The sequence below is a fragment of the Lissotriton helveticus genome, chromosome 1_1, assembly GCF_964261635.1.
Source record: "Lissotriton helveticus chromosome 1_1, aLisHel1.1, whole genome shotgun sequence".
Lineage (NCBI taxonomy): Eukaryota > Metazoa > Chordata > Amphibia > Caudata > Salamandridae > Lissotriton > Lissotriton helveticus.
In genome coordinates, this window is record NC_136057.1 from 1594898294 (window position 1) to 1595039428 (window position 141135).

Genomic DNA, 141135 nt, shown 5'->3' on the forward strand with positions numbered 1-141135 from the left:
CCCCAATTTGGCTTTGGCCTTCTATAAGTTCTGCAAAACTTATCACTTACCTTCCTGTGGGCTGTATTTGGTGGTATAGTCACCATGGCGAATTACTATGATGAGGAAGGTGAAGATTATTATGAGGAGGATGAGCCTTCTGCGTCCCTTGATGACTACATGGGCCAGGCATTGTTTCAGGCGATTGCGCCATTGAAAAAACATCTTTCTGACTATGCAGCCCAACAGGGTTGGGTGCCTCCTACCTCTAGTCGTAGCAAAAAATCGCCAAAGAACCCTCACAAATCCAAATTTGCTAAATTGGCCAAGACCCTCTCTGCTCCTTCATCGAGGAAGCGTGCTGCGCCTGCCCGTTCGGACCCTCCGTCCGACACAGATGATGGGTCGTCTTCTTCTTCTACGTCCTCTGAGTCTACTAAGCCTCCACCTTCCAAGAAATTACGGAAGGAACACTATGTTGATGCACCCTCTTCTCCAAAGGTATTAACATTTAATCCCGCAGACATCATTCATCCTAATTCTTCTGCTTGGTTGCCATCCCCCGAGGTGGCTGACTATGTCCAATCCCACATTCGTTCCCCTTTTGAGAAAGATGTGCGAGCTCGTTTACGCTCAGAATGCCCTCGCCCTGACCTTTCGGACAAGCTTGCTTCCACGCCTGATGTTGACCCTACCATGGTCACATATATGCGTAAGTACTCTAAAGATCCTACTAAGGGATTGGATAGGTCGTGGCGTTCGTGCCAGGACAAACTTCTGGATTTGTTGGGCCCACTCACGAAAATCCTGGACTTGGGTTACAGGGCAAAGGAGTCTGGCGTTCCTATTGACCCAGATGAGTTGATTGGTTGGTCCCAACAGGCTGTCTGTTTTCTTGGAAATGGAAATTGTGCCTTGTCGGCGGATCGTCGTCGCTCCATCTTGATGAAACTTGATCCTCGTCTTACTGATTTAGCGTCTTCGGAATCTGGCCCCCAAGCTCAAGGTTTGCTCTTTGGAGCTCCATTTCTTAAAGAGCTTACTAAGTTTGTTTCAACCTTTAGTGGGCTTGATAAGGCTCAAGCGGATCTGAGACGGGCCTTCCGCCCGGTTTTCGGCAGGGACGAAGGGGACGTTCGTCCGGCCGTGGGTCAGACCAGCCCGCTCAACGGGGGAACAAGTCCCACAGAGGAGGACAGGGTAACTCCTACAACAAATCTTCATTCTACCCTTCAAGAAAAGGCAGAGGGCAGTATGGCAAGGGCGGTTACAACGGTAACCAAGGAGGACGTCCAGATTATTCCGCCTCAGGTGAGACTCATTCTCGCTTCCAATGTGATTTTGGGGGGAAGGATTCAGTTTTTTCTGCACAATTGGCGTTTGATCTCAAACGATGCCTGGGTGCTGGAGACTGTGCAAGGGTACAAGATAGAATTTTACTCTCGCCCTCTCCAGCGTCTTCGGCCAAGCCCTCTTGTTTTTTCCCGACCAGATCAGGAGGTTATCTCCACAGAAATATCTTCCCTGTTGACCAAAGGGGCCATCGTTCCGACGTTTCCTCATCCCCAGGGATTCGTAAGCAATGTTTTTCTCATGGAGAAAAAAGGGGGAGGGTCTCGTTTAGTTCTCAACTTAAAAGACTTCAACAGTGGCGTTGTTTATCGCCATTTGAAGATGGAGGGCATCCATCTTCTCAGAGACCTTCTTCAAGAAGGGGATTGGATGGTTCGACTGGATTTGAAAGATGCCTATCTCTCGGTTCCAGTGTATGCCCCTCATCGTCGCTACCTTCAGTTCCAATGGTTGGGCAGCTGGTACGAGTACAAGGTCCTTCCTTTCGGCCTTTCTTCCGCTCCGTGGTGCTTCACGAAGCTCCTTCGTCCTGTGATGGAATCCTTGAGATCCCGCGGAGTTCGGTTAATCGTCTACCTCGACGATATTCTCCTATTGGCTCAGTGTCCGGTTCTTCTTCAATCACATTTGCAATGGTCCGTGGATCTTATACAGTCTTTGGGTTTTCTAGTGAATCCCTTAAAGTCACATTTTTCTCCATCTCAAACTATGGATTTTCTGGGCTTTCAAATAGATTCAATCTCATGTCAGTTACTTCTGTCAGGCCAGAAGATCAGGTCCATCAAGAGGGACTTGAGGTTACTTCTTGCTCAAGAGACAGCCTCTCTGCGCTCAGTGGCTCGGATTGTGGGTCTGCTTTCTTCTTCCATCCAAGCGATTTTTCCAGGCCCATTACATTATCGTGCGCTTCAGCGCCTCAAAATCCGTCATCTCCAGAAGGGTCTTCGGTACTCGGATCATGTCCCTCTTTCAGAGGAAGCCCGGACGGAGATGATGTGGTGGTTGGACCACATGGAATCCTGGAACGGTCGAGCGCTCTTCGGGAGGACTCCCGATGTTGTGATAGAGTCCGATGCCAGCCTTTGGGGTTGGGGAGCCCGTTGCGGTTCAGTGTCAACAGGGGGTCGTTGGTCGTCGGAGGAGTTGTCTCTCCACATCAATTGCCTGGAGCTTCTGGCGGGCTCCTTCGCGATTCGATGTCTCTCTCCTCTCCAAACAAATTGTTGCATTCTTCTCAGAATAGACAATGTCTCAGCAGTTCGTTATGTGAACAAACTGGGGGGTACCAGATCCAGACTACTCTCGGAAATTGCGAAGGATTTCTGGCACCTTTGCTTGGACCGCAAGATCACTGTTATTGCCGAATACCTGCCGGGCTCCCGCAATCTGATTGCGGACTGGAACTCTCGCCATCTGCGAGATTTCAGCGATTGGAGGCTTCATCCTCGATTATTTCGCAAGTTGTCCCGAATTTGGGGGATTTGTCACCTGGACCTCTTTGCCTCTCGACTCAACACCCAGGTTCCCCAGTTCTACAGTTGGAGGCCAGATCCGGAAGCTCTAGCCACGGATGCATTTCTCCAGGTCTGGCCTCCTCTGCTATGCTATGCATTTCCACCATTCCTCATGATTTCCCGAGTTCTAGCCCAGGTCCGTCTCTTCTCGTCAGAACTCATTCTAATAACCCCTCTTTGGAGGGCTCAAGCGTGGTTTCCAGTTCTTCTGGAGATGAGTTGCTCGTCACCGCTCCTTCTTCCACATGTTTGGAACCTGTTGCTGGACCCTCTTCGGGAGCCACATCCTCTTGTCATGTCGGGCCAACTCCTGCTAGTAGCGTGGAGAATTTCGGGGAACGCTGGAAACTCCAAGGCTTATCGGGAGACGCTACCAGATTCATCAATGAGGCTTGGGCCCCCAACACACATAAGTGCTATAACTCAAGTTGGAAGCGTTGGTGTGATTGGTGCTCACAGCGGTCGGTGGATCCCGTTTCAGCGGATATCTCTTTGATCATTAATTTTTTGGCTTCCATGGCATCCTCTGGGCTAGCTTACAGAACGGTTAATAATTTTCGTTCTGCGATTTCTGCAGGTCATATTCCTGTTGATGGTAAACCAGCGGGAGAACATCCCTTAATATCTAAATTGTTGCGGGGAATCCGGATGGTAAAACCTCCTTGCCCCAAATATGTTGCCCTTTGGGATGTTTCGATTGTTTTACGTTTTCTATCTGATTGGCCTTCCAATAATCTTTTATCCCGCAAACAACTCTCGGCTAAGCTTACTATGCTCTTCTGTTTGGTCTCTTGTAAAAGAGTGTCTGATGTGCGAGCTTTGGATCTCGCGGGTCGCACCTATACGCCTGAGGGTGTCTCTTTTGTCATTTCTAAGCGGACAAAATGTAATACTGCTGCGGTTACTTATCCTTGTTTTCCGCACAACCCTCAGTTGTGTGTAGTCCAATGCCTAAAGGATTATGAGGTAAGCACTACACCTTTTCGTTCTGATTCACAAGGTCAATTACTTATCGCTTTACAGAAGCCTTTCAAGCCTGTTTCTCCAGCTACGTTGGCACGTTGGTTACGTTGGCTCATGCAGGAAGCGGGCATTGATATCTCCATCTTTGGGGCCCATTCTGCGAGAGGAGCTATGGCTTCCAAGGCTTTTTCCATGGGTGCTAGTCTTCATGATATCATGAGAGCTGCGGATTGGTCATCTGAGTCTGTTTTCTAAACCTTTTATTTTAAACCAATTGTAGATGTTGCATCTGTTGTGGTGAGGAAGCTTTAAACAAGCATAATCTGAGCCTCCGTCCTGCCATAGAATTAAAAATTTGCTAACATTCATGCCAGGAATTTTCAATTCTATTAAGGACAGGAGGCGAGGATTATCCCTCCCTTATTTCATTATTGTCTTTATATTATGCATACTGCTTTTATGCTGTACAATTTTGGTTACTGTTTATGAAATGTTTCCCTCCCTGTCCTGATTACTGTGTTCAACTCTTAGGGGAACAGTTTTTACGGCTTCTGTCTCTTTTCCTCAGGCTCCGACCTTAAATGAAGTGTGCCGTGATTTTCTTCTCCTGATTGGTCTCTTGCTGTTCCTGTGGCTCTGGGAGGTTCCTTCTCCACTTCAGCCGGGTAATGACCTCTCCGGGGGACTCCTTTGATGGATTGTTCACCTCTATGACCTTATTTATACATTCACATACTCTATGGTTACCCTGGGTTTATGGGTAATGTAGTTTGTTATTTCTTTACTGCGTACTGATTGGCTGCTGTGTTTTCCAGTAAAGAAATTGAGAAAGCATAATCCTCACCTCCTGGCCTTAATAGAATTGAAAATTCTTGGCACGAATGTTAGCAAATTTTTAATTCTATTAAGGACACGGAGGCGAGGATTATCCCACCCATGTTTTTTTCTGCTTTTGACATGTATTACCTTGGTATTGATTCTTGCTATTTGCATATGACATTTTAGATGAATATTGGTCCTTATTGTTACCCCCCCTACTTTTCATTGTTTATACACCAGGAATGTGTATTACGGCTTTATATCTCTTTTCAGGTTCAGATCCTAAATGAATGCTTCTGTCCAGTCTGGTACGTCCTGCCTGGTGGTTCCCTGCAAATCCCAGTTGCCTACGTCTACAATCCTCTGGTTCTTTCATCCTGATGGATTTCTGCTGTTGCTGATGGCTTCCATGTTCTGTTCTTCAGATTGGACTGTTCCTTTTTCGTTTGAATTGTTTAGTCACCAAAAGAAAGAGGAGTTGGCATTCTCTATAGGACCTTTTATACTGGTGACTCTATGATCTATCAGGTGATATCCTAGTATTCATGGGTATTGTAGTTTTTTATTGTCTATACTGTTTCTGATTGGCTGCTGAGCATTTCTATTAAAGAAATGAGAAAGCATAATCCTCGCCTCCGTATCCTTAATAGAATTGAAAATTCTTGTCATGTATGTTTGCAAATTTTGAATTCACAACCAAGGCAAACATGACCCATGGTCATCGCAAACTGAGTTTCTCAACACCTTTCCCTGTCTCTGGTACAGAGGTACTCTTCTAAGATTCCAGGTTTGGCCCTTTTCTAATCTCATCCAATTACCACCCACCTCATGAACTCGGTATGGGCCACGACTTGTTGTCAGGTTGTTGAATAACCTCTCTGGACACTTGAAGAGGTTAGTAGTTGAAGTTTATTGGGGAGCCAGCTAGAAACGACCAAGCTATTAACTGTCCAATTTAGAACATTAGCGTAGAATCAAGAATTACACACAGGTATTATAAAGAATGAAGAAAGGGAAACATAGAAGAAGGCATAGAAGGGATACAAACAAGTAAAACAGTGAGTAACATCTACAACACAAGTCCATTACACCACCCCCTGGCTTGACTTTGACCTAATCACCTACCACAATGATGAACTTTTCGACCTTCTTATCTAAACATACTTGTACCCTAGACACCTATTACACATTTTAACGCGCCCAAAAGTGTGTCACCTGAAGGGTCATAAGTAAGGCACTGAAATGTCACACGAGATCGTGGTACAAACGTGGAAAATTCTCACATATACAAATTGAAAACTCGGCAAGCGTAGGGCATAAACACACTCATTTCAACGGCTTCTGTCACTTTTCTAAAAGAAGGTACCCAAAAATTCCTTAGTCTTTCGTCTATGTTCAAATGGGCGGCGTGTCTCTCTTCTCTGTTCATGAAGACGTTGGACTGTTTATTGGCTGAGCTTTTCTTCCTGAACAGATGAGCGAGTTGCTAGTGATGCAGAGCGTCGCGTAATTCTACTTCCTGTCCGGTTCTCCCAAGATGGCGCAGACGGTGAATATTAGCGAGCTTTCCCTACAACAGCTGGAAGGTTTGAAGAACCAGCTGGACCAGGTGTGCCTGCGATGTTTTTGTTTTGAGAATGTGGAGGGTTTCTGGGTAGTAATGTGAGGGAAGGCGGAGAGGTGAATCTGGGTCTCGGTATAATGTGTAGAGCGGTGTAGTATTACGGACTTTGAAGGGAAAGACATGCGAGGTTGAAAGATGCGGGGGTGCGACCAGGAATCGTGTGGGGGCAGAGATAGTGGGGGCGCGGGGTGCTTGATAACTACGTGGGGGCATGTTGCAGGCATTCTTCAGCTTACACGACTGCTTGTGTTACCAGGTTCTACGTATTGAAGGGATAGACTTTCCTTTCTCAGACTCTTTTTGGGTGTTTGATCTACATCGTTTATTCTAAGAAAACCAAAACCCTGCCACTGTGAACGTCTGTTTTAATTCCTGGGAGCTTCTGGTGTCTCTAGACCAGTGGTCTTGAGACCCCCCCCCCGTCAACTTTTTTGTTTAGGTGTAAGGACCCTTGAGAAATAGTCACTGTGTTTGCGCCTCATTAGTACCAGTTTGACACACAAATATAGCAATAAGCAAGAAAAACGTGACTAGTGTAGCTTTTCAAAGGGCCTTCTACTGGGTAGCAACACCTGTCGCTGCTTTTTATTAGTAACTTTTGAGTCAACTTTTTCTTGTTAAAATCAGTAGATTATGAGGCATATGATGGTTTATGTGACAAATGCGGTAAAAATATAATTTTGCTAAAATCACCCCGGCTGCTCAATCACATAATTCCAGTATCCCTTGGTATAATAGTTGTAATGCATGTGCTGCAACTTTATTGCACGGCATCTGAGGAAAGCCATACTATATTTCATGGGATGCTGGCTGCTTGGCATTTACTGCTGTATGTAACTGGAGGTAGCTGAATATCATCATGATTAAAACATACCATTTACAACCATTAATGTTTAACTGTGAGGTCCAAGTAGTATGATTTAATTCAAGGGTAGGAAGTGGTCCCTTAATATTTCTTCATACCGTTTTTCTAAAAAGGTTTTTTATTAACATTATGAAAACAAATGCTTCTATTTTAGCAAAAACGGACTCCTGGTTATTGTATTGTAATTGCATTTATATAGCGCTTACTACCACTGACGAGGCGTTGATGGTTAGGTCTCGTGACCTATCAATGCGCATGCGCATTGAGAGAAGCGAGACTATAGGGCTTTAAACAAAGTTTAACTAACTGTGGCGATTTGGTGCTGTGCCCGTGCGCTTTTAGGTCAATGCGCAAGCGCATTGACCTAAAATGCGCGTGCACAGCATCAAATCGCCATCTGTTCCCCAGCAGCACTCCTCCCACTCCTTTGAAGTGAAGCTTAGCTTCACTTCAAAGGCCCCTGCCGCTCCTCCCCCTGCTGCGGCCGTGTCGCACTTCTCCCCCTCCCCACATTAATGCCCTCCTTTTGTCTCTCCCTATTCCTCTTACTTCACCTTTTTCTCTCCCCTTCCCTCTGCTTCGCCATCTCTTCTTTCCCTCTCGATTCCCCGTGTTTCCTCCTTTCCCCCGCCTCACTCTCTTCACTATATGTCTCACTCCTTTCTTTCTCCCCTTTATATATTTTTTCCGTTCTCTACTTCTCTCTGTCCCTTACCTCTGAGTTGTCCGCTCTCCCCTTTCTCTCACCGCACACCCCTTCCCTCCCTCCACTCGTCTGTTCTCTCCCTGCCCCCTTGTTTTTTTTTCCTCGCACAAATGTGAAAGCACTGTACAGCAGCAGAGAACAGGCTCCGCTTCCCTTGTGTCGTGTTTCCAGTGACTGCGGTAGTGTCCCTTACCTAATGAATGAGTGCTAAAATATGAATTGTGCACAAATGCATCCCGGACGTTCCTATGGCAAACGACCAGAATTAACGGGCAAGGCAACAGGCTGTTATGCAGGCACATAAGTGTTTCATTATTAGCCAACAGTGTGAAGTCCAACATTATCAAGTGCAAAAATAGTATTTTACAGCATGCGGTGCACATATTCGCCGTAATATAAATAAAAGGGCTACATGAGAAATATATTTTAAGATACATCTTTACCAAATGTGCAGCTCACAATGTAATGTCCCAGTCCTGCTATATGCACGTGCACTCCTTTTTCCCTCTCTCCCGCTGCCTAGTCCTCCCACCCCCTCCCTCTCCAGCGCGCGCTCCACTCGCATCTGCCTGCTGCTCCCCCGCCCACCCCCCCCACTCCCCCAACCAGCAATTCACACACAGCAACGCCACTCATCGACGCAACGCCACTCATCGACGCAACGCCACTCATCGACGCAACGCCGCTCATCGACGCAACGCCGCTCATCGACGCAACCCCGCTCATCGACGCAACCCCGCTCATCGACGCAACCCCGCTCATCGACGCAACCCCGCTCATCGACGCACCGCCGCTCATCGACGCACCGCCGCTCATCGACGCACCGCCGCTCATCGACGCACCGCCGCTCACCGACGCACCGCCGCTCACCGACGCACCGCCGCTCACCGACGCACCGCCGCTCACCCACGCACCGCCGCTCACCCACGCACCGCCGCTCATCCATTTGCAAAACCAAAAGGTCAAACTCTTCTATTGCGAGACCTATTGCATTTTCAATGCTTGTTTTTTTCCGGCAAGTAGCACACTACTCCGGATCCCATAAAGGATTAGTGTTGAATTAGTGTAGTGAACTATGAAAGTAATTTGAGTGGTTATTTGTATTCCGAGGGATAGAAGAGGAAAAAAGGGTTGAATTTATATAGTGCTTGTTACCCCTGATTGGGTGTTGAAGCGCTTTTTTTCGGTGAGTAGCACACTACTCCAGAACCCATAAAGAATTGGTGGTGAATTACTATAGTGAAATTTGAAGTTTGAGAAGTGGACATGTTAGTCTGTTATTTTGATTGAAAGGGATAGTGGAGGGATAGAAGAGTGGAGGATGTAGACTTTTTTGGGGGGGGAGGTCATAGCTTTAGTGGGAGGCTTGGCATGAGTAACAAGCATTGAAAATGCAATAGGTTTCGCCTTTTATTAAGTTAAAGCCATTTGCTTTGCTATACAATAACATTAGCAAAGCAAATGGCTTTAACTTAACCAAAGGCGAGACCTGTTGCATTTTCAATGCTCATTTTGGAAAGCAGGTGGGGTAAGAGAAGAAACATGGGCAGAGGGGCATAGAAGCAACACAAAGCGTGTGCAAGGAACAAACTGGTGCAAGGGTTAGCAACACGGAGAGGAGGGCAGGGGAACAAATGGGTTGGGCGAGAGAGAGAAATGTGGTGCCAGGAGAAGTACACAGGTTAGAAAGCAATACAGAAGAGAAGTTCACGGAGAAGGCAGGAGCTTAACGTAGGGGGTGGGGGAGAACCACATAGGCAAGAGAGAAAAAGAAAGCCCACGCGCTAACTAATTACCAAGCAAGTAAATGTGTGTGACAATTAAACCAACCAATGGCAAGCAACAAGCTGGCTCTAAGCTAACACATCTCGCAACATAGAGCAGTGAGACAGGTGGGAAGCAATGGGGGACAAAGGAGATGCAGGAGGAGCAATATGTTCAGGAGGCACTGAATCAACACGAGGGCTGAAGCAATATGGGGGCTAGAGCAACACTGGGGTAAAGGGGAGCAGAAGGGCGAAAGGGAAAGCAACTGGGAAGGTGGAGGAGAAACAGCAAGAAAGCAACAAAAGGGTCAGAGGGAACATTGTTCTGGAAGAGGGAGAACACGCTGAAAAGGAAGCAATGTGAGCTGGGAGAGAACCACATCAATAGTAGAGAGCAGAGCGGGTAGCAGCACACTAGGGAACTGCTGGAAAACGCAAGCACTTCTATAGCGTGCCTAAACCAAACAAGGCTGTCTAGGCAGCCGCATGATTGGCTGAGGTGAGGGTTGTCGCGTGATCGCAGCCCTCGAGCAGGTCGGCCCGCCTTGTGGTTGAAAGAGTGCGTTAAAGGTATATCACGGATTGAAAGTCCTTCTTTGAAATTGGCAGAAGTGTAAAATAAAACGGAGTAGGACTTATGCGCGCAAGCTTGTATGTGTAAGAGAGGGAGGATGACTAAAACGGAGAGGAGATGGAGGTGAGGAGGAGAGAGATATGGAGATTGAAAGAAATGAAGGGGGAGAGAAAAGAGGATGAGAAGGGAGTCAGAGAAGGGAGGGAGAGGACAATAAGACCAAAAGGAGACGCTGGAAACTAGAAAGAAAACAATGAGAGAAAGGAGGAAATGGAGATAGAAAGAAAGATGACGATGACAGAAAAGAAGAGAAATAGAAGGCAGAGAGCGAGAAAAGCGAGAGAGACAGTGAAAAACAAGACGGAGGGCATTGCTGTGGGGAGGGGGAGGAGAAATGCGACACAGCCGCAGCAGGGGGCGGAGCGGGGAGAGCGGCGATGAGGGAGAGTGAATAGTGTGAAGCAGCAGGGGCCTTTGAAGTGAGCTTCAATTCAAAGGTGTGGGAGGAGTGCGGCTCAGGCAGAGCGCACGCTGGGGGAAGCTTGTGGGGTGGAGCGGGAAGAGCTGCTGGGGAACAGATGGCTGGCGATTTGATGCTGTGCACGCGCATTTTAGGTCAATGCGCTTGCGCATTGACCTAAAAGCGCACGGGCACAGCATCAAATCGCCAGTTAGTTAAAGTCTGTTAGTTAGTTAAAGTCTGTTTAAGCCCCTATAGTCTTGCTCCGCTCAATGCGCATGCGCATTGACAGGTCGCGAGACCTAAAAAGGGATGTGGAGGGGATGAGTCAGAGGGCAAAGTTTAGTAAGGCTTGTTTTAGGGTAACCGTATAGTAAAAAAGGTGTCAGATGGTGCAAGGAGGGGTAGAGTAGGGGAGAATCTAGAAAGGGCTATTTTGGGGGTCATAGTAGTGGTATGAGGTTCAAGATGAATGAGTGAGTGGATGTAGAGGATATATTGCTGGAGGTATAGGGTGAGAAATAGGGTAGTGCATTGGATATGCTGAATTAGAAGAAAATAATAAATATATAGATCATAAGTACATGGAAAGTTTATAGATGAATAAAGGAAGTACGTATATGTAGATTAAAGATATTGATAGCGGTATATGGTAGTGCATTGAATTTTTCTTTTGGGGAGGAAAGTTAATATATAGATCCAAGTACATGGAAGGTATATAGATGCATAAAGGAAGTAAGTATAAGTAGATTAAAGATGCATTTGATAAACTGTTTTTCAAGTTTTGTACTTACATTTGTTTATATTTAAAGAAAAAACGATTCTACATGTTTATACTAAGCAATACACACATATAGGTACATATCTATAGTACAAATTATATTACTTTGCTGATGTTTTTGACTTCGGTTATGTTTTGGGGGTTGGGCGGCATTGAGAGTCTGACCATGGGGGGGCTGGGTCAAAGGTATGGTTAAAAGAAAATGTTCTATACTTTTTTTAGGTCTTTCACCGTCGGGTAGCTACATATAAAAGAACAGGCAAGCTTTAATGAATAATAAATACATTTTTAAAAAGTTGTTACTCAGTGGGAAGTGCACTACAGTACATTATGAAACCAATATTAGTTAATGCACTGCAAAAGTCTGAGTGGAACCAGAGAGGTGTAGAATTAGATCTTGGTGACTTGTTTATTTTTAGTGCTACAATGTGACAGTCTGAAACAGAAAGCACTGCTAATAAGTAAGTCTTTATTTTATACTTGCAATATCAATTGAAAGCAAGCACTTCACAGCTCAGTGCATTACCACTTAGAAAGCCTCAAGTGATTCGGTCAATTAAAGCCAGGACCAAGCGTCCTTTACATTTGCAGATTAACTCGTACACATTTGCATTACTTCCAGGCCGCAGCACACTGGCAGAAAGGCGTGTTTAGCTGTCTGCTTGGCTTCGATTTCACTGCTCAGGAGAGTCCCTAAATAACACTCCAGCCGAAGCATTTAAACTACCGGAATTAACCGTCGGGGACGTTGTCTTTTTGCACAGTGAAGCGCAGCTTTCCTCTCATGACTCCACGGCCCGAGGGTTGTGCCCCATAGATTGAAGACCTCTGCTCTAGACGTAAGACAGAGGAAATGTTAAACCTGACCAATATGTTAGAGGCCCGCAGCAACTTGGTCCCTATTTCTGGTACGAGTCTCATATGGCGTTATTTTGGTACTCACCTTCATATCAACAAGAGCATTAATTATTTATGTGCGTACCAGTGTTGGGACACATGCGACAATTTTTGAGTATCAATTACTATAACATTTTTTTTTTTATTTCAAAGTATTTTATTACATTTTACAGACGGGTAATCACGCTTTTCCATTACAGGTTATCAGCCCAAACTGGCTGTTTTTGCCATGGTTACAGATAGGTGGTATACACGTTTGGCTGCCCCCCTTTCATTGTCTTGCTAGGAGATTAAGAGTAGTTGAAAAGGAAAAGAAAGAGAATAGAAGAGAGAAGGTAGGAGATAGTATACAAGCAGAGTACTTTAGCCGTGGGTCTATTCTGGGCCTGTGGGGTTATGCCTTGTGGGCAGACACCCCTCTTCAGCTAAGTTCATGGGGGTTCGTAGGGGTCCAGCTACTTGTCCAGTGATGCCCACATTCCTCTAGTTGCTGGTCTCCAGGGTGAGTTCTGCAGAGCGGCGCTATCTGCACCTCTGAGGTGCGTCACCCAATTGAGCCAGCCTTTGAATGTCCTCTTGGCTGAGTCCTTCCAGTTGGACAGGACCATTTTCACTGCCGAGGTCAGAAGGAGGTGCAACAGATCCCTGTTGTGCTGTGAATCTAGCTATGAGGTCATGAACGCTGTGGCAAAGATAGAGCACTCTGGTTTTTTTGTGCATCCCAGCGCTTTTTTTATGAAAATGAATATTTTCTCCCAGAACTCTTTAATTTTTGGGCATTTCAACTTCACACTCGGAGGTCCATACAGCTCTGAATGAAGCCTTGCGGTCAACAGTATTCTGGTGATTTTTATAATTTGAATGCTTAATGCTATTTTGTTTCCAAGTGGGTCCTGCAAAAAGGCTACAGAAACAGTAATTGTATTTAACAGGCAGCAAAAACACCAGGATCACAACAGCCTTGTTCAACCCAACATGTACTGTTTGCGTAGTTAAATGAAGTCCACACGTTTCTCTTACTTACATAGGCCCTCCTTGTTCATTGTTTTGCCCCTCTTACACACTGCCGGTAATTCACCCGGTTTGTCTCATCCTGGTGATGACCATCTGTGGGTACCCTCTTAATACTTCTCAGCAGTCTTGTGGATCTGTTTTTGTATCTTTCAGCTTCCTATCCAGCCCTTTCCCGATTTGCAGAAACCATCTTAGGATGCAGAATACCATAGGAAAGCATTTCGCAAACTGTGGGTAGGGATCCACTGATTAGTCCCTAGCTGATTTTTGGTGGTTCCTCACCATTGCAGTTGATATGCGGCCTGTATCACGAGTCTAACAGTAACTCGAGCCCTGCAGAGATTACTGGACCAAGAGACTCCCTCCCAGGCTTGCCACAGTTGGTTTACCTTCAGAAATGGAGCATGTGAGATGGATTATGCTGGACCCTGAACTAGTGTTTGTGGAAGTGAGAGCAACAAGGCTAGTGTATTAATTGACCATCTTTACTAGTCAGTCCTCTGCCCCTCCGTCCTCACTTAAGCCACAATTTGTGACACGGTCTCTATGTTAAGGCTTTTAACAGCGCTTTTGTATATTTCATTCCATAAATATACTGAAAACAGCGAAGCCGCAAGTTCTAAAATGCAGAGTACAGGGCGTACGATCCCTAAACAAACCAGCATTTGCAATGCAATAGGTCTCGCATTAGGAATGTTTGAGCTATTGGTATTGTAAGTGACACATTTTTTATTTATGTGTTGGTTTTGAAAATAGCGAAATTAATAGCTTTGTCATTTACAATGCCAATAGTGTTAACTTTAGCAAATGTGACACATATAGCATTTGTAATGCAATATGTGTTGTATTTACGTGACTTAGATGTATTGATATTACAAATAACAATGGCTCTTAATTTTTTTTTAATAATACTTAAATAAAAGTGTTGGACCTGGCCGCGTGGCGTGGTCCTACCCCTCCGGCATGGCGGGCCCAGGACGACATCGGCCCTCCATCGACACGCTGTCGCCCCTCTGGACACCACCCTCAACGAACCCTCGACGAGAGCAGCCCCCCTGGGAACCTACGGCTCTCCCCCCTGGGACCCCGGCGGACCCTGCTCTCGCCAACCCCGCCGGTCCGGCGACCATGCCAGGCCGCCATTTCTAGCCTAACTCCATCTTGGGCCTCTCACGTCCCGAGCACGTGGCCGCAGCCGCCCCTGGCCCCGGCCCCAGCGCAGCCCCGACATCGAGGCACCAAGATCCTCCCAGGTGGTAGAGTAGCCACTTGGCGGATCCCGGAGGAGGGGAGTTTCGATGGCCCTCCAGCCGTCCTCGGGCGCCTGGTATCGATTGCTCTCCAACCCCCCTGCTGGGTGTCGGGACACCTTCATCCCGGCCCCTCTGACCCCCAGGCGCAAGGGTCCGGACATCAAAGGCCTCCAGTCCTATATCTGGGCCAGCCCTGGATTAGGACTCCAGTTGTATCTTGGAGTCGAAGCCCTGCTGTCCTCGTCGCGGCTGATCCTGATCCGAACTCTTGCACCTGGAACCTTCGAGGCCCTGCTGACGCTGTCGCGGCCTGACCAAGCTGAAACACCTTCGAGGCCCTGCTGACGCTGTCGCGGCCTGACCCCTTGAACTATCCACGCACCAGTTGGTACTAAGACTGTCCCGCTACCCCCTTATTCCCGAAACCAAGACTTTACGGATCCCTCGATCCCAGTGTTATGCTACTACGAGAACGTGCCTTCATTGTTTATATAAAGATTCTTGAGAGTATCCCTTCGTGTGGTATCCGTCTGTGGTAGTGTGATTGTTTCGTTGTTACGATTGTAGGAGAGGAGCCTCGCCAAGGAGGCCTCCCTACGGCGCTCGGCCTATCCCATACAGAGAGTTGGGTCTCGGGGTGGGCAGTCAGACATCTTCTGTCTCCCCTGGGACCGCCTTTCTAACATTGGTGGCAAGCGACGGGATCCGAACCACGCGAATCGTACAACGAGCAACTCGCCGCTACTAACAGAGACCCACAACCACGATGACTACTAAGGAAGCCGGAACGACCACAGAATTCCAGAAAGAACTATTAGAGGAGTACACCCATAAAGAACTCAAACAATTTTGCAAAGCCTTGGGTATCGCTACCACCGGACTAAGCACCAAAGAAGATTTTAAAGAAGCGCTGCAAACATGGGTGGAGACCGGCGCGACGCCACCCCAAACCCATGATGACATTGTCCTAGAAGTACCCCCGAGTACAGTCATCGCGCCAGTGAAAGAAAACACCGCCAACAGAGAACCGGGCCTCTCCCACAAAGACGCCCGGGAGCGAGAGAGAAACCGAGTCCACGAACTAGAGCTCGCCCGACTCCGGCTGGATGGGGAACTCCAATTGGCCGAAAAGAAAATGGCCATTGAGCAACTACGATTACACGCACCGCCACTCACCCACGCACCGCCACTCACCCACGCACCGCCGCTCACCCACGCACCGCCGCTCACCCACGCACCGCCGCTCACCCACGCACCGCCGCTCATCCATTTGCAAAACCAAAAGGTCAAACTCTTCTATTGCGAGACCTATTGCATTTTCAATGCTTGTTTTTTCCCGGCAAGTAGCACACTACTCCGGATCCCATAAAGGATTAGTGTTGAATTAGTGTAGTGAACTATGAAAGTAATTTGAGTGGTTATTTGTATTCCGAGGGATAGAAGAGGAAAAAAGGGTTGAATTTATATAGTGCTTGTTACCCCTGATTGGGTGTTGAAGCGCTTTTTTTCGGTGAGTAGCACACTACTCCAGAACCCATAAAGAATTGGTGGTGAATTACTATAGTGAAATTTGAAGTTTGAGAAGTGGACATGTTAGTCTGTTATTTTGATTGAAAGGGATAGTGGAGGGATAGAAGAGTGGAGGATGTAGACTTTTTTGGGGGGGGAGGTCATAGCTTTAGTGGGAGGCTTGGCATGAGTAACAAGCATTGAAAATGCAATAGGTCTCGCCTTTTATTAAGTTAAAGCCATTTGCTTTGCTATACAATAACTTTAGCAAAGCAAATGGCTTTAACTTAACCAAAGGCGAGACCTGTTGCATTTTCAATGCTCATTTTGGAAAGCAGGTGGGGTAAGAGAAGAAACATGGGCAGAGGGGCATAGAAGCAACACAAAGCGTGTGCAAGGAACAAACTGGTGCAAGGGTTAGCAACACGGAGAGGAGGGCAGGGAAAAAATGGGTTGGGCGAGAGAGAGAAATGTGGTGCCAGGAGAAGTACACAGGTTAGAAAGCAATACAGAAGAGAAGTTTACGGAGAAGGCAGGAGCTTAACGTAGGGGGTGGGGGAGAACCACATAGGCAAGAGAGAAAAAGAAAGCCCACGCGCTAACTAATTACCAAGCAAGTAAATGTGTGTGACAATTAAACCAACCAATGGCAAGCAACAAGCTGGCTCTAAGCTAACACATCTCGCAACATAGAGCAGTGAGACAGGTGGGAAGCAATGGGGGACAAAGGAGATGCAGGAGGAGCAATATGTTCAGGGGGCACTGAATCAACACGAGGGCTGAAGCAATATGGGGGCTAGAGCAACACTGGGGTAAAGGGGAGCAGAAGGGCGAAAGGGAAAGCAACTGGGAAGGTGGAGGAGAAACAGCAAGAAAGCAACAAAAGGGTCAGAGGGAACATTGTTCTGGAAGAGGGAGAACACGCTGAAAAGGAAGCAATGTGAGCTGGGAGAGAACCACATCAATAGTAGAGAGCAGAGCGGGTAGCAGCACACTAGGGAACTGCTGGAAAACGCAAGCACTTCTGTAGCGTGCCTAAACCAAACAAGGCTGTCTAGGCAGCCGCATGATTGGCTGAGGTGAGGGTTGTCGTGTGATCGCAGCCCTCGAGCAGGTCGGCCCGCCTTGTGGTTGAAAGAGTGCGTTAAAGGTATATCACGGATTGAAAGTCCTTCTTTGAAATTGGCAGAAGTGTAAAATAAAACGGAGTAGGACTTATGCGCGCAAGCTTGTATGTGTAAGAGAGGGAGGATGACTAAAACGGAGAGGAGATGGAGGTGAGGAGGAGAGAGATATGGAGATTGAAAGAAATGAAGGGGGAGAGGAAAGAGGATGAGAAGGGAGTCAGAGAAGGGAGGGAGAGGACAATAAGACCAACGCTGGAAACTAGAAAGAAAACAATGAGAGAAAGGAGGAAATGGAGATGGAAAGAAAGATGACGATGACCGAAAAGAAGAGAAATAGGAGGCAGAGAGCGAGAAAAGCGAGAGACAGTGAAAAACAAGACGGAGGGCATTGCTGTGGGGAGGGGGAGGGGAAATGCGACACGGCCGCAGCAGGGGGTGGAGCGGGGAGAGCGGCGATGAGGGAGAGTGAATAGTGTGAAGCAGCAGGGGCCTTTGAAGTGAGCTTCACTTCAAAGGTGTGGGAGGAGTGCGGCTCAGGCAGAGCGCACGCTGGGGGAAGCTTGTGGGGTGGAGCGGGAAGAGCTGCTGGGGAACAGATGGCTGGCGATTTGATGCTGTGCACGCGCATTTTAGGTCAATGCGCTTGCGCATTGACCTAAAAGGGCACGGGCACAGCATCAAATCGCCAGTTAGTTAAAGTCTGTTAGTTAGTTAAAGTCTGTTTAAGCCCCTATAGTCTCGCTCCGCTCAATGCCCATGCGCATTGACAGGTCGCGAGACCTAAAAAGGGATGTGGAGGGGATGAGTCAGAGGGCAAAGTTTAGAAAGGCTTGTTTTAGGGTAACCGTATAGTAAAAAAGGTGTCAGATGGTGCAAGGAGGGGTAGAGTAGGGGAGAATCTAGAAAGGGCTATTTTGGGGGTCATAGTAGTGGTATGAGGTTCAAGATGAATGAGTGAGTGGATGTAGAGGATATATTGCTGGAGGTATAGGGTGAGAAATAGGGTAGTGCATTGGATATGCTGAATTAGAAGAAAATAATAAATATATAGATCATAAGTACATGGAAAGTTTATAGATGAATAAAGGAAGTACGTATATGTAGATTAAAGATATTGATGGCGGTATATGGTAGTGCATTGAATTTTTCTTTTGGGGAGGAAAGTTAATATATAGATCCAAGTACATGGAAGGTATATAGATGCATAAAGGAAGTAAGTATAAGTAGATTAAAGATGCATTTGATAAACTGTTTTTCAAGTTTTGTACTTACATTTGTTTATATTTAAAGAAAAAACGATTCTACATGTTTATACTAAGCAATACACACATATAGGTACATATCTATAGTACAAATTATATTACTTTGCTGATGTTTTTGACTTCGGTTATGTTTTGGGGGTTGGGCGGCATTGAGAGTCTGACCATGGGGGGGCTGGGTCAAAGGTATGGTTAAAAGAAAATGTTCTATACTTTTTTTAGGTCTTTCACCGTCGGGTAGCTACATATAAAAGAACAGGCAAGCTTTAATGAATAATAAATACATTTTTAAAAAGTTGTTACTCAGTGGGAAGTGCACTACAGTACATTATGAAACCAATATTAGTTAATGCACTGCAAAAGTCTGAGTGGAACCAGAGAGGTGTAGAATTAGATCTTGGTGACTTGTTTATTTTTAGTGCTACGATGTGACAGTCTGAAACAGAAAGCACTGCTAATAAGTAAGTCTTTATTTTATACTTGCAATATCAATTGAAAGCAAGCACTTCACAGCTCAGTGCATTACCACTTAGAAAGCCTCAAGTGATTCGGTCAATTAAAGCCAGGACCAAGCGTCCTTTACATTTGCAGATTAACTCGTACACATTTGCATTACTTCCAGGCCGCAGCACACTGGCAGAAAGGCGTGTTTAGCTGTCTGCTTGGCTTCGATTTCACTGCTCAGGAGAGTCCCTAAATAACACTCCAGCCGAAGCATTTAAACTACCGGAATTAACCGTCGGGGACGTTGTCTTTTTGCACAGTGAAGCGCAGCTTTCCTCTCATGACTCCAGGGCCCGAGGGTTGTGCCCCATAGATTGAAGACCTCTGCTCTAGACGTAAGACAGAGGAAATGTTAAACCTGACCAATATGTTTGAGGCCCGCAGCAACTTGGTCCCTATTTCTGGTACGAGTCTCATACGGCGTTATTTTGGTACTCACCTTCATATCAACAAGAGCATTAATTATTTGTGTGCGTACCAGTGTTGGGACACATGCGACAATTTTTGAGTATCAATTACTATAACATTTTTTTTTTTATTTCAAAGTATTTTATTACATTTTACAGACGGGTAATCACGCTTTTCCATTACAGGTTATCAGCCCAAACTGGCTGTTTTTGCCATGGTTACAGATAGGTGGTATACACGTTTGGCTGCCCCCCTTTCATTGTCTTGCTAGGAGATTAAGAGTAGTTGAAAAGGAAAAGAAAGAGAATAGAAGAGAGAAGGTAGGAGATAGTATACAAGCAGAGTACTTTAGCCGTGGGCCTATTCTGGGCCTGTGGGGTTATGCCTTGTGGGCAGACACCCCTCTTCAGCTAAGTTCATGGGGGTTCGTAGGGGTCCAGCTACTTGTCCAGTGATGCCCACATTCCTCTAGTTGCTGGTCTCCAGGGTGAGTTCTGCAGAGCGGCGCTATCTGCGCCTCTGAGGTGCGTCACCCAATTGAGCCAGCCTTTGAATGTCCTCTTGGCTGAGTCCTTCCAGTTGGACAGGACCATTTTCACTGCCGAGGTCAGAAGGAGGTGCAACAGATCCCTGTTGTGCTGTGAATCTAGCTATGAGGTCATGAACGCTGTGGCAAAGATAGAGCACTCTTTTTTTTTTGTGCATCCCAGCGCTTTTTTTATGAAAATGAATATTTTCTCCCAGAACTCTTTAATTTTTGGGCATTTCAACTTCACACTCGGAGGTCCATACAGCTCTGAATGAAGCCTTGCGGTCAACAGTATTCTGGTGATTTTTATAATTTGAATGCTTAATGCTATTTTGTTTCCAAGTGGGTCCTGCAAAAAGGCTACAGAAACAGTAATTGTATTTAACAGGCAGCAAAAACACCAGGATCACAACAGCCTTGTTCAACCCAACATGTACTGTTTGCGTAGTTAAATGAAGTCCACACGTTTCTCTTACTTACATAGGCCCTCCTTGTTCATTGTTTTGCCCCTCTTACACACTGCCGGTAATTCACCCGGTTTGTCTCATCCTGGTGATGACCATCTGTGGGTACCCTCTTAATACTTCTCAGCAGTCTTGTGGATCTGTTTTTGTATCTTTCAGCTTCCTATCCAGCCCTTTCCCGATTTGCAGAAACCATCTTAGGATGCAGAATACCATAGGAAAGCATTTCGCAAACTGTGGGTAGGGATCCACTGATTAGTCCCTAGCTGATTTTTGGTGGTTCCTCACCATTGCAGTTGATATGCGGCCTGTATCACGAGTCTAACAGTAACTCGAGCCCTGCAGAGATTACTGGACCAAGAGACTCCCTCCCAGGCTTGCCACAGTTGGTTTACCTTCAGAAATGGAGCATGTGAGATGGATTATGCTGGACCCTGAACTAGTGTTTGTGGAAGTGAGAGCAACAAGGCTAGTGTATTAATTGACCATCTTTACTAGTCAGTCCTCTGCCCCTCCGTCCTCACTTAAGCCACAATTTGTGACACTGTCTCTATGTTAAGGCTTTTAACAGCGCTTTTGTATATTTCATTCCATAAATATACTGAAAACAGCGAAGCCGCAAGTTCTAAAATGCAGAGTACAGGGCGTACGATCCCTAAACAAACCAGCATTTGCAATGCAATAGGTCTCGCATTAGGAAGTTTGAGCTATTGGCATTGTAAGTGACACATTTTTTATTTATGTGTTGGTTTTGAAAATAGCGAAATTAATAGCTTTGTCATTTACAATGCCAATAGTGTTAACTTTAGCAAATGTGACACATATAGCATTTGTAATGCAATATGTGTTGTATTTACGTGACTTAGATGTATTGATATTACAAATAACAATGGCTCTTAATTTTTTTTTAATAATACTTAAATAAAAGTGTTGGACCTGGCCGCGTGGCGTGGTCCTACCCCTCCGGCATGGCGGGCCCAGGACGACATCGGCCCTCCATCGACACGCTGTCGCCCCTCTGGACACCACCCTCAACGAACCCTCGACGAGAGCAGCCCCCCTGGGAACCTACGGCTCTCCCCCCTGGGACCCCGGCGGACCCTGCCCTCGCCAACCCCGCCGGTCCGGCGACCATGCCAGGCCGCCATTTCTAGCCTAACTCCATCTTGGGCCTCTCACGTCCCGAGCACGTGGCCGCAGCCGCCCCTGGCCCCGGCCCCAGCGCAGCCCCGACATCGAGGCACCAAGATCCTCCCAGGTGGTAGAGTAACCACTTGGCGGATCCCGGAGGAGGGGAGTTTCGATGGCCCTCCAGCCGTCCTCGGACGCCTGGTATCGATCGCTCTCCAACCCCCCTGCTGGGTGTCGGGACACCTTCATCCCGGCCCCTCTGACCCCCAGGCGCAAGGGTCCGGACATCAAAGGCCTCCAGTCCTATATCTGGGCCAGCCCTGGATTAGGACTCCAGTTGTATCTTGGAGTCGAAGCCCTGCTGTCCTCGTCGCGGCTGATCCTGATCCGAACTCTTGCACCTGGAACCTTCGAGGCCCTGCTGACGCTGTCGCGGCCTGACCAAGCTGAAACACCTTCGAGGCCCTGCTGACGCTGTCGCGGCCTGACCCCTTGAACTATCCACGCACCAGTTGGTACTAAGACTGTCCCGCTACCCCCTTATTCCCTTATTCCCGAAACCAAGACTTTACGGATCCCTCGATCCCAGTGTTATGCTACTACGAGAACGTGCCTTCATTGTTTATATAAAGATTCTTGAGAGTATCCCTTCGTGTGGTATCCGTCTGTGGTAGTGTGATTGCTTCGTTGTTACGATTGTAGGAGAGGAGCCTCGCCAAGGAGGCCTCCCTACGGCGCTCGGCCTATCCCATACAGAGAGTTGGGTCTCGGGGTGGGCAGTCAGACATCTTCTGTCTCCCCTGAGACCGCCTTTCTAACATTGGTGGCAAGCGACGGGATCCGAACCACGCGAATCGTACAACGAGCAACTCGCCGCTACTAACAGAGACCCACAACCACGATGACTACTAAGGAAGCCGGAACGACCACAGAATTCCAGAAAGAACTATTAGAGGAGTACACCCATAAAGAACTCAAACAATTTTGCAAAGCCTTGGGTATCGCTACCACCGGACTAAGCACCAAAGAAGATTTTAAAGAAGCGCTGCAAACATGGGTGGAGACCGGCGCGACGCCACCCCAAACCCATGATGACATTGTCCTAGAAGTACCCCCGAGTACAGTCATCGCGCCAGTGAAAGAAAACACCGCCAACAGAGAACCGGGCCTCTCCCACAAAGATGCCCGGGAGCGAGAGAGAAACAGAGTCCACGAACTAGAGCTCGCCCGACTCCGGCTGGATGGGGAACTCCAATTGGCTGAAAAGAAAATGGCCATTGAGCAACTACGATTACACGCACCGCCACTCACCCACGCACCGCCACTCACCCACGCACCGCCACTCACCCACGCACCGCCACTCACCCACGCACCGCCGCTCACCCACGCACCGCCGCTCATCCATTTGCAAAACCAAAAGGTCAAACTCTTCTATTGCGAGACCTATTGCATTTTCAATGCTTGTTTTTTTCCGGCAAGTAGCACACTACTCCGGATCCCATAAAGGATTAGTGTTGAATTAGTGTAGTGAACTATGAAAGTAATTTGAGTGGTTATTTGTATTCCGAGGGATAGAAGAGGAAAAAAGGGTTGAATTTATATAGTGCTTGTTACCCCTGATTGGGTGTTGAAGCGCTTTTTTTCGGTGAGTAGCACACTACTCCAGAACCCATAAAGAATTGGTGGTGAATTACTATAGTGAAATTTGAAGTTTGAGAAGTGGACATGTTAGTCTGTTATTTTGATTGAAAGGGATAGTGGAGGGATAGAAGAGTGGAGGATGTAGACTTTTTTGGGGGGGAGGTCATAGCTTTAGTGGGAGGCTTGGCATGAGTAACAAGCATTGAAAATGCAATAGGTCTCGCCTTTTATTAAGTTAAAGCCATTTGCTTTGCTATACAATAACTTTAGCAAAGCAAATGGCTTTAACTTAACCAAAGGCGAGACCTGTTGCATTTTCAATGCTCATTTTGGAAAGCAGGTGGGGTAAGAGAAGAAACATGGGCAGAGGGGCATAGAAGCAACACAAAGCGTGTGCAAGGAACAAACTGGTGCAAGGGTTAGCAACACGGAGAGGAGGGCAGGGAAAAAATGGGTTGGGCGAGAGAGAGAAATGTGGTGCCAGGAGAAGTACACAGGTTAGAAAGCAATACAGAAGAGAAGTTCACGGAGAAGGCAGGAGCTTAACGTAGGGGGTGGGGGAGAACCACATAGGCAAGAGAGAAAAAGAAAGCCCACGCGCTAACTAATTACCAAGCAAGTAAATGTGTGTGACAATTAAACCAACCAATGGCAAGCAACAAGCTGGCTCTAAGCTAACACATCTCGCAACATAGAGCAGTGAGACAGGTGGGAAGCAATGGGGGACAAAGGAGATGCAGGAGGAGCAATATGTTCAGGGGGCACTGAATCAACACGAGGGCTGAAGCAATATGGGGGCTAGAGCAACACTGGGGTAAAGGGGAGCAGAAGGGCGAAAGGGAAAGCAACTGGGAAGGTGGAGGAGAAACGGCAAGAAAGCAACAAAAGGGTCAGAGGGAACATTGTTCTGGAAGAGGGAGAACACGCTGAAAAGGAAGCAATGTGAGCTGGGAGAGAACCACATCAATAGTAGAGAGCAGAGCGGGTAGCAGCACACTAGGGAACTGCTGGAAAACGCAAGCACTTCTGTAGCGTGCCTAAACCAAACAAGGCTGTCTAGGCAGCCGCATGATTGGCTGAGGTGAGGGTTGTCGCGTGATCGCAGCCCTCGAGCAGGTCGGCCCGCCTTGTGGTTGAAAGAGTGCGTTAAAGGTATATCACGGATTGAAAGTCCTTCTTTGAAATTGGCAGAAGTGTAAAATAAAACGGAGTAGGACTTATGCGCGCAAGCTTGTATGTGTAAGAGAGGGAGGATGACTAAAACGGAGAGGAGATGGAGGTGAGGAGGAGAGAGATATGGAGATTGAAAGAAATGAAGGGGGAGAGGAAAGAGGATGAGAAGGGAGTCAGAGAAGGGAGGGAGAGGACAATAAGACCAAAAGGAGACGCTGGAAACTAGAAAGAAAACAATGAGAGAAAGGAGGAAATGGAGATGGAAAGAAAGATGACGATGACCGAAAAGAAGAGAAATAGGAGGCAGAGAGCGAGAAAAGCGAGAGACAGTGAAAAACAAGACGGAGGGCATTGCTGTGGGGAGGGGGAGGGGAAATGCGACACGGCCGCAGCAGGGGGCGGAGCGGGGAGAGCGGCGATGAGGGAGAGTGAATAGTGTGAAGCAGCAGGGGCCTTTGAAGTGAGCTTCACTTCAAAGGTGTGGGAGGAGTGCGGCTCAGGCAGAGCGCACGCTGGGGGAAGCTTGTGGGGTGGAGCGGGAAGAGCTGCTGGGGAACAGATGGCTGGCGATTTGATGCTGTGCACGCGCATTTTAGGTCAATGCGCTTGCGCATTGACCTAAAAGGGCACGGGCACAGCATCAAATCGCCAGTTAGTTAAAGTCTGTTAGTTAGTTAAAGTCTGTTTAAGCCCCTATAGTCTCGCTCCGCTCAATGCCCATGCGCATTGACAGGTCGCGAGACCTAAAAAGGGATGTGGAGGGGATGAGTCAGAGGGCAAAGTTTAGAAAGGCTTGTTTTAGGGTAACCGTATAGTAAAAAAGGTGTCAGATGGTGCAAGGAGGGGTAGAGTAGGGGAGAATCTAGAAAGGGCTATTTTGGGGGTCATAGTAGTGGTATGAGGTTCAAGATGAATGAGTGAGTGGATGTAGAGGATATATTGCTGGAGGTATAGGGTGAGAAATAGGGTAGTGCATTGGATATGCTGAATTAGAAGAAAATAATAAATATATAGATCATAAGTACATGGAAAGTTTATAGATGAATAAAGGAAGTACGTATATGTAGATTAAAGATATTGATAGCGGTATATGGTAGTGCATTGAATTTTTCTTTTGGGGAGGAAAGTTAGATCCAAGTACATGGAAGGTATATAGATGCATAAAGGAAGTAAGTATAAGTAGATTAAAGATGCATTTGATAAACTGTTTTTCAAGTTTTGTACTTACATTTGTTTATATTTAAAGAAAAAACGATTCTACATGTTTATACTAAGCAATACACACATATAGGTACATATCTATAGTACAAATTATATTACTTTGCTGATGTTTTTGACTTCGGTTATGTTTTGGGGGTTGGGCGGCATTGAGAGTCTGACCATGGGGGGGCTGGGTCAAAGGTATGGTTAAAAGAAAATGTTCTATATTTTTTTTAGGTCTTTCACCGTCGGGTAGCTACATATAAAAGAACAGGCAAGCTTTAATGAATAATAAATACATTTTTAAAAAGTTGTTACTCAGTGGGAAGTGCACTACAGTACATTATGAAACCAATATTAGTTAATGCACTGCAAAAGTCTGAGTGGAACCAGAGAGGTGTAGAATTAGATCTTGGTGACTTGTTTATTTTTAGTGCTACGATGTGACAGTCTGAAACAGAAAGCACTGCTAATAAGTAAGTCTTTATTTTATACTTGCAATATCAATTGAAAGCAAGCACTTCACAGCTCAGTGCATTACCACTTAGAAAGCCTCAAGTGATTCGGTCAATTAAAGCCAGGACCAAGCGTCCTTTACATTTGCAGATTAACTCGTACACATTTGCATTACTTCCAGGCCGCAGCACACTGGCAGAAAGGCGTGTTTAGCTGTCTGCTTGGCTTCGATTTCACTGCTCAGGAGAGTCCCTAAATAACACTCCAGCCGAAGCATTTAAACTACCGGAATTAACCGTCGGGGACGTTGTCTTTTTGCACAGTGAAGCGCAGCTTTCCTCTCATGACTCCAGGGCCCGAGGGTTGTGCCCCATAGATTGAAGACCTCTGCTCTAGACGTAAGACAGAGGAAATGTTAAACCTGACCAATATGTTAGAGGCCCGCAGCAACTTGGTCCCTATTTCTGGTACGAGTCTCATACGGCGTTATTTTGGTACTCACCTTCATATCAACAAGAGCATTAATTATTTGTGTGCGTACCAGTGTTGGGACACATGCGACAATTTTTGAGTATCAATTACTATAACATTTTTTTTTTATTTCAAAGTATTTTATTACATTTTACAGACGGGTAATCACGCTTTTCCATTACAGGTTATCAGCCCAAACTGGCTGTTTTTGCCATGGTTACAGATAGGTGGTATACACGTTTGGCTGCCCCCCTTTCATCGTCTTGCTAGGAGATTAAGAGTAGTTGAAAAGGAAAAGAAAGAGAATAGAAGAGAGAAGGTAGGAGATAGTATACAAGCAGAGTACTTTAGCCGTGGGTCTATTCTGGGCCTGTGGGGTTATGCCTTGTGGGCAGGCACCCCTCTTCAGCTAAGTTCATGGGGGTTCGTAGGGGTCCAGCTACTCGTCCAGTGATGCCCACATTCCTCTAGTTGCTGGTCTCCAGGGTGAGTTCTGCAGAGCGGCGCTATCTGCGCCTCTGAGGTGCGTCACCCAATTGAGCCAGCCTTTGAATGTCATCTTGGCTGAGTCCTTCCAGTTGGACAGGACCATTTTCACTGCCGAGGTCAGAAGGAGGTCCAACAGATCCCTGTTGTGCTGTGAATCTAGCTATGAGGTCATGAACACTGTGGCAAAGATAGAGCACTCTGGTTTTTTTGTGCATCCCAGCGCTTTTTTTATGAAAATGAATATTTTCTCCCAGAACTCTTTAATTTTTGGGCATTTCAACTTCACACTCGGAGGTCCATACAGCTCTGAATGAAGCCTTGCGGTCAACAGTATTCTGGTGATTTTTATAATTTGAATGCTTAATGCTATTTTGTTTCCAAGTGGGTCCTGCAAAAAGGCTACAGAAACAGTAATTGTATTTAACAGGCAGAAAAAACACCAGGATCACAACAGCCTTGTTCAACCCAACATGTACTGTTTGCGTAGTTAAATGAAGTCCACACGTTTCTCTTACTTACATAGGCCCTCCTTGTTCATTGTTTTGCTCCTCTTACACACTGCCGGTAATTCACCCGGTTTGTCTCATCCTGGTGATGACCATCTGTGGGTACCCTCTTAATACTTCTCAGCAGTCTTGTGGATCTGTTTTTGTATCTTTCAGCTTCCTATCCAGCCCTTTCCCGATTTGCAGAAACCATCTTAGGATGCAGAATACCATAGGAAAGCATTTCGCAAACTGTGGGTAGGGATCCACTGATTAGTCCCTAGCTGATTTTTGGTGGTTCCTCACCATTGCAGTTGATATGCGGCCTGTATCACGAGTCTAACAGTAACTCGAGCCCTGCAGAGATTACTGGACCAAGAGACTCCCTCCCAGGCTTGCCACAGTTGGTTTACCTTCAGAAATGGAGCATGTGAGATGGATTATGCTGGACCCTGAACTAGTGTTTGTGGAAGTGAGAGCAACAAGGCTAGTGTATTAATAGACTATCTTTACTAGTCAGTCCTCTGCCCCTCTGTCCTCACTTAAGCCACAATTTGTGACACGTTCTCTATGTTAAGGTTTTTAACAGCGCTTTTGTATATTTAATTCCATAAATATACTGAAAACAGCGAAGCCGCAAGTTCTAAAATGCAGAGTACAGGGCGTACGATCCCTAAACAAACCAGCATTTGCAATGCAATAGGTCTCGCATTAGGAATGTTTGAGCTATTGGTATTGTAAGTGACACATTTTTTATTTATGTGTTGGTTTTGAAAATAGCGAAATTAATAGCTTTGTCATTTACAATGCCAATAGTGTTAACTTTAGCAAATGTGACACATATAGCATTTGTAATGCAATATGTGTTGTATTTACGTTACTTAGATGTATTGATATTACAAATAACAATGGCTCTTAATTTTTTTAATAATACTTAAATAAAAGTGTTGGACCCGGCCGCGTGGCGTGGTCCTACCCCTCCGGCATGGCGGGCCCAGGACGACATCGGCCCTCCATCGACACGCTGTCGCCCCTCCGGACACCACCCTCAACGAACCCTCGACGAGAGCAGCCCCCCTGGCAACCTACGGCTCTCCCCCCTGGGACCCCGGCGGACCCTGCTCTCGCCAACCCCGCCGGTCCGGCGACCATGCCAGGCCGCCATTTCCAGCCTAACTCCATCTTGGTCCTCTCACGTCCCGAGCACGTGGCCGCAGCCGCCCCTGGCCCCGGCCCCAGCGCAGCCCCGACATCGAGGCACCAAGATCCTCCCAGGTGGTAGAGTAGCCACTTGGCGGATCCCGGAGGAGGGGAGTTTCGATGGCCCTCCAGCCGTCCTCGGACGCCTGGTATCGATCGCTCTCCAACCCCCCTGCTGGGTGTCTGGACACCTTCATCCCGGCCCGTCTGACCCCCAGGCGCGAGGGTCCGGACATCAAAGGCCTCCCGTCCTATATCTGGGCCAGCCCTGGATTAGGACTCCAGTTGTATCTTGGAGTCGAAGCCCTGCTGTCCTCGTCGCGGCTTATCCTGATCCGAACTCTTGCACCTGGAACCTTCGAGGCCCTGCTGACGCTGTCACGGCCTGACCAAGCTGAAACACCTTCGAGGCCCTGCTGACGCTGTCGCGGCCTGACCAAGCTGAAACACCTTCGAGGCCCTGCTGACGCTGTCGCGGCCTGACCGAGCTGAAACACCTTCGAGGCCCTGCTGACGCTGTCGCGGCCTGACCGAGCTGAACCACCTTCGAGGCCCTGCTGACGCTGTCGCGGCCCAACCCCTTGAACTATCCACGCACCAGTTGGTACTAAGACTGTCCCGCTACCCCCTTATTCCCGAAACCAAGACTTTACGGATCCCTCGATCCCAGTGTTATGCTACTACGAGAACGTGCCTTCATTGTTTATATAAAGATTCTTGAGAGTATCCCTTCGTGTGGTATCCGTCTGTGGTAGTGTGATTGCTTCGTTGTTACGATTTTAGGAGAGGAGCCTCGCCAAGGAGGCCTCCCTACGGTGCTCGGCCTATCCCATACAGAGAGGTGGGTCTCGGGGTGGGCAGTCAGATATCTTCTGTCTCCCCTGGGACCGCCTTTCTAACATTGGTGGCAAGCGACGGGATCCGAACCACGCGAATCGTACAACGAGCAACTCGCCGCTACTAACAGAGACCCACAACCACGATGACTATTAAGGAAGCCGGAACGACCACAGAATTCCAGAAAGAACTATTAGAGGAGTACACCCATAAAGAACTCAAACAATTTTGCAAAGCCTTGGGTATCGCTACCACCGGACTAAGCACCAAAGAAGATTTTAAAGAAGCGCTGCAAACATGGGTGGAGACCGGAGCGACGCCACCCCAAACCCATGAATACATTGTCCTAGAAGTACCCCTGAGTACAGTCATCGCCCCAGTGAAAGAAAACACCGCCAACAGAGAACCGGGCCTCTCCCACGAAGACGCCCGGGAGCGAGAGAGAAACCGAGTCCACGAACTAGAGCTCGCCCGACTCCGGCTGGATGGGGAACTCCAATTGGCCGAAAAGAAAATGGCCATTGAGCAACTACGATTACAGGAAGATCTGGAGGAGAGGCGGAGGCAAAGAGAATTGGAAGAAAAAAAACTCACGTACGAACACGAGCGTGGCCTCAAAGAACTAGAGATCAAAGCCAAGAGCGAAGAGGCTGGCGCCGCGGTAAACCGGGACCCCCCACCTCCTGCCGACCCGAAGGTCTACATCCCCAAGGATATCGTCAAGGAATACTACAAGAATGATGATATCCAGCAATTGTTCAAGGCATACGAAGTGGCCATGACCGCGCACCGCATTCCGCGAAAAGATTGGGGTGCCGGCTTATGGGGGAGGTTTGTCAGCGAAGGAAGAGACACCCTGCTGGAGCTGGCCGAGGACGTGATGTCCTCCTATGATCACATGAAGGACGCCCTGCTCACCCGGTATGGCCTCACCCCCGAGATGTACCGACAGAGGTTCAGAGACTGCAAAAAGATTCCCGGTACCACGTGGGTGGAGTACGTAAACTTTTATAGCCGGGCCCTGGAAGGATGGATCAAGGGCAGCAAGGTGTCCACCTACGAACAGCTGTTCGACCTCATCGTTTGGGAGCACCTCTCCAACAACTGTTTTGTTGAGCTCAGACAGCATCTACTCGATAGCAAGCTGACCGAGCCCCGGAAACTCGCCGTCGAGGCCGATCGATGGGTGAGCCCCCGGGTCCCCCGGACTCCGATAGGAGAAACAGGACGGAACGGCCAGGGGCACCCCCGCCAGCGTGGCGGAGGAGGAGGGCTGAACAGGAGCCGAGACTTCCCGCCGGCCTCGGCCCGGAGCCCAACTCGGGGGGGGGGGGGGGGGGCAGAATAACACTTCGCCATCCCTGACCAGAAGGGGGCCCCCTCCAGCACGCCGGGGCCCCGCCCGAACATTACTTGCCACAGATGCCAGTGACCCCCTCTGCCCCATGAACCCGCGTCCCGGCACAACCGGGCCTCCGACCCGCCAGTTCGCCGCCGCAGCCCTGGGGGAAGGAGAAGAAGAAGAAGACGAAGAGGCCTACAATGAGGATCAGACTGAGTGGGAGCCGGCCGCCATGGCCCTAGCCTGTCTGGGCGACAGAGACATGGCCCCCCGGGCCCCGCTACCGAGCAACACCCAAAAATACCGCCAGTGGGTCCACATTAATGTACGACGGACCGAAGCACTCCGAGACACGGGAGCCAGCGTGACGGACGTCTGCTGCCACCTGGTGACCCCCCGAACAGATCATACCAAATGTGCGATGCCCCGTGAGGGCCGCCGACAACTCCGAAACCCTGTGTCAGATGGCCCGAATCCCCTTCGAGTGGGGGGGGGGTTGTCGGGCACCCTCAAGGTGACCGTCCGGGACGACGCCCCCGTGGACTGCCTCCTCGGAAACGACCTCGAGAGCTCTCCCTGGGCCCAAGTCCAGCTGAGAGAACATCTAGGAATGATGGGACTACCCGAGTGGGTCTGCGCGACGACCCGATCTATGGCAGCCCGAGCCCCGGCGGCGACCGAGGCCGCCCCGACCGAAGAGCCGGAGTGGCCCGCGCCACCACCACCCGCCGTCAATGAAGAATCCGAGCCCAGGCCATCGGAGCCCGACCGCGAAGACAGCATCGAACTCAGCGACCTCCCCGAACTAGCCCAGTGGCGCCAAGAGGGTGGCCCCACCCGAGAACAATTCCGGCAGGAGCAGAAGGCCTGCCCCTCCCTCGAGGGGACCCGGCAGCAAGCAGCAACCCAAGCTGCCGGGGACACCTCTGGGTCCCACTGGGTCTACTGGGACCACGGCCTCCTGTACAGCGAACAGAAAATTGCCGAACTGGGGGCCAGCCGAGTGTTGGTGGTCCCCCTACGATTCCGAGACTTCCTTCTGAACCTGGCACACGACGTGCCCCTCGCCGGGCACCTGGGGCAGGACAAAACTTACAGCCGCCTGGTGACCCATTTCTACTGGCCGAAAATGCGCAACGATGTGCACCACCACTGCCGCACCTGCCCGACCTGTCAAGCCAGCGGAAAGAGCGGGGGGGAAGGTGGAGGCCCCGCTCCAACCTTTTCCAGTAGTGACCACCCCCTTCGAGCGAGTGGGGATCGACATCGTGGGGCCCCTGGACCCCCGAACATCGCAAGGGCAGCGCTTCATCCTCGTCCTGTTGGACCATGCCACCCGCTATCCCGAAGCCATCCCCCTCCGAACAATAACGGCTCCCGTAGTAGGCCGAGCGCTGATGGAGATCTTCTCCAGAGTGGGGTTTCCCCGAGAGGTCGTGAGTGATCGGGGCACAAACTTTATATCAAAGTATATGCGGTCCCTGTGGCAACAATGCGGGGTCACGTATAAGTTCACCACCCCGTATCACCCCCAAGGGAATGGACTTGTGGAGCGGTTTAACCGAACACTCAAGGGGATGATCCAAGGCCTAGAAGAGCCCCTCCGCCGCAAATGGGACGTCCTGCTGCCCTGCCTCCTGTTCGCCTATCGGGAGGTACCACAGAAATCCCTGGGGTTCAGCCCCTTTGAACTCTTGTACGGGCACCCTGTCCGAGGTCCCCTCATCCTGGTCAGAGTAGGCTGGGAAACTACAGTCCAAGACGCACCGCCGGATGTCTACCGGTACCTCCTGACCCTCCGAAGCCAGACTCGGAAGTTCCGGGCCCTTGCCGAGGCCAACCTTGAGGCCAGTAAGGAGGAAATGAAACGCTGGTATGACCAGAACGCCTTGTCCATCGAGTTCGAGCCGGGCCAGCAGGTCTGGGTCATGTCCCCGGTCGAACCTTGTGCCCTCCAGGACAAATGGACGGGCCCCTTCAAAGTGATCGAGCGCAAGAGCCCCGTCACCTATCTGGTGGACATGGAATCACCCCGAAACCCCCTCCGGGTTCTGCGCGCCAACCGGCTTAAGCCTCACTTTGCCCGCACGGAACTGAGCCTGCTGCTAGCGACGGATGACTGGGCCGAAGACGACTCCGAGCCCCTGCCAGACCTCCTGAAGTGCTCTGAAAAAGACCCCTCCATTGAGGGAATCACCCTCTCTGCCAACCTGACCCCCGCACAGCGCCAGGACTGCCAAGAGCTGTTAGGGCAGTTTACAGACCTGTTCTCACTCCTCCCTGGGGTCACCCAGTGGTGTGTCCACGATGTCGACACCGGGGACAGCCAGCCAGTGCGACACCGGGCCTACCGGGTTCCCGACCGAGTTCGGGCCTGCATCCAGACAGAAGTTACCAAGATGCTGGCCCTGGGGGTGGTCGAACCCTCTGACAGTCCCTGGGCCAGCCCAGTTGTCCTGGTCCCCAAAGCCGCCGCACCCGGCGCCCCTCCCGAACTCAGGTTTTGTGTCGACTACCGGGGATTGAATGCCGTCACCAGGACCGACGCCCATCCCATGCCTCGGGCCGCCCAGTACCTCAGTACCTTCGACCTCACAGCCGGATACTGGCAGATCGGCCTCCCCCTGGTGCCCAGGAGCGATCGGCCTTCTCAACCCCCGATGGCCACTTCCATTTCAAAGTAATGCCCTTCGGGATGAAAAACGCCCCGGCAACGTTCCGGAGACTGGTGAATAAAGTGCTGGCGGGGCTAGAAGAGTTGAGTGCCGCCTACCTGGACGATATCGCAGTGTACAGCCGCCACTGGGCAGAGCACCTGCGGCACCTCTGGGAGGTCCTGACAGCCCTCCGACGGGCAGGATTAACTGTGAAAGCCAGCAAGTGCCAGATAGGTCAAGGATCCGTGACCTACCTGGGACACCAAGTGGGAAGCGGCCACGTGGCTCCCCTCCGACCCAAGATTGACGCCATCATGGCCTGGGAGCCCCCGGTCACCCAGACCGCAGTCCGAGCCTTCCTGGGGCTCACCGGATATTATCGGCGCTTCATCAAAAACTATGGGAGCATTGTGGGGCCCCTCACGGAACTGACATCTAAAAACCGCCCACAGAAGGTACCATGGACCCCCGCGTGTCAGATGGCCTTCGAGACTCTGAAAACAGCCATGTGTACCACCCCTGTGCTACACGCCCCTGACTACAGCCGGGAGTTTGTAGTCCAGACCGACGCCTCGGAACATGGCATCTGGGCGGTCCTATCTCAAATGGACCCCGAGGGGATTGACCATCCTGTGGCCTTCATCAGCCGGCGGCTGCAGGCCCGAGAGCAGCGATGGAGCACCATCGAGAGAGAGGCCTTCGCCGTCGTGTGGGCCCTCAAGAAACTCAGGCCCTACCTCTTCGGCACCCACTTCCGGGTCCAGACTGACCACCGGCCCCTGCGGTGGCTGATGCAGATGCGTGGCGAGAATCCGAAGCTGCTGCGATGGTCTATCTCCCTGCAGGGGATGGACTTCACTGTGGAACACCGCCCTGGCAACGACCACGCCAACGCTGATGGCCTGTCCCGCTTCTTCCGCCTGGACGAAGAGAATCCCCAAGAAGATGGGTGACTCTCCCCGCCTTCAGCTGGAGGGGACGTGTGTTGGACCCGGCCGCGTGGCGTGGTCCTACCCCTCCCGCATGGCGGGCCCAGGACGACATCGGCCCTCCATCGACACGCTGTCGCCCCTCCAGACACCACCCTCGACGAGAGCAGCCCCCCTGGCAACCTACGGCTCTCCCCCCTGGGACCCCGCCGGACCCTGCTCTCGCCAACCCCGCCGGTCCGGCGACCATGCCAGGCCGCCATTTCCAGCCTAACTCCATCTTGGGCGCCTCATGTCCCGAGCACGTGGCCGCAGCCGCCCCTGGCCCCGGCCCCAGCGCAGCCCCGACATCGAGGCACCAAGATCCTCCCAGGTGGTAGAGTAGCCACTTGGCGGATCCCGGAGGAGGGGAGTTTCGATGGCCCTCCAGCCGTCCTCGGACGCCTGGTATCGATCGCTCTCCAGCCTCCCTGGGCGCAGGCTCCACCCCCCTGCTGGGTGTCTGGACACCTTCATCCCGGCCCCTCTGACCCCCAGGCCTCCAGTCCTATATCTGGGCCAGCCCTGGATTAGGACTCCAGTTGTATCTTGGAGTCGAGTCTGACCTCGTCGCGGCTGATCCTGATCCGAACTCTTGCACCTGGAACCTTCGAGGCCCTGCTGACGCTGTCGCGGCCCGACCCCTTGAACTATCCACGCTCCAGTTTGTACTAAGACTGTCCCGCTACCCCCTTATTCCCGAAACCAAGACTTTACGGATCCCTCGATCCCAGTGTTATGCTACTACGAGAACGTGCCTTCATTGTTTATATAAAGATTCTTGAGAGTATCCCTTCGTGTGGTATCCGTCTGTGGTAGTGTGATTGCTTCGTTGTTACGATTGTAGGAGAGGAGCCTCGCCAAGGAGGCCTCCCTACGGCGCTCGGCCTATCCCATACAGAGAGGTGGGTCTCGGGGTGGGCAGTCAGACACCTTCTGTCTCCCCTGGGACCGCCTTTCTAACAAGTTATTGTTGTAATTTATAATGGCAATAGCTTAAACTTTTGTAAATAACTTTTGTGAAGATTATGTTCAGTGTATTTTATTGTGACGAAAATGCAAGAACAGAAGTGAAATATTAACTTTTTTTGTGACATTTGTAATAAAGCTTGAAACATTGAGAGGACATATTTGAACCAGTTGTTGTTGAATGGTTGGACAGATTGATGTTGTGGTGGCGCTGAGTGATGTTGTGGTGGCGAGGAGTGATGCTGTGGCGTTCAGTGATGCTGTGGTAGCGCATAGTGATGTTGTGGTGCCCCTGAGTGATCCTGCTGAGTGATGCTGTGGTGATGCGGCAGAGTGAGTGAGTGCGGCAGAGTGAGTGAGTGCGGCTGAGTGAGTGAGTGCGGCAGAGTGAGTGAGTGCGGCAGAGTGAGTGAGTGAGTGCGGCAGAGTGAGTGAGTGAGTGCGGCAGAGTGAGTGAGTGCGGCAGAGTGAGTGAGTGAGTGCGGCAGAGTGAGTGAGTGAGTGCGGCAGAGTGAGTGAGTGAGTGCGGCAGAGTGAGTGAGTGAGTGCGGCAGAGTGAGTGAGTGAGTGCGGCAGAGTGAGTGAGTGCGGCAGAGTGAGTGAGTGCGGCAGAGTGAGTGAGTGAGTGCGGCAGAGTGAGTGAGTGAGTGCGGCAGAGTGAGTGAGTGAGTGCGGCAGAGTGAGTGCGGCAGAGTGAGTGAGTGAGTGCGGCTGAGTGAGTGCGGCAGAGTGAGTGAGTGCGGCAGAGTGAGTGAGTGCGGCAGAGTGAGTGAGTGAGTGCGGCAGAGTGAGTGAGTGCGGCAGAGTGAGTGAGTGCGGCAGAGTGAGTGAGTGCGGCAGAGTGAGTGAGTGCGGCAGAGTGAGTGAGTGCGGCAGAGTGAGTGAGTGCGGCAGAGTGAGTGAGTGCGGCAGAGTGAGTGAGTGCGGCAGAGTGAGTGCGGCAGAGTGAGTGCGGCAGAGTGAGTGAGTGCGGCAGAGTGAGTGCGGCAGAGTGAGTGAGTGAGTGCGGCAGAGTGAGTGAGTGAGTGCGGCAGAGTGAGTGAGTGCGGCAGAGTGAGTGCGGCAGAGTGAGTGCGGCAGAGTGAGTGCGGCAGAGTGAGTGCGGCAGAGTGAGTGCGGCAGAGTGAGTGCGGCAGATTGAGTGAGTGAGTGCGGCAGATTGAGTGAGTGAGTGCGGCAGATTGAGTGAGTGAGTGCGGCAGATTGAGTGAGTGAGTGCGGCAGAGTGAGTGAGTGCGGCAGAGTGAGTGAGTGCGGCAGAGTGAGTGAGTGCGGCAGAGTGAGTGAGTGCGGCAGAGTGAGTGAGTGCGGCAGAGTGAGTGAGTGAGTGCGGCAGAGTGAGTGAGTGAGTGCGGCTGAGTGAGTGAGTGCGGCAGAGTGAGTGAGTGAGGCAGAGTGAGTGAGTGAGGCAGAGTGAGTGAGTGAGGCAGAGTGAGTGAGTGAGTGCGGCAGAGTGAGTGAGTGAGTGCGGCAGAGTGAGTGAGTGAGTGCGGCAGAGTGAGTGAGTGCGGCTGAGTGAGTGCGGCAGAGTGAGTGAGTGAGTGCGGCTGAGTGAGTGAGTGAGGCAGAGTGAGTGAGTGAGGCTGAGTGAGTGCGGCAGAGTGAGTGAGTGCGTGCGGCAGAGTGAGTGAGTGCGTGCGGCAGAGTGAGTGAGTGCGTGCGGCAGAGTGAGTGAGTGCGTGCGGCAGAGTGAGTGTGTGCGGCAGAGTGAGTGTGTGCGGCAGAGTGAGTGTGTGCGGCAGAGTGAGTGCGTGCGGCAGAGTGAGTGCGTGCGGCAGAGTGAGTGCGTGCGTGCGGCTGAGTGAGTGCGTGCGGCTGAGTGAGTGCGTGAGTGCGGCAGATTGAGTGAGTGCGGCAGATTGAGTGAGTGAGTGAGTGCGGCAGATTGAGTGAGTGAGTGAGTGCGGCAGAGTGAGTGAGTGAGTGCGGCAGAGTGAGTGAGTGCGGCTGAGTGAGTGCGGCAGAGTGAGTGAGTGAGTGCGGCTGAGTGAGTGAGTGCGGCTGAGTGAGTGAGTGCGGCAGAGTGAGTGAGTGAGGCAGAGTGAGTGAGTGAGGCTGAGTGAGTGAGTGCGGCAGAGTGAGTGAGTGCGTGCGGCAGAGTGAGTGAGTGCGTGCGGCAGAGTGAGTGAGTGCGTGCGGCAGAGTGAGTGAGTGCGTGCGGCAGAGTGAGTGTGTGCGGCAGAGTGAGTGTGTGCGGCAGAGTGAGTGTGTGCGGCAGAGTGAGTGCGTGCGGCAGAGTGAGTGCGTGCGGCAGAGTGAGTGCGTGCGTGCGGCTGAGTGAGTGCGTGCGGCTGAGTGAGTGCGTGAGTGCGGCAGATTGAGTGAGTGCGGCAGATTGAGTGAGTGAGTGAGTGCGGCAGATTGAGTGAGTGAGTGAGTGCGGCAGAGTGAGTGAGTGCGGCAGAGTGAGTGCGGCAGAGTGAGTGCGGCAGAGTGAGTGCGTGCGGCAGAGTGAGTGCGGCAGAGTGAGTGAGTGAGTGCGGCAGAGTGAGTGAGTGAGTGCGGCAGAGTGAGTGAGTGAGTGCGGCAGAGTGAGTGCGGCAGAGTGAGTGCGGCAGAGTGAGTGCGGCAGAGTGAGTGCGGCAGAGTGAGTGCGGCAGAGTGAGTGCGGCAGAGTGAGTGAGTGCGGCAGATTGAGTGAGTGAGTGCGGCAGAGTGAGTGAGTGAGTGAGTGCGGCAGAGTGAGTGAGTGAGTGCGGCAGAGTGAGTGAGTGAGTGCGGCAGAGTGAGTGAGTGCGGCAGAGTGAGTGAGTGCGGCAGAGTGAGTGAGTGCGGCAGAGTGAGTGAGTGCGGCAGAGTGAGTGAGTGCGGCAGAGTGAGTGCGGCAGAGTGAGTGCGGCAGAGTGAGTGCGGCAGAGTGAGTGCGGCAGAGTGAGTGCGGCAGAGTGAGTGCGGCAGAGTGAGTGCGGCAGAGTGAGTGCGGCAGAGTGAGTGCGGCAGAGTGAGTGCGGCAGAGTGAGTGCGGCAGAGTGAGTGCGGCAGAGTGAGTGCGGCAGAGTGAGTGCGGCAGAGTGAGTGCGGCAGAGTGAGTGCGGCAGAGTGAGTGCGGCAGAGTGAGTGCGGCAGAGTGAGTGAGTGCGGCAGAGTGAGTGAGTGAGTGCGGCAGAGTGAGTGAGTGCGGCAGAGTGAGTGAGTGCGGCAGAGTGAGTGAGTGCGGCAGAGTGAGTGAGTGCGGCAGAGTGAGTGAGTGCGGCAGAGTGAGTGAGTGCGGCAGAGTGAGTGAGTGCGGCAGAGTGAGTGAGTGCGGCAGAGTGAGTGAGTGCGGCAGAGTGAGTGAGTGCGGCAGAGTGAGTGAGTGCGGCAGAGTGAGTGAGTGCGGCAGAGTGAGTGAGTGCGGCAGAGTGAGTGAGTGCGGCAGAGTGAGTGAGTGCGGCAGAGTGAGTGAGTGCGGCAGAGTGAGTGAGTGCGGCAGAGTGAGTGAGTGCGGCAGAGTGAGTGAGTGCGGCAGAGTGAGTGAGTGCGGCAGAGTGAGTGAGTGCGGCAGAGTGAGTGAGTGCGGCAGAGTGAGTGAGTGCGGCAGAGTGAGTGAGTGCGGCAGAGTGAGTGCGGCAGAGTGAGTGCGGCAGAGTGAGTGCGGCAGAGTGAGTGCGGCAGAGTGAGTGCGGCAGAGTGAGTGCGGCAGAGTGAGTGCGGCAGAGTGAGTGCGGCAGAGTGAGTGCGGCAGAGTGAGTGCGGCAGAGTGAGTGCGGCAGAGTGAGTGCGGCAGAGTGAGTGCGGCAGAGCGGCAGAGTGAGTGAGTGAGTGCGGCAGAGTGAGTGAGTGAGTGCGGCAGAGTGAGTGAGTGAGTGCGGCAGAGTGAGTGAGTGAGTGCGGCAGAGTGAGTGAGTGAGTGCGGCAGAGTGAGTGAGTGAGTGCGTGCGGCAGAGTGAGTGAGTGAGTGCGTGCGGCAGAGTGAGTGAGTGAGTGAGTGCGTGCGGCAGAGTGAGTGAGTGAGTGAGTGCGTGCGGCAGAGTGAGTGAGTGAGTGAGTGCGTGCGGCAGAGTGAGTGCGTGCGTGCGGCAGATTGAGTGAGTGCGTGAGTGCGGCAGATTGAGTGAGTGCGTGAGTGCGGCAGATTGAGTGAGTGAGGCAGAGTGAGTGAGTGCGGCAGAGTGAGTGAGTGAGTGCGGCAGAGTGAGTGAGTGAGTGCGGCAGAGTGAGTGAGTGAGTGCGGCAGAGTGAGTGAGTGAGTGCGGCAGAGTGAGTGAGTGCGGCAGAGTGAGTGAGTGCGGCAGAGTGAGTGAGTGCGGCAGAGTGAGTGAGTGCGGCAGAGTGAGTGAGTGCGGCAGAGTGAGTGAGTGCGGCAGAGTGAGTGAGTGCGGCAGAGTGAGTGAGTGCGGCAGAGTGAGTGAGTGCGGCAGAGTGAGTGCGGCAGAGTGAGTGCGGCAGAGTGAGTGAGTGAGTGCGGCAGAGTGAGTGAGTGAGTGAGTGCGGCAGAGTGAGTGAGTGAGTGCGGCAGAGTGAGTGAGTGAGTGCGGCAGAGTGAGTGAGTGAGTGAGTGCGGCAGAGTGAGTGAGTGAGTGAGTGCGGCAGAGTGAGTGAGTGAGTGAGTGCGGCAGAGTGAGTGAGTGAGTGAGTGCGGCAGAGTGAGTGAGTGAGTGAGTGCGGCAGAGTGAGTGAGTGAGTGAGTGCGGCAGAGTGAGTGAGTGAGTGAGTGCGGCAGAGTGAGTGAGTGAGTGAGTGCGGCAGAGTGAGTGAGTGAGTGAGTGCGGCAGAGTGAGTGAGTGAGTGAGTGCGGCAGAGTGAGTGAGTGCGGCAGAGTGAGTGCGGCAGAGTGAGTGCGGCAGAGTGAGTGCGGCAGAGTGAGTGCGGCAGAGTGAGTGCGGCAGAGTGAGTGCGGCAGAGTGAGTGCGGCAGAGTGAGTGCGGCAGAGTGAGTGCGGCAGAGTGAGTGCGTGCGGCAGAGTGAGTGCGTGCGGCAGAGTGAGTGAGTGCGGCAGAGTGAGTGAGTGCGGCAGAGTGAGTGAGTGCGGCAGAGTGAGTGAGTGCGGCAGAGTGAGTGAGTGCGGCAGAGTGAGTGAGTGCGGCAGAGTGAGTGAGTGCGGCAGAGTGAGTGAGTGCGGCAGAGTGAGTGAGTGCGGCAGAGTGAGTGAGTGCGGCAGAGTGAGTGAGTGCGGCAGAGTGAGTGCGGCAGAGTGAGTGAGTGCGGCAGAGTGAGTGCGGCAGAGTGAGTGCGGCAGAGTGAGTGCGGGCGGCAGAGTGAGTGCGGCAGAGTGAGTGCGGCAGAGTGAGTGCGGCAGAGTGAGTGCGGCAGAGTGAGTGCGGCAGAGTGAGTGCGGCAGAGTGAGTGCGGCAGAGTGAGTGCGGCAGAGTGAGTGCGGCAGAGTGAGTGCGGCAGAGTGAGTGCGGCAGAGTGAGTGAGTGAGTGCGGCAGAGTGAGTGAGTGAGTGCGGCAGAGTGAGTGAGTGAGTGCGGCAGAGTGAGTGAGTGAGTGCGGCAGAGTGAGTGAGTGCGTGCGGCAGAGTGAGTGAGTGCGTGCGGCAGAGTGAGTGAGTGCGTGCGGCAGAGTGAGTGAGTGCGTGCGGCAGAGTGAGTGCGTGCGGCAGAGTGAGTGCGTGCGGCAGAGTGAGTGCGGCAGAGTGAGTGAGTGAGTGCGGCAGAGTGAGTGAGTGAGTGCGGCAGAGTGAGTGAGTGAGTGCGGCAGAGTGAGTGCGTGCGGCAGAGTGAGTGCGTGCGGCAGAGTGAGTGCGTGCGGCAGAGTGAGTGCGTGCGGCAGAGTGAGTGCGTGCGGCAGAGTGAGTGCGTGCGGCAGAGTGAGTGCGGCAGAGTGAGTGAGTGCGTGCGGCAGAGTGAGTGAGTGCGTGCGGCAGAGTGAGTGCGGCAGAGTGAGTGAGTGAGTGCGGCAGAGTGAGTGAGTGAGTGCGGCAGAGTGAGTGAGTGAGTGCGGCAGAGTGAGTGAGTGAGTGCGGCAGAGTGAGTGAGTGAGTGCGGCAGAGTGAGTGAGTGCGTGCGGCAGAGTGAGTGAGTGAGTGCGGCAGAGTGAGTGAGTGAGTGCGGCAGAGTGAGTGAGTGAGTGCGGCAGAGTGAGTGAGTGAGTGCGGCAGAGTGAGTGAGTGCGGCAGAGTGAGTGAGTGCGGCAGAGTGAGTGAGTGCGGCAGAGTGAGTGAGTGCGGCAGAGTGAGTGAGTGAGTGAGTGCGGCAGAGTGAGTGAGTGAGTGAGTGCGGCAGAGTGAGTGAGTGAGTGAGTGCGGCAGAGTGAGTGAGTGAGTGCGGCAGAGTGAGTGCGGCAGAGTGAGTGCGGCAGAGTGAGTGCGGCAGAGTGAGTGCGGCAGAGTGAGTGCGGCAGAGTGAGTGCGGCAGAGTGAGTGCGGCAGAGTGAGTGCGGCAGAGTGAGTGCGGCAGAGTGAGTGCGGCAGAGTGAGTGCGGCAGAGTGAGTGCGGCAGAGTGAGTGCGGCAGAGTGAGTGCGGCAGAGTGAGTGCGTGAGTGAGTGCGGCAGAGTGCGTGAGTGCGGCAGAGTGAGTGAGTGAGTGCGGCAGAGTGAGTGAGTGAGTGCGGCAGAGTGAGTGAGTGAGTGCGGCAGAGTGAGTGCGTGCGTGCGGCAGAGTGAGTGAGTGCGTGCGGCAGAGTGAGTGAGTGCGGCAGAGTGAGTGAGTGAGTGAGTGCGGCAGAGTGAGTGAGTGCGGCAGAGTGAGTGAGTGCGGCAGAGTGAGTGCGGCAGAGTGAGTGCGGCAGAGTGAGTGCGGCAGAGTGAGTGAGTGCGGCAGAGTGAGTGAGTGCGGCAGAGTGAGTGAGTGCGGCAGAGTGAGTGAGTGCGGCAGAGTGAGTGAGTGCGGCAGAGTGAGTGAGTGCGGCAGAGTGAGTGAGTGCGGCAGAGTGAGTGAGTGCGGCCGAGTGAGTGAGTGAGTGCGGCCGAGTGAGTGAGTGAGTGCGGCAGAGTGAGTGAGTGCGTGCGTGCGGCAGAGTGAGTGTGCGTGCGGCAGAGTGAGTGTGCGTGCGGCAGAGTGAGTGTGCGTGCGGCAGAGTGAGTGAGTGAGGCAGAGTGAGTGAGTGCGGCAGAGTGAGTGAGTGCGGCAGAGTGAGTGAGTGCGTGCGGCAGAGTGAGTGAGTGCGTGCGGCAGAGTGAGTGAGTGAGTGCGTGCGGCAGAGTGAGTGTGCGTGCGGCAGAGTGAGTGTGCGTGCGGCAGAGTGAGTGAGTGAGGCAGAGTGAGTGCGTGCGGCAGAGTGAGTGAGTGCGTGCGGCAGAGTGAGTGAGTGCGTGCGGCAGAGTGAGTGAGTGAGTGCGTGCGGCAGAGTGAGTGAGTGAGTGCGTGCGGCAGAGTGAGTGAGTGAGTGCGTGCGGCAGAGTGAGTGAGTGCGGCAGAGTGAGTGAGTGAGTGCGGCAGAGTGAGTGAGTGAGTGCGGCAGAGTGAGTGAGTGAGTGCGGCAGAGTGAGTGAGTGAGTGCGGCAGAGTGAGTGAGTGCGTGCGTGCGGCAGAGTGAGTGAGTGCGTGCGTGCGGCAGAGTGAGTGAGTGAGTGCGTGCGTGCGGCAGAGTGAGTGCGTGCGTGCGGCAGAGTGAGTGAGTGCGTGCGGCAGAGTGAGTGAGTGCGTGCGGCAGAGTGAGTGCGTGCGGCAGAGTGAGTGCGTGCGGCAGAGTGAGTGTGCGTGCGGCAGAGTGAGTGTGCGTGCGGCAGAGTGAGTGTGCGTGCGGCAGAGTGAGTGCGTGAGGCAGAGTGAGTGAGTGCGGCAGAGTGAGTGAGTGCGTGCGGCAGAGTGAGTGAGTGCGTGCGGCAGAGTGAGTGAGTGAGTGCGTGCGGCTGAGTGAGTGAGTGCGTGCGGCAGAGTGAGTGAGTGCGGCAGAGTGAGTGAGTGCGTGCGGCAGAGTGAGTGCGTGCGGCAGAGTGAGTGCGTGCGGCAGAGTGAGTGAGTGCGTGCGGCAGAGTGAGTGAGTGCGTGCGGCAGAGTGAGTGAGTGCGTGCGGCAGAGTGAGTGAGTGCGTGCGGCAGAGTGAGTGAGTGCGTGCGGCAGAGTGAGTGCGTGCGGCAGAGTGAGTGCGTGCGGCAGAGTGAGTGCGTGCGGCAGAGTGAGTGCGGCAGAGTGAGTGCGGCAGAGTGAGTGCGGCAGAGTGAGTGCGGCAGAGAGTGCGGCAGAGTGAGTGAGTGAGTGCGGCAGAGTGAGTGAGTGCGTGCGGCAGAGTGAGTGAGTGCGTGCGGCAGAGTGAGTGAGTGCGTGCGGCAGAGTGAGTGAGTGAGTGCGGCAGAGTGAGTGAGTGCGGCAGAGTGAGTGCGGCAGAGTGAGTGCGGCAGAGTGAGTGCGGCAGAGTGAGTGCGGCAGAGTGAGTGCGGCAGAGTGAGTGCGGCAGAGTGAGTGCGGCAGAGTGAGTGCGGCAGAGTGAGTGCGGCAGAGTGAGTGCGGCAGAGTGAGTGCGGCAGAGTGAGTGCGGCAGAGTGAGTGCGTGAGTGCGTGCGGCAGAGTGAGTGAGTGCGTGCGGCAGAGTGAGTGAGTGCGTGCGGCAGAGTGAGTGAGTGCGTGCGGCAGAGTGAGTGAGTGCGTGCGGCAGAGTGAGTGAGTGAGTGCGGCAGAGTGAGTGAGTGAGTGAGTGCGGCAGAGTGAGTGAGTGAGTGAGTGCGGCAGAGTGAGTGAGTGAGTGAGTGCGGCAGAGTGAGTGAGTGAGTGCGTGCGGCAGAGTGAGTGAGTGCGTGCGGCAGAGTGAGTGAGTGCGGCAGAGTGAGTGAGTGAGTGAGTGCGGCAGAGTGAGTGAGTGCGGCAGAGTGAGTGAGTGCGGCAGAGTGAGTGAGTGCGGCAGAGTGAGTGCGGCAGAGTGAGTGAGTGCGGCAGAGTGAGTGAGTGCGGCAGAGTGAGTGAGTGCGGCAGAGTGAGTGAGTGCGGCAGAGTGAGTGAGTGCGGCAGAGTGAGTGAGTGCGGCAGAGTGAGTGAGTGCGGCAGAGTGAGTGAGTGCGGCCGAGTGAGTGAGTGAGTGCGGCCGAGTGAGTGCGTGCGTGCGGCAGAGTGAGTGAGTGAGTGAGTGCGGCAGAGTGAGTGCGTGCGTGCGGCAGAGTGAGTGAGTGCGTGCGTGCGGCAGAGTGAGTGTGCGTGCGGCAGAGTGAGTGTGCGTGCGGCAGAGTGAGTGAGTGAGGCAGAGTGAGTGAGTGCGGCAGAGTGAGTGAGTGCGTGCGGCAGAGTGAGTGAGTGCGTGCGGCAGAGTGAGTGAGTGAGTGCGTGCGGCAGAGTGAGTGAGTGAGTGCGTGCGGCAGAGTGAGTGAGTGAGTGCGTGCGGCAGAGTGAGTGAGTGCGGCAGAGTGAGTGAGTGAGTGCGTGCGGCAGAGTGAGTGAGTGAGTGCGGCAGAGTGAGTGCGTGCGTGCGGCAGAGTGAGTGAGTGCGTGCGTGCGGCAGAGTGAGTGAGTGAGTGCGTGCGTGCGGCAGAGTGAGTGCGTGCGTGCGGCAGAGTGAGTGAGTGCGTGCGGCAGAGTGAGTGAGTGCGTGCGGCAGAGTGAGTGCGTGCGGCAGAGTGAGTGAGTGCGGCAGAGTGAGTGAGTGCGGCAGAGTGAGTGAGTGCGGCAGAGTGAGTGAGTGCGGCAGAGTGAGTGAGTGCGGCAGAGTGAGTGAGTGCGGCAGAGTGAGTGAGTGCGGCCGAGTGAGTGAGTGAGTGCGGCCGAGTGAGTGAGTGAGTGCGGCCGAGTGAGTGCGTGCGTGCGGCAGAGTGAGTGAGTGAGTGAGTGCGGCAGAGTGAGTGCGTGCGTGCGGCAGAGTGAGTGAGTGCGTGCGTGCGGCAGAGTGAGTGTGCGTGCGGCAGAGTGAGTGTGCGTGCGGCAGAGTGAGTGAGTGAGGCAGAGTGAGTGAGTGCGGCAGAGTGAGTGAGTGCGTGCGGCAGAGTGAGTGAGTGCGTGCGGCAGAGTGAGTGAGTGCGTGCGGCAGAGTGAGTGAGTGAGTGCGTGCGGCAGAGTGAGTGAGTGAGTGCGTGCGGCAGAGTGAGTGAGTGCGGCAGAGTGAGTGAGTGAGTGCGGCAGAGTGAGTGAGTGAGTGCGGCAGAGTGAGTGCGTGCGTGCGGCAGAGTGAGTGAGTGCGTGCGTGCGGCAGAGTGAGTGAGTGAGTGCGTGCGTGCGGCAGAGTGAGTGCGTGCGTGCGGCAGAGTGAGTGAGTGCGTGCGGCAGAGTGAGTGAGTGCGTGCGGCAGAGTGAGTGCGTGCGGCAGAGTGAGTGCGTGCGGCAGAGTGAGTGTGCGTGCGGCAGAGTGAGTGTGCGTGCGGCAGAGTGAGTGTGCGTGCGGCAGAGTGAGTGCGTGAGGCAGAGTGAGTGAGTGCGGCAGAGTGAGTGAGTGCGTGCGGCAGAGTGAGTGAGTGCGTGCGGCAGAGTGAGTGAGTGAGTGCGTGCGGCAGAGTGAGTGAGTGAGTGCGTGCGGCAGAGTGAGTGAGTGCGGCAGAGTGAGTGAGTGCGTGCGGCAGAGTGAGTGCGTGCGGCAGAGTGAGTGCGTGCGGCAGAGTGAGTGAGTGCGTGCGGCAGAGTGAGTGAGTGCGTGCGGCAGAGTGAGTGAGTGCGTGCGGCAGAGTGAGTGAGTGCGTGCGGCAGAGTGAGTGAGTGCGTGCGGCAGAGTGAGTGCGTGCGGCAGAGTGAGTGCGTGCGGCAGAGTGAGTGCGTGCGGCAGAGTGAGTGCGTGCGGCAGAGTGAGTGCGTGCGGCAGAGTGAGTGCGGCAGAGTGAGTGCGGCAGAGTGAGTGCGGCAGAGTGAGTGCGGCAGAGTGAGTGCGGCAGAGTGAGTGCGGCAGAGAGTGCGGCAGAGTGAGTGAGTGCGTGCGGCAGAGTGAGTGAGTGCGTGCGGCAGAGTGAGTGAGTGCGTGCGGCAGAGTGAGTGAGTGAGTGAGTGCGGCAGAGTGAGTGAGTGAGTGAGTGCGGCAGAGTGAGTGAGTGAGTGAGTGCGGCAGAGTGAGTGAGTGCGGCAGAGTGAGTGCGGCAGAGTGAGTGCGGCAGAGTGAGTGCGGCAGAGTGAGTGAGTGAGTGCGGCAGAGTGAGTGAGTGCGTGCGGCAGAGTGAGTGAGTGCGTGCGGCAGAGTGAGTGAGTGCGGCAGAGTGAGTGAGTGCGGCAGAGTGAGTGCGGCAGAGTGAGTGAGTGCGGCAGAGTGAGTGAGTGCGGCAGAGTGAGTGAGTGCGGCAGAGTGAGTGAGTGCGGCAGAGTGAGTGAGTGAGTGCGGCCGAGTGAGTGAGTGAGTGCGGCCGAGTGAGTGAGTGAGTGCGGCCGAGTGAGTGAGTGAGTGCGGCCGAGTGAGTGAGTGAGTGCGGCCGAGTGAGTGAGTGAGTGCGGCCGAGTGAGTGAGTGAGTGCGGCCGAGTGAGTGAGTGAGTGCGGCCGAGTGAGTGAGTGAGTGCGGCAGAGTGAGTGAGTGAGTGCGGCAGAGTGAGTGAGTGAGTGCGGCAGAGTGAGTGAGTGAGTGCGGCAGAGTGAGTGCGTGCGTGCGGCAGAGTGAGTGCGTGCGTGCGGCAGAGTGAGTGAGTGCGTGCGGCAGAGTGAGTGAGTGCGTGCGGCAGAGTGAGTGCGTGCGGCAGAGTGAGTGTGCGTGCGGCAGAGTGAGTGTGCGTGCGGCAGAGTGAGTGTGCGTGCGGCAGAGTGAGTGTGCGTGCGGCAGAGTGAGTGAGTGAGGCAGAGTGAGTGAGTGAGTGCGTGCGGCAGAGTGAGTGAGTGAGTGCGTGCGGCAGAGTGAGTGAGTGCGTGCGGCAGAGTGAGTGAGTGCGTGCGGCAGAGTGAGTGAGTGCGTGCGGCAGAGTGAGTGAGTGCGTGCGGCAGAGTGAGTGAGTGCGTGCGGCAGAGTGAGTGAGTGCGTGCGGCAGAGTGAGTGCGTGAGTGCGTGCGGCAGAGTGAGTGCGTGCGGCAGAGTGAGTGCGTGCGGCAGAGTGAGTGCGGCAGAGTGAGTGCGGCAGAGTGAGTGCGGCAGAGTGAGTGCGGCAGAGTGAGTGCGGCAGAGTGAGTGCGGCAGAGTGAGTGCGGCAGAGTGAGTGCGTGAGTGCGTGCGGCAGAGTGAGTGCGGCAGAGTGAGTGCGGCAGAGTGAGTGCGGCAGAGTGAGTGCGGCAGAGTGAGTGAGTGAGTGCGTGCGGCAGAGTGAGTGCGTGAGTGCGGCAGAGTGAGTGCGGCAGAGTGAGTGCGGCAGAGTGAGTGCGGCAGAGTGAGTGAGTGAGGCCGAGTGAGTGAGTGAGTGCGTGCGGCAGAGTGAGTGCGTGAGTGCGGCAGAGTGAGTGAGTGAGTGCGGCAGAGTGAGTGAGTGAGTGCGGCAGAGTGAGTGAGTGCGTGCGGCAGAGTGAGTGCGTGCGGCAGAGTGAGTGCGTGCGGCAGAGTGAGTGCGTGAGTGCGGCAGAGTGAGTGCGTGAGTGCGGCAGAGTGAGTGCGTGAGTGCGGCAGAGTGAGTGAGTGAGTGCGGCAGAGTGAGTGAGTGCGGCCGAGTGAGTGAGTGAGTGCGTGTGAGTGAGTGAGTGAGTGCGGCAGAGTGAGTGAGTGCGTGCGGCAGAGTGAGTGAGTGCGTGCGGCAGAGTGAGTGAGTGCGTGCGGCAGAGTGAGTGAGTGCGTGCGGCAGAGTGAGTGAGTGCGTGCGGCAGAGTGAGTGAGTGCGGCCGAGTGAGTGAGTGAGTGAGTGCGGCAGAGTGAGTGAGTGAGTGCGGCAGAGTGAGTGAGTGAGTGCGGCAGAGTGAGTGAGTGAGTGCGGCAGAGTGAGTGAGTGCGGCAGAGTGAGTGAGTGCGTGCGGCAGAGTGAGTGAGTGCGTGCGGCAGAGTGCGTGCGTGAGTGCGGCAGATTGAGTGAGTGCGGCAGAGTGAGTGAGTGAGTGCGGCAGAGTGAGTGCGTGCGGCAGAGTGAGTGAGTGCGTGCGGCAGAGTGAGTGAGTGCGTGCGGCAGAGTGAGTGAGTGCGTGCGGCAGAGTGAGTGAGTGCGTGCGGCAGAGTGAGTGAGTGCGTGCGGCAGAGTGAGTGAGTGAGTGCGGCAGAGTGAGTGAGTGCGGCAGAGTGAGTGAGTGCGGCAGAGTGAGTGAGTGCGGCAGAGTGAGTGAGTGCGGCAGAGTGAGTGCGTGCGGCAGAGTGAGTGCGTGCGGCAGAGTGAGTGCGTGCGGCAGAGTGAGTGCGTGCGGCAGAGTGAGTGAGTGCGTGCGGCAGAGTGAGTGCGTGAGTGCGTGCGGCAGAGTGAGTGCGTGCGGCAGAGTGAGTGCGTGCGGCAGAGTGAGTGCGTGCGGCAGAGTGAGTGCGTGCGGCAGAGTGAGTGCGTGCGGCAGAGTGAGTGCGTGCGGCAGAGTGAGTGCGTGCGGCAGAGTGAGTGCGTGCGGCAGAGTGCGTGCGTGCGGCAGAGTGAGTGCGTGCGGCCGAGTGCGTGCGTGCGGCCGAGTGAGTGCGTGCGGCAGAGTGCGTGAGTGAGTGCGGCAGAGTGAGTGAGTGCGGCCGAGTGAGTGAGTGAGTGAGTGCGTGTGAGTGAGTGAGTGAGTGCGTGCGGCCGAGTGAGTGAGTGCGGCAGAGTGAGTGAGTGAGTGCGGCAGAGTGAGTGAGTGAGTGCGGCAGAGTGAGTGAGTGCGGCAGAGTGAGTGAGTGCGGCAGAGTGAGTGCGTGCGGCAGAGTGAGTGAGTGCGGCAGAGTGAGTGCGTGCGGCAGAGTGAGTGAGTGCGGCAGAGTGAGTGCGTGCGGCAGAGTGAGTGCGTGAGTGCGGCAGAGTGAGTGAGTGAGTGCGGCAGAGTGAGTGAGTGAGTGCGGCAGAGTGAGTGAGTGAGTGCGGCAGAGTGAGTGAGTGCGGCCGAGTGAGTGAGTGAGTGCGGCAGAGTGAGTGAGTGAGTGCGGCAGAGTGAGTGAGTGCGTGCGGCAGAGTGAGTGAGTGCGTGCGGCAGAGTGAGTGAGTGCGTGCGGCAGAGTGAGTGAGTGCGTGCGGCAGAGTGAGTGAGTGCGGCCGAGTGAGTGAGTGAGTGAGTGCGGCAGAGTGAGTGAGTGAGTGCGGCAGAGTGAGTGAGTGAGTGCGGCAGAGTGAGTGAGTGAGTGCGGCAGAGTGAGTGCGTGCGGCAGAGTGAGTGAGTGCGTGCGGCAGAGTGAGTGAGTGCGTGCGGCAGAGTGCGTGCGTGAGTGCGGCAGATTGAGTGAGTGCGGCAGAGTGAGTGAGTGAGTGCGGCAGAGTGAGTGCGTGCGGCAGAGTGAGTGAGTGCGTGCGGCAGAGTGAGTGAGTGCGTGCGGCAGAGTGAGTGAGTGCGTGCGGCAGAGTGAGTGAGTGCGTGCGGCAGAGTGAGTGAGTGCGTGCGGCAGAGTGAGTGAGTGCGTGCGGCAGAGTGAGTGAGTGCGGCAGAGTGAGTGAGTGCGGCAGAGTGAGTGAGTGCGGCAGAGTGAGTGAGTGCGGCAGAGTGAGTGCGTGCGGCAGAGTGAGTGCGTGCGGCAGAGTGAGTGCGTGCGGCCGAGTGCGTGCGTGCGGCCGAGTGCGTGCGTGCGGCCGAGTGAGTGCGTGCGGCAGAGTGCGTGAGTGAGTGCGGCCGAGTGAGTGAGTGAGTGAGTGCGTGTGAGTGAGTGAGTGCGTGCGGCCGAGTGAGTGAGTGCGGCAGAGTGAGTGAGTGAGTGCGGCAGAGTGAGTGAGTGCGGCCGAGTGAGTGAGTGAGTGAGTGCGTGTGAGTGAGTGAGTGAGTGCGTGCGGCCGAGTGAGTGCGTGCGGCCGAGTGAGTGAGTGAGTGCGGCAGAGTGAGTGAGTGAGTGCGGCAGAGTGAGTGAGTGAGTGCGGCAGAGTGAGTGAGTGCGTGCGGCAGAGTGAGTGAGTGCGTGCGGCAGAGTGAGTGCGTGCGGCTGAGTGCGTGCGTGCGGCTGAGTGCGTGCGTGCGGCTGAGTGCGTGCGTGCGGCTGAGTGAGTGCGTGCGGCTGAGTGAGTGAGTGCGTGCGGCTGAGTGAGTGAGTGCGTGCGGCTGAGTGAGTGAGTGCGTGCGGCAGAGTGAGTGAGTGCGTGCGGCAGAGTGAGTGAGTGCGTGCGGCAGAGTGAGTGAGTGCGGCCGAGTGAGTGAGTGAGTGCGTGCGGCCGAGTGAGTGCGTGCGGCCGAGTGAGTGAGTGCGTGCGGCCGAGTGAGTGAGTGCGTGCGGCAGAGTGAGTGAGTGAGTGCGGCAGAGTGAGTGAGTGCGTGCGGCAGAGTGAGTGCGTGCGGCAGAGTGAGTGCGTGCGTGAGTGCGGCAGATTGAGTGAGTGCGTGCGGCAGAGTGAGTGAGTGCGTGCGGCAGAGTGAGTGCGTGCGGCAGAGTGAGTGCGTGCGGCAGAGTGAGTGCGTGCGGCAGAGAGTGCGTGCGTGCGGCTGAGTGCGTGCGTGCGGCTGAGTGCGTGCGTGCGGCTGAGTGCGTGCGTGCGGCTGAGTGCGTGCGTGCGGCTGAGTGCGTGCGTGCGGCTGAGTGCGTGCGTGCGGCTGAGTGCGTGCGTGAGTGCGGCAGAGTGAGTGAGTGAGTGCGGCAGAGTGAGTGAGTGAGTGCGGCAGAGTGAGTGAGTGAGTGCGGCAGAGTGAGTGAGTGAGTGCGGCAGAGTGAGTGAGTGAGTGCGGCAGAGTGAGTGAGTGAGTGCGGCAGAGTGAGTGAGTGAGTGCGGCAGAGTGAGTGAGTGCGGCAGAGTGAGTGAGTGAGTGCGGCAGAGTGAGTGAGTGAGTGCGGCAGAGTGAGTGAGTGAGTGCGGCAGAGTGAGTGAGTGAGTGCGGCAGAGTGAGTGAGTGAGTGCGGCAGAGTGAGTGAGTGCGTGCGTGTGAGTGAGTGAGTGAGTGCGTGTGAGTGAGTGCGTGCGGCCGAGTGAGTGAGTGCGGCAGAGTGAGTGAGTGAGTGCGGCAGAGTGAGTGAGTGAGTGCGGCAGAGTGAGTGAGTGAGTGCGGCAGAGTGAGTGAGTGAGTGCGGCAGAGTGAGTGAGTGAGTGCGGCAGAGTGAGTGAGTGAGTGCGGCAGAGTTAGTGAGTGAGTGCGGCAGAGTGAGTGAGTGCGTGCGGCAGAGTGAGTGCGTGCGGCAGAGTGAGTGCGTGCGTGAGTGCGGCAGATTGAGTGAGTGCGTGCGGCAGATTGAGTGAGTGCGTGCGGCAGAGTGAGTGAGTGCGTGCGGCAGAGTGAGTGAGTGCGTGCGGCAGAGTGAGTGAGTGCGTGCGGCAGAGTGAGTGAGTGCGTGCGGCAGAGTGAGTGCGTGCGGCAGAGTGAGTGCGTGCGGCAGAGTGAGTGCGTGCGGCAGAGTGTGCGTGCGGCAGAGTGCGTGCGTGCGGCAGAGTGCGTGCGTGCGGCAGAGTGCGTGCGTGAGTGCGTGTGAGTGAGTGAGTGCGTGTGAGTGAGTGAGTGCGGCAGAGTGAGTGAGTGAGTGCGGCAGAGTGAGTGAGTGCGGCAGAGTGAGTGAGTGCGGCAGAGTGAGTGAGTGCGTGCGGCAGAGTGAGTGAGTGCGTGCAGCAGAGTGAGTGAGTGCGTGCGGCAGAGTGAGTGCGTGCGGCAGAGTGAGTGCGTGCGTGAGTGCGGCAGATTGAGTGAGTGCGTGCGGCAGAGTGAGTGAGTGCGTGCGGCAGAGTGAGTGCGTGCGGCAGAGTGAGTGAGTGCGTGCGGCAGAGTGAGTGCGTGCGGCAGAGAGTGCGTGCGGCTGAGTGCGTGCGTGCGGCTGAGTGCGTGCGTGCGGCTGAGTGCGTGCGTGCGGCAGAGTGAGTGAGTGAGTGCGGCAGAGTGAGTGAGTGAGTGCGGCAGAGTGAGTGAGTGAGTGCGGCAGAGTGAGTGAGTGCGTGCGTGTGAGTGAGTGAGTGAGTGCGTGTGAGTGAGTGCGTGCGGCCGAGTGAGTGAGTGCGGCAGAGTGAGTGAGTGAGTGCGGCAGAGTGAGTGAGTGAGTGCGGCAGAGTGAGTGAGTGAGTGCGGCAGAGTGAGTGAGTGAGTGCGGCAGAGTGAGTGAGTGAGTGCGGCAGAGTTAGTGAGTGAGTGCGGCAGAGTGAGTGAGTGCGTGCGGCAGAGTGAGTGCGTGCGGCAGAGTGAGTGCGTGCGTGAGTGCGGCAGATTGAGTGAGTGCGTGCGGCAGATTGAGTGAGTGCGTGCGGCAGAGTGAGTGAGTGCGTGCGGCAGAGTGAGTGAGTGCGTGCGGCAGAGTGAGGGAGTGCGTGCGGCAGAGTGAGGGAGTGCGTGCGGCAGAGTGAGTGCGTGCGGCAGAGTGAGTGCGTGCGGCAGAGTGAGTGCGTGCGGCAGAGTGAGTGCGTGCGGCAGAGAGTGCGTGCGGCAGAGAGTGCGTGCGGCAGAGTGCGTGCGTGCGGCAGAGTGCGTGCGTGAGTGCGTGTGAGTGAGTGAGTGCGTGTGAGTGAGTGAGTGCGGCAGAGTGAGTGAGTGAGTGCGGCAGAGTGAGTGAGTGAGTGCGGCAGAGTGAGTGAGTGCGGCAGAGTGAGTGAGTGCGTGCGGCAGAGTGAGTGAGTGCGTGCAGCAGAGTGAGTGAGTGCGTGCGGCAGAGTGAGTGCGTGCGGCAGAGTGAGTGCGTGCGTGAGTGCGGCAGATTGAGTGAGTGCGTGCGGCAGAGTGAGTGAGTGCGTGCGGCAGAGTGAGTGCGTGCGGCAGAGTGAGTGAGTGCGTGCGGCAGAGAGTGCGTGCGGCAGAGAGTGCGTGCGGCTGAGTGCGTGCGTGCGGCTGAGTGCGTGCGTGCGGCTGAGTGAGTGAGTGCGTGCGGCAGAGTGAGTGAGTGAGTGCGGCAGAGTGAGTGAGTGAGTGCGGCAGAGTGAGTGAGTGAGTGCGGCAGAGTGAGTGCGGCAGAGTGAGTGCGGCAGAGTGAGTGCGGCAGAGTGAGTGCGTGAGTGCGGCAGTGAGTGAGTGAGTGCGGCAGAGTGAGTGCGGCAGAGTGAGTGAGTGAGTGCGGCAGAGTGAGTGAGTGAGTGCGGCAGAGTGAGTGAGTGCGGCAGAGTGAGTGCGGCAGAGTGAGTGAGTGAGTGCGGCAGAGTGAGTGAGTGAGTGCGGCAGAGTGAGTGCGGCAGAGTGAGTGCGGCAGAGTGAGTGCGGCAGAGTGAGTGAGTGAGTGCGGCTGAGTGAGTGAGTGAGTGCGGCAGAGTGAGTGCGGCAGAGTGAGTGAGTGCGGCAGAGTGAGTGAGTGCGGCAGATTGAGTGAGTGAGTGAGTGCGGCAGAGTGAGTGAGTGAGTGCGGCAGAGTGAGTGAGTGAGTGCGGCAGAGTGAGTGAGTGAGTGCGGCAGAGTGAGTGAGTGAGTGCGGCAGAGTGAGTGAGTGAGTGCGGCAGAGTGAGTGAGTGCGGCAGAGTGAGTGAGTGCGGCAGAGTGAGTGAGTGCGGCAGAGTGAGTGAGTGCGGCAGAGTGAGTGAGTGCGGCTGAGTGAGTGAGTGCGTGCGGCTGAGTGAGTGAGTGCGGCAGAGTGAGTGAGTGCGGCAGAGTGAGTGAGTGCGGCAGAGTGAGTGAGTGCGGCAGAGTGAGTGAGTGCGGCAGAGTGAGTGAGTGCGTGCGGCAGAGTGAGTGAGTGCGTGCGGCAGAGTGAGTGCGTGCGGCAGAGTGAGTGCGTGCGGCAGAGTGAGTGCGTGCGGCAGAGTGAGTGCGTGCGGCAGAGTGAGTGAGTGCGTGCGGCAGAGTGAGTGAGTGCGTGCGGCAGAGTGAGTGAGTGCGTGCGGCAGAGTGAGTGAGTGCGTGCGGCAGAGTGAGTGAGTGCGTGCGGCAGAGTGAGTGCGTGCGGCAGAGTGAGTGCGTGCGGCAGAGTGAGTGAGTGCGTGCGGCAGAGTGAGTGAGTGCGTGCGGCAGAGTGAGTGAGTGAGTGCGTGCGGCAGAGTGAGTGAGTGAGTGCGGCAGAGTGAGTGAGTGAGTGCGGCAGAGTGAGTGAGTGAGTGCGGCAGAGTGAGTGAGTGAGTGCGGCAGAGTGAGTGAGTGCGGCAGAGTGAGTGAGTGCGGCAGAGTGAGTGAGTGCGTGCGGCAGAGTGAGTGAGTGCGTGCGGCAGAGTGAGTGAGTGCGTGCGGCAGAGTGAGTGCGTGCGGCAGAGTGAGTGCGTGCGGCAGAGTGAGTGCGTGCGGCAGAGTGAGTGCGTGCGGCAGAGTGAGTGCGTGCGGCAGAGTGAGTGCGTGCGGCAGAGTGAGTGAGTGAGTGCGTGCGGCAGAGTGAGTGAGTGAGTGAGTGCGGCAGAGTGAGTGAGTGCGTGCGGCAGAGTGAGTGAGTGCGTGCGGCAGAGTGAGTGAGTGCGTGCGGCAGAGTGAGTGAGTGCGTGCGGCAGAGTGAGTGAGTGCGTGCGGCAGTGAGTGCGTGCGTGCGGCCGAGTGAGTGAGTGCGTGCGTGCGGCAGAGTGAGTGAGTGCGTGCGGCAGAGTGAGTGAGTGCGTGCGGCAGTGAGTGCGTGCGTGCGGCAGAGTGAGTGAGTGCGTGCGGCAGTGAGTGCGTGCGTGCGGCCGAGTGAGTGAGTGCGTGCGTGCGGCAGAGTGAGTGAGTGAGTGCGTGCGGCAGAGTGAGTGAGTGAGTGAGTGCGTGCGGCAGAGTGAGTGCGTGAGTGCGGCAGATTGAGTGAGTGCGTGCGGCAGAGTGAGTGAGTGAGTGCGTGCGGCAGAGTGAGTGAGTGAGTGAGTGCGGCAGAGTGAGTGAGTGAGTGAGTGCGGCAGAGTGAGTGAGTGCGGCAGAGTGAGTGCGGCAGAGTGAGTGCGGCAGAGTGAGTGCGGCAGAGTGAGTGAGTGAGTGCGGCAGAGTGAGTGAGTGCGTGCGGCAGAGTGAGTGAGTGCGTGCGGCAGAGTGAGTGAGTGCGGCAGAGTGAGTGAGTGCGGCAGAGTGAGTGAGGCAGAGTGAGTGAGTGCGGCAGAGTGAGTGAGTGCGGCAGAGTGAGTGAGTGCGGCAGAGTGAGTGAGTGCGGCAGAGTGAGTGAGTGAGTGCGGCAGAGTGAGTGAGTGAGTGCGGCCGAGTGAGTGAGTGAGTGCGGCCGAGTGAGTGAGTGAGTGCGGCCGAGTGAGTGAGTGAGTGCGGCCGAGTGAGTGAGTGAGTGCGGCCGAGTGAGTGAGTGAGTGCGGCCGAGTGAGTGAGTGAGTGCGGCCGAGTGAGTGAGTGAGTGCGGCCGAGTGAGTGAGTGAGTGCGGCCGAGTGAGTGAGTGAGTGCGGCAGAGTGAGTGAGTGAGTGCGGCAGAGTGAGTGAGTGAGTGCGGCAGAGTGAGTGAGTGAGTGCGGCAGAGTGAGTGTGCGTGCGGCAGAGTGAGTGTGCGTGCGGCAGAGTGAGTGTGCGTGCGGCAGAGTGAGTGTGCGTGCGGCAGAGTGAGTGAGTGAGGCAGAGTGAGTGAGTGAGTGCGTGCGGCAGAGTGAGTGAGTGCGTGCGGCAGAGTGAGTGAGTGCGTGCGGCAGAGTGAGTGAGTGCGTGCGGCAGAGTGAGTGAGTGCGTGCGGCAGAGTGAGTGAGTGCGTGCGGCAGAGTGAGTGCGTGCGGCAGAGTGAGTGCGGCAGAGTGAGTGCGTGCGGCAGTGAGTGCGTGCGGCAGAGTGAGTGCGGCAGAGTGAGTGCGGCAGAGTGAGTGCGGCAGAGTGAGTGCGGCAGAGTGAGTGCGGCAGAGTGAGTGCGTGAGTGCGTGCGGCAGAGTGAGTGAGTGAGTGAGTGCGGCAGAGTGAGTGCGGCAGAGTGAGTGCGGCAGAGTGAGTGCGGCAGAGTGAGTGCGGCAGAGTGAGTGAGTGAGTGCGTGCGGCCGAGTGAGTGAGTGCGTGCGGCAGAGTGAGTGAGTGCGTGCGGCAGAGTGAGTGCGTGCGGCAGAGTGAGTGCGTGCGGCAGAGTGAGTGCGTGCGGCAGAGTGAGTGCGTGCGGCAGAGTGAGTGCGTGCGGCAGAGTGAGTGCGTGCGGCAGAGTGAGTGCGTGCGGCAGAGTGAGTGCGTGCGGCAGAGTGAGTGCGTGCGGCAGAGTGAGTGCGTGCGGCAGAGAGTGCGTGCGTGCGGCAGAGTGAGTGCGTGCGGCAGAGTGAGTGAGTGCGGCAGAGTGAGTGAGTGAGTGAGTGCGGCCGAGTGAGTGAGTGAGTGAGTGCGGCCGAGTGAGTGAGTGAGTGCGGCCGAGTGAGTGAGTGCGTGCGGCAGAGTGAGTGCGTGCGGCAGAGTGAGTGCGTGCGTGCGGCAGAGTGAGTGAGTGCGTGCGGCAGAGTGAGTGAGTGCGTGCGGCAGAGTGAGTGAGTGCGTGCGGCAGAGTGAGTGCGTGCGGCCGAGTGAGTGAGTGCGGCCGAGTGAGTGAGTGAGTGCGGCCGAGTGAGTGAGTGAGTGCGGCCGAGTGAGTGAGTGAGTGCGGCCGAGTGAGTGAGTGCGTGCGGCAGAGTGAGTGAGTGAGTGCGTGCGGCCGAGTGAGTGAGTGAGTGCGTGCGGCCGAGTGAGTGCGTGCGGCCGAGTGAGTGAGTGCGTGCGGCCGAGTGAGTGAGTGCGTGCGGCCGAGTGAGTGAGTGAGTGCGGCCGAGTGAGTGAGTGAGTGCGGCTGAGTGCGTGCGGCAGAGTGAGTGCGTGCGGCAGAGTGAGTGCGTGCGGCAGAGTGAGTGCGTGCGGCAGAGTGAGTGCGTGCGTGCGGCAGAGTGAGTGCGTGCGGCAGAGTGAGTGCGTGCGGCAGAGTGAGTGCGTGAGTGCGGCAGAGTGAGTGAGTGAGTGCGGCAGAGTGAGTGAGTGAGTGCGGCAGAGTGAGTGCGTGAGTGCGGCAGAGTGAGTGCGGCAGAGTGAGTGCGGCAGAGTGAGTGCGGCAGAGTGAGTGAGTGAGTGCGTGCGGCCGAGTGAGTGCGTGCGGCCGAGTGAGTGAGTGAGTGCGTGCGGCAGAGTGAGTGCGTGAGTGCGGCAGAGTGAGTGAGTGAGTGCGGCAGAGTGAGTGAGTGCGTGCGGCAGAGTGAGTGCGTGCGGCAGAGTGAGTGCGTGCGGCAGAGTGAGTGCGTGCGGCAGAGTGAGTGCGTGAGTGCGGCAGAGTGAGTGCGTGAGTGCGGCAGAGTGAGTGAGTGAGTGCGGCAGAGTGAGTGAGTGAGTGCGGCAGAGTGAGTGAGTGAGTGCGGCAGAGTGAGTGCGGCAGAGTGAGTGCGTGAGTGCGTGCGGCAGAGTGAGTGAGTGAGTGAGTGCGGCAGAGTGAGTGCGGCAGAGTGAGTGCGTGAGTGCGTGCGGCAGAGTGAGTGAGTGAGTGAGTGCGGCAGAGTGAGTGCGGCAGAGTGAGTGCGGCAGAGTGAGTGAGTGCGGCAGAGTGAGTGAGTGCGTGCGGCCGAGTGAGTGAGTGCGTGCGGCAGAGTGAGTGAGTGCGTGCGGCAGAGTGAGTGCGTGCGGCAGAGTGAGTGCGTGCGGCAGAGTGAGTGCGTGCGGCAGAGTGAGTGCGTGCGGCAGAGTGAGTGCGTGCGGCAGAGTGAGTGCGTGCGGCAGAGTGAGTGCGTGCGGCAGAGTGAGTGCGTGCGGCAGAGTGAGTGCGTGCGGCAGAGTGAGTGCGTGCGGCAGAGTGAGTGAGTGCGGCCGAGTGAGTGAGTGAGTGCGTGTGAGTGAGTGAGTGAGTGCGGCAGAGTGAGTGAGTGCGTGCGGCAGAGTGAGTGAGTGCGTGCGGCAGAGTGAGTGAGTGCGTGCGGCAGAGTGAGTGAGTGCGTGCGGCAGAGTGAGTGAGTGCGTGCGGCAGAGTGAGTGAGTGCGGCCGAGTGAGTGAGTGAGTGAGTGCGGCAGAGTGAGTGAGTGAGTGCGGCAGAGTGAGTGAGTGAGTGCGGCAGAGTGAGTGAGTGAGTGCGGCAGAGTGAGTGAGTGCGGCAGAGTGAGTGAGTGCGTGCGGCAGAGTGAGTGAGTGCGTGCGGCAGAGTGAGTGCGTGCGGCAGAGTGAGTGCGTGCGGCAGAGTGAGTGCGTGCGGCAGAGTGAGTGCGTGCGGCAGAGTGAGTGCGTGCGGCAGAGTGAGTGCGTGCGGCAGAGTGAGTGAGTGCGGCCGAGTGAGTGAGTGAGTGCGTGTGAGTGAGTGAGTGAGTGCGGCAGAGTGAGTGAGTGCGTGCGGCAGAGTGAGTGAGTGCGTGCGGCAGAGTGAGTGAGTGCGTGCGGCAGAGTGAGTGAGTGCGTGCGGCAGAGTGAGTGAGTGCGTGCGGCAGAGTGAGTGAGTGCGGCCGAGTGAGTGAGTGAGTGAGTGCGGCAGAGTGAGTGAGTGAGTGCGGCAGAGTGAGTGAGTGAGTGCGGCAGAGTGAGTGAGTGAGTGCGGCAGAGTGAGTGAGTGCGGCAGAGTGAGTGAGTGCGTGCGGCAGAGTGAGTGAGTGCGTGCGGCAGAGTGCGTGCGTGAGTGCGGCAGATTGAGTGAGTGCGGCAGAGTGAGTGAGTGAGTGCGGCAGAGTGAGTGCGTGCGGCAGAGTGAGTGAGTGCGTGCGGCAGAGTGAGTGAGTGCGTGCGGCAGAGTGAGTGAGTGCGTGCGGCAGAGTGAGTGAGTGCGTGCGGCAGAGTGAGTGAGTGCGTGCGGCAGAGTGAGTGAGTGCGTGCGGCAGAGTGAGTGAGTGCGGCAGAGTGAGTGAGTGCGGCAGAGTGAGTGAGTGCGGCAGAGTGAGTGAGTGCGGCAGAGTGAGTGCGTGCGGCAGAGTGAGTGCGTGCGGCAGAGTGAGTGCGTGCGGCAGAGTGCGTGCGTGCGGCAGAGTGAGTGCGTGCGGCCGAGTGCGTGCGTGCGGCCGAGTGAGTGCGTGCGGCAGAGTGCGTGAGTGAGTGCGGCAGAGTGAGTGAGTGCGGCCGAGTGAGTGAGTGAGTGAGTGCGTGTGAGTGAGTGAGTGAGTGCGTGCGGCCGAGTGAGTGAGTGCGGCAGAGTGAGTGAGTGAGTGCGGCAGAGTGAGTGAGTGAGTGCCGCAGAGTGAGTGAGTGCGGCAGAGTGAGTGAGTGCGGCAGAGTGAGTGCGTGCGGCAGAGTGAGTGAGTGCGGCAGAGTGAGTGCGTGCGGCAGAGTGAGTGAGTGCGGCAGAGTGAGTGCGTGCGGCAGAGTGAGTGAGTGAGTGCGGCAGAGTGAGTGAGTGAGTGCGGCAGAGTGAGTGAGTGAGTGCGGCAGAGTGAGTGAGTGAGTGCGGCAGAGTGAGTGAGTGCGGCCGAGTGAGTGAGTGAGTGCGTGTGAGTGAGTGAGTGAGTGCGGCAGAGTGAGTGAGTGAGTGCGGCAGAGTGAGTGAGTGCGTGCGGCAGAGTGAGTGAGTGCGTGCGGCAGAGTGAGTGAGTGCGTGCGGCAGAGTGAGTGAGTGCGTGCGGCAGAGTGAGTGAGTGCGGCCGAGTGAGTGAGTGAGTGAGTGCGGCAGAGTGAGTGAGTGAGTGCGGCAGAGTGAGTGAGTGAGTGCGGCAGAGTGAGTGAGTGAGTGCGGCAGAGTGAGTGAGTGAGTGCGGCAGAGTGAGTGCGTGCGGCAGAGTGAGTGAGTGCGTGCGGCAGAGTGAGTGAGTGCGTGCGGCAGAGTGCGTGCGTGAGTGCGGCAGATTGAGTGAGTGCGGCAGAGTGAGTGAGTGAGTGCGGCAGAGTGAGTGCGTGCGGCAGAGTGAGTGAGTGCGTGCGGCAGAGTGAGTGAGTGCGTGCGGCAGAGTGAGTGAGTGCGTGCGGCAGAGTGAGTGAGTGCGTGCGGCAGAGTGAGTGAGTGCGTGCGGCAGAGTGAGTGAGTGCGGCAGAGTGAGTGAGTGCGGCAGAGTGAGTGAGTGCGGCAGAGTGAGTGAGTGCGGCAGAGTGAGTGCGTGCGGCAGAGTGAGTGCGTGCGGCAGAGTGAGTGCGTGCGGCAGAGTGAGTGCGTGCGGCCGAGTGCGTGCGTGCGGCCGAGTGAGTGCGTGCGGCAGAGTGCGTGAGTGAGTGCGGCCGAGTGAGTGAGTGAGTGAGTGCGTGTGAGTGAGTGAGTGAGTGCGTGCGGCCGAGTGAGTGAGTGCGGCAGAGTGAGTGAGTGAGTGCGGCAGAGTGAGTGAGTGCGGCCGAGTGAGTGAGTGAGTGAGTGCGTGTGAGTGAGTGAGTGAGTGCGTGCGGCCGAGTGAGTGCGTGCGGCCGAGTGAGTGAGTGAGTGCGGCAGAGTGAGTGAGTGAGTGCGGCAGAGTGAGTGAGTGAGTGCGGCAGAGTGAGTGAGTGCGTGCGGCAGAGTGAGTGAGTGCGTGCGGCAGAGTGAGTGCGTGCGGCAGAGTGCGTGCGTGCGGCTGAGTGCGTGCGTGCGGCTGAGTGCGTGCGTGCGGCTGAGTGAGTGCGTGCGGCTGAGTGAGTGAGTGCGTGCGGCTGAGTGAGTGAGTGCGTGCGGCAGAGTGAGTGAGTGCGTGCGGCAGAGTGAGTGCGTGCGGCAGAGTGAGTGAGTGCGTGCGGCAGAGTGAGTGAGTGCGGCCGAGTGAGTGAGTGAGTGCGTGCGGCCGAGTGAGTGCGTGCGGCCGAGTGAGTGAGTGCGTGCGGCCGAGTGAGTGAGTGCGTGCGGCAGAGTGAGTGAGTGAGTGCGGCAGAGTGAGTGAGTGCGTGCGGCAGAGTGAGTGCGTGCGGCAGAGTGAGTGCGTGCGTGAGTGCGGCAGATTGAGTGAGTGCGTGCGGCAGAGTGAGTGAGTGCGTGCGGCAGAGTGAGTGCGTGCGGCAGAGTGAGTGCGTGCGGCAGAGTGAGTGCGTGCGGCAGAGAGTGCGTGCGTGCGGCTGAGTGCGTGCGTGCGGCTGAGTGCGTGCGTGCGGCTGAGTGCGTGCGTGCGGCTGAGTGCGTGCGTGCGGCTGAGTGCGTGCGTGCGGCTGAGTGCGTGCGTGCGGCTGAGTGCGTGCGTGAGTGCGGCAGAGTGAGTGAGTGAGTGCGGCAGAGTGCGTGAGTGAGTGCGGCAGAGTGAGTGAGTGAGTGCGGCAGAGTGAGTGAGTGAGTGCGGCAGAGTGAGTGAGTGAGTGCGGCAGAGTGAGTGAGTGAGTGCGGCAGAGTGAGTGAGTGAGTGCGGCAGAGTGAGTGAGTGAGTGCGGCAGAGTGAGTGAGTGAGTGCGGCAGAGTGAGTGAGTGAGTGCGGCAGAGTGAGTGAGTGAGTGCGGCAGAGTGAGTGAGTGCGGCAGAGTGAGTGAGTGAGTGCGGCAGAGTGAGTGAGTGCGTGCGTGTGAGTGAGTGAGTGAGTGCGTGTGAGTGAGTGCGTGCGGCCGAGTGAGTGAGTGCGGCAGAGTGAGTGAGTGAGTGCGGCAGAGTGAGTGAGTGAGTGCGGCAGAGTGAGTGAGTGAGTGCGGCAGAGTGAGTGAGTGAGTGCGGCAGAGTGAGTGAGTGAGTGCGGCAGAGTTAGTGAGTGAGTGCGGCAGAGTGAGTGAGTGCGTGCGGCAGAGTGAGTGCGTGCGGCAGAGTGAGTGCGTGCGTGAGTGCGGCAGATTGAGTGAGTGCGTGCGGCAGATTGAGTGAGTGCGTGCGGCAGAGTGAGTGAGTGCGTGCGGCAGAGTGAGTGAGTGCGTGCGGCAGAGTGAGTGAGTGCGTGCGGCAGAGTGAGTGAGTGCGTGCGGCAGAGTGAGTGCGTGCGGCAGAGTGAGTGCGTGCGGCAGAGTGAGTGCGTGCGGCAGAGTGTGCGTGCGGCAGAGAGTGCGTGCGGCAGAGTGCGTGCGTGCGGCAGAGTGCGTGCGTGAGTGCGTGTGAGTGAGTGAGTGCGGCAGAGTGAGTGAGTGAGTGCGGCAGAGTGAGTGAGTGAGTGCGGCAGAGTGAGTGAGTGCGGCAGAGTGAGTGAGTGCGTGCGGCAGAGTGAGCGAGTGCGTGCAGCAGAGTGAGTGAGTGCGTGCGGCAGAGTGAGTGCGTGCGGCAGAGTGAGTGCGTGCGTGAGTGCGGCAGATTGAGTGAGTGCGTGCGGCAGAGTGAGTGAGTGCGTGCGGCAGAGTGAGTGCGTGCGGCAGAGTGAGTGAGTGCGTGTGGCAGAGTGAGTGCGTGCGGCAGAGAGTGCGTGCGGCTGAGTGCGTGCGTGCGGCTGAGTGCGTGCGTGCGGCTGAGTGCGTGCGTGCGGCTGAGTGCGTGCGTGCGGCAGAGTGAGTGAGTGAGTGCGGCAGAGTGAGTGAGTGAGTGCGGCAGAGTGAGTGAGTGAGTGCGGCAGAGTGAGTGAGTGCGTGCGTGTGAGTGAGTGAGTGAGTGCGTGTGAGTGAGTGCGTGCGGCCGAGTGAGTGAGTGCGGCAGAGTGAGTGAGTGAGTGCGGCAGAGTGAGTGAGTGAGTGCGGCAGAGTGAGTGAGTGAGTGCGGCAGAGTTAGTGAGTGAGTGCGGCAGAGTTAGTGAGTGAGTGCGGCAGAGTGAGTGAGTGCGTGCGGCAGAGTGAGTGCGTGCGGCAGAGTGAGTGCGTGCGTGAGTGCGGCAGATTGAGTGAGTGCGTGCGGCAGATTGAGTGAGTGCGTGCGGCAGAGTGAGTGAGTGCGTGCGGCAGAGTGAGTGAGTGCGTGCGGCAGAGTGAGTGAGTGCGTGCGGCAGAGTGAGTGAGTGCGTGCGGCAGAGTGAGTGCGTGCGGCAGAGTGAGTGCGTGCGGCAGAGTGAGTGCGTGCGGCAGAGAGTGCGTGCGGCAGAGAGTGCGTGCGGCAGAGAGTGCGTGCGGCAGAGTGCGTGCGTGCGGCAGAGTGCGTGCGTGAGTGCGTGTGAGTGAGTGAGTGCGTGTGAGTGAGTGAGTGCGGCAGAGTGAGTGAGTGAGTGCGGCAGAGTGAGTGAGTGAGTGCGGCAGAGTGAGTGAGTGCGGCAGAGTGAGTGAGTGCGTGCGGCAGAGTGAGTGAGTGCGTGCAGCAGAGTGAGTGAGTGCGTGCGGCAGAGTGAGTGCGTGCGGCAGAGTGAGTGCGTGCGTGAGTGCGGCAGATTGAGTGAGTGCGTGCGGCAGAGTGAGTGAGTGCGTGCGGCAGAGTGAGTGCGTGCGGCAGAGTGAGTGAGTGCGTGCGGCAGAGTGAGTGCGTGCGGCAGAGAGTGCGTGCGGCTGAGTGCGTGCGTGCGGCTGAGTGCGTGCGTGCGGCTGAGTGCGTGCGTGCGGCAGAGTGAGTGAGTGAGTGCGGCAGAGTGAGTGAGTGAGTGCGGCAGAGTGAGTGAGTGAGTGCGGCAGAGTGAGTGCGGCAGAGTGAGTGCGGCAGAGTGAGTGCGGCAGAGTGAGTGCGTGAGTGCGGCAGTGAGTGAGTGAGTGCGGCAGAGTGAGTGCGGCAGAGTGAGTGAGTGAGTGCGGCAGAGTGAGTGAGTGAGTGCGGCAGAGTGAGTGAGTGCGGCAGAGTGAGTGCGGCAGAGTGAGTGAGTGAGTGCGGCAGAGTGAGTGAGTGAGTGCGGCAGAGTGAGTGCGGCAGAGTGAGTGCGGCAGAGTGAGTGCGGCAGAGTGAGTGAGTGAGTGCGGCTGAGTGAGTGAGTGAGTGCGGCAGAGTGAGTGCGGCAGAGTGAGTGAGTGCGGCAGAGTGAGTGAGTGCGGCAGATTGAGTGAGTGAGTGAGTGCGGCAGAGTGAGTGAGTGAGTGCGGCAGAGTGAGTGAGTGAGTGCGGCAGAGTGAGTGAGTGAGTGCGGCAGAGTGAGTGAGTGAGTGCGGCAGAGTGAGTGAGTGAGTGCGGCAGAGTGAGTGAGTGCGGCAGAGTGAGTGAGTGCGGCAGAGTGAGTGAGTGCGGCAGAGTGAGTGAGTGCGGCAGAGTGAGTGAGTGCGGCTGAGTGAGTGAGTGCGTGCGGCTGAGTGAGTGAGTGCGGCAGAGTGAGTGAGTGCGGCAGAGTGAGTGAGTGCGGCAGAGTGAGTGAGTGCGGCAGAGTGAGTGAGTGCGTGCGGCAGAGTGAGTGAGTGCGTGCGGCAGAGTGAGTGCGTGCGGCAGAGTGAGTGCGTGCGGCAGAGTGAGTGCGTGCGGCAGAGTGAGTGCGTGCGGCAGAGTGAGTGAGTGCGTGCGGCAGAGTGAGTGAGTGCGTGCGGCAGAGTGAGTGAGTGCGTGCGGCAGAGTGAGTGAGTGCGTGCGGCAGAGTGAGTGAGTGCGTGCGGCAGAGTGAGTGCGTGCGGCAGAGTGAGTGCGTGCGGCAGAGTGAGTGCGTGCGGCAGAGTGAGTGAGTGCGTGCGGCAGAGTGAGTGAGTGCGTGCGGCAGAGTGAGTGAGTGCGTGCGTGCGGCAGAGTGAGTGAGTGAGTGCGTGCGGCAGAGTGAGTGAGTGAGTGCGGCAGAGTGAGTGAGTGAGTGCGGCAGAGTGAGTGAGTGCGGCAGAGTGAGTGAGTGCGGCAGAGTGAGTGAGTGAGTGCGGCAGAGTGAGTGAGTGCGGCAGAGTGAGTGAGTGCGGCAGAGTGAGTGAGTGCGGCAGAGTGAGTGAGTGCGTGCGGCAGAGTGAGTGCGTGCGGCAGAGTGAGTGAGTGCGTGCGGCAGAGTGAGTGCGTGCGGCAGAGTGAGTGCGTGCGGCAGAGTGAGTGCGTGCGGCAGAGTGAGTGCGTGCGGCAGAGTGAGTGCGTGCGGCAGAGTGAGTGCGTGCGGCAGAGTGAGTGAGTGAGTGCGTGCGGCAGAGTGAGTGAGTGCGTGCGGCAGAGTGAGTGAGTGCGTGCGGCAGAGTGAGTGAGTGCGTGCGGCAGAGTGAGTGAGTGCGTGCGGCAGAGTGAGTGAGTGCGTGCGGCAGTGAGTGCGTGCGTGCGGCCGAGTGAGTGAGTGCGTGCGTGCGGCAGAGTGAGTGAGTGCGTGCGGCAGAGTGAGTGAGTGCGTGCGGCAGTGAGTGCGTGCGTGCGGCAGAGTGAGTGAGTGCGTGCGGCAGTGAGTGCGTGCGTGCGGCCGAGTGAGTGAGTGCGTGCGTGCGGCAGAGTGAGTGAGTGAGTGCGTGCGGCAGAGTGAGTGAGTGAGTGAGTGCGTGCGGCAGAGTGAGTGCGTGAGTGCGGCAGATTGAGTGAGTGCGTGCGGCAGAGTGAGTGAGTGAGTGCGTGCGGCAGAGTGAGTGAGTGAGTGAGTGCGTGCGGCAGAGTGAGTGCGTGAGTGCGGCAGAGTGAGTGAGTGCGTGCGGCAGAGTGAGTGAGTGCGTGCGGCAGTGAGTGCGTGCGTGCGGCAGAGTGAGTGAGTGCGTGCGGCAGTGAGTGCGTGCGTGCGGCCGAGTGAGTGAGTGCGTGCGTGCGGCAGAGTGAGTGAGTGAGTGCGTGCGGCAGAGTGAGTGAGTGAGTGAGTGCGTGCGGCAGAGTGAGTGCGTGAGTGCGGCAGATTGAGTGCGTGAGTGCGGCAGATTGAGTGCGTGAGTGCGGCAGATTGAGTGAGTGCGTGCGGCCGAGTGAGTGAGTGCGTGCGGCCGAGTGAGTGAGTGCGTGCGGCCGAGTGAGTGAGTGCGTGCGGCCGAGTGAGTGAGTGAGTGCGTGCGGCCGAGTGAGTGAGTGAGTGCGGCCGAGTGAGTGCGTGCGGCCGAGTGAGTGAGTGAGTGAGTGCGTGCGGCAGAGTGAGTGAGTGCGTGCGGCAGAGTGAGTGAGTGCGTGCGGCAGAGTGAGTGAGTGCGTGCGGCAGAGTGAGTGAGTGAGTGCGTGCGGCAGAGTGAGTGAGTGAGTGCGTGCGGCAGAGTGAGTGCGTGTCGGCAGAGTGAGTGCGTGCGGCAGAGTGCGTGCGTGCGGCCGAGTGAGTGAGTGAGTGCGTGTCGGCAGAGTGAGTGAGTGCGGCCGAGTGAGTGCGTGCGGCCGAGTGAGTGAGTGAGTGCGTGCGGCCGAGTGAGTGAGTGAGTGCGTGCGGCAGAGTGAGTGAGTGCGTGCGGCAGAGTGAGTGAGTGCGTGCGGCAGAGTGAGTGAGTGCGTGCGGCAGAGTGAGTGAGTGAGTGCGTGCGGCAGAGTGAGTGAGTGAGTGCGTGCGGCAGAGTGAGTGCGTGTCGGCAGAGTGAGTGAGTGCGTGCGGCAGAGTGAGTGCGTGCGGCAGAGTGAGTGCGTGCGGCAGAGTGAGTGCGTGCGGCAGAGTGAGTGCGTGCGGCAGAGTGAGTGCGTGCGGCAGAGTGCGTGCGTGCGGCAGAGTGCGTGCGTGCGGCAGAGTGCGTGCGTGCGGCAGAGTGCGTGCGTGCGGCAGAGTGCGTGCGTGCGTGCGGCAGAGTGCGTGCGTGCGTGCGGCAGAGTGCGTGAGTGCGTGCGGCAGAGTGAGTGCGTGCGGCAGAGTGAGTGCGTGCGGCAGAGTGAGTGCGTGCGGCAGAGTGAGTGCGTGCGTGCGGCCGAGTGAGTGCGTGCGGCCGAGTGAGTGAGTGCGTGCGGCCGAGTGAGTGAGTGAGTGCGGCCGAGTGAGTGAGTGAGTGCGGCCGAGTGAGTGAGTGAGTGCGGCCGAGTGAGTGAGTGAGTGCGGCCGAGTGAGTGAGTGAGTGCGGCCGAGTGAGTGAGTGAGTGCGGCCGAGTGAGTGAGTGCGTGCGGCAGAGTGAGTGCGTGCGGCCGAGTGAGTGCGTGCGGCCGAGTGAGTGCGTGCGGCCGAGTGAGTGCGTGCGGCCGAGTGAGTGCGTGCGGCCGAGTGAGTGCGTGCGGCCGAGTGAGTGCGTGCGGCCGAGTGAGTGCGTGCGGCCGAGTGAGTGCGTGCGGCCGAGTGAGTGCGTGCGGCCGAGTGAGTGCGTGCGGCCGAGTGAGTGCGTGCGGCCGAGTGAGTGCGTGCGGCCGAGTGAGTGAGTGCGTGCGGCCGAGTGAGTGAGTGCGTGCGGCAGAGTGAGTGAGTGCGTGCGGCCGAGTGAGTGAGTGCGTGCGGCCGAGTGAGTGAGTGCGTGCGGCCGAGTGAGTGAGTGCGTGCGGCCGAGTGAGTGCGTGCGGCCGAGTGAGTGCGTGCGGCCGAGTGAGTGCGTGAGTGCGTGTCGGCAGAGTGAGTGAGTGAGTGAGTGCGTGTCGGCAGAGTGAGTGCGTGCGGCAGAGTGAGTGAGTGCGTGCGGCAGAGTGAGTGAGTGCGTGCGGCAGAGTGAGTGAGTGCGTGCGGCAGAGTGAGTGAGTGCGTGCGGCAGAGTGAGTGAGTGCGTGCGGCCGAGTGAGTGCGTGCGGCCGAGTGAGTGCGTGCGGCCGAGTGAGTGCGTGCGGCCGAGTGAGTGCGTGCGGCCGAGTGAGTGCGTGTGAGTGAGTGAGTGCGGCCGAGTGAGTGAGTGAGTGCGGCCGAGTGAGTGAGTGAGTGCGGCCGAGTGAGTGAGAAAAATACACGCTGAAACTTAAGAGATTTTTGTAGATATGGGTCCTTTCATTACACATGGTAGGCCCACAAATTGCAGGTCTTGAAAGCCTGCGTGGGCCCAGACCAAACTAAGTCATCCTCACAGGAGGCACTACATTTGTGCCCTTAGAGGAGTGCATGGTAAAAACAAACAAGCAGGAAGTGGGATAAGGGAGGGGGTGGCAAATGGTGAGCACTTTCGCGGCTGCTTTGATGTTCTCATTCCCCGGAAGCTTGTTTCCTTTCCAGTAAAGAATTGGCTTGGTAGTTTGGTCTGCCCTGTTCCCATGATGCACTGGGCCAGGGACAGACTAATTTGCATGTAGCCAGGTTCTGAACTGGGATGGTGCAGTGAGCTAAAAAACGGTGATGGATCAAGCCCTGATCTGTAGACTGGGTATGAGTGTTCTGATTAACTCAGATGCTCTGTCCATCACCACCCCCTTTTCTGAATCGTTTTGGCCACTACAGGTGTGGCAGGGTATGCTCAGACATGAGTCCCTTGCTCACTGCACCATCAGGATTCAAACAAGCCGGGCCGAAGACGGCTGTAACGCCAGAAACCGGTCCCCGGAAGCTTGTTTCCTTTCCAGTAAAGAATTGGCTTGGTAGTTTGGTCTGCCCTGTTCCCATGATGCACTGGGCCAGGGACAGACTAATTTGCATGTAGCCAGGTTCTGAACTGGGATGGTGCAGTGAGCTAAAAAAACGGTGATGGATCAAGCCCTGATCTGTTGACTGGGTATGAGTGTTCTGATTAACTCAGATGCTCTGTCCATCACCACCCCCTTTTCTGAATCCTTGATGTTCTCATTGGCCACGCGGCTCACTGAGAACATCAAAGCGGCCGCGAAAGTGCTTCCAAAGGCTGCAGGCTGACAAATGGTGCGCGCCCCCGGCGCACATGCACTCTACCTCATCCGCCTGCAGCCTTTGGGAGCACTTTTGAAAGCCCCTTACTAAACTCACGCAGAGCAATGCATGTGCGTTGTCTCCGCGAGACCTAAAAATAAGCTTTTGCAAAGCAATAGGTCTCGCATTACTGAAAGTTTTAGCTATTTGCATTGCATTATTATTTGCAACACCAATAGCTCAAACTTTAAGTAATGCGAGACCTATTGCTTTGCAAATTCTTGTTTTATTTGTCAAAACACTAATATGTGTCTATATTCATAAAATAGGAAGGACTTTCCTCCCTTGCAACAGTTGGTTTTAGAATGGCCACAATTAGTACTAATATTATGGTCACCAAATCGAAAGAGCTAAATCTTTACAATCGACTTGTATATTCATTAGTAAACTCATCCAGCATTTGATTTTTGAAAATATTTTCAGATTTAAAACATTGATTATTTTTGTTGGTCATACTTAATAATTTGCCACCTAAAACTTGTATATTTGTCTCATCTGATATCCTAGTATTTACAAGGGATTTAATTACCTTAAAGATCTTCTAGTTCATCCCTTAATTGCCTGTCTTCTACAATAAGTCTGCTTGGCTAATGCACTCCTCTTTTGTAGACATAATGATGGTAGTTGCATGCTAATTTGTCTGGATTCTTACGACTTAATCTACTTTATTGACAACCCTTTTTGTTCCGATTGAGAAGTTAACTCGTAAACCAACCATTAATCTTCCTACTAGAACTACTAAATGTTCTTTTGTCTTTTTTAATATGGGACAGAAGGTCATTCAAGGCATAACGCTTGGCGTTAAATTTCCTTAGCAAGACTGTATTATCATGCACATTAAGCATTTCATCTAACAAAAAATGAAGTCTCTACCAATTATCTTGTGAAACACTTGCTCCTAGATGTTTGTTTGCAATATTTGTTAATTTTTTTATGATTACTTTATTAATTGGGGGGGGGTCCAAATGTAATTAAGGAGTTAAAATGTCCATGAAAAACGTGTAGAAAATATACAAAAAAAATTATGATTTGCTCTGAATGATTACTTTTTCATACTGTAGGCGCTCCATATGTACAGTGAAGTGACATAAGCGAATAATGTACACAAGTCTATTTGCAAATATGTACAAGCAAGAGGCTAATAATAGACCCTTTAATAAGAGGCTAGAGTACAATGTGTACATAATTTCTATCAATATCAGTCCATTTATAACGTAGCCGGCGTTTTAACAACATGGTAATTATTAGAGGGTCATCATCAGGACCAACGTGGTAGCAACCAATTAAGCACAGTGGTTGGATTAGGTTACAGAAGAATTGACAGATTAACTGAGTACACAAATCCATCAAAAGACACGTTTTGAAATACATCTTCAAAGGATCGGCGAAATTAGGAGCCAAAGGATGTGTGAGTAGGACATACAGGTCTCTGATGGAAGCTTTATAAATGAAACAATTCAAATAATTCCCTGGTCTGGGTGTAGTCCTCATCATTTCGGGAATTGAAATCTCGTGGGATAAAACGCTGTTTACATATTTTTCCTAGATTAAAAATAAATAAATGAATAAACTCTTCTCAAATATAATTATGAAATTGTGATTGCCTAAATGCCACTGCTCCAGTACAAGATACATCTGCACTGTCACACATTTAATGATTAGATGCTCAGTAGCCAAATAAAGTCCATCCAGTATTTGTTTACAATGTAGTTGCTCTGAGGGAAAGAGAGCCACTACCCAAGCCTTTTTACCTTCTTAATCACAGCTTGGTATCATGTTGGTATAATATGACTTTAAGTATACATAATTGTTCTCGGAGAACAACTGTTACTGCTATTAGTTGATCGCCCCAGTAGAAATGTTAGATATGTTGGTCATTTTTAGGTCTCGACTATTCTATCCCGCAGGGATAGATAGGCGAGATTATAGTAAGCAGTTCAAAAACTCTACCAAACTGCGGATCGCGTACAGTTCATGTGATCTATGCACGTGCACGCCAGCGCCAGCCACATAACCCACCACAATTTGTCTGTGCCTCGGCATCAGACTTCAAAGGCTGCTGCTCCCCCGCGTGCACATCGCGCACCACCATTTGTCTGTGCCTCGGCATCAGACTTCAAAGGCTGCAGCTCCCCCGCCACAGCAGTGCCGAGAGCTTGTTATCCCATTCCCTCCCGCACGTACTCTCTGCTGTCTTTCTTCTCATCAGAATGGTATGCGTGTTTTCCCAATACACTGTTTCGGGTTCTGATAATTTCTCTTTTACCCTCCTCTTAATGTCGCTCCTCATTTTCCCTCCTGTTTTCCATCTGTCTCTTTAACATTATTGTCTCGTTTCATTTTTTTTCCTCGTCACATTTCTTTTGCTTTGTTTGCTTTTTTTCTCGCTCCTTACTCTAATCCTGGTGCTTGCTCCGTTTCACTCTTGCCTATCTTCCTTGTGTCCTATTCAGTGCTTAATCATCTTACATCTTACTCCTTTCCCTTTCCTTCTCTTTTGTCTCGTGCCCGCTCCATTTTCTCTTCTCTCCCTGGAACTGCTTCATCTTCTCTCCCTTCAGCTCTCTCTTCCCAGTGTTGTAAACTCATGCATGAGCCACTTCCAGCACTTGCCCATCTTTCACTCGCGTTCACAAATGGAGTTTGTCGTACTTTTTCTGTGCGGAATTGTGGTAGTAGTGATACAGAGAAGTAGCTACTGTGTAGTGCTCGGATCTGGGTTTCTTCAGTGCGCTTGCTGATGAATGGAACGTAAAACTAAAAAAAAAGACCGAGCAAAACGTGTTCGTTCTTGTTGCTGCCATTAGCGCAAGTATATATTTTTATAAGTGAAATCTCGGGCATTCCTCTGTATTGAAGTCTACAGTTCTCGAAAAAACATAAAATGGACTTCAGTGGTTATCGTCCCTTTTTGTGAAGTTTGTTTTACTATGAAATCAGAATGGGAATAGGAATGCCTTGTAATGATGTTTGAATGAGATCTGTTTCCTCAGAATGTTTTCTTTTAAGCTCATTTTAAGAACGCATTCGGATGGTCCATGTGAAATGTGGCGGCCTGGGAGGTGAAGTCAGTTTCCCAGGACTTAAGCATCCAGACAGGGAGTGGGGCTGGGACTGGTGCCAAAGAACTCTTAACCCGTGGTGCTGTCTCAAGATGTTGTTGTTCTGGTAGTGTACGGTGGATGTTTAATCCAGAAACCGCTTGGAGCGCATGACGTCAAACGGGCTTCAAACCGTTAGCCGTTAGCCCACCACTTCCCATGCAGCTTTTTAATGAATCCACTTTAGAAAAAATCCAAGAACTGTACAAAATGCCTATAGTTTCATGCAGAAATACTAATTGGACTATTAGATTAATCAGTGTTTTGTATTAATTTCTTAAAGAACTGAACTCTAGGCCAATTGTTTTTATATCAAAAGATATCGTTGTTTTATTTTAGAACCAACAGGAATCAAAATATACTTTTCTCAATGAGTGACTTTAGGTAGTTACTTTGCAGAAAGACAATAGGCTTTGTAAGTACAATAGCTACAGTGGTTGCCATAGGCAACACAATTCTAAACACAATTTAACATTGAGCTCAATGAGTTTTTCTACATAAATGCAGTTGATTACTTTAAGGATTACTTTTCTAACCACAGGACTGGATCCTGGATTCAGTCCCGGGACCTAAGCTGTAAACGGTTAAGTAAAAGCGTATTGGTTACAGTTGTGTTTTTTAAAGAATATAAATGTATTTTCAAAGTTGACACCGGAAATTCAAATCACAGGTAAAGTAGGTTCTTGTTACTTTTGTAATCCAGTACTGGACTCCTAGGTTCAGGACTGGGACCTCTACCTAAGACAGGTAAGTAATTACGGTCTAGTATTTGGTATGATTTTTATGGAATATTTCTAGTTTGCAAAAATCGACAGGAGAAATTTCAGAAAAAACCAGTCAATGGTTTCTTATGGAAGAAAATTCAAGTTACTAGTAAGTACAGTTAGGATTACTTTTGCAGTTCAGCACTGGGCTAAAAGGTACAGTACTGACTACTCTCCTGATCACAGGTGAGTATTTCGGAATTCGTTATTCGGCTTATTTTAGAGGAATATTTAAAAGTTTCAAAACTCCACACTTAAAAGAAATTTCAGTGAAAACCAGTCAATGTTAACTAATTTTTCTTCCATAGGCTATCAGCTTTCAGGTGAGTACTCGACTGGTGCAGTTAAGGTTCTGGGCAGGGTTGGAAAGGTACAGTTGTTACACGTGCAGGGGCAGCCGGGTGCATTGAGAGTAGGTCCAATGCAATCCAATGGAGGGTAGGGGGCCTTTGGTTGGTGGCTGCAAGCAGGCAGGCCACACGGCTGTGGGAGCTGAGCTGCTGGTCACTTACTCAGGGCAAGTGGGGGAGTAGGGTAGTAGTTGCACTTCCAGCGGCACTCGGGCTGCTGGGTGCAGGGTGCTTTTGAACCGTCGGGCGCTCAATGTTATCCAATGGGAAAGTTAAAAAGTGAACAAAGGCTGGCTCGGGACGGAGATTCTTCAGGTACGACCACCACTTCGAGAGGTAAGTTGGGATCTTGGAGAAGAGGTAGGTACCCCAAAGGAGGGCACGTGGGGTGCCGGGTGCAGGGGTGTCTTTTGGTGTAGGGAAATTTTACCCTCGGCTGGTCGTGGTTCGAGGGATCCCTGGTTCTGAGGCTGCAGGCTTCGTCTGGGTCATCGAGGGGGGTCTTTGGGCACTGGGCATAACATTGTGATATATACATTGATTGGATTCTTTTCTTGAAGAAATCCCGAATGTGATGCCCCTGTTTACCTTTTAGAAACTGGAAGAGATGCTTTTACTGTAAATAGTCAAGACAATAGAGTCACGGTACTCTGATTTAAACAGTGTGTGGACTCTGTAATGGCTGCGATGAGTAATCATGCTGAGTGTGTACAAGTCACATGAAAATGGTAAAAAAATAATAACGTAATTTAGATAACATTATTTATATAGATAATATAATTTGCCACAATTTGTTCATAACTGACTACAAATATGTTGTGAAGGTTGATAAGGTCCGAGAATTGATAGAAGATGCATCCTGCAGTTATACTGGTAATAAGCATAGCTTAGGAAAGATTTGTAATCTTTTATCGAAAGATAAGCATTATTTATGGTGATTGCAAAAATACCTTTTTGACAGGTATTGAATCCTCCTTAGGGAGCAGACGAGTTGGCAGTCCTGCAAAGAACCAAAGTGGCTGGAGAGGATTTAACATGGCTATCGGCAGGGCTTGAAGTGTACAAGTGTGCCGTGGAAACGGGTGGGCGTTGGTTGGAAGGTTTTTTGCAGACGGAGGAGGGGAAAGGAAAGGCTCAACTTTACTTTTTTGTAAAGAAAAAATCGTCTTGGCAGACACTGCTGCTCTCTTCGGCTTCCCAAATGTTACCGGTTGAAGGAGAGACATCTATTTGTATTGGAGGAAATGTTTAACACAGTAGGGGGGTCACGTCCGCGTTACGTCCAAAGACAGAAATGGGAACTGAATAGGTATTGCATCTGTTTAGATACAAAGGATCATTAAAAATTCATGATAATTTCACAAATAGTCACGTTGAAAAATTAAAAAGTGAGAAATATCCCAAAAATCCTATTTGTGTTGTGGTAGTGTGTCCCTGAGTGTAGTGTTTTTGTGTAGTTATGAGGGTAGGAATGTGTTTGATTCTATTTTGTGATGGAATGAAGGATGAAATAAGTTTGTGGACGATTTTGATGTGCTGGAGTTTTTGTTTTTTTAATTCGTTTTTTATTATTATGCAAATAGGTAACATAGTATGTTCATTTTACACATCATTTGCATATCTTAAAATAACTAACACAAACAGGTTGAAGCGTTATTGCAGCGTCCTTTGATGTCCATTTCAGCCATACTTTAGTTTACATGCTACCTGGGGTGTAACACAGCACAGTTATATATCTATGCATCATAGTTATTATTCAGTAATCCTCTATGCAGCACGTTATGTTTAAGCATCCTACTCCCATATCCGGGTGTACACCCTGGGCAGTTGCTGCGTTTTTGATCACCTAAGTGGTTGTGTCAGTTTTAGGTGGTTGGGCATCGTGATCTATATTAGGTGCGTGTATCTAGGCGTGGTGTCCCCTCCCGTCCCAGCCATTCTGCGAATGGGGTATGGAGGCCAGGGGCATACGTCCCCAATAGGTAGATAGTTGTTCCAGGCAGTATGTAATGCTCTTAATCCAAGATTCTGTGAAGGGGTTGTTGCGTCCACCCCAGTGTGTGGCGATTTTGCGTTTGACTAATAGTAGCAACATCGCCGCTAGTTGTGTCTCGGAGTTGGGGGGGGGGGGGTGTAATCTCCTTGACATACCCCAGCAGGCCTAGCAGCGATGTGCAACCTATGTCTATCTTGATGATGTCTCGTATTATGATGAATACTTTGTCCTAGTATTTTGCTATCGGGGGCAGTGCCAAGCAAGGTGGGTAAACGTGGCGTCTGGTGTTGTACCTTTTCAGCAGTTACTATTTGATCTTAATCCCATTTGTTGAAGCTGCAGGGGGGTCTATACAGCTGATGTATAAACTTGAAATGTAGCAGTCTTAATCTATAATTGGCGAGAAGGAGTGTTATGTTTTGTTAGAGTAGTGAACTGACGTATTGATGTAGTGTATGTGAAAGTTTTGGATGTAAAGTACTGGTAATGGAAGTTGAATGAGAAAGGGGGTGGGGATGTGCAGTGGACAAGAGTGTGTGTTGTGTGAGAGCGGATGGACAGGGGTTATGAATGTTTGTATTTGGCAGCAGGAAGAGGTAATATATGTGGTGGTGTCTAATGATTGTGTTTTATTTGGTAAATAGAGGAGGAGGGTGTTGGTGGATGATATGAGAGATGGTTGCGTATAAGTTTGCTGGTGATGGAATGGGTTCAGTTAGGAGTAACTAGATGGTAGAGCTGAAAAGGGAGGGTGTGTTTGACTATTCAAGATTATGTTTAATTTGGTGATGTGTGGATATGATGGTGGTATAGGGCAGAGTAGTGGTTTGTATGAGAACAACGGAGCCATTGTGTGACATTAGGGGCAGAAGGTTTATAGATTTGGTTTGTGGTGTTTAATAGTTGTTGAGACCTTGAAATATGGATAGAGTTTGTTGTCAATGAGTAGTGCACGTTTGCTGAGACTGTGTTTGTATGTTTGAGGATGTGGATGGCTTAAGGTGGTGGCAAGTAAATGGAGGGGGGGCAGCATTGCTGGCCCTAGGCCCGACCCACCCCAAACCAGCATCTGCCCTTGTCCTTGACACTCGTGCTGAAACACCCTAAGGTTAAATAGTCCTAGTGATCGGGTGACCTTGGACCAATGGGAACTCTAGCCCTAAACCCTTGGAACCAATCAGAACCCTAGTTAGTTTTATCAACCAATCTGAAAACAAATGCGAAGTTCTAGGACCAATAAAAACCGTAACCATAGCAACCAATCGGAACGCGGCTGCAACAAACAGTAAGAAACCTATTGAAATAGTATATGACCTTACATTTAAGGGTCTGTGTGGGTGTAAGGGGAGGGGTCAGGCCTGCCTTTATGCCTGTGGGCCAATCACTGAAGCACAAAGCAGGGGAGGGGGGTTCAGGAATGTGCTCCTATAGTTAGACTCTCCTTGGAAACAGACAGGCTCAATGCACACTGCAGGTAAGGCCCAAATCTCAAGCCACTAATATACGGCTTTCGCGCAGTCTCTAAAGACACTCTGGTTAGGCCTACAGGTGTGTTTTGCATTTTTAGCTTGTTATGGAGAGGGGGGTTGTCTTCTAGTAGCTTTAGGAAACCCATGAGAGAAATGTAAACAGTCACAGATAGAAGAAAAGAGCAGTTTTAAAGTTACAAGCCACACAGCACTGAGTGTTTTCGACCCAACTTTCTTTGTCCTTGCTGTTTAGGGCTCAGATAAGCTGGGGTTACAGATTGAAGGTGGCTATCTTGGGGGCTCCGTCCACAAACGAAAGGGCCTGTGCCGTTGGGACGAGAGGGTCAGGCCTGCTCAGGCACCTGTGGGCCAGTGATTAACTTTAATGCTAGTTCTTTTCTTTGGGAAGCTTCATTTAGTCCTAAGCAACACTCCTCCCTCCTCCCCTTGTACCAGACAAGGAAATAGACTACTGTTTTCTCATGATCAGTAATTCCCTTTAAAAAACTGAACTGACTGACTGCAAAGAAATCATAGGATACTGGTGAGTGCTCTTTCTTAAAAGAACAGTTTCACTTTTTCAGGCTTAATAGGCGCACAAGGTTAGGCTACATTGCCCTTTCGTATTTTTTTCTTTTTAAAATGTATCTGAAAGTTTCTTGACGCTTTCTTTAGTGACATTCTCATGATTTATAAAAAACACTTTAAAAAAAAAAAGGGAATTCATGCAAATTCATTTAGAAAGACTGCAATCGGATGTCATAAGCTTTGTTTTCATTTAAAATTGTGCTTTTCAGAAAGAAAATTGTGTTTTTATATTTTATGAAAAGCGATCTGGGATCCTGTGCATAGGCGTAGAATTCAGTGATGAGGACTTTAATGAGTATACTACTTTAGAAGAACTAGGATTAAAAGTAACTAACTATTTCTTGGTCAGTTGACTGCATTATCCTTTCTTCTTTCAACACGTTAATTATGCCATTCCCATCTGCCAAATGGCACTTGAAGGGCTTGTAGGAACTATGAAGTTATATTAACATGCAAAGCATCCGATATGGTAGCTAAGCAAACCTCGTACTCTGTCAGAGAAGAGGTACTTACAGACCGACCAAGAGGAGACAGGTAGCAGGTGTGGTAGGAAACATATGTCTGACGTGTGCTGCATACATGAGAGAGGCAAACCTAGAAGGGGATACAGAGAGTCGGCTGAATGTTTCAGATAATCTGGTAGTAGAGTAGCACCAGGTGTTAAGAGTTTAATGTTTGACTTGGCTTAGTGGCACTGGCCCCCTATCTTTTAAGTTGAAAATGAACAGTGGCAAACCTCTGTCCAATGGTCTAATAGTTATCAAAACCCTTCCTTCTTGGGATAAATCTGGTACACTTTTTCTTTCTGAGCATGTTTTTTATTTTAATAGGAAGTGGAATTCCTTTCCTCCTCTATTGCCCAACTAAAGGTGGTCCAGACGAAGTATGTGGAAGCCAAGGATTGTCTTAACGTTCTCACACCAAGCAACGAAGGCAAGTGTTTGGTTAACCTAATAAACTGTGGTTTTGAGCCTATGTAAGTTATAGAATATGGATGTAGTATATAGAAAAATTTCTGCTTTTGATCTGTATCTATATACACTAGTGGGGGATTGACGATTTGCAAGAAGTTTCATCTGTGCTAGTAGTACAAAGATAAACTCTACTCACATGAGTTGTTTTGGGGTGTGGTAAGATTAATTTGTCCACCGCAGAAGTAATCTATGTCAATGATGTTGCAAACTATTTATATTAAAGGGAATAGTTGTATATAAAATGCCATTCAGTAAAAGCATGTAAACCAAATGAGGTTATTTATTCGTAACTGCAGTGTGTGTGTGTGTGTGTGTGTGTGTGTTTTCTACTGAAAATTCCAAAGGTTACAGGGATGTCCTAGCTCAGAAATGGCATTAAAAACGTAAATATAAACTGAAAACCCAAAGGTTACAGGGATGTTATAGTTGGGTTCAAATTTTTCACACACAAGTAGAAATTCAGCAGTTATCTCAAGTAACTATAGCTCGTGCCCTAAGGTACTTTAACTCTCACCCCCCATGCTCAGTTTACTCATCAATAACTTCACTGCACATGTTGCATTGCTATTTTCAATGATGGCCATAGAAGATGTCATGAGTAATGTAATATGTGGGGTCATTAACAGTGCATGGCGAGGGTGCGAGTTATTGTCACCTTAGGGCACGAGTTATAGTTTCTTGAAATAACTATAAGTTCCGAATATCTGTTTTGTTTGTATAAAATCTGAACCTCACTTCAACGTCCCTGTAACCTTTAGTTGTTTGTGTTAATTTCTGGTTTTTTAATGCTTTTTCCTAATGATAACATCCCTGTAACCTGTGTGCTTTTGTCGGTGGGTGGGTGTTTGGGTGTGTAGGTGGCTTTGTGGATCTGTGAGGGCTGGGCAAGTTTCTTTATGGGTGTGAGTGGCTGTATGAGTGTGTAAGTGGGTGTGAAAGTGGTTTTCCTGGTGTCTGAGTTGGGTGTACAGGTGTCTGGGTGTGTGAGTGGTGTTCTGGCTCTCTGAATGGGTGTGAGTGGTTGGGTGTGCGAGTGGTCGTGTGTGGTTCTCTGGGTGTGAGAGGCTACATGGATATGTGGTTGGAGCTATATAAAATGGATGTTTAACTCTTGCAGAGCATATGTGATGAAGGGCAGGACTGGCCGAAACGCATCATTCAGACATAACTGCAATCAAAATATATATATATATATATATATATATATATATATATATATATATATATATATATATATATATATATATATATAGAACTCTGGGTAGTTCCCAAGTTTAGGTGGCAGGCAGCTCCTGTATAGAGCACCCTCAACACCAGCGACACTCTAAATTTGCTCACCTCAAATGACTGCATTTCTATCAAAGTTTTTAAGCATAGGATTAGCCCAGTGATATCCATGCCGAGATAGAAATGGACAACGTCTTTTGCCATTTGTACAGCAAAGTCTTTAACCATAGGATTAGCACAGTGCTATCCACGCCGAGCTGTAAAATGACAAAATCCATTTACCACTCCAGGCACAATATTACAGCTTTGGATTGGTAAAATACCATCCAAGCCAACCTGAAATGAATAAAAGCAACCCCTGACATGTGTTTCACTGTCATTACAGCTCTTCAGAGTGGTTTAGCTTTGTCCAGACACAAGGGAGCACCCAGTATAAGTGGGTAGCACTGTGCTCTGGGTATCTCCGTGAAAAAAAAATTGAGTTTTTCCACAAGAGAACTTATTGGGCGCCAATTGATCTCTGGGGATCCTTTCATCTTCCCAATCTTCGCTTTCCACTGCTGAACAGGATATGTTTGCGGAGGCAGCTGCCCCCAAACCATCGTCTTGTTTGCCATAATTGCTGTCAATTGCATGTTGCCTTTTCTGTGTGTCAAATCTCTTGCAAATGTGAAAATGTGTCCTGTCTCGTAATCGGTCTTGTGGTGTTGGAATTTGTGGATTTTTCAGGCTTTCCTTTAAGCTTACGAGCATTTCTTCCCGATACTTCGAAATCAGATCTTGATGTTGCGACAATGTACCCAGCTTATCATTAGGTGACTGAATTTCCTTTTGTAGTGACTCCCTATCGAATTCAGCATTTTTGACCAATATCTGCACCAGGCGTGTAGACGCCTCCATATTGCTATTCCCCACTCTTTCAACATTACATGATTCAGATTCTCGTAGCTGGGTACAAGTAGAACATGTAGTCTGTGGGGGGCAGGTTCAACTTCCAGGTACTTTTGGAGGGAACACCGTTTAGCTTGTTTGGTTTTCATGCATTTCTCTAGAGTCCTCAATTAAATTTTTACCAACTCAGCCCCTGGCATTTCCACTGTCACACGGGGCTGATTGCTTTTATCAACGTTGGGCAAATTCCCGAACAACTCGTCTGCTACCTCTTCCCTCACAACCAGCTTGGCGGCCGACGTATTGACTGCGTACAATTGGTGTCTACTGAACCTACGTATTGCTTGGTATCCAGTGGACCACAAGACCTCCACCCTGTACTCTCACACTCACCACAGTGAGAAATCGTCCTCGGTCCTCCGACACACATCGTGAAACTATCCTGGCTGTGTATACTTCCGGGAACAGGGGTTGGCGGTTCTCGCTCAACAAAGCAAGTTCCAAATGAAAGCAGCAGCTGTCAATCTGCTGTATACCACTCCGCCACAGTAGGGAGGAGGTGTGTATCGCGGAGCCAGACGCTGCTCTGTAATGTCCAAAACCCCTGAAACCACCTCCAAGAGACTGGCACTGACACTGTTATGTATTTCTCTCTTTTATTGCAGTTATGTCAGCATGACTCGTTTTGGCCAGTCCTGCCCGTAATCATATTCTCGCTGCAAGAGTTAAAGATCCATTTATGGTTATCACGTGGTGCATAAACCTAAAAAACATACTAGGCACCTTAATAAAGCCAAATTTTAAACGTTGCAGTTACAATAAATATAGAGAATAATATTAGTACAATATTGTACAATTCATAAAGTGCAAAGTGGTTCAAATGTCCGAGATAATTGGCTAAGTAATATCTGCCCAAAGACTAAATCCAGGAACTCCATGTATAATGATGGAGATGTTGTCCTGGATAAATCCAGAATATCAAACTTGCACTGGAACATCCTCCACCAGATGATCAAAATATATCACTGCATAAATACATAAACATATAAATATATAACCATGTTAAATACATAAATGCATATTATGGGTGTATGTCTGGAGTGTTCAGGTTTGAATTCTGGCAATGCCAGTCTATGATAATGCATACGATTGAACTCCCAAAGGAAATAAATATATTATATATATATTTTTAATATTGGGGTCTGGATCCTCTGTGGATTCACATGGCTGTGTTGAGGGCCGTGGTGGACCTGCGGATCCTCGTGCATGTCAAACATTTTGGGACATTTACTTAACATAAGGCGTCACTCACAGAAACCCTCCATCAGTCCCATGGAGTCATGATACCTCTATCCTGACCCCTATTATCCTATGTACACTCTTCCTCCCCCCCCCCCCCACCTCTTGAGGTAATAGAGCCCCGATTGTCAAAATGGCGGCCACACCTTTCCTCTCAGGTTGCAGACAGCCAGTAATGGCATTGCTGTTGGCGTGTGGATCCGCAGGTCCTCCACCATGGAGCTACGTCTCTAGATGTACATAAATCTTTTTTCTTTAATAAATCAAACTACTGAACAGATTTACACCAAATTATAAAAGGCACTTTCTGGACCAAGATCTAGCTGTCTGCCAAATTTGGTGTAATTCCAATCACCTGTTCAGGCTGCAGTAGTGTCTAAAATCCTTATGGGAAATTGCATCGGAAAAAGCACTTTTGGTACTCCCAAAACTGCCCTTTTTCTCGGCCCCCACTTTACAAATGGCCCTAATCTCTCCGACCTCACCAAAGTTATTGGTAAAACAAAAATTGCTTTTCTCATGGAAACTAGGTTGTAAGGGGGGGGGGGGTGTCTGTGCGTGTGTGTGTGTGCCCGCGAGTGTGTGTGCCCCCGAGAGTAGGGTCTGCTTCCTATGGCTACCCCCACTTTTTGCTGTGATTCTCTGGTTTTTCGACTTTAGTGTGGCTGTGGCCCTGCTAATCGTGCCCACAGACCAGCTGTTCTCTCTAAATTGATACCATGTACTTTAGGTACATACCAGATTGGTTACTGGGTCACCCTTGTGAGCCCCTGTATAGTGTACCATAGGTACCCAGGGCAGACGTGCACCCTAGGCCTACCAGGGGCTGCAGCCTGTATTATGCCACCCCTGTTTTGCCTTCGAAACTGACACCACAGGTCTGTTCACACAGCCTGGGTAATGTGGTGTAATCACCCCTTACTTAGATATAGTATACCTATATCTATATATACATATAGACATATACACCTATAAGTCACTCCTATGGCAGGCCTTAACAATCCTGGAGGCAGAGTGCTTGGTTTTGTGAGAGGGTGCCGTAGCATGAGCTGAGCCCCTCTGCAGCTTTCGGAACCATCTCCTTATAGATGTTCTAGGATATAGCCATACCATATACTCTTAAGTGCTTTATAATCCTAGCATAGCACCCTTCTAGAGGGAGAAGACATGTAGTTACTGGTTTACCCGGTTAAAGGTAAGCAGAGCCTCAGCATCACAAAATGGATGCTGCTGCCACAGACACGAGAGTCTGACCTCCTGTTGCTGGACGAAACTCCGGCAGGGGAGGCCTGGACAGGTTTCCTGTCCAGGGAGGTGCCAGCGCCACCCCAGACAGGCTTTAGTGTATTGGGCAGGGAGGGCTGCATTCAGTGAATGCTTTCCAGACACTGCCTGGGGCCCACAAGGTGCTCCATGCATTTCCCAGTTCAAACCGGTTGCCCCAGCTCTGGTGTGAAACTGGACAAAGGGAAAGGGGTGTAACCACCCACTTCCCAGGTCCACCCATAGGAGGGACCTTAAGGGTAGTCCAGCCCCTAAACTTATTAGAAGTATAGGAGCCCAGTCACTAGGACTTTAGATTACCCTGGACGAAACTTTGAAACATAAATCCTGGACCTTCGACATTCCATTTCGACTGGAAGACGGAAGACATCTCCCTTGTGGTCAAGGAGTGACCACCCTGTTCAAACACTCACCAACAGCAACTTTGCCGATCTGCATTTTCGAGGCTCCCGCCGGATCCCGAAGAATCTGCGACACAGGACCCGGACTTCCATACATCTGACGCCGACCTTCGCTCACAGCAAATCTGAGACCCGTGGCGGACACGAGAGACGTGAGACCGGAACTCCTGGACATCCTGCATTTTGTAAGCTGCACTCACTTTACGAGGTAACTCGAAGTTGCACATTGGGGTGCTTGAAGCCCCAGACCCGAGCACCATTTGCACCGAAGATCAGAGGCCCCCACTCCACGAGTGACCCGTGGGCCCTGCTTTTGCATTTCAGATCGGCGCGTCTTCCGGTTCCTATTCCGTTGGCTAGTGAGCCCCTGGAAGACTCCATTTTGAATCTAACTTGCTTTCCTGGTTGCTCAAGGCTTGCTCCAACTTCCCTACAAAGGAGAAGTTCCTCAGACCTTGCTGGTCTTTTCCGAAGCCAATCTCGACATCCTGAGTGGGTTGCGTTTGCCAAGGATTGTTGGGTCCAGTCCATATGCTGACACCGCAGTCAACTAGATCCTTCATGGGACAGCTCGAATCCAGCTCCTGGTCGTCGTCGACTCCTCCTGGTCCTCGTGGCTGAAGAGACAGACTTCACATCTTCACCTGAAATCACCTGACATATGGTGGCATCTTTCTATCGCCGCCCTGGTCACTGGCAAGTGACCCAGACTCTGTCCCTTCTGCTTCTGCTTTCAGGTTCTACAGATCTTCGATCCATCCTTGGATCCACCCAGACACTTCTCCTCTGGTCGCCTGCAGCACTTCTTTGTAGCTCTCCATTGAAAACGACAACGAAACCCGACACCTATGCACCCGGCTTCCCTGGGTAAGGTAACCAGAGTACTCCGGTGCTCCCGTGGGTCTTGACTCTCGAAGTGTCCTAGTTTAAAAGGGTTCCGCCGTAGTCCATCCGGAAGTGTCCTTAAATTGTATATTTGTAACTTCTACGTTTCCCATAGAAAGTCAATGGTAACCCGCGGCTGTGTTTAGACACTGCATGCGTCTCCCGTGGGCCTCCTACTTCCTAACGCTTGGTTGTTTAGAGTAGCCCCAGCGATTCCACAGGCACCAGGCCTGCTTTCTAATTCTCTTGTGGTTCTTATACCACTATTTTAATATATGGTTTGTGAGGCCCCTGGGGCATAACGTATACTGTGCAACTTATCGTATAGTAATTGAGTAACTTGTATTGTACTTTGCACTCTTTATGAGGTCAGAGATAAGAGGGGTTGTGTTTAGAATAAATACATATATATTTAATATATACCTTGTGTGGTGTCCTTTCATCTGGTACTCGAGGGATTATAATAGGTAAAACAACTTGCCTAATACGCTCTCTGAAGTCTTAGCCAAATGACTGCTGGTCCATGCTACCACTAGGATAGTGTATTACACACACGTAATGGCCATTGTTTAGTTGTTTAAGCCTGTGTCGATTGTAAAAGAATTTTTGATTTATCTATTAAGTTTGCGTATGTTCCAATGTAGCCAACACTTGCCATTCTACTCAGCCAAGTTTTGTCATGCATAATAAAAAATTTAGACAGGGAGATGGAAAAAAAGCATTGATTTCCCATAGGAAATTTTTCTGAAAGATAAAGAAAAAGATATACTGAATGGATGTGCACCAGACTTGGCAAACAGTAGAATTGCACCTGTGAAGTATGGATATTAAATAAAAATCCTTTAAGTATGTGATTTCATCTCCTGGGTTATCCAATCAGACTCCAAACCAGCTTTGGACCTCAATGAAAATCTAAATGCCCTTGGTTTCAAAAAATATAGCCTATGAGCATTCAGACTTTGCGGCGCACCCCCGGACTTAAGTGCTCACATTTACGTTCAAAACTAAAAATCCTCGGGTACATCCTTATTTATGATCTGATCACTCTCTAATTAGTCTCCCTTACAGACATGCTTCAAAACACCTTGGCACAGCTACTCGGAGTAGACAATACAAGAAAAGCAAGAAAGGAGTTATTGCCTTATATTACTCTGACAAAAGAGAACCAGACATGTCCTCTGTTCCATAGAATCTGCATATTAAACCTTTGGTTAGATGCTTTCCATCCCCTCCAAGGTATGTAAACGCAAAACTAGTATGAAAATATCTGACAAATGGTTTACTGAAAGACCAGGCAGCCTAAAATGGGAGTGATGTGGGTTGGAATACTTATGGTGTAAGTCACTGTCTGAACAGGATAAGATGTGTTGAAAGAGACACAGGAAATTCTATAATAATGCCATAAAATGTGCCACACAAACCTAGATCTGTAACCTGATCAGTGAATCAAAGAAGTGTTCAAAATCTATGAGAAATTAACCAATCCAGAAATCTTGCAGTTCCTTTCATCCTTAATATTGAGCCTTGACCTGTAGTTGGGCAAAGGCAATTCTCTTCACTGTTGGCTGACCTCTCGTGATTAATGGTTTCCTCTCTAGCATATCTTTTTCAAAACATTTTAAACATGCAATCATCATACCACTCTTTAAACAGTAAATCCAGAAAATATCGGCCCACTGCCAACATGCTTTACATCAACAAAAACCTGGATGAAGATAACTTTAAAACTACACAAGCAGATTGAATGCATACATATCCTCCATGACCTACAATCAAGTTATATTCCCTTGTCAAGAACAGAAACCACATGTTGACTTTAGGGAAAATCTCCTTTGTACATTGGTCAAAGAAAAGCAAGGAGCTATAATTCTACTTGATCTTTCAGCAGCTTATGATACCTAGTCGATCCTTCTGGAAAGACTTGTCAATTCTGGCACAATTCTAAAATTGATATGTTCCTTCGACCATGACAAAAGCCAGCGAGTTAACATTGGAACTCTAGCATTATCAGTACAAAGAGAGATGCAAGGTTCATGGGGGGGGGGGGGGGATTGGGGAACCTCCATCTGACCACTAATGTTCAACACTTGTATACTTCCACCACCACACATACTATAACGGCGATACATTTCCATTTGTAAACTGAGTGTACCCAACAAATCCGGGGCAAATATTATGGAACACCTAAATAACATTTTTTTATTGGATGAACGAAAATGACCCTTGTCCTAACATCTGAAATGGAGATCCTGTTACTCTGAGTCCCTGACAATGGCAAGTTGCTGTTTGAATGGCCTGGGTTTCCCATCGTCCACATCTCAAAGTTAAAACCATATTTAAACAATCTTTGATGGAGATCTCTAGTTTTTAGCTCCACAAATGAACATTGAAGTCACAGGCCTTAACCTTCAGGTATTCTCGCTCAGAACAATCCTGTCACTAAAAGAAATCAACCATTGAGAGGAACGGATTAGAGCCATTTTAGCAGTTGTCTGAACTACTGTAATCTTACCTGTGCAGATTGTAAAAAAAAAAAAAAAGTACATTAACAGTTGCAAAGGCTGCAAAATTATGCAGCTATACTGTGCATCGCCCTCAAGAAATGCAACCATGCAATACTGACATTAAGTCCTCCACTGTCTCTGTGGAATCCAGGATCCGATCCATACATCGTGTGCAAGGCCGACTGAAAGAAAAGTCCAAGTTAACATCAATAACATGCCCCAGGTTAAATTCGACCCAAGAACCTTTGGTCAATTAATCTGTACCACTGCCAATTAACAAACATTTAAACTAACTGGTGACAAGATCTTCATTGCCTGTTGGTCAGAAAACAACTGCAGGCTGAACACTTTAAACGGGCTTCATCCAGTCTGTGCCAATACATGAACAGTATCGAATGGGTATGTTACTCAACATTCTGTAGGACTTACCCTTTTCTAATATTGCCACTCTGGTCCCCTTCTTGTCTTTTCAGAATTCCGTGAAAGCAGCCAGTCTACTTGTGCTTTCTAGATCTCCTAAGTAAATAGTTTATATTTTTTTGAGATCTTCACTGTACTCTAAAGTCACAGATGGTACTTTCCCGATTGTACTTGGTTGTTGATAATAGTATAGTTCAACTTTGCAGACTCCAGATATCTTGGGGTACAAATGAATATGATGCACAAGTCCCTCTTATTATAAATGAGGACCAACAACTGGTATTTTAGCAATCCAAAACCATGTTGTGAATAGCTGCAATATCTCCTTTTTCAGTTAAGATCATTTGGTGCTTGGGACGAGATTACATCGCAAATCATTTGACTGAGAGCACAATTTTCAATATAGAAGTCACTTACCAATTTTCATTTTGAAGTTTATTTTTGTTCTCTTTGTATCCTATACTTATTATAGGTTGATAAGCACACAAAGTGTAGAACATATTTCAAATGACCGTCTCATCAGAGTAGAAAAGTGAATCATAAAAGGTTTGCGATTTAAGTTGCACCTATGAATTTGTGGCCTCCAAAGATCTATCTTATTATAGAATAGCTTCTATATCGAAGTAGGAAACTAATCAGTCTGGCTTTTGTTTGTGCCATAGAAATGTATGCATTTATTAAGAGTTTAAGGATCAGCGTTTCATCTTCAATTAGTGTGAAAGTCATGAACAGAGACGTTTTAATAAGTTTTGAGCCTTTCCTCAACTATAGGACATATGAAGCGTTTCTGTTCTTGTTAATAATGATATGAGGTGAAAAATCCCAATCCCAATGTCTGCCACCTTTTTCTAGAAATTATTCAGTCATGAAGTTTGGGATCACAGCTTCTGCCCAGTGCAAAGTTCGCTGCTTTCTGGTATTAAGGAGGACACATTTCAGAATCGGTCATGCCCCTCCGTTCAACCAAACCATCCTCTCAAGCATCAACGTTGGGCAACTTTGGTGTGCAGTTCAAGGCTCCATATTTTATTTTTGAAATATTGTGCAACGATAAGCAAGCCCATCTTGTGAACTGTGCAACTTACATATTTCAGTTTTGTGGTAAACATTTTACAGATTTACTAGTTGAAACCAATCGTTGCCACAAAATCTAATACTCCTACCATCACAATATGTGTAGCTTACAAGCAAAATAATGTGCTTGTGGATGAGCAGGACTTTTATTCTGTGCTCTTTTGAACTTTTGTAAATCTGTACGATTGGCTGACCAGCATAGCATGCGCAACATACTCCTAATTTGGGTGCTTTGGTAGGGCTGATATGATTTATTTATTAAAATGTTAAATTGACATTTCTTTTCTTTCTTTTATAGGGAAGGAATTGCTTGTCCCACTGACCAGTTCTGTATCCTTTTCATTGCTTTTAAATTTGCTGTACAAAATCCTTTTCCTACAAAATTGATATGGGGACTTAGTTGCTCAAGATTCTATTGTATTCCTAACGAATTTCACAATCGATTGAATTCACAGTGTAATGTGTGGTATTTAACTGTAGGAGCATTTTTCGGCCCTCCGTGCATTTGCAGCCCACTATATCAGAAATCTAGTTGGGGATGCTGAGTCCATGGTAAAGAAAATGAAAAGTTCACAGTACACCCTTATGCGCGCTTTTATTAGTGTGGGTGGTACCTAAATCCCTCTACACAGTGGTGTGGTATTTAATAAAATATCTACTTGTCTATGTGACAGGTTGCTTCATAAATCTACTTGTCCTGTAAAGAAAATCCACTTGTCCCTTTGGCGCCTCGTAGTGCGGTGATAAATTAAGGCCGCAATCTCAATAAGTGCTCTGATAATAGCCCGTTGCCTACGCCAGGGCTCATACAATAGGAGGGTTTGAATTCCAGCAATTCATGCTTTTTGCCACCTTTCCATGGATCTACATACTGGGGCAGGAGGTAGGGTTAACCAATAGTTTCAGGTTTGGAATGCTCTTTGGTGTCTGCAAACTAATAACGTGCATGTTTTAGGGATTTTCTCCAGCTCTTTTCTAAGAAAGGTTGTAATTTACTCCTGACAAGCACAGAAGTAAAAGTTCTTCGATGGTTGGCAAAAAAGTAGTTGGAGGGAAAAGCAAACTCGTAAACGCTCAACAGATTTTCGCATGAGCAAATCTACCCATGCATATTTGCTTGTGCTAAAATGCAGTACACAAATATTTTGTAGAAGTACAATTTCCTGGCCTACTTCAGTAAATTATTGTGAATTCATGAAATCTGTAAATCTGCACTAACGCATGGCATACACAATGGGTGCAATGTTGTCACTTATTTAAGAATTGGGCCCTTAAGTAGGTCTTTAGTTAACTAAAGCTTTTTGTTTTTATTAAAAATTCTGTCCCTACGTACCTACCTACCTATAGATTAGCTTCACTGTGAGTGACGGCATTCTGCTTTCACAAGGAGCATATCTGCACACAAAGATTTTTTTTTCATTGCCAGAGACTACTGTGATAAGGTGTGCTTTTTGAGAGCAACATGTTATTGCTTTTTGCCAGTGCTTCTTATAATGGTGAGGGCCTAGCAGCTCCCACAACAGCTTTAACAAAAACAAAAGGCTTACTACCAATGTCAGAAGTATTGGCTTTGCCAAGGATTGTTTATTTTCATGTTTCCCATAATAAACTGGTAGCACTTATTCTCCATAATGACTTTTTTTGCGAATTCTAGCATGGATTAAAACATTTTGCTAGATGTTCCAAAGAAATGGTACTTAAACTTTTATTATAGTTTAGTGAAACATGTTTTTTTTCCAAGTTGTGTTTTTTGTGTACATTTCATTTGAAAGCAAGGACTCGTCAATCTTGCTTTCAAACTTGTGCAAATATTTGCATCTAATCGGAGAGCATTCTGTGAGCATTATACTTAGCCTCATATTGTTATACTTTTCAAACGTGTGTAGATATTTTTATACTGGGGCTGCTGTCAGCAGTGCAGTCTAAGCTTACACCATTTCATTAGAACACTCACCCTAATAATAAAGGCTTTGCATTAATGAACTATAAATAAAGTTGGAACAGCATTCACTTACGTACACAAATATTACCTTAACTGCAAACAATGGCTTTTCCTGATCCATCAAGTGGTACTGTAAACTGTCAGCCAAAGGGTTTGTGCTGCAGGAAGTTGGGTTTACTTGTCCCTAAGACAAAATAAACATGAAACCGTGTCGTCCTAGGCCCCAAATAATATTTTCTAGAAGTCGGGCTATCAGAATTCCACACCCCCCTGACTCTATATAATAACCGATCGATATCAATAATTCTGACATGCACCACACCCACTTTCTGAGTTTATTGCCCTCTATACTTCGATTTAACAAGTGTTTGCTGCACTATCAATGGGTCTGTAAAAGGAGATGTGAAGCAAATTTCCTGTTTCTGATTTGCAGCAGCTTCTAATATAGCCTGTTAAAGAAACAGGGGTCCTTTAAGTGTTTAAAATTACTGCAAATCACAAATTATTTTGGCGTTTGTGTAATGGAGGTTGCGTTTTGGGTGATGTTAACGTATTGTTGTTAATCTAGTCTTGAAGAAAGAGGTTGGCTTTTATTTGCTCTAGTCTTGTTACTCTTAACTTTTTGAAAGGTGAAGTCTCTTATAAAGAGCACCTGAACCACCACTTGGATGTCTTTGTGTGCCATTTAAAAAAATATATATCACAGCAAAACTGGAAAACATTGGTTAAACTAACTAGTAAAACATTAATATCGAAAATGTAAAGAGAGGATTGAAGAAAACTCATTACATCTGGTATTTGTGGAAGAGATGTGTATTTAAATTTCACCTGAAAGTGTTAAGCATGGGTAAAAATTCTGATGTTACAGGCTTAAAAGTTCCAAGTCACGATTGAGAGATTTTTAAGTTTTACCTTCTGACCAATTCTTTTAACCACAGATTCCCCACCTTCAGAATATCCAAGTCATCACACTAGATCCAGACTGTTCTCCCAGCATTGACTCCTGCAGGTGGTACAGTGGCAATCTTGCACGCCCCAGAAGGGAGGGGACTGAGCAGCATATAGTGTTCTGATGTCAGTTCTTCTCTTTCAATACCATTCACCGTAGATCTGCTCTGTTTTCTGATGACTCTCAAAATAATTTAAAGCCAATGTATGATGTTTCAGCTGAAAATGACAGGTTTCTAATGATGCCATGAGTTCAGAAAGTAAATGTCTCACAGACCTGAACAACCTGTGCCTTGGCTGCATGGGCTCCAGGAACCTCCAGAAGTCATGTGAAAAGTGCAACATCATGCACCTGAAAGTTAGCAGGGAGTGGGAAGCATGGCTGTATGTCACTGAAGAGAAGATGTGGTGTTTGAAGCTGTGAGCCCACTCCAAGTCATGGAACCACTCCTGATCATGAGGCCAGGTTAGAGCAAAAGTCCCATTCTCCTTCAAAGTCTTCAGGTAAGTCGAAAAAATACCACAAACACAAGAATGCCAAGCTGGGATCAGTTCCATTCCACCACATGATCTCAAATGAGAGAGTGGGAGGGTGGCACTCAAAGGGTCCTGCGCCTCCAGTGTCTTCTGACACTGATGCAGTCCCTCAGCTAATCCTAGCATGCCCTGAATTTATTTCCCAGGCCATTCTCAGCCGTGCAGTAGATGGAGGCTCCTCTTGGACCTCTCAGCTGTCTTTGACATGGTTGACCATGACACTCTAAAACAAAGACTCCATGAAGCCGGCATAGAGGGAACTGCCCTGGACTGGATCACGTCCTACCTTCAAAACCGAACTAATGTCATCCATACCCCACCTTTCTCTTCCAAACCGTACTTAACAAAAGCAGGGGTCCCTCAAGGTTCTATCATCTCGCCCAAGCTTTTCACCATCTACATGAAGTCATTACCTGTACTGATCAATAAATTTCACCTCACGTGCTATAGCTATGCAGATGACATGCAAATACTCCTTCAACTGGAATGCCCCAAAGACATTGGAAAATCACCAATTTTCAGCTGTCTCAGGGCCGTGGATCAGTGGATGACTTGGAGCCATCTCAAATTGAATGCCTCAAAAACGGAAATACTCATGTGTGGTAATTGGAACCATTACAACCCGCTTGTCGCATGGCCTAATGAACTGGGATCACTGCCTAAAGTATGAAATGATGAAATGATTACGCACTTGTATAGCGCACGACTACCTGTAGGCATCTCGGCGATTGTACGAATACCTCCGAGGAACCCTTCCTGGCCTTTCCCTTGGAGGAGCCCACTCCTGGGCACCCTCAAGGTGAAGTCGGCCATCCTCCGCGTTGTTGGGGCCGTTGTAGAGATTAAGCAAGCTATTGCCCAGAGGTGCAGAGTGGGACTCATGATTAGAATAGGCACCAAGGCGAGAATTATCAGGTCCCAGGAAATTGAGCCCGAGACCCGTCAAGGCAGGATTTGAACCCTGGTCCCGGCTAGACTACTGCATCAGGGTCTGCCGCTCTAACCATTGAGCCACACTTCTCTACAAGTATCGGAGGAAGTAAGAAACCTCGGAATGACCATGGACTCCAAGCTGTCGATGAATGCCCAAGTGGATAAACTAGCAAGATCAAGCTTTGTCACTATAAAAACACTGCGACAAATTTTCCCTCATTTGGGATTTCCACACAAGGTCCAAGCTACCAACTCCCTTGTTCTGTCCAAACTCTAGTACGCCAATAGCCTCTACCACGGATCACCTTTAACGACCATGAAAAGATTACAACAGATTCAAAACTTGGCTGCCAGACTACTTTTGCATATCAAACCGCGAGACCACATCTCCCCTGCCTTGAAAGCCCTGCATTTGTTACCAGTTGCCAGAAGAGCCACGTTCAAGCTGCTGTGTATCACCCACAAAGCAATACATGGAATGGAACCACTCTTCATCAGGAATAAAATCACCAAACTCATTCAACAAAGGAACCGCCGCTCTAAAGGAGCATCTCGCCTCAAAATCCTACCATACAAGAAAAAAACCATGGGTGGCACATCCTTCTCTGTTCAAGCAGCCAAACTATGGAACTCTTTACCCCCAGCATAAGGTCCACCAACAACCACCTTATCTTAAGAAAACTACTCAATGTGTCTCTTCCCCACATAAGCATCATACACAAACAGAAATTTACAGCATATCCCTCTGTTTTATAAGCATTTGTTTTAACTATAGATATGTACGTATCTTTGTGTACTACTTTGTATAAACATGTAAAATTATGTTGAGGGAAAAATAATAATAAATAAAAATCATCTTTGGTCTCCATGTACATACTTCTATTGTGCATCTATGTACCTTCCATGTACTGGATCTGTGTGTCTGTTACTTTTCTCCTGAAAAAGCCTATCCAATGCACTACTTTTCTCCTGAAAAAGCCTATCCAATGCACTACCCTATTTCTCATCCTGTGGCTCCTATCAATATCTTTAATCTACATATACTTACCTCCTTTATGCATCTATATTCTTTCAATGTACTTATGAATCTATATATTTATCACTTTCTTCTAATTTAGCATTTCCAATGCATTACCCTATTTCTCAGCCTATACTTCGCTCAATATCTCTTCTAGCCCAACATTCTGACTCATCTCAAACTTCTTTCTACTACTCTTTCCAATGCACTACCCTAGCTCTTATCCTATACATCTATCAATATATCCTCTACATCCACTCTCTCATTTATCCCAAACCCCATACCACTACTATGATCGCCAAAATAACCCTTTTTTAGACTCTCTCCCAAAAGAAAATCCTACACTTTTATCCCTCCACTATCCTTTTCAATCAAGATTAACAGACTAACATGTTCACTTCTCAAATTCCATATTCAACTATACTAATTCACCACTAATCCTTTATAGGGTTCCAGAGTGGTGTGCTACTCGCCAATAAAGAGTCTCAACACCCCATCAGGGTTACAAGTGCTATATAAATGCAAACCTTTTTCCTTTTCTACCCCTCCCCAACCCTTCTCAATCCAACTAACTGACTAACATATCCACCACTAAAATTACTCTCCTGTTTCACCGTACTAATTAAACACTAATCCTGATGGGTTCCAGAGTAGCGTGCTACTTGCGCTTCAAAACCACATCAGGGGTAGCAAGCGCTATATAAATACAAACCTCTTTCCCTCTTCTATCCTGCCACCTCCCTTCTCTACCCAAATAACTGAATAACATATCCACTACTCAAATTACTTCATATTTTACTATACTAATTTTCAACACTAATCCTTCATGGGTTCCAGAGTGGTGTGCTACTCGCCAGAAAAGCGCTTCAACACCCATCAGGGGTAACAAAGTGCTATATGAATGCAAACCTTTCTTCCCTTTTTATCCCTCCGCTATCCTTCTCACTCCAAATAATCTGACTAAATCCACCACTGAAATTACTTCATATTTCACCATAATAATTCATCACTAATCCTTTATGGGCTTGCTGAATAGCGTGGGTCAACAAGCGTTATATAAATACAAACCTTTTTCCTCCTCTATCCTTCTGCTATCGTTCCAAATAACTGACTAATCTATCCAACACTTAAAATGTACTTGCATGGGGGGCGTGGCCGAAGCGGCTAGCATGGCGGACGTGGCTTGAGCGAGCTCCGTCCCGCCGTATTAATATCCTTCACTTTTCTCCTGCATCGCCCTAACCTGCGGATTCCAAGCACCAGCCCTCCTTGGCCGATGTCTGGGGGTGAGCTCCGGTAGCACTTTGGGCGACCATCGAGCGACGGTGCCGGCGAGACGCGGCCCGGAGCGGTGGGGCCTTCTTCGCGCGCTGGAGCCGGACCCTCGAGTTCAGCGGGGTCCGGCCGGAAGTGCGACGGCGCTGGGGGCCGCCTTGAATCCGAGACCGATCATCGGAACCAAGCCTGAGGCGGATGCACCCTGGGGCGCGGAGTCTCCCCGGCCCGGCGCTTCATCCTCGGCAGTGGAGGAATCCATCCGGTGACGGTTCGGCGGGTGTGTGCTGCGGCGGGGCGGACCCTGTTGCGGTGCGCTCTGCGCCATTTGCTGGAGCCGAGCCCTTGAGTCCTGTGGGAGCCCGACTGGAGGCGCGGGTGATCCTGGCTCGGGACACTAAGGACGGCCGGGGGCCCTGGGACCGGCCTACCTGCTGGATCGCCGGGACAACGAGGTGAGCGGCTGCTGCGACCTGGGTGGTTGTGCGGAGGGGGGGGACCTCCCTTGATGACGGAGGGCACTCACTCGGCGGTCAGTTCGGACCGTGAGGGGGCCTGGACCCCTGGGGCCTGCTGGGCTCAGATCGGCCCTTCCCCCCCTCCCCCCCTCTGTCAGTGGCGCCGCTCAGCTTCCTTCCATTGCCGGTCAATCAGCGTCTGCTTGCGACACGGACCACCGGACAGTGAGCCCGAGGGGCTCGTGTACTTTACCCCTGGCGCCCTGATCTCCTTGCTGCTGTGCTACACTAAGACTGTTGTCCGTCTACGCCACGGCCCAGAGGGTGTGCGAGTGAGTGGGCTTGGTCGACCCCGTTGAGGAGGGCCCACTGTTGTGACTTGTTTCACCCGGAGAGTCTTGCCGCCGCTGCGCACGGTGCCCCCGCCGCTGTGCCTGGTGGCCCGGTGAGGAGCTACGCGCCTGGAAGCTGCACCGCCTCCCGGAGGCTCTGCATCGTGGGTGGGCAGATACATACAGCTGTTGGGACACTGTGCCACGGGTTGTTCCTCACGATGACGCGGGCGGCAATAGCGGTGGCGCCCCGAAGCAAGGACCCATTGACAAATTCAAGGGGCCGAGTGGTGGGGCCGGAGCGTCTGGTGGCCCCCCGGGACCGGCGACTGCCCCAGACAACGCGGCTATCTTGTCGGCCATCACACAGTCAAGAGATGCACTGGACGCAAAAATAGGGGCAGTTGGGGCTGATGTCACGCTGCTCCGGCAAGATTTGCGCAACGCAGTGGCTCGCATAACCGAAATTGAAGCCAGAATCACAGATGTGGAGGACGATGTGGTGGTCCTTAAGAGGAAAGTGGCGGCTATGGAGGGGATACAGAAGGGACTGGCGCGCCGGGTCGAAGATGCTGAAGGTCGGGCGCGAAGGAACAATCTGCGCTTTGTGGGCTTTCCGGAGGACTGCGAGAAGGGCAATATGGAGGCCTTCCTCGCACAGTGGCTGGAGGGATGGCTCCCCCCCGGACTCTGTGTCGAGGTGTTTCGTCATTGAGCGGGCTCATCGTGCTCTTCTTCCGAAGCCTCTGACTGGAGCTCGCCCCCGTCCGGTCATTGCCAAACTCCTAAACTATCATGACCGCGACGTCATATTGAGGCAGGCGAGGGACAAGGAGCCGGTAATGTACGACAACCACAAAATATTGATCTTCCCCGATTATACTAAATTGGTGCAGCAACAGCGCCAATCATTCACTGCGGCGAAGGCTCGGCTGAGAGAACTGAAAATTCAATATGCTTTGCTTTACCCAGCCCGCCTGCGAGTGGTGTTTCAGTCTAAGACGCTGTTCTTCAACACCCCGGAGGAGGTATTTGAATGGACTGATGAGACGGTGAGGGTCAAGGTTCATACCCCTCCGAGAAGAGACTGACTCCTCCTCTGCGACCAGACCCCCGAGGACCCCCAGGAGATCACGCAGTAGGAGCAATTGGCGGGCACGCTCACAGAGAAACCGCCAACCTAAAGATGGGGTGTCTGGGGGCGACACTGCAGACGAGGCTCCGGCACCGGGGCCCTGAACGTGCATGCTGCCCTAGATCTGCTGAGTGTCTCTCTGGACGGCTGCACCGCCCTCTGGATCCTGCCGACCGTACAGCTTGATAGAGGGAACTGGCGACACACATCGTGACTCATGCCGCCACTATGAGAATGTGACGCAGGTTAGGGAATGCTCGTGAGTGGGCGGGCATCACCCTGAACGGCAGAGTAGCTAGTTGGGTTACGGGTTAGTTGGGAGTGGGTGGACAGTTGGTTGGGATCCATTGGCATAGTGGGACGTTGGCCTCCCATTGGGGGTTAGTGTTTAGCTATACCGCGACAGGTACTTCAATGTTACTGAGGTATGGGGTGGGGGGGTGGGGAGATAGTTGTGGGCTGCATAGAAGTTGGGGGAGGGAGGGGGGAGTTAGTGGGGGTTTGTGGGTTTGCGGGGCAGATGGGTGGGTGCTCCGAGGGGGGGGTGGGGAGGGGAGAAGCGTTCAACTGCACAGTGCTTTCCTGGACCTTGTCATTACGAGATGGATGTGTGGGGCCCTTGCCGTATGAATTACCTGACTTCACATCCCTAGATGGCGGATGAAACTCCCGAAACGAGCTTGCAGAGGGCATTACTGCGTGTTGTGAGCTGGAATGTGCGGGGGATGTTAGATAGGGTCAAAAGAGGGGCAGTCCTACGCCAAGGGAAGAGGGACAAGGCCGATGTCTTGCTTTTACAGGAGACCCACCTCTTGGGCTCCAAGACCCTTAGCCTTCAGAGGTATGGTTACAATCAAGTGTTCCATGCAGGATTTGTGAGAGGTTCCCGGGGGGTGGCTATACTGGTGCACCGCAGGCAGTCCTACACCCATGAAACTCAATGGGCTGACCCACAGGGTAGATATGTATTTATCCAGGGCAAGATAGGGACGGAACAGGTCGTCTTTGGGAGTGTGTATGCTCCGCCCCCGCTGCAAAGTGCTCTGATTGAAAAGTTGTTCGGAGTGTGGGCTGAAATCCCGAATGTTATGGCAGTTGTTGGCGGGGACTGGAATGATGTGATGAATGCTCGAGTAGACCGCTACAGGTTGGGGGGAGAGGTGGTTTCGGACACACCTACTAAGCTAGATGGTATGGTGAGAGGCATGGGGTGGGCTGATACGTGGCGCCATCAGCATGCTCAACACCGTGAATACACCTACGTCTCACCAGTGCACAAGTCCTTTTCTAGACTCGATTACGTGATCGTTCCCCTGGCCTGGGTCGGGAGGGTCGATAACACACAAATTTTACCACGGGGCCTATCAGACCATTCGCCTGTTATGCTAGACCTCTCCCTAGACAGGCGGCGGCAGCCCTTCAGGTGGCGTCTCTCCACATGGCACCTGCAGCGAGAACCCTATCGATCTCATATGAGAGAGGCAATTGCGCATTACTGGAGTGATAATGACCACCCTGATGTTGATGCCGTGACCCTCTGGGAGGCCTTGAAGCCCACGCTAAGTGGCGTGGACATTGCCTGGTGTGCGGCTGACCGCAGGCAGCGTAGGGAGGACTTGGTTCAGGCGGCCGAGCGTGTTAGGGACCAAGAACATAGATGCGGTGCAGACGGGAGTGAAGAAGACGTGAGACGCCTTCTATTGCTGCAACAGTCCTATGCCTCCTTGCAGTTAGACGAGGCTCGCCAGTTGTGGTTGGCGACTCAGTCGGATATATCAGTGGGGTGACAAATCCAGCTCGATGCTCTATAGACTATGCCAAAGCACTTTTCACGCGCAGTCTCTGCCTTGTCTGCGAGATGAGTCGGGTGGGTCCATCACTACCCCATCGGCCCTGGCGGCCGCATTTGCGCGGTATTACGAGACCCAGTACGCCCCTCGGGAACTTCTTTCGCCAAGCGACGTGGATAAGTTCCTGGCTGATCTCCCGCCACGATCGCTCTCGGACGAGGAGCGAGATGCCCTGGACCTCCCCCAATCGGCGGAGGAACTGGGTACGGCCCTCGGAGAACTGAACACGGGCAAGGCCCCCGGGCCCAACGGTTTTCCCTGTGAATTCTTTAAGACCTTTCACCTCCAACTGGGCTCCTACTATGGTAGAGCGTTGGAAGAAGCCAGGGATTGTGGCCGACTCCCGAGGGACTGGCGGCATGCTGAAATAGTGGTCTTCTGCAAACCAGGGAGGACTCCGGACCGACCTGAGTCCTACCGACCGATATCGCTACTCAACACTGAAGCCAAAATTCTTGCAAAGGCGTTAGCTAATCGCCTTCTCCCATACATTACGGCGCTCGTGCACCCGGATCAGGCCGGATTTATGCCCCACAGGGCGACTCGCCACAATATCCGGCGTGCGCAGGTGGTGCTGGAGGCAGTCCGGACAGCGGGGATACCAGCGGCCCTTTTACTGGCCGACATTGACAGGGCCTTTGACTCCGTGAGCTGGGTCTACCTCCGGGCCCTTTTGTCCCGATTGAATCTAGGGCCCCGCTTCCTATCCTATATTCATTTGTTGTATACTGATCTCACGGCGTCGGTGAGAGTGGCTGGGGCAACATCGGCTCCATTTCCCATCGGTAGAGGCACCAGACAGGGTTGCCCCCTTTCACCGTATCTCTTTGCCCTAGCCATGGAGCCCATGGCGGCGTGGGTCCGAATCGATGCACAGATGCGGGGCATTGAGTGGACTGGGGGACCCTGCGACAGACTTGCACTGTACGCCGATGATGTCCTCTTCTTCCTCACGGACCTGAACAGATCTGGACCACGAGTCCTCGACATCATGCGTGTCTTCGGGGAGGTGTCGGGCCTTCACCTGAACGTACGCAAATCACAGCTGTGGGTGCTTGGGGAGCGCCGAGACCTGGGGCCCTGGGCCGGGGCACTGCAGGAAGCGAGAGGCGGACTTAAGTACCTGGGGATATTCCTAACAGACATTCCAGGAGTCTCCTGGGCCCGTAACATCGTGCCGGTGTGGGAGCGTATCCGATCCGACATGACTACGTGGTCCCGCATGCCCTTGAACATCTATGGCCGGTCGGCCATCTTTAAAATGGTGGCCCTTCCGCGCCTCTTATATCAGCTACAAAATCATCCGTACCCTATACCACCGCGGTGGTTCAGACTGGTGAACTCGACACTTGGTACTTTCCTCTGGGCGGGGGGCGGCGGCGAGAGTGGCGCTCCGCACATGCTTTTTGTCCACGTATTGTGGTGGACTGCCGACTTCGGACGTCTTGTCCTACTACCAAGCTTCCCACCTCTTGGTGCTTAACGAATGGTGGTATGGGGAGCGGAGTGACCCTACCTACGCCCTGGAGCGCTTCCTGATGGACCCCGACACGCTGCACACTATCCTGTATTCAGCGGTTAAAAGGAGGAGGCTCCCGGCGGTCACACAAACCGTATTCCGCATATGGCGCGGCGCGCTCCGTAGAATGGGGTGGTGGAACAGATTGACGAGGGAGACCCCGTTGTGGCAGAACGGGCAGCTGCCGGAGTTGATGTCCCTGCAGGGTTTCCGAGGCTGGGATGCGATCGGTATCTCGGCCGTGGGTCATGTGGTCCGGGGTACGACTCTTAAATCGTTCCAGGACCTGCGCGAGGAATACGACATGCCTCAGACCCAATTTTTTAAATATCTGCAGCTTCGTCACGCCCTCGCCCCTACCCTGCGAGGTCTGGACTCGTTGCCCGAGTTCAGCCCCCTGGAGGCGAAGGTCTTCATGGGAGAATTGGAGTCCAAGAAAATCTCGTCCATATACCAAACGTTGGTTACGCATTGCTCGACACCCCTGGACTCTCTGCGGACCAAGTGGGAACGTGATCTAGGAGCATTTGAAGAGGAAAACTGGAGGGAGGCACTCGAAGCTCCCAGGGGAGCGGCCATAGCAGTCCGGCTACGATTTATACAGTTTAAATACCTACATAGAGCATACTACACTAGGGAACGGCTATGGAAGGCGGGCTTGATTGCATCTCCCGTCTGTTTGAGGTGTAGTAAGGAGACTGGAACGTTCCTGCATACTGTCTGGGCATGTGAGGGCCTGCGGAAGTTTTGGACGGGTGTCTGGAATTGTTTGTCTGAGGTACTGGGCTGGGACCTTCCTCGCACACCAAAGTTAGGCCTCCTTCATGTCCTGGAACAGGTGGGAGGAAATGTTTATAAGCGCCACTTGCTGCTGTTGGGTCTTGTGGTGGCCAAGGGGGATGTGGCCCGTGCCTGGAAGGACCCCAAAGCTCCCCTGTTGGGTGTGTGGAAGAAGGGGCTGGACTATTCAATGGGCCTGGAACGCCCGATATTTGAGGCCCGGGGTTGCCCCAGGAAACATTACAAAATTTGGAAACGGTGGGCTGAGTACAGGGGGGCTCTGGCTGGAGCCGCCAGCATGTGATGGACCTGGGGACGGACATTTGGACAATGTGCCCGAGTGAGGAGGGTTCCACACTTCATCTACTATATTAGATTCTATGTATGGTCTAATTTGACGCTGTGCAGGGGGTGGGGTGGGGGGGACTTCGGGTGGGAACCTAGGGGGGTGCTGGGGGGAGGGCGTTGGGGTTAGTGTTTGTGTTTATATAGCTGCTTGAATTGTCCCATAATGTGATTTTTGCCTTCATGCTCGCAGCCTCCCCGGACTCGGGACGCTGTATGTTTTCTGTGACTCTTCAACAGCACAATAAAATTTGTTCTGAAGAAAAAAAAAAAATGTACTTGCATGTTTCACTATACTATTTCAACACTAATCAACTATGGAACCCGGAGTAGCGTGCTACTCGCCGAAAAAGCGCTTTGACGCCTCATCAGGGGTAGTAAACAATATATAAATGCAATTACAATACAATGCAATACAATGTTGAAGATCGTTCAGCTGCTTTCAGGCCCCACTGGAACAGCGGGGGCTTCCATTCAGACAACTGGCAGCAGGCTGTCCACCATTGCTGACTAGTCCTTTGGCACCTGTTTCAAGGTCAGTGCTGACATTTGTCTAGACTTCCCTCCTGGCTTTAAGGTATATGCCAGTCCCTTCAGTGCATTTTCTTGTGCAGACACCATTCTGATACCAGTCTCCAACCTAGAATCCGTGTAGGCCACATCAAGCCTGTGCAGTGCTATTCGATTACCAGACACACAAAAGGTGATGGGAGAAAAGCTTGCACTGAGTCCGAACACAATGGTCTGGAACGTGGCCAGTGGCTTAGAGTAATTCAAGCATTCCTTCAATCACCTTGTTGGTTTTTCATTAGATTTATAGAGGCTGAAAGCCCCATTTGTCTTCGATTCGGACACAGTCCAGGCCTACAAAATATTCTCCTTGGCACAGCACAGGCGATGTAAGCAGACTGGCAAGCTGCCACCACCTCCCTACACTGTTGAAGGGCTTTACTTAGACCTTCAAAATGCCAGTGGGCTGTACTTCCACTGGTACACCAGCGGAAGAAAGAACCTTCTTTACGGAGGGAGTGCAAAGAGCCATTGAAGTGCTAGATCTAAAAGTTTCCACAGTTAAAAGCTAAATCAGTTTGTGATTGAAATTCGAAGAGCTGGTCCAGATTCAAAGCAATGCTGCCATTTAACGAGACCAGTCAGCCTGTGGCTAGGCAACACAGACCAGCACCTAGTGAACCTGACTTCCTAACGAACATCCCATGCCTGTATTCTTTCTTGCCTAGTTATACAAGTTAAGTCAATCCGAAGAACTTTTCCTTCGAGCCCCCATCCAGGGAGTCTAACTTAATGATGGCTTTAAGCAGAACATTGTTTTGTCAGCTAGCTTTGCCCTTCACTACATTGAACTCTGTGTGCCTTCTGGGCAGGTACATCCATTCCTTATAGGACATTGCTAGTGAGATCACCCCAGAAGATCTCAGGGCTTTACTTTCCAAAATTCAAGCCAAATAGGATGCTGCAAAATCTGTTACTTGATATTTAGGGCATGTCCCTCATGGAAATGCTCTTTGAAAGATCTAGACTTTTGGTGAGGGGAGGGAATGGATTGTTACAGCACAGCAAGACCTTTGGGTTATTGTCCCCAGCCTGACAATTCTACTAGCAAACCAGTAAATGTAGGGGACTACCCCATTATCCCACTAGCAACGGCCAACTTTTCATCTTGTGCAGGAACTGGCCAAACCTTTTTAAAGCAGAGAATGCAGCTGTAGCCAAAGTCGTTCACTCAAGCAGAAGTCTCAGTTATCTAGTTCTTCCTCCCTTGCTGCAATGGCACATAAGCCGCTTTGATTTTTCCCTCGCAGACTGACCAGTAGCTGGTAGGGGACCGGATATGACCCTTTATTCCCTGCAAGAAACCCATCATGTCAAACCAATGGATTTTACATATTATTCAAAGGGGCTACGCCTTGCTTTTAATTTTGTCCCCTGTCCTATTCATCCCTCCAACCCACAACAAAAAATGTATTTGCAGTCCTCTAGATGGAAATAATCATTCTTTTGCTGGCCAAAGGCGCCACTGAGTGGATGCCAGACTCTGAAAAGGGCAAGGGAAGCTATTTGCAGTACTTCATGCCAAAAGGGGATGAAGGCCTCAGGCCTATACTAGACCTCGGACCATTGAATGCCTTTGTGAGAAAGGACAAGGCCCATTTCTCACTCTGGCACATGCCCTCTGCTGTGGAACCTGGATGTAGTCCCTGAGCTTGCAGAACAAATATTTTCATATATCTGGCCAGCTGTCCCATAGATGCTTCCTGTTATTCACAGTGGGGTTAGGGTGCTCCAATTTCCTGTGAAGCCTTACTATGATTTCCCGGGTGTTCACAAAAGAGATGACGTGGTCTCAGCCCATTTACAAATGTTGGAGATGCATGTATTCCTGTACCTCAGTGACTGGCTGCTCATGGGAGGCTTGCCATTGTCACTTGGAGACCACTTCTGGACGACTGCTGTACTTTTGCTTTCCTTGGGGTTTTCAGTTAGAGAGGGTAGTGCCACCTGAACCTTAAGTGGTGGATTGCCCTAAGGGCTATCCTTGACATAATAGTGTTAGTGCCCCCACCCCATCGGTTCTGGAATGTTAAGGATATGATCCTTTAGTTTGGGTATGTTACTGGGTCTCGGTGAGAAAGGGTTATAAGGTGTCTTGAGCTCCCAGGCTTGCACATTCTCCTTGTCCAGTATACCATATGGCCCTATACCTGCGTGCCCCCACAGTGGAACGCCAGGTTTCAGTGGGTCAAGCACCTTAGATGCCCCACCCAGATTTTGCAGGACATGGCTCTGGATATTCAGGGTAACAGACAAGCACCAATCTGACCTATTTATGGCCACTCTTGCTTCCCCCACCCAGAATTTGTTGTTGTGAATGATTCATTTCTATTGGGATTGGGGTGCGAGGGTCATTTTGAACTAAATAATTACGCCAAACTCTGTTTACATGCAGAGGTATTGTTTTGAAAAATGGGTACTCTAGTTAAGTTAGGATAATAGGGCCATCCATATTATGAAATAACACAAGAAACTAGAGTGCCCAGTCTGTGTGTGGCCAAAAATACAACCTATGACCCAATTGTGACCAAAGTTGTTGTATGGTGGAATATCCAGGTGTTCTCTGCAGACCTCATGGGTTTACTGTAGGCTCTATGTTTTTAAAATCACTGAGACAGGGCTTCCAGACAGAATCCTACAATGTAGGAAGTTGTCTTGTGTCTGTGGGATTGAGCCTATGTAGCTGAGAAAACAGTAAAATGGTCCAAAAGACCAAGTGACCCAAAAACTCTGCTATGGGTGAAGGGCCCCCATCGAAGTCTGTGTTAATATTTAAAATGGCTAAAGGACTAAGTTGCACATTCTTGAAGTCCAATTCATTACTTTTAGTCATTGTGCGTTAATTGTTACCCAGGACAGGCTATAGTTTAGGCAGAGAGCAGTTGAGTTCCAGAATGGTCAGTCAATCATAGTTAAACACTGTGGCATAGCTAGTGTCTCTAAACTATAATCACCTGCCACCACCATCAGACTTTATTTTACCTGTTTTTATGGCATAGTGGCTGCTTCAACTTTGAGTGAAGGCACATTGGGAGTACACCTTGGACTGCAGAGTCCAGTGTTTTACAATCAAACGGCAACAACTAATTATGAAGCCCATTTGTGGACTAACTATCCAGCTTCTAATGGAAAATCCTAGAATAATCCAGGCAGACCTGAACAAAGGCAGAATGCACAGCTTCGGAAGCCATACATGGATTACACTCTGAGTTTCAAGAGGCCTACAGTGTCAGATGGGTTGATGGCATGTTGCATAAATTGGGTCCCGTCGTGTGTTTTCCTTAACCTCCTTTCCAGATGTATGTTCCAGGCAAGCTGAATGATGTGCAGCATGTGCTGATTGATGTGGGAACTGGTTATTACGTTGAACAGGTGAGAGAAAGAACAAAACAAACCCTCCTAAACGCTCCAAGTTGGGCTATGAATTTGCATTATTTCTTTCCTTTTTGCATGGGACTTCTGTAATGAACCGCATTTCAGTCTGGGCTTGGTGGAATAAAGTAAAGACCCTCTGTGTCTTTGAGCTGTCTAATGGCTAGTTGAGAAACCAGGTCAGCTGCTGTTCTGGTGTTGGACTTTAATAATAGCTTCTGTTGTTGGATCACCAGAATGTTTAATTGAGACTAAACTTGTCCGACAATCAGAATGGGTTTAGCTACCGTTTTAGGTTTCGACCAGAAAGTGCAGCTGTCTCGAGACCTGTTTTCAGTCTGTGGGCTTCATCCCGCCCATAGGCTTACCATTTACTGATCCCTTGTCACTCTCATATGCTTCATCCATAGCCTGCATGTGTCACACTGCCCCACAACATGAACGCAGTTCTTGTGTCCATCCACTGCTCCCATTTTAGGAGCTACTTTTTCTTTGTTTTTGAACACTCCATACTAGAGCTGTGTTTTTACAAGCTCCATCTCATCCTACCTGACCCACCCCACCTTTACCTTTGTTTTTTGTAGTATTGCCTCTGTTTCTAGCATGAGGTCGAAGTGAACAGCGATGGCCTCTCTCACTCAACATTTGCTGTCCCTGTGTATCTGTAGTGTTACTGTGTCAGCACGTTTTTGATTTGTTATATGCGGAGCATGGATGGCAAAAGGGCTTCTTCCGTGAGGCATGTTTGTCAAGACAGGCTGCTGTGGGGGTGGGCATGCAGCAAAGAATTGTCCAGACTGGGGAGCCACAGTGGGAGCTGGGCTCAGGCAGTTTCTACTTTGGCTCTTTGATTCAATTTCTTAATTTTTTGCTTTCCTCAAAATAGGCCTTCTCCCCCACACACCCGTCATTGCATGTTCTATCTGATCGAGACATCTAGCCGCAGATTCCTTAATTGAGAATATCCTCAGGTGTGAGACTGGATCCGTGAATTTTTTGCAGGAGCACCTCTGCGTGCTGGGGGACGGCGCCACACGACCCACCCTGACGTCGTCCTCCTACGTGAATAAGTCCCTCCCAGAGCGCTGACGTCTGTTTCCTTCTTTTCCGCGTGCAACGCGGATCTGGAGTGAGCTCCTCTGGCCTGTTTTCAGGCCTCATTTTCCGCAACAGACCCAAATCTTATTTGTATGTGGTGTGTAGGTGAGCACCATGACTCCACGGACTGTGAAGCCTACCAGCGTCTGAAACCGAAGTCTCGGTCGGAACGCCACGGCTGTCCCGGTCGAAGTCGTCTCGCCCCCCCAACCACCCCCGCCTCTTCGTCGACTGCAGGTCCCTCTACTGTCCGGTTCCGCCGTCGATCGCCTTTTGGGGTCCGGGGCCGTCGTTCTCCACTTGGTAAGTCGAGGCGCTTGTCGCCTAGGTCATCATCCTCACCAGTTGTCAGGGGCACTGGTTCCCGGAACTTTCCAGACGTGCGCTCCTGACGGTCTGCCCCTTTCTATCCGCTCTTTCCGGGTGTGGGGGCGACTCGGGCCCAAATGGAGGCCTATGCTACGGCCTTGTAGGTCTCCCTTGGGTCCTCTCCCGTTCCTGGGGCGTCCTCTGAACCCCAGCTTCTTGTGGGGTCTCCAACAGACTCGCCGACTGGTTCGCCCCCCGGCGCCAATTGAGCTCTTGCCTCCCTGAAACGTCGGGGATGTGGTATTGTTAGGGCGTGGCCCGGCTGGCTCCCCGTCTACACTCCACGGTAGGTCATTAGAGCGCGGCCCTCCTGGGTCCCCCCTCTGTCCCACAGCGCCTCTGTTGCGCTGTGTAGCCCCGTGGGGCTCCCTGTGGTGCCACAGGTGGTTGCCCATGCTCCTACCCCTGACTTGAGCACACCCCCGCCTTCCGGGCAGACGGCCGCCTCGCCTCTGTCTCCCTCCCCCTGTCTCCCTCCCCCTGTCTCCCTCCCCCTGTCTCCCTCCCCCTGTCTCCCTCCCCCTGTCTCCCTCCCCCTGTCTCCCTCCCCCTGTCTCCCTCCCCCTGTCTCCCTCCCCCTGTCTCCCTCCCCCTGTCTCCCTCCCCCTGTCTCCCTCCCCCTGTCTCCCTCCCCCTGTCTCCCTCCCCCTGTCTCCCTCCCCCTGTCTCCCTCCCCCTGTCTCCCTCCCCCCTGTCTCCCTCCCCCCTGTCTCCCTCCCCCCTGTCTCCCTCCCCCTGTCTCCCTCCCCCTGTCTCCCTCCCCCTGTCTCCCTCCCCCTGTCTCCCTCCCCCTGTCTCCCTCCCCCTGTCTCCCTCCCCCTGTCTCCCTCCCCCTGTCTCCCTCCCCCTGTCTCCCTCCCCCTGTCTCCCTCCCCCTGTCTCCCTCCCCCTGTCTCCCTCCCCCTGTCTCCCTCCCCCTGTCTCCCTCCCCCTGTCTCCCTCCCCCTGTCTCCCTCCCCCTGTCTCCCTCCCCCCTGTCTCCCTCCCTCCCCCCTGTCTCCCTCCCTCCCCCCTGTCTCCCTCCCTCCCCCCTGTCTCCCTCCCTCCCCCCTGTCTCCCTCCCTCCCCCCTGTCTCCCTCCCTCCCCCCTGTCTCCCTCCCTCCCCCCGGTCTCCCTCCCTCCCCCCTGTCTCCCTCCCTCCCCCCTGTCTCCCTCCCTCCCCCCTGTCTCCCTCCCTCCCCCCTGTCTCCCTCCCTCCCCCCTGTCTCCCTCCCTCCCCCCTGTCTCCCTCCCTCCCCCCTGTCTCCCTCCCTCCCCCCTGTCTCCCTCCCTCCCCCCTGTCTCCCTCCCTCCCCCCTGTCTCCCTCCCTCCCCCCTGTCTCCCTCCCTCCCCCCTGTCTCCCTCCCTCCCCCCCTGTCTCCCTCCCTCCCCCCCTGTCTCCCTCCCCCCTATCTCCCTCCCTCTGTCTCCCTCCCTCCCTCCTGTCTCCCTCCCTCCCTCCTGTCTCCCTCCCTCCTCCCTGTCTCCCTCCCTCCTCCCTGTCTCCCTCCCTCCCTCCTGTCTCCCTCCCTCCTCCCTGTCTCCCTCCCTCCTCCCTGTCTCCCTCCCTCCTCCCTCCCTCCTCCCTCCTCCCTGTCTCCCTCCCTCCTCCCTGTCTCCCTCCCTCCTCCCTGTCTCCCTCCCTCCTCCCTGTCTCCCTCCCTCCTCCCTGTCTCCCTCCCTCCTCCCTGTCTCCCTCCCTCCTCCCTGTCTCCCTCCCTCCTCCCTGCCTCCCTCCTCCCTGTCTCCCTCCCTCCCCCTGTCTCCCTCCCTCCCCCCTGTCTCCCTCCCTCCCCCTGTCTCCCTCCCTCCCCCTGTCTCCCTCCCTCCCCCTGTCTCCCTCCCTCCCCCTGTCTCCCTCCCTCCCCCTGTCTCCCTCCCTCCCCCTGTCTCCCTCCCTCCCCCCCTGTCTCCCTCCCTCCCCCCTGTCTCCCTCCCTCCCCCCTGTCTCCCTCCCTCCCCCCTGTCTCCCTCCCTCCCCCCTGTCTCCCTCCCTCCCCCCCTGTCTCCCTCCCTCCCCCCCTGTCTCCCTCCCCCCTATCTCCCTCCCTCCCTCCTGTCTCCCTCCCTCCCTCCTGTCTCCCTCCCTCCTCCCTGTCTCCCTCCCTCCTCCCTGTCTCCCTCCCTCCTCCCTGTCTCCCTCCCTCCTCCCTGTCTCCCTCCCTCCTCCCTGTCTCCCTCCCTCCTCCCTGTCTCCCTCCCTCCTCCCTGTCTCCCTCCCTCCTCCCTGTCTCCCTCCCTCCTCCCTGTCTCCCTCCCTCCTCCCTGTCTCCCTCCCTCCTCCCTGTCTCCCTCCCTCCTCCCTGCCTCCCTCCTCCCTGTCTCCCTCCCTCCCCCCTGTCTCCCTCCCTCCCCCTGTCTCCCTCCCTCCCCCTGTCTCCCTCCCTCCCCCTGTCTCCCTCCCTCCCCCCCTGTCTCCCTCCCTCCCCCCTGTCTCCCTCCCCCCCTCCCTCCCTCCCCTCCCCCTGTCTCCCTCCCCCTGTCTCCCTCCCTCCCCCCCCCTGTCTCCCTCCCTCCCCCCCCTGTCTCCCTCACTCCCGTCTCCCTCCCTCCCCCCTCCCTCCCTCCCCCCTGTCTCCCTCCCTCCCTCCCCCCTGTCTCCCTCCCTCCCTCCCCCCTGTCTCCCTCCCTCCCTCCCCCCTGTCTCCCTCCCTCCCTCCCCCCTGTCTCCCTCCCTCCCTCCCCCCTGTCTCCCTCCCTCCCTCCCCCCTGTCTCCCTTCTCCCTCTTGTCATGATTGCGAACTCCGACCAATATCTCCATGTGTGAGGGAGCCCGTCCTCCTTGTTTCCACTTCCTGGAGTGTTTTCCAATGGTCATATGCTCTTTTTTTGGTGTTCGACACCATCCGTGTCTTTTGGAGTGACTCTTTCCACCATTCGTTCACTTGGTGTTTTTGGCCTCTCCCTTCAGAGTGGCCTACTCTTGTTAGTCCTACGCCTGTGGGACAGTTCTTCTGATGGCAGTGGTAATTAATTACTGTTGACCGGTCTATATGGTGGTGGTTCCTCCTCCTAGCTTCGTGCTGCCCGGCCGGGCGCTCTCTCTTCTGTTCCTGTGTAAGCCACTTAAGGCCTCTATTACCGCTTGCCGGCGGCATATCCTACCTGCTTCAGCAGGTATGGGTTGATGCTTTTGCCCCTCTTTACCCTTTTGGGGCTGGGTGTGCGCTTGGTGGGTTTCTTGTCCTGCTGGCTATCTCCAATGCATTGCTATGGTTCTGGCTTGCTTTTGGGCTTTTGCCACCGGCACTTTTGGCCTCCTTTTATAACTGGTCTGTTAGGCACTGGTTGCATCTCTTCCAGTTCATTCCAAGCTTGGGTTAATGCACTTTTCGTGCGCCATTTAGTGGAGGGTGATCCTTTTCTCTGTTTCTTCTGGGGATCACACCTATCTGTCTGTTATTTTTTTATACTAGTATGGTGTGGCACCATTCTGGCATGTTGTCGGATATCTTCTATCCTGTGACTTCTGCCCTTCGAGCTGCTGGGATTGCTGTCGGACTGTTCTGCCACAGTTGTTCCCCTTTCTGTCACCATGTTGCCAGATCACATGACTGGCGCTTTCTGTTGTCCTGTTGCAGACCTGCCTCCAGAGTCACTTACCTTCGGTAACGTTGTATCTGGCAGAGACCTTGTCTAGCCGCAGATTCCTTAACGCCCACCCAGCCTCCCCGTTCTGCGAGGACCTTTTTCCGGTGGTGTTCTCCACTAGCCTCTTCAGTTGCCATTGGGTTTTATCTTCAGGGGGTTCAGGCAGTTTCTACTTTGGCTCTTTGATTCAATTTCTTAATTTTTGCTTTCCTCAAAATAGGCCTTCTCCCCCACACACCCGTCATTGCATGTTCTATCTGATCGAGACATCTAGCCGCAGATTCCTTAATTGAGAATATCCTCAGGTGTGAGACTGGATCCGTGAATTTTTTGCAGGAGCACCTCTGCGTGCTGGGGGACGGCGCCACACGACCCCACCCTGACGTCGTCCTCCTACGTGACAACAGCGGGGTCATATAAGTCCCTCCCAGAGCGCTGACGTCTGTTTCCTTCTTTTCCGCGTGCAACGCGAGTGAGCTCCTCTGGCCTGTTTTCAGGCCTCATTTTCCGCAACAGACCCAAATCTTATTTGTATGTGGTGTGTAGGTGAGCACCATGACTCCACGGACTGTGAAGCCTACCAGCGTCTGAAACCGAAGTCTCGGTCGGAACGCCACGGCTGTCCCGGTCGAAGTCGTCTCGCCCCCCCAACCACCCCCGCCTCTTCGTCGACTGCAGGTCCCTCTACTGTCCGGTTCCGCCGTCGATCGCTGATGCACGTATGAGGACGATGTCAGGGCGGGGTCGTGTGGCGCCGTAACCCGGCACGCAGAGGTGCTGCTGCCGTTCTCAGAGTACATATTTTTTACCTTCTTTGTAATAGTTCAAGCCAGCCTAGTTTGAGCACGCAAAGCGCTCCTACCCCAGGGGGGGGGGCACAAGACTGAAGATTTAATTATGCACATGGGATATATTTACACGTTATACTGATTTAGTAGGAAAATGCCAGTTTTTATCATGCTAGGCCCTGCATTTGGCCACACAGTTGCGTTCTTGCTTGAGAGATAAGTGTAAATTTTATCACTTTTAAAAGTCCTGCTTTTCAGAGCTCTTAAGTTGCAGCACTCCATAAAAGTGCTTGTTGTATAGAAGCGTGGCTGAGAGTAAAAAAATCAATTTAAAAAAAACAGCAATATGAGGTGGTTAGCCTCGACCAAGTCAAAGTAGTTTTTTTCTTTACTTTCAGCCATGCTATTGTACAGTATGGCTAAAAACACAACACCAATAGTTCTTGCATTGGCGAGATCTATTGGCTTTGCCAGTGCTTGTTTTTGCATGCAGTGCACCAGTATCTTTGCCATCTTGAGAGTAGTAAAGCACTTCTACAACTGCAACCCGTTGTGAAGTATCCATGTGTCTGACTGGGAGTGATATGTCTTATGACACCTTTTGTCAGTCATGATGTGCAATATTTTTTGCAGGTCAGTACACCTTTGTGGGATTTCTTTTTCACCCTAAAGTCCACCCCTCCACCCCCCCCCCCCCCTCCCCAGAACTCAGGCTAGTGGGAGCTCTAGGTAAACCTGATTAGTAGGTATGCTTGTGACTTTGTCTATAGGTAAGTTTGTGGTAGTTGCTGGAAGGAGCTCATCACTCTCCAGTAGTAGTCCTAAAGTATACAAAAGTGATGGACAGAATGCCTGAATTAATCTCAGCCATTGGTAATTACTTGGGTCGTTTCCCAGTCCATTGTTATTTTGCACACAATGCCGCCTCAGTTTGGGCCCACCTCAATGAAGTTCAGTGTTGACCCTGCTCCAGTGGGAACAATCCAGCCCGAACTGCCAAGCCAGGTCCACCCTGAACCAGAACACAAGCAACCAAGGACCGGTTTCACAGGTATGGGTTCATCAGCAGAGTATAGCTTGGTTCCAATGACCCTTATCTGGGCTTACCTGTCCCACTTAAGGTGACATATTAAAGTATCCAAAAAGTGATAGATAGAATGCTTGAATTAATCTCGGGTTCTGGAAATTTTTCTGGGTGATCCCAATCCATTATTTTGCACACCATGCCACGTTAGTTTTGACCCATCTATAAACAAATCAGTCTTGACCCAGCTCCATTTGGAACAGCCCAGCCTGAATTGCCAAACAAGGTCCTTCTGAACCAGAACACAAGCAACCCAAGACTGGTTTTGCATTTGTTATGGGCTCATTAGATGGATTGGGATGCGGCCGCGAGTAATTACCAGTGGCTGACATTAACTTAAGCATTCTATCCATCACTTTTTATATACTTTAGGGTGCCACCCTGAGAGGAAATGGTATGCCCAGTGTTAGGTCTTGTGGACACTGTCACTAGTAGAAGCTATATCTGGCTGAGCCCTCGGTGTGGCAAAACCGGTTCTGGGGTGCTTGTGTTCTGGTTTAGGGAGCACTTGGCTTGGCAGTTCTGTCTGGAATGTTTCCATTATAGCGGTGTCAAGATTGATTTGCATATAACGGAGGCCAATCCAAGGTAGCTTGGTGTACCACTGGCTGAGATTAATTGAAGCCTTCAATCTATCTCTTTTAGTAAACAGTAGTTGCCCACTAGTATACCTGAAGACGATTGCTTGCCAATGTGTGCTGTTAGCAGTATCCTCCAATGATCTGACTTTGACCATTTTCTCACTATAAATCTCTAGCCATGGTGGCTAATCTATGCAAATTATGATAAGATGTAGCAAGAGGTAGTGAAGAGTGTTGTCGCTCATGTTACATCTTTGGTTTATTCTGTTAGCCATGCATCTGTACAACATACCTTTTCGGTGTGACTTGACCTAAAAATAGGAAGGAATAAACACTCCATCACTGAAGCGTAGGTTGATAGATTTTTCGGGGGTGAAGGGTATTTAATCAATGAGTTTACATCCCATTTACCTGTGGAAAATTAATGGAATACATGAGTCACTAGCTTTCACCATGGGCAGTTGGTAAATTAGACACACGCAGTCGACAAATTCAGAGATTTTGATCACCTTGAAGTTGTAATACAAAAGAGCCCCTAATCCTAAGTAGCGGGAAATGAAGGGCTGGCTGTTTACCAGCCAGTGCATTTTCTCACTGTAATATGATTTAAAAGTTATGGGACCACGTCTGGACACTGATGCATTATTGGTTTTTTTTCACGTTTAGCACCAACGATTCCAAAATGTGTGCAGACACTTGCCTCCCCCATCTCTGTTCGACAACTCTGTTCTAGCTACCGCTGCAACAAGTTCATGTCCTTGAGCTCTGGTAGATAGTGCTTTCCATTGGGAAAGCAATACAAAGGATTAAAGCTTTGGTCTCTGTAGGTGCCCGAGTGTGTCACATAAAGGCATGCCGAATTCTACCTGGCTTGACTTGCCAGTGCCATGTTCCATTGCTTCTGCACCCCAACATCACTGTTGCCATTGCAGAATTGTCTCACTGCACCTTGCAACACTCTCAAAATCAATCACGTACACACTCACCATAAAAGTACACATTGGGATGAGGGATGGGATGAGAGATGTAAGGTGTTGAGGCAGGTCATGTATCTAGAACTTGCCATTACGATGTAGTGGTGTATGTGTGTGTGTGTGTGTGTGTGTGTGTGGGTGGATAGTGTTATGTTTTTTTTACCATGCCTCTGATCTGTCTTTCCAGAGTTCAGACCGTGCCAAAGACTTCTTCAAACGGAAAGTGGAATTTCTAACAAAGCAGATCGAAAAGATTCAGCCAGCACTTCAAGAGAAGCATGCTATGAAACAGGGTAAGGCTGTGATTCTTGAAAAAGGCCTTAGGATATCCAGCAATGTTTCCTGTAGATGGGTGGTCACCCATCGCGTAGCAGTTGGGATGGTCTGTGCTGGTCTTTCTAATGGGTTTATCTGAATTCCACACATTTTAATATGCTACTAAGCTTTGACAATTTTCAAATTAACAGCTAAAGAAGAAAAGTAAATGCACCTAACGCTACGCCTGTAATGGCCCTGCTCAACCACCTCACATTAAGTGTAAGGTGTAGCCCATTCCAGTCTTTAAAACCTCTATTGGGTAGTGGTATAAGCACACGTGATTTCCAAAGACTACAGAAGTCCTGGAACAAGCTCACACATGCTCGGTTATATAATATTCCTGGATTATGCATTAGACGCAGAGGGATTAGTGATTGTGTTTTAGAATTCTGAATTAGATGAGACGTTAGAGCATGTTATCCAAAATTTCATTCTAGGGCAAAGGTCAGGATACACGTTTTTAGATTTGGAAATAGTTTTGGATTGGTCCGATATGTGACTACCATTTTTCCCATTGTACAGTAGACCCAGTTAAATGTTTTGAGATGAGTAGTTCTAAAATTGGACAATAGACCTCCTCATCCGTGCTTTCCTACCATTTTCAGAGTTGGACACATGCTTTACAGAATCTCTATATGGATGTGCACATGCTGTATGGCGATGTATCTGTTATATGGATGCAATTAATTTTAATATGAAAAGGTCGATCTGGACTCTTGTTGCGTACACTGCTGAGAGTTAGTGGGACAGCAACCAGAAGCTGAGGCATTGAATCTATCAGAACCGAGCACTGAGACCAAGCCTTTGGAGAGTTTGGGTAGAGGGAGAGCAGGTGGTGGAGAATGAGATGAACAAGCTGGTAAAGACTGACCTAATGGATGGAAGATGTGTGTCTTGAAGGGAAACCAAACGGGTGCAGATCCGCACATAAAATTAATCTCTTATTTTGTGATAATATTTTGTCATAATTGTGACTGCTTTTCCTTAAATATCTTTATAATTAAATGTGTTCTCTTTTTCAGCTGTGGTGGAAATGATGAGTATGAAAATTCAGCAGTTGACGGCTGCTCAGGCTGCGGCGGCTAAAGCCTGAGGCTAGACTTAAATGTGTTGCCCTGTTCTTGGACTGTCCTCCTTTGCACTCTAGCAAGGTATCTGCTGCATAGGACGTGCAAGTGCTGCAGCGGGACACTAGCCTTTTCACTCAGGATTAGGCCCATACCTACCTGCTATAAACAACTTGGACTAGATCTAGCAAGCAGATGGAACCGAATGTTGGGCAGCACAGCATGTGTCCGCAATACTTTGTTAAATATATATTGTGTCTTAAATTAAGGGTTTCTTTTTTTATGTATTTCACACACAATAGAAATGAAAGCTTTGGAATGTTACATCAGCCGTGCAGCGTCTTGGTCTTTTTTTTTAAATTTCTGGATGGGGGTTAGTGTGACAACCAACCCGCAAATCTTGGTGCCATGTCCATGAATTACATGTTAAAAGGTAAAGTGTGTTCTATCAGAGTGTTTTTCGTTCATAACTTGTTAAACAATAGTGTTTTTGTCTTACTAATGTCTTAAGAAGAGTCAGCATTATGAAGTCCTTTCAGGGGTCAAGAACACTATTAGCCATCAGTTTGACACTAATATTCATACACTGTAGCATCTCTCTGCGCATGTGCGGGATACTGAAGCGTATTTTTTAAAGTATACTTTTTAGATGAAAATGTAAACAAAACCTATCATTTAGTAGCAGCATTTTTCTTAAACTATCAATTTATGTAACTCTGTCGTGCTGTACACCCATCCAAGAATTGCACTTTTTCTAAAAACATTTTCCACCGAAAATATACACCTGGAAACGATGTTTTTGTGTAGGTTGTAACATGAAGAAAAAAATTACCCTTTAGGTATTCTAGTAGCTGTGCTATTCTACAATGCTTAGCAGGATCCCTGAGGTAGTTCTTTTTATACATTCAGGAAGCAAGGTTCCCAGAACACACCGGAGTATTAATAGGCTTTGAACGACTGAAACCAATTTTTGTGTTCTTGTGAATTCTCAGTCTTTAATTTTTTCATACCTATTTTATTGGGCAGGGAATCATAAACATGTCAAATAGAACTATACAATGAGGTTCGAGGAGGCTTATCACTTTTGCATTGCATGCAACATGTTGAACATACATCAAGCAATACAATATTCTTCTGCAAACCGTCTGAAAGAGCAAACCGCAGAAATGCCAATCATAAAACATTGTTTTTACCCTTACCACCACCCCCTCAACCCCAAGCCCTAACCCTTAACTGCCATCTTAGATCTACGTCTCTGTAAACTGCGCTATATTGAGTACGAACGTCCTGTGCGTTTGGATGTCCAAAGGAGGCTCTGTTGCTTTGTGTAGTTGTGCCCTGGGGCTCCATTGTACCGACATATCGAAGATGATTGGCATGTGTCAGGAAAACAATCTTTCAGGCCATGGAGTTTTGTGAACTCTTGATGTCTCATTAATGCGCCCTCTGCTAATGGATCCCCAACCTTGGTGCCATACCTGAGAATGCTCTATTATAGGTCTTTTTTTCTTGAATTTTTGTGGTTTGAGTAAGAGGGTGTTGGCACTTCTGGAGGCTCTTGAACCACACGAGAGCTCCAGTTTCTGAGCAAGGTACATCAGGGTCTTGAGGTGGATGGCTTTGTGTGTCATGCATGCAATTTTCAGCTGTATCCAAGCTAAATATGGGAGCCATTTCAGGGCTAGCAGGTCCGGAGAGATGTGGTTGAATTTTTCTGTGCCCGTTACGAGCCTAGCCGCAGCATTGAAGGCCACCCTAAAGGGAGCCGTTTTCACTCTGGGCAAGCAACCCAGCATTGCACTGCCAGAGTCCAGCTTTGCGATCTGCTTGCACTGCAACCTTTAGGTCATGAGCAGGGAGATAGGGTTTGAGCTTCCTTAGGATGCTAAGTTGCAGGTTCGCTCCTTTGGTGAGGGAACTGCATGTTCAGACTATTGTCTAGTATAATACCAAGCGAGGATGCGGAGTCCACGAGGTGAGGTCTGCAGTTAAGAGCAGTAAGCTGATTCAACCATTGTTTGATGACCGGTGATTGCTTGTGGGGTGAGATTAGGAGGAATTCTGTTTTTAGAGCATTTCGTTTCAGGTGGTTGCGTGTCAGCCAGCTTTGTTTCCAGCAAGACTGAGTTGGACTGAATGTCCTCAGGGCAGGCGATCTTCAGGTATAGTTGAGTATCATCCCCATACATGTGATAGTGAATGCTGGATGATTTTTCAGCATTTCTGTTAGAGGCTCCATTAACAAGTTAAAGAGCGTGGGAGAGAGTGCTGATCCTTGGGGAACGCCCAGCGTAACCGGTGCGGGATGGGACAGGTTCAACTTGAAACGTTGGGATCTATTCAGGAAGAACGAAGAGAACCAATTAAGCACAGGCCCAGACAACCCCATCCTGTGTTCCAGGAGGTCAATTAGGTTATCGCGTTTGACTGTGTCAAATGCTGACGAAAGGTCAAGAAGGATCAGTAGGCATAACTTGTTGTGGTTCAGCATTCTTAACGCATCATCGACAATGTGCATTAGAGCGGACTCTGTGCTATGCCCCGAGCAGAAACCAGATTGGCATTGGTCCAGGAGTTGGAAATGGTTGGTATGGTTGCAGAGTTGGGCAAGCACACATTTCTCCAGGATCCTTGGTAAGGTGGGGATGTTGGAGATTGGGCAGAAGTTATGAAGGTCTGTGGAATTGGCAGTAGGTTTCTTTAAAATCGGGGTGACTTGACCCGATTTTAGGCAATGTGGAATAGCACCTTGCTGAAGTGATGCATTGAAGGTCGTAGTCCACAATGTTAGTATGGAAGATCTAACTTCCGGGAAAAGGTTCGATGGCAGCGGGTCGTTGTAGTGGTTGGAAGGTTTCAGAGTAGACACAGTTTTGCGTATTGTGCATTCATCCAAGGTTTGGAAGAGACTCCTGGATGCATTGTTGTTGGGGAGGTGTGTTGCGCCAGGACCATGCAATCGCTACCAGGTGGGTATAGGGAGGTCAGTGGACTGATCGACAGGTGGTCACCGGCAGATCGTAATTCAGTTTCAATCTTACTGGTCTTATCTGTGAAGAAATTTGCAATTAGGCAATGTCCCTTGACCCAGTGATGCTTTGCTCGGATGACTATTGGCTTGGGACTTGATGAGTTCGAACAGTTTTTTAGGATTATTTTTGCTTGGTCGAGCTGATTCTGAAAAAGGTGGCTTTCGAGCATCTGATGCATTTATTATATATGCTTCTGAGGGATCTTAGGTGGTAAAGATGCTCAAGGAAGGGATAGGACCGCCACAGTCTTTCAGCAAGACTCAGGTTTCTTCTTTCTGAATTAAGACTACCAGTAAACCATGATTTGGAGAGATTCTTTTAAGCTGTAGTGAAGCGACAGTCTAGTACGTTCAGCATTGCATGATTATTCTGGGCCGTAAGGTCGTGGACATCTGCCATGTTCGGGGGGGGGGGGGGGGAATTGCAGGATGTTATTTTATTTTTATTTATTTATTACATTTATAAAGCACCTGACTGACCCCAAATGGGGTATCTCCGCGCTAAGGACAACTGGTAAATACAACATAGTGAGGGCAAGAGAGGTTAGAAGAGCGGAGTCTTGAGTTTTTTCCTAAATATCAAGTAGTTGGCTTCTTGACGAAGGTCCAAAGACAATTGATTCCATAGTTTAGGGGCTATGTAAGAAAAGGATTTTCATTCTAATCTGGTTTGCTCGATGCGAGGGATAGTGAGCAGACTTTTCCCTTCAGATCGGAGTGGACGCGTTGGAATATATTTGACTCATTTTTCAGTTGGGTATGTGGGGCCCATAAAATTAAGGCCTTTAAACACCAAGCAGCACAATTTAAGTGGATTCTCTTACGAATTAGGAGCCAGTGTAGGCTACGTAGAAGAGGAAGAGAAGGGGCACGATATGGGGCACTAGTCGCCAGGCGTGCCGCAGTATTCTGCACAACCTGCAAGCTTTGTAGATCAGAGTCCTTAGCGGATACTAGCAAAGCATTGCTATAATCCAAGCGACTAAGAACTCGTGCATGGATTAATGTTTTGCGCGTACTCATAGGAAGGAAGTGGAAAATCTTCCGAAGCAGACTCAGCGCATAGAAACAAGATCTTTTAACTGTTGCAATGTGACCCTCCAGATTAAGGTCTCTGTTTACTAGCACCCCAAGGTTTTTCACCACTGTCTTTGGAGTGGGGCCTACACCCAATTCTTCAGGCCACCAACCAGGAGACCATCTGGAAATGGCATCCTTAAAGAGCATAATCTCTGTTTTTCCTGCATTTAATTGCAAAAAGTTACTCTTCATCCAAAGGTTTATTGTTTTCATGCCTTCAGAAAATACATTCTTAACATCTGGGGTGTATTTGTTATAAGTAAAGATCAGTTGCGTGTCATTTGCATAGGAAATTGGGAAAACCCCAATTTTCCTAAGCAGAGCAGCTAAAGGGGCAACATAGACATTAAACAGAGACTGGCTGAGACAGGAGCCCTATGGCACTCCTTTTATGACACTGTTAGAAAGTCCTGTATCCAGCTCAAGGCCGAATTCTGGACCCCTATGGAACGTAGTCTATCCACTAGAATTTGATGGGATATAGTATTGAATGCGAGTTATCACAGAGAGCAGTCAAATCATGGGGGTTGATATTCCCAGATATGCAACAGAACTCATCAAAGCGAGCACCTGTTCCAGTGGCAGATGGACGCGGATTCTTTTCACTCAATTAACATGCTTCCGTCTTCACAGCGCTAATGCTTTGATTAAAGTGTGCCTGAGATTTATTGCAAGCTTCTTTCACAGATCTGTTCAGAGAATAGATGAGTTGCCTGCACTGCTCCCAGAGATTATGAAACTAACTTCCCACCATTGCACAGACGGCACGCACCCATGAAGGGCTATGTATATGTGAGCGGATTGTAAACAGGGGCGAATTGGCCATTTATGACACTGGGCATTTCCTGGAGTCTGGAGCCATCGGAGGCCGAGTTTGGCAATTGAGAGCCACTGTCTTCAGCTCCCCAGTGTTTATGGCAGCAGACCAGTAGGTAAAAACAAGCATTTGCAATGCAATAGGTCTCGTATTTACGCGAGTTTGAGCTATTGGCATTGTAAATGACTGCCTTATATTTATGCTTTAAAAACCAAAACCTAAATAAAAGGCATTTTCATTTACAATGCCAATAGCTCAAACTCTCATAAATGCGAGACCTATTGCATTGTAATTGCTTGTTATTTTCTATGAGCGTTCACTTATGTTTCACAATGCCCTGCTTTCCTGACATGATTTGATCCGGGCTTTAGGCTCGTATTCAATCACATGGGGGGAGGTGCGACATGTGGTAAGAAAGTGCGTTGGGTGCACCGAGCTGCACATTGCCGGGATTGTTTTGCCCTAAATGCACAAGTTACTACTTGTGTAACAATAAATCTGTAAGAGACATTAGTTAGTGATAAATTCCTTACCTTAGAATATCCCCAGGCATCAGACTGGATCCGGAAAGTTTTGCTAGCAGTCCCCTGTGCGTCAGGTGGCGTCGTGCGGCTCCGCGTCAGTTGCTGGCGTTGTATGCGCCGAGATGACGTCGCAGAAACTACTTAGGGGCCACCTATGTGCCCTGACGGCAGTTCTGTACACGACTTTCCGCGACGGAAACGCAGAGCCAAGCAAGAAACTGACCACTGGTGCCATGAAACTAGGGCCCTGAAAGGGATGTCCCTAAACCTAGTAATCAGTTTGCAGAATGGGGAGGATGGGTGGAGCGGTAAGGAATCTATCACTAACTAATGTCTCTTACAGATATATCGTTACACAAGTAGCAACTTGTGCATCTGAAAGAGACACGTTAGTGATAGATTCCTTACCTTAGAATAGATACCCCAGCAATACCAACCCAGTTGTGGGTCTGTGAATAAGATTACACCAGAAAGTCACGGAGAACGGAACGGCCAAAGAAGCAGTCTCTCCGGACTTGACTGCCAAGGCAGTAATGCTTGGTAAAAGTGTGCAGCGAGGCCCATGTAGCTGACTGACAAATGTCCTGCAAGGGAATGCCTCGTCCCAAGGCAGTAGTGGCTGCCGTTGCCCTGGTGGAATGGGCAAGCAGCCCCACAGGAGGCTCCTTCTTAGCCAACAAGTAACAGGCCTTGATGCATAGAACGACCCACCGAGAGATGGTCCGTTTATGCATGGCCCGACCTTTTTTGGCACCCACTTAGCCAACAAAAAGGTGGTCATCCGCCCAGAACTGTTGTGTGCGAGTCAGAACGAGAGCACACGTTTTCGGTCTAGACGGTGGAGCCTCTCTTCCTCTTTTGAATGATGTGGAGGAGGAAAGAAGGTGGGCAAAGTGATGGTCTGACAGATGTGGAAGGGCGTGACAACCTTTGGCAAGCAAGGACAGGTCTTTAAAACCACCTTGTCCAGATGTACAGAAAGGAAAGGAGGTTTAGAAGAAAGAGCCTGGAGCTCACTCACCCTTCTGGCAGAGGTGATAGCTACCAGGAAAGCCGTCTTGAGAGTAAGAAGACGCAAGGGACCGTTCTGAAGGGGCTCGAAGGGAGCGCACATCAGATATGTCAAGACAAGGTTTAAGTCCCATTGAGGCATGAGGAACGGCACGGGAGGAAATGTGTGCGTAATGCCTTTTAGAAAACGGTTAACAACCGGGGACTTAAAAAGAGAAGGCTCATCTGGAAGCCGTAAAAAGGTGGAGATGGCAGAAAGATAACCTTTGATAGTGCCTAGAGCTGAGCCCTGCTGGGCCAAGGAAAGAAGGAACAGAAGAACTTCGGGAAAAAAAGGGGCAGAAAGGGTACCCAAAGACTTTGCTGTGCACCATGCCACAAACTTGTTCCAGTTTTGTGGAGGGACGCCTGGCTTCCAGAATGACATCACAGACTTCGGGAGGAAGATCCAAAGCTGTTGACTGTCGCTGCTCAATATCCACGCATGGAGGTGGAGGCTGGACAGCTTAGGGTGGAGAACCGCCCCCTTCTGCTGGGACAGAAGATCCTCCCAAAGAGGCAATCTGATCGGGGGATCGATGGCCATTTTGAGTAGCTCAGGATACCAGTATCTTTGTTCCCAATCCGGAGCCACAAGGATGACTTGGGCCCGGTGGCGCCGAATCTTCTTCAGCACTCTTGGCAGAAGTGGTATAGGCGGAAAGGCGTACAATAGACCGCAACTCCACTTGCGACTAAAAGCGTCACCAAGCGAGTGCCGCCTTGGAAATTCCAACGCGCAGAACTGATGACATTGCGCGTTCTCTTCAGTGGCAAATAGACCTAACCAAGGCTCTCCCCACTACTGAAAGAGACCTCGTGCCACGTCCGAATTCAGACACCATTCGTGATCCATCAAGCATCAGTGGCTGAGTTTGTCCGCCCTGGGGTTCAGAGAACCTGCCAGGTGTTGAACCACCTAGGTTATTCCTTGATGTTCCAGCCATGTCCAGAGGTGCAGAGCCTGCTGACATAGGGTCCAGGACCCCACCCTGCCCTGTTTGTTGCAATATCACATTGGGGTGGTGTTGTCCGTGAACACCTGCACCACACATCCCCGAACAGAGGGAAGGAATGCTTTCAGTGCAAGTTGGATCGCCCGAAGCTCCAAACGGTTGATATGGAGCCGGGACTCTGCCGTAGACCAGAGGCCCCTGATTTTCACCTCTCCCAAGTGCCCCCCCCCCCCCCATCCCAGGAGGGACGTATCTGTCACCACTGTGTGCTACGGTTGGGGAAGGGAGAGGCATCTGCCATCGACCCAATCTCGATTCTTGAGCCACCACTGCAATTGTCGTGCAGTGCCCTCCGAGATCTGGACATGATCGGACAGGTTGCCCTGAAGCTGTGCCCACTGGAACATCAGGTCCCACTGCAGAGCCCGCATATGCCATCTGGCATGTTGCACTAGCAGGATGCAGGAGGCCCTTAGGCCCAGGAGCTGGAGGGTCATCCTGATTGAAACTTGTGATAGAGGCTGAAAGATCGGAATCATAGCCTGAATATCCAGGACTCGCTGCTCGGTAGGATGAAACCGATTTGAATCTAGAACCGATTCGATGAAGGGGAGCTTAAGAGAGGGACTCTGGTGCGACATCTGCACGTTGATGGAGAACCCCAGCAAATTAAGGTGGTCGGCCGTAGTCTGAAGGTGGGTGACAACTGCTTGGGGCGAGCCAGCCTTCAACAACCAGTCGTCAAGATAGGGGAAGACTGACACCCCTGACCTCCGCAGGTTAGCTGCGACCACCGCCATCACTTTTGTGAACACCCGAGGGGCACTGGTAAGGCCAAAGAGGAGCACGGCAAACTGACAATGCTCCTGGCCTACCATGAACCCCAAGTAACGCTGGTGGGCGGCAGGACTGGGATGTGAAAATATGCGTCCTGCAGGTCCAACGCTACCATCCAGTCTCCAGGGTCCAGGGCAGCCAAGACCTTAGCCAGAGTCAACATCTTGAACTTCTCCTTCTGGAGGAAGCGTTTGATGTTCCTGAGGTCCAAGATGGGGTGCAAGGCCCCCTTGTCGTCCTTGGGAACCAGAAAGTAGTGGGAATAACAACCACACCCTTCTTCTGGCCCAGGAACGCGCTCGATGACCCCCCCCCCCCCCCCCCCTTGGCCAAGAGGGCCAGAACTTCCTGTTTCCTGCTGGAGAAGCGCAAAGTGATGCCCCGACATGAGGTGGAACGGAGGTGGCATGGCCGGGGGGGGGGGGGTTAAGACTCGAAGGGGAGGGAGGACTGACCCTCACGCCGGCCCCCGGAGCTGCCACGGCGGCCTCCTCTCCTACGGCCACACTGAGTGTGGTTCTGCGCAGGCTTTTGGCTGAATGAGCGGGCAGGGGTGCCCCTTCCTTAGCCACGAAAGGAGTGAAAGGTGGACGTGGCCAGGTGCGTGGCAGATAAGCCCAAGAACTTGGCCGTAGTTCGAGAGTCCTTAAAACGTTCCAGCGCACTGCCGGCCTATCACCAAACAGGCAAATGCCATCGAAGGGCATGTCCATGAGCGAGCTCTGGACATCTGGGGACAACACCGTAGATCTCACCCAGGCGTGGCAACGAAGAGCCACAGTCGTGGAAATCGCCCTACCAAGGGAGTCCGCAGTATCTAAGCCACAACGAATGGCAAATTTTGCAGGATCCTTATCCTCTGCCACAGCCTGAACCTCCTCGGGACACTGAGGCAACACCTGAGCAGCGGTATCCCACACCGCGTGGGAATAGCAGCCCAATAGACATGCAGTGTTCACCGATTGCAGCTCCAAGCTGGTCGACGAGAACAACCATTTTCCGAACTGCTCCAGCTTCTTAGAGCCCTTATCCGACGGAGCCACGGGAAAAGCACTCTGGGACGTCGAAGCTTGAATGACTAGGCTCTCGGGCGTAGGATGAGTGGTCAGAATGGCAGGATCACCTGGCGCCGGGCGATAATGCCTAGCGACGTTCTTATCCACAGGCACCCCTGTGGCCGGCCACCACCAAGTGCAAAACAAGACATCAGTGAGGGCATCATTAAACTGCAGCTGTGGCTCCGATGCAGTGGACGCCGACTGGAGCACTTCAGTGAGGAGATTAGTCTTCAGGGCCACCTTAGGGAGATCAAGGTTAAGGACCTCCGCTGCCCGACGGAGCACCACCGTATACGAGGCACCTTCCTCCATAGTGAACGGGGGAGAGGCAAACCCCGGGTCCGAGGAAAAGTCTAGGCTGCCAGCCTCTTCCAAGTCGTCCGCCCAATCCTGATCAGTCGCATTGACCAGCCAGAGGGTCCTTGGACCCTCTCCCAGTCGTCCTCAACCTCCGCCGTGTGCGGCGCAGACTGCGGCGGCAGGGCAGGGACCGGGGGAGGAATACTCTTTATTTAGTGTATTTTATATAGCGCGCAGCTACCCCTACGGGGAGTCCCGGCGCTCCTGCACATTAGCTGAGTCTTACACAGATGAGTTTAGCAGAAAAGAAATGTTTTCAGTGCCTTGAGAAAAGGTAGCTTCTCCTGAATCATCCGGATGGAGATGGGAAGTTTGTTCCATTGCGAGGAGGCACATACCTGGAAGGTTTTTCCCCCAGAGCGTGCTTTTTTAAATCTAGGGGTTGACAGCAAGCTTTTTGAATTAGATCGAAGGTATCTAGCATTGCTGTATGGGCGAAGACAGGAAGAGAGATGCGCAGCGCCCTTTCCTTTAATAGCACGATGAGCGAAGGTAAGAGCTTTAAATTCTGCTCTTTTATGAACTGGTAACCAGTGTAGCCTGCGTCGATGTGGCGAGATGTGCTCACGAAGAGAGATGCCACAGACCAGCCGGACTGCTGCATTCTGGACTATCTGTAACTGGTGACTGAGGCCAGAAGAAAGTCCAATATACAGGCCGTTAGCATAATCTAAATGGAATGTTATTAATGCTTGGACAATGGTTTTCCTGGTGTTACTAGGGAGAAAATTGATACATTTTTTGATCATCCTAATTTTTGAGAAGCAGGCAGCAGACCCAGTCTGGACTTGGTTACGGAAGGAGAGACTAGAATCCCATCTGACCCCCAGGTTTTTTACTGATTCCTTGGGGGAGGGGGCCGCACTCAAGTCAAGTGGCCCCCAAAGGTTCGAGTCCAAAGGAGAGGATTGATGGAAAAAGAGAATCTCAGTTTTTCCTGCATTCAGCCAAAGGAAATTATTGTCCATCCAGCAGGCGATGTTACGAAGACAGTCTTTCAGAGGGTCAAAAGTGGTCTTAGTGGGAGCATCATAAGAAAACAAGAGCTGAATATCGTCAGCATACATGGTTACCTTAATTCCTGACTGAGCGATAAGCTCAGCCAGGGGGGAAAAATAGACATTAAACAAAAGGGGCTCAGTGAGGAGCCCTGAGGGACTCCCCACTTTAGCGGACGGATATCGGAGGAGTAGGGAGGAGTAAACACCGCCTGTGTCCGATTGGATAAAAAAGAGGAGAGCCAGTCCAAGGCCCTACCTTGAATACCTTTAGACCGAAGGTGGTCAAGCAGGACGGGGTGAGAGATGATGTCAAATGCTGCAGAGAGATCAAGCAGCACCAACACCGCTCTTGAGCCCCCGTCCAGCTTCCATCGCACGGAATCAGCCATCTCTATCAAGGCAGACTCTGTGCTATAGCCTGGTCTAAATCCATGTTGGGAGTCATGGAATAAGCCATGGGTTTCAATAAAGCCTGCTAGTTGCTGATGCGCCAGCTTTTCGAGAACCTTGGCTGGGGCGGGCAATAGGGAGATGGGCCTGTAATTGGTCGGTTCATCTGGGTCTGCGTTGACTTTTTTAAGAATCGCAACCAATTGGGCATGTTTCCATGAATCCGGGAATATACCTGTCCTGAGGGAGTCATTCCAGATGCCGTTGAGTGTGGGATTAAGAAGAGGGGCTAGTACTTTATATTGTTTGGCCGGCCAAGGGTCACTTTGAGAGCCTGACCTACATTTTAAGAGTTCTGCCAAGGAACAATCTAAAGTGATCTCCTCGAATTCTAAAACAAACAGGAGCCGACACTGGGAGGTCCACGGATTTTTCTCCAGTGCCTGGACTGCTACTACAGGGGAAGGAATCATGGATGGATGCGATTTTTTTTTTCTTCTTCAAAGTAGTTGGAGAGACGAGTACAGAGGGACTGTGACACCGGGGATTGGCGTTTGAGGGCCATAGGGTCAGTGAAAGTTCTTACTGTATTAAAGATTTCCCTAGTAGAGCCTTGTGCTCTATTAATTTTTTCCTCCAGGTAATGTCTTTTATGGTCAATAATCTTCTTCCGGTATTCTTTAAGAGCTATTTTATATTTAAGTTTACTGTCTGGGGAGTATGAGTATCTCCATCGTCGCTCCAAAAGTTTGCCAGCAGATTTACTCTTGTGGAGTTCGTCAGAGTACCAGGGTGAGGAGGGGGCAACTCGAAAGGTTTTAATGGGCCTCATAGGAGCAATAGAATCAATGGCAGAGGAGATCCAGTTGTTAAAATTGGTCAAACGAGAGTCCAAGTCTAGTGCATCCAGAGGGGTGGCAGTTGGGAGATGTTCAGCTAAAGTATCTAGAGATCTTGCTCCAGTTTCGGCCAGCCGTCTTAGCCGGTAGCCTCGATCTGTCTTGGTGAGATAAGAGAATGGAAAACGGAATAATAAAGTGATCAGACCAGATCACCGGATAAGGCTCGCTAATAGAAATATCCACTAGACTGGAGCAGATAAGGTCAAGTGTGTGTCCAGCCTTATGAGTAGGGAGGGAGACCAGTTGATTTAATCCACCATCCGTTAGGGTGGAAAGAAAATTAAGGCTGGTAGGATCGGTAGGATCGGAAGTATCCTCCGCATGGAGGTTAAAGTCACCAAGCAGGGTGAAGTTCACATAGCGGGCGCTGGCCTGGAGCACAAAGTCCAAGAGAACGGGGAGGAAAGATACCTTGGACTTGGGAGGGCGATATACTAAAAGGCCTGAACATGTAATATTGGAAGCCAATTTAATACAGAATGGTAATGCTTCTATGGATTCAATTTGGGCATAGGGAAAAGAAGAAATGGTCCATTGCGACCTATAAATTATGGCTACGCCTCCACTGTGGTTGCAACTCTGCCTGTTGGCACACAGGATGTTATAACCAGGGGGAATAGCCAGACACAAGGCTGGGTTAGATTCATCCCCAACCATGTTTCCGTCAGAAAAAGAAGATCCCATTTATTGTCCGTCAGGGTCTGGGCTATAACTAGGGAGTGTTTCACCAGAGAGCGACAGTTAATTAGGCCCGCCTTGAGAGTTGAGCTTTTTCTATTAGGGACGGGCCGAACTGGCGACTGTTGAAGTAAGCATTGATTCACAGGATTATCTGCCTCCTGTCCAAGATTACAGGGCATGCACGGGTAAGAGGAAGTAATAAGATCCGATGGCGTGGCATGCAAGAAGGCACAGTACTTAGGTTTTAAGGAAAGTAGTGTCTCCCTACCATAGGAGATGGTGGTTGAGGAGCCATAACCGGCAGGGTCTCTGGCCCCTGCCGCGTCATGGTCGCGGACGGGCGCAGACGGGCTGGACTTTGGCTTGACTTCGGCGCGACAGCGGCGTGCTCGCTGCTCGCGTCCGCTGCGCAGAGAAGTAGCCATTTTCTTTTGTAGTCCCGTCAGCAGCGCTAAAGCGCTGGGACTTATAGTTCCTCAAGAATGTCTGCAAGCAAACAGTTTAAGCGTCTCCGAGTGCAGCACCCAGTCGGCTGCGAATACTCGGGAGAGCAGGCTGTTACGGGAGGTTGAAGGGTCAATAAGGCATGAATTGAAGTTGATTTTTAAAATTTAGTTACACGACGCAAACGAAAAGTACATCAAACAACATTTTTAAAAAGGCAACAAACCGCTTTTCACCCGGCTTTCCGCCTCAGGTGCACATATCCACAAGAGTAAACACGTAAACTAACACCCGGCTGAGCCTCAGGTGAGCAGAGAGTCACTGTGTCTGAAACGGCGCCCGCCTGGGCAGAACCTGCGCCACGTCCCAATTCGGATCCCAGGTGGGGACAAAACCGTCCGGGAACTGGGGCAGAGCCGGAATCGACTGCATCCACTGCGGCGCTGCTGGCGGAACTGAGGGTGGCGTTGGGGCCGGAGCCGGCAGCGTAGGACCTCTTGGCGCTGTGGCCAGAGCCAACGGTGCAGGATCCTGTGGCGCCGGAGCTGTCGCAGTGCCGGGGCTAGAGCTGCCAGTGGAGCAGACGGCCCAGCAGGATCCTGACACGGGACCGAAGTCACACCTATGCCCGAGAAGCTCCTTCATCGGATCGGTTCTCGACTCGGCGCAGTTTCGGGTTTATCCTCCCGAATTGCGGGTTCGGGATATTCATGCTCTGATTCCACTCTTTCAGCCTTTATCCCGGGTCTCGGTCAGGTTGATGCTGCGGCTTCTGGGGCTGATGGCCTCCTGCATCCTTCTGGTGCATCACGCCCGGTGGCGGATGCGGGCTCTGCAGTGGGACCTGAAGTTTCAGTGGGCCCAGCATCAAGGGAACCTATCCGACCATGTCCTGATCTCGGAGGGCACTGCGAGACCGCTGCAGTGGTGGCTCACGGACCGCGATTGGGTCAGCGGCAGAGCCCTCTCTCTTCCCCAACCGGAACACGTAGTTGTGACAGACGCGTCCCTCCAGGGCTGGGGAGGCCACATGGGAGAGGCAGAGATCAGAGGCCTCTGGTCTCGCTCGGAGTCCCGGCTCCATATCAACCTTTTGGAGCTGCGGGTGATTCGCCTAGTACTGAAGGCATTCCTCCCCTCTGTCCGGGGGAGTGTAGTGCAGGTGTTCACGGACAACACCACCGCCATGTGGTACTGCAACAAACAGGGCAGGGTGGGGTTGTGGACCCTTTGCCAGGAGGCTTTGCGCCTCTGGCAGTGGCTGGAACATCAGGGCTTGACCCTGGTGGTTCAACACCTGGCAGGTTCTCTGAACGCCAGGGGGGACGAGCTCAGCCGTCGGTGCATGATGGATTGCGAATGGCGTCTGCACTCGGACGTGGCGCAAGGCCTCTTTCAGCAGTGGGGAGAGCCTTGGTTAGATCTATTCGCCACTGAAGAGAACGCGCAATGTCATCAGTTCTGCACGTTGGAATTTCCAAGGCGGCACTCGCTCGGAGACGCTTTCCGTCGCGAGTGAAGTTGCGGTCTGTTGTACGCCTTTCCGCCTATACCACTTCTGCCCAGAGTGCTGAAGATCAAACGCAACCGGGCCCAAGTCATCCTTGTGGCTCCGGACTGGGCACGAAGGTACTGGTATCCAGAGCTACTCAGTATGTCAGTCGATCCCCCGGTTCGTCTGCCTCTTCAGGAGGACCTTCTGTTGCAGCAGCAGGGGACGGTCCTCCACCCGAACCTGTCCAGTCTCCACCTCCATGCTTGGAGATTGAGCGGTGACAGTTGAGGCCATTTTACTTGCCTCCTAAAGTCTGTAATGTCATTCTGGCAGCCAGGCGTCCCTCCGCAAAGTCTGTATACGCCTGCAGGTGGAACAAATTTGTGGCATGGTGCACAGCAAAGGCTGTGGATCCTCTTTCTGACCCTCTTTTGGAGGTTCTTCTCTTCCTTCTTTCTCTTGCCCAGCAGGGCTCTGCTCTGGGCACTATCGAAGGCTACCTTTCTGCCTTTCTAAGGCTGCCTGATCAACCTTCTTTGTTCAAGTCCCCTATTGTAACTCATTTTCTGAAGGGCATCACACACATGTTCCTCCTGTTCCGTTTGTGATGCCTCAGTGGAACTTGAACCTTGTTCTTACCTTTCTGATGTGCGCTCCCTTTGAGCCACTTCACAACTGTCCTCTCCGCCTTCTTACTCTGAAGACTGCTTTCCTGGTTGCTATCACCTCTGCCAGGAGAGTGAGTGAGCTTCAGGCTCTTTCATCTAAACCCCCTTTCCTTTCTGTCCATCAGGACAAGATTGTGTTGCGGACTAGACCATCTTTCCTGCCCAAGGTTGTCACGGCCTTCCATATCGGGCAGTCTATCACCTTGCCCACCTTCTTTCCACCACCGCATCCCTCTAAAGAGGAAGAGCGGTTCCACCGTCTGGACCCCAAACGTGCGATTTTGTTCTATCTGGATCGCACACGCCAGTTTCGGGTGGATGACCAACTCTTTGTTGGTTACGTGGGCGCTAAGAAGGGGTGGGGCGGTGCACAAGAGGACCATCTCTCGGTAGGTCGTCTTGTGTATCAAGGCATTTTACTCCTTGGCGAGGAAGGAGCCTCCTGTTGGGCTGCAAGCCCATTCCACTCGGGCCACGGCGGCTAGCACTGCCCTGGGCCGGGGAGTCCCCTTGCAGGACATCTGTCAGGCAGCTACGTGGGCATCCCTGCACACGTTTGCGAGACACTACTGCCTGGACAGCCAAGTCCGGAGGGATGGCTTCTTTGGCCGTTCCGTCCTCCAGGACTTTCTGGTGTGATTGTTTTGCAGACCCACCACCGGGGTTGGTATTGCTGGGGTATCTATTTTAAGGTAAGGAATCTAATACTAACCTGTTTCTTTCAGATGAACAAGTTACTTTCCTACGGTAACGATATATCTGTAAGAAACAGTAGTTAGTATTAGATTCCTTACTGCCCCACCCATCCTCCCCATTCTGCGAACCGATATCTAGGATTAAGGTCATCCCCTTTCAGGGCCCTAGTTTCAATGGCCCCAATGTTGGTTTTTAACATGGCTCTGCGTTTCTGGCGCGGAAAAGCTGTGTCTAAGAACTGATGTCAGCACGCGGAGGCGGCGTCTAAGTACTCCGACGACGTCATCACGGCGACGCCGATGACGAACGCGGAGCAGCAGACGACGCCTACCGACTCGCAAGGGTACTGCTACGCAAAAATTTCCGGATCCAGTCTGACGCCTGGGGATATTCTAAGGTAAGGCATCTAATACTAACTACTGTTTCTTACAGATATATCGTTACCGAAGGAAAGTAACTTGTTCTTCAGCACCATCTCCGCATCAGCGCCCAACCACCTCTGCACCAGTGCAACACTAGCGCAGCACCACCTCAGCATAGCACCATCTCAGCCACAGCACCACCTCCGTATCATTGCACCACAACCAGCGAAGCCCCATCTCATCACCAGTGCAGCACCAGTGCAGCCCTACCAAAGCAGTAATTCAGCACCAACGCAGCACATCAGCGCAGCACCACTTCAGCAGCATCACTTGGCACCACCTGAGCATTAGCTCAGCACCACCTGATGACCAGTGCAGGACCACCACCTTTGCATAACTCAGCACCACAGCATCACCTCTGCACCAGCACACCTTCACCTCAACACCACCTCAGTCTGCCCTTGGAATCTGGCATCTGTTGATTCTCCCCGGGTGTCCATCTGCTGCTCAGGTTTGTAATTTGGGTACTATTTCCCAACATCCACCTTCCCGTTGTTTATGTATCCCCCCTTAACAAACAATAAATATATAAGAAGCAAGTATTAAACCAGGCTAGAAGAAGTTTCTAGCACTGCAAGAACAAAACACTAGATTTTTTTTTGTATAAATTTCTTTTATTAATTTTCAACAGAGATAAAGACTAATGAGCCATTGTGCTCTGTGGTCATCGGGGAACAACCCAGAAGTCGTATTGTTATGCTTGACCATCAAAGGCAAGGTGAAAGAAACACTAGACATTTTTTATGTTCTTTTAATAGGGTCGTTTAGCTGTATATAATATCTTCTTGGTTATTTTTAAGATAACAAAAATGCTTAACACTTTTTTATAATAATTTCTAAACAATCTGAACAGTGGCAACACTGCTCTACAACATGAATTTGAATTTTAAAATATTTGTAAAGCGCTCTTATACCGAAACCGGTTCCATGGCGCTAGATAGCCGAAAGTCAGTGGGGAACGAGCTAAGCTGCAACAGATCTGGAGAACCGAAGAGTCTTCAATTGCTTACGGAACTCCAGATAGGAGGGAGACATTCTGAGGGGAAGTGGGAGTGAGTTCCAAAACGATGGGGCCAGCACGGCAAATCTGGCCCCACCAGCCTTCTGTTTCCTAAAACGAGGGACTGACAGAAGGGACAGGTGGGTAGAGCGGAGTTCTCTGGGCGGAACATAAGGGGAGATAGCTTCGCGCAGGAAAGTGGGGGCGGTCCCAGCTCTGGCCTGGTAGGTAGTACAGCCCAGCTTGAAAAGCGCCCTCTCCCTCACAGGGAGCCAGTGGAGAGACTGAAGCAAGGGGGTCGTGTGATTGGACCTTGAAAGGCCAAAAATCAGGCGAGCCGCCTGATTTTGAATCAGTTGAAGTCGGTGGATGAGGTAAGCCGGGGCACCATTAAGAATAACATTCCCATAGTCAAGGCGCGACAGCACCATGGCCATGAGAATGAGCTTCAGTGCAGCCGCAGAAAAGAAACGTGAAACCCTCCGGATGGTCCGGAGGGAGAGGAAGCAAGCAGACACCACAGAACTGATCTGAGTGTGGAGGGTAAGCTGTGGGTTAATGAAAATGCCCAAAGTTTTAACTTTAAGAGCTGGGAGGGGGGGGGGGACCGAGAGAAGGGGGCCAGAAGGAAGGGGACCAAGGGCTGCAACCACCCCCTGTCAAGACCAGCTTGGTCTTGTCCGGATTTAATTTGAGGTGGTTGCAGTTCATCCACCCTTGGATGAAAATCATAACCTTTTGGAAATTGGTGGACGAGGAAGGGGAGGATGAGAGGTCAAAAATGAGTTGGAGGTCATCGGCGTAGTTGAACACCGAGACCTCCATCTGCTGTAAAGAAAAAATGAGGGGTGAGATGTATAAATTAAATAATAAAGGAGATATGGACGAGCCTTGTGGTACTCCACAGGTTACCTTCCGAGGGGGGGGCGTAAAGTTAGCCAGTTGGACGGCCTGCTTCCTGTCGGTCAAAAAGGAGCGGAGCCAGGCAAAGGCCGTACCCCCAATGCCCGCCGCTTGGACACGGGTTAACAAGATGTCGTGGTCCACCGTGTCAAACGCGGCGGACAGATCTAACAGGACTAGGGCCTGTGGCCGGCCAGTGTCAATCCCCTCCCTAAGTTGGTCCATCACTGACACCACCACCTTCTCAGTTGAGTGCAGCGGGCGGAAGCCCGCCTGTCGGGTGGAAAGGGCGCCAGTGGATTCTACGAAGGAACTGAGAGACCGGGTGACGTGAGCCTCTGAGACCTTCGCAAGGTAAGGGAGGAGAGAGATGGGGCGGTAGTTGGAGGGTAGAGATGGATCCGCCCCTGCCTTTTTCAAAATCGGGATGACAACTGCCGACTTGTGTGCGGAGGGAACAGTGCCACTGCTGAGGGAGTGGTTAATAACTGTCAAAGGAGGAGAATAGCAATTAGAAAAAAGCTCTTTGAGAGCAAATGCTGGACCTATATCCAGGGGTGATCCCGATTTAATCCGGGCCAGGAGAGGAAGCAAAGAATCCCGGGTGAGGAGGGGAAACTCAGTGAATGAGGGGGTGGGTAGGGTAAGGGGGGCAAGGAAGGAATCCGAAGGTGAAGGGTGAATGTTGGCCTTAATGAGGGCAATCTTTTCAAGGAAATAAGAGCTAAGGGTGTTGCATAAAGTCTGAGAAGGAGGGATTTTGAGGGTCGCCCGGTCAGAAGCAGAGAGCTCGTAGACAGTGGCAAAGATCTCCTTTGACTGGTTGTCAGCCGACAAAATTCTCCCTGAAAAGTACTCCCTCTTAGCTTTTAGGATGTCGTGTTTATACTCCTTCATGGACTGAACGAAGTGAGTTTTAAGCTGGGGACAATAGGAACGGCGCCAAGCACGTTCAGCTCTGCGGGTGGCGAGCTTTTTGTCCCTTAAGGCAGGGGTAAACCAACGGTTAGCCGCATGGGCGCGCTTGATGGTCACTCTCTTGAGGGGGACAGTAGAGTTGCACGCCTTTAGCAGCCAGTTGTTAACGGTAGAGAGTTGGGTAGGGAGAGGGAGGTCGGAGAGCTCAGGACTGGTGGCCGCAAGGGCAGAGCAGACTGCGGGGAGGACCGCCTTGTCCCATTTTCTGGCCCAGATGTTTTTGGGCAGGGGGGGTTTGGGCGGTCGTCCAAGATCGGCCGTGAAGCAAATGAGCGAGTGGTCGGACCAAGAGCACGGGGCGATAGTTGGAAGGTCCATGGGGATGTTAAGAGACCAGATTTGATCGAGTTGGTGGCCTTTAATGTGGGTAGCCGTGCGAAGCTGAGGAATGAAGTTTAGGCTAGTGAGCAAAGCCGTAAACTCCTTGGATCTGGTATCTTCCGCCTGGTCATTCGGCCAATAATTCAGGTCTCCAAGCAACAGTATAGCGGAATTATTCACCACAAGCGTGGCCAAAAGATCCTCAATGGCTGATAGAAACTCGGGAGTGGATTTGGGCGGGCGGTAGAGAAGAATACAGGTTAAAGGTACCCCGAAAGAAGTGGAGCGGACTACCAGGCAATCCACGGCCGGAATCACGGGGGAGGGGAGGGTTTGAAAAAGGAAGTCCGAACGGGTAATTAGGGCCACGCCGCCCCCCGTCTTCCCTCCTGGGCGGTCCATCCTAATGGCCGAGTAATTGGGAGGAAGTATAGACAGCAAACATGGGAGCGAGTCATCCCTAAACCATGTTTCCGTCAGGAAAAGCAGGTCGGGCTGTCGTGAGTCGAGCAGATGGAAAAGCTCGAGTTGGTGTCCCACCGCAGATCTGGTATTGAGAAGGATCGCAGAAGCACCAGGTTTAGGATCGTCAGGGGTGCCTAGGAGAGTGTTAGCAGATCTAGAGGGCATAACAGTAGGGGTAGGACAGAAAGGAAGGAGCTGAGGGGCGGAAGTATCAGGGTGCAAGGTAACCGGGTTGGGGTTGCGTAGGCCAAATGAGCCAATGCGTTTCAATAAAGAAGCTGGCGGTGAACGAGGGTGCCAGAGTGAATGAAGAATAGCTGAGGAATACCTGAGTGGAGAAAGGGCATGGTGACCGAGCCCGGGCCCCGGCCAGCCGCGGACGGGCGCAGACGGGCTTAACTCTGGCGCGACTCCGGCACGCCTACGTCGCGCCCGCTGCGCTCGTCCGCTGCGCTGACGGAAAGGGGCCATCTAAATAGTGATGCGGTCAGGGGGAGTGGCTGAGGTGTTCCAGGCCAGCTGCCCAACCCAAAATGGCGCCCACAGTCACCGGGGGTCGCCGTTAAGCGGACAGCCCACGGTAGGTAGGTGGCTTTAGGCAGGCTATTCAAGAACAAGTGGCATAGTTTAAAGACCTTGACAAAGCCAATATCTCTGGCTAAACACTTATACGGTCCCAAAGGCGAGACATATTGGCTATGCCATTGCTTGTTAAATTGCGTGATGGGGGTTAGTGTGACCACCTTCCCGCATATCCTTCCTTCCCTCGCTCAGTGCTGACTGGACTCCAGACTAGAGAAATTAGGTACCAATAGCTACATAATTAACTATCCGTCCAACCTCTCCAAAAACGTGATTAAATCTTTGAAACCTAGACTACTCAAAGCTTACCCAGAAACCCTTATCTCTGACTCCTATTTCTGTCTAAAAAATTGTGCTATTACTAGTGACCTGATCTTTCATACTAAAAGAAGAGCTCAGTGGAGAATGGCGTTCCACTCTTTACTCAGAATCACCTCGGACTCTTGGCTGTGACATCACCCACATTTAGAGCTAATGCTACTATATCCCATTTACAACAATGGGAATATACTCATTCAGGCCACCGACTGCAACCTGGCTATCTTTGATGACTGATTCACCTTCCTTAAAAAAATCTATGGACCAAAGTGATACCCCTATTCACTCTAGGAACGACCTTCCCCTAACTCCAACTCTGAATCAGGGCCAGTGGGATCCCTCTCTAATTTGCCACAACCACCTGCTGACTGCCCCACATACCTCGAACAACACTTATAGTGCCCTCACGCCACCAATCCCAGGCTCTTCAGACTCCCCCACCGTGGCCCAACTACCTAGACTTGACCAAACCCATTCCTGTAATGCCGGAGCAATGGTTATCCCTAGCCCTTATCACCTCTCCTACACCTTCCCCACGCCCTTTCCTCTTAGCTCTCGCCTATATAATTTCCTTTCTCCAACACTGGCTCTCCCAATCGACACCAGGAAAGCAGTTCCCCCTAACCTCCCTTCTAGCATCCACTTACCTTGCTCTCTTGCACATCAAAGACGGAAATCCTCCCCAGGGATTGTACCCCCCTCCCTTTTGTCCCCTTTCCCTGAACTTGCCTACGCTCACCCTAGTGAACAACACTCCACCGCCCCTCGTCCCCTTTCCTTGAACTCTCCTACGTCCAACCTAGTGTACAACACTCCTCCTCTCCTCCACAAGAGCCATGATCCACAAGCGGATCCTGCTGCTAAGCTCAAGGGAATAATCCAGGAATTTCTAAATCTCAAAACTATCATTCAAAATCTCATTAACACCACTGCAGAGCTGGCCCTTGATCTCTCTGCCAACAAGACCTCGCAGGAGATCCTGCCTTTGATCCAACACCACCACAATCTACCATCTCCTTCCACTTTGTTACAGATTGACCCCGGGCAGAAACTCCCAGGCCAGAACTGGAATACCACTCCCTACCCTAACGTCCCATTTAGACCCGCCAGATCCTAAAATCATTTATCTGAACCAGATATTCTCTCCCTCCTCTGAGCTTACAACGCTCCTTTAGATGCTGCTGGGACGACCAATCTCAAGCATGGCAACACAGAGGCTATCCATCACATCTAACCCGCATAGAGCTCCCAGACTCAGTAACAACGCCTTAAACACTAATAACCTCATGCAGATCCCCATTACGCAGCCTTCACTCACTGACCACAAATCACACCTGAAAAGCTTGTTACTCAATTGTAGATCAGCTGTGACACATGCCACAGACCTTGCAGATATCCTAGTTCAGGAACTTGACCTCCTTATCCTCACTGAAACGTGGCTCACCGACTCCTCAGGCCCCATCCTTGACATTCTAGTCCCTCCCAACCACAACATTATCAGACCCGATCGAGTTAAGAAAACTGAAGGTGGCATAGCCTGTATCTACCACAACTCTCTCTCAGCAAAACGGTTCCCCTCAGCTAATCTCTCAGCCTGTGAATATCTATGCATAGACATCACTAGCAAGCAGAGACCCTTATGCAGCCTGCACATTTTCTACCACCCTCCAGGAGACAACCTTCCTTATGCAGCCTGCACATTTTCTACCACCCTCCAGGAGACAACCTTCCTCTAATTGAACAAACTATGGAAATCCCCTCCTCCAACCTGGGCCGACACTGTCCCCAGATATTCCTTGGTGACTCAATCTCCATTGGAATGACCTGCATGATACTCTCAAAAACTTCTTAACTGACCTCTTACTGACCCAATTCTGGGACAGTCCCACCACAACTTAGGCTCGACCCTAGATCTAATTATCTCTGATCCCAACTTCATTCGGCTGGAATCCATTCTCCCCTGTGACTGGTCGGACCATCACTATATCACCTTCCGTAGCCTTGAAAGCTGGATCTCCAAAAGATCACAACTACTAAAATAGTGGAAAAGATCGCTCCATAATACAAACCTAAATTAGTTCATTTCTCACTGCAATATCGCCCCTATTGCCGCCTGCTAACATGGCCGACATTCACGACTTCCCTGAGCACTATAACAACACCATGTTGTCTGCCCTGAATGCAACTGCCTCCCTTCAACTAAAAAGAAAACCCATCAAAGACTCCAAACCTCGGTTCAATGACAACCTAAATGCTTACAGACCCAGCCTGAGATTAACAGAACGCATTTGGAGATCCGCTCCATCCACTGGTCTACTAAAAACTCTAAGACTAAAAAGGAGTAGATACAACAAACTCATCAAAACGGCGAAAGCAACCACCTTCAAATCCTAACTTGACAAAGCCAAAAATAGCCCGAAAAGGCTATTTGAGTTGATTAAGCTACAATCCAATAACTTCTGGCCAATCTGCACACATCTACCCTCAGCCAAACTGCCATGCCGTTGCTGACTTCTTCCGCGAAAAGGCGAGCAAGATCGAATCTGACCTAAAGTCTGCTCTAATCAAACTCTTGCCGTCTCCTGACTCCTCCTTACCCTTGCCCCCTCTTACACCGCCCTGTCTCTCCCCCCAAAAACAATGCATCTTGGACTCAATTCACACCCCTCAACGGCACTGACCTCCTCAGCACACTCTCATCCCTGAAACTCTATAATCCCTTCAATGACCCCCCACCCCCCCCAACTTCTTTAAAGAAATATAGGATCACTAGTCCTGATCTGGTCCAAGATTATCAATGCTTCTCTTCTTCAAGGTGAGATCCCGGACATCCTGTAGGCGGGCCTAATTCTCCCTATTCTCAAAAAACCCACGGCTGACCCAGATGACCTGAATAGCTATTGACCAATCACAAACCTCACCTAAACACATTGAGCAATTCCAACTTCTCAACCAATTCCAAACTGGCTTCCGCTCTGGCCACAGCACTGAAATGACCATCACTCATACTGTGGATGATGCTCTCACTCTGCTAGACCAGAATGAAGCCTGCCTACTAATACTACTCAATCTCTCCTCTGCATTCAACCCGGTCAAACATGAAAACCTACTTAACCTCTTAGACTGCTGGATGGGGCTCACAGGCTCTGTCCTAAAATGGTTTGCCTCCTTTCTCAACAACTGAACGCAAAGAGTCAAATCCAATCAACGTGTATCCAACTCCAGTCCCTGCACGCTCAGTGTCCCTCGAGGGTCCTCACACTCCCCCACGTTCTTCAACCTTTTTATTGAACCTCTGACTGTAATCTGCAAAGCTTCCAACATCCAATATCACATGTATGCGGATGACACCGAACTGTACATGAAAATATCTTCCCCTGAAGATATCCAGTCACTCAAAGATACCCAACTCAAAACCTCAAATTGGCTAATCTCCAACCATCTCAAACTAAACACCCTTAACCTCTTCGAGGCTCATGACGAGCTGAGCTCGTCATGAGTCACAGTGGAGCTGTGCTCATGACGAGCTGAGCTCGTCATAACGGCCGTGGAACGCCCACACGGGCTAGTTCCCCTCCTGTGTGGGGTGTACCATTAAGTGGGCGGTGTCATGACTAGCTCAGCTCGTCATGAGCACAGCTCCACTGTGCCTCATGATGAGCTGAGCTCATCATGAGTACCGCAGTACTGCGCGTGCCCCCCCACCCCCCGACCCCCTCTGCACCGTGGAGAAACTAAAACAGAATTCCTCCTCAACTCACCTACTAAGCAAACCCCCACTGTGGTGAAATATTTAAGAGACCTCACTGCTGTCAATTGCACACCACACATCATTGACGCCACGAAATCACTGGGAGTTGTGCTAGATAAGAACCTTAACATGCAAGACTATATCAGAGCATCTACCAAAGGTGCGAACGTCCAACTAAGCATTCTAAGAAAACTTAAACCCTACCTTCTACAAGATTACTTCAAATCAGCGGCGCAAGCACTAGTCATCTCAAGACTTTAATACAGCAGTGCTACTCTCTGCTGACTTCCGAAACTCCGTCTAGCCCCCCTCAGAGCATCCCTGAATGCTGTTACTAGACTTGTCACTGGTTCCAAAAAATCCAACCACATCTCGCCGGACCTGAAATCGCTCAACTAGCTTCCATTTGAGGCAAGGATCCAGTTAAAAATTGCTTGTATGACACATAGAGCACTACACTTCAATACCCCTCTCTACCTTACTAATAAGTTTGAACTTTCGGGTGGCTCCCGCCCCTCAAGGAGCACAAGCACACTGCTCCTGAAACCGAAGTAATTTAAAAAACTGAAAACCTACAAGCGCACATTCTCTGGCATTGCCCTGAGAATCTGGAACTCACTACCTGTGGAAACAATGCTGATTCCCTCAACAGTAGCCTTCAAAAGGGAAGTGAAAGCTCTACTGATGAACACTACTAGTTGCTTCTATCCTTTTTGTCGTCTATCCTGTTTAGCTGATTAAGCTACTACCTGGCCTTTGTTACGGCCCAGTGTTGCCCGACAATGTAATTTTTGTTCCTGATGTTGATTACTTTACTTTTCTCCCGCAACTATCTACCTATGTCTTCCAAAACCCTTATGTAAAGCGCTCTGATACCCGCTTGGGTCATGTTCGTGCGATACAAAAATTTAAATAAATAAAAATACCGTCTCAAAGGCGAGACCTATTGGCTATGCGCTTGTTAAATTGCGTGATGGGGGTTAGTGTGACCACCTTCCCGCAAATCTTGGTACCAGGTTCATGAATTAAATGGTAAATGGTCAAGGAATGTATTCTACCAGAGTGTCTTTCATTCATAACTTGTTAAATAATAGTGTTTTTACCTCACTGATTTATTAAGGAGATTCAGTATCATGCAGTCCTTTCAGGGGTCAAGACTACTATTCGCCATCAGTTTGATGACACAGTAATATGACCGTCATGGGATTCTCTGATATTCAAACACTGTAGAATCTCGCTGCGCATGTGCGGGATACTGAAGCTTCTTTTTAATGTGTACATATTGGATGAAAATAATGTAAACAAAACCTATCTTTTAGTAACATTTTCAGTTTTTTTTTTAAACTATCAATTCATGTAATTCAGTCGTGTGCTGTACATTCAGCCAAGAGTAACACTTTTTCTAAAGCATTTTCCACTGGAAAATGTTCCTTTTGTGTACTGTAGGTTGTAACATGAAGGAAAAATGACACTTCAGGTGCTCTAGAAACTGCGCTATCCCACAATCCCTGAGAGAGTTTTTCATACACCCAAGAAGTAACTTTCCCAGAACACACCTGCCTATTAATAGGTTTTGATGACTGAAACCAACTTTTGTGTTCTTGTGAATTCTGTCTTTGAATGTTAAAACTGTTTTCTTTCCGTTTCCAAAGAAGGGCTTCTTTTTTCTTTTCTATGAAGTTATTTCTCCCGCCGGTCACGGTGATATTTAAGATGGACCCAGTATTATTTGCCTGCCATACTCTTGCTCTTTCAGGAATTTCACGATGTCTTTGAGGTCTAGTCAGACAGGAAGACTGCCTCAAAGCCAGCCAGGGGGAGCTTGCCAAGTGCTGCTTCGCCTGAATGTGAAAAGGTGCCTATTTAATCCTCCTGTTCGAACACCCCTAATTTTGGCATGAAAATTAAAATGGCAATCCTCCTCAAAACTGAAATCAAGTGCTGTGGTGGAGGTTAGAAACTGCAGGTCCCTAACTGGAAAAGAGAACTGCAGTAACACCAGTCACAACAGCTGAGGCCCTTTTACCACTGGCAATGGGCAGCTTGAAGGGAAGTCATCTACTGCTGTGTGGCAGAGTCCTCGCCTCTAAACCATGAATAGCTATTATGCTGACCCCACCACCTAGTGTCCAACTTGTAGAAGACATTTCTCCACACAATGGTAGCTGGCTGGAAAGGAGCTGGGTGCTGCTGCTGCATATTGTGCAAGATGGGTGAAAGGTCGGATTTCACTTAATACTCCTTCAAAGGTGCCCTGGCGTGTTAC

The 141135-nt window shown here is 51.5% G+C and overlaps 1 protein-coding gene across 1 annotated transcript; it reads left to right on the plus strand.

Annotated features, from left to right (window-relative positions):
- The first annotated feature begins 6082 nt into the window (after positions 1-6082).
- On the plus strand, positions 6083-114470 carry PFDN5 (prefoldin subunit 5). The gene is made up of 6 exons (XM_078658699.1): positions 6083-6237; positions 77145-77247; positions 87572-87603; positions 104213-104287; positions 112942-113047; positions 114095-114470. The coding sequence occupies exons 1-6, from the start codon at positions 6166-6168 to the stop codon at positions 114163-114165; spliced, it is 459 nt and encodes a 152-aa protein (XP_078514825.1). The 5' UTR covers positions 6083-6165; the 3' UTR covers positions 114166-114470.
- Positions 114471-141135: the final 26665 nt, after the last annotated feature.

Excerpts from the sequence above, each read along its gene's own strand:
- PFDN5 (XM_078658699.1), top strand. The coding sequence starts at position 6,166 with ATGGCGCAGACGGTGAATATTAGCGAGCTTTCCCTACAACAGCTGGAA. Across the intron at positions 77,248-87,571 it reads TCTCACACCAAGCAACGAAG|GGAAGGAATTGCTTGTCCCA; the intron begins GCAAGTGTTTGG and ends TTTCTTTTATAG. Across the intron at positions 113,048-114,094 it reads GAAGCATGCTATGAAACAGG|CTGTGGTGGAAATGATGAGT; the intron begins GTAAGGCTGTGA and ends TCTCTTTTTCAG.